We start from the raw sequence: 144,179 nt of genomic DNA, 5'->3' as shown, positions 1-144,179 counted from the left end.
ATTGCGAGGAGGTGTTGGGCCATAAACCATGTTAATAATTTTATTAGCAATAATTGGTTCTCAATGTCCATGTATCATCTTAACATGTTCAGTGGAGTAGAGGCTCATGTTCTGCTCCACAGTGATGTCTTCTTAAAGCTTCTGCAAACCTTCCCTCGACTCGCTCTACAGGACACTTCCCACATAGGTGTGCCTTCCCCCACAGTTCATAAACAATATATAACAGTCCAAATAATATCTGATTCAGTAAGCTATTTATCACCCATACAGGTTTGGGCAATAAATATATTAAAGTTGCACAACTTTTCATAGCAAGCTATCATATATGAAATTCACAAAAAAAGGTGAACAAAAGATGTCAACAATAAAAATGTGAAAGAAAAGCAAAACAAATGTCCTGAAAGTACATCAAAATTTAGCTGATCTGGCCTGGAAAACTGTTCTAGATGTATTTTTGGGTTTTTTCTTGTGAAAGCATGTCAGGCCAGCAACAGGGCAATCTATAGTTTTCTGTGCCAACAGAATTGAAAAAAACTCATGGATAGGTGTCGAAACATTGTCAGAAACTTTGAGCAAAACCCAGCTGGCCTCTGATTGAAAAAAGGACAGTGCGTAAGTAGTTTGGCTTTTTGAGCACAAAAATCAATTATTGCCTTATGATTATGTGTTCTGGAAAAGTCTAATAACTGCCCTTGTCGTCTTCCACTTTATCCGGTACCATCGTCATGGGATTAGATTTCTAAGAAGTGACTCATAGACTTTCCTCTCCACAGATATCTCCTTCAGCTCTGGCGGAGCATGAGGCACTCCCAGGCCAGCCGAGAGATAGAGTCCCCCATGATCTCCTGTTTCGTCCTCTAGGCCTCCTTGTAGTGGGAAGGTGTCATGTTTTAAGAAGAAAGACTCTGAATGGGAGCAATCACAGAGGCAAAGATCAATTAAGAGTTTTATTGAAGGTTGAGGTCTGGACAGAGAGGATTCAGGGTGGCTGGGTAAGCTGGGCTCTGCTGGAAAGGTTAGGAGACACATGAGCAACTGGAAGGTGTTGGGTTGAATGATGAGGAATGCTGTAACTCACTGAGAAGGAGGCTTGGCGCCTGTTTGGGGGGGGGGGGGGGGGGGGGGGGGGGGTGTGATGTCCAGTTGTCTGGGCAGAAGGTGCAGGTCCGGTTGGTAATTTCCTCAGGTGGTGTCAGAGGGTGGAGGGGTAGGTGAGCTCAGGCGGGGGGGCTTAAAGGAAAATTCCTGTTTTTAACACTTTTAGCCCCTTTTCTGTAGTGTCCAGGATGAAATCGAATGATCGACACCAAAATTTTGACGATTGGTCCTGTCTCTGCTATTTGGCTCATGCAGAATCCCCCCCTGGCTGCTTCAGAATGGCTTGCATAGTGCATGTCCGATAATGTCCTTAAAACAACCTTAAACGTTCTTTTTTTTAAATATGCTACTCACCGGGTCGTCAGCGCTGTTCAATGACGTTCCAAAAAAAGTTTCGTGAAGAAAAACCGTTCCTGTCTTGTTTTATTTAGCATTTTGTAAATCCCAGAACTATTTTTTCCGATACATCACAACCGCTTATAAACTTCCGCTTCACGTTCGAATCTGAAGCGTTGCACACTCCAGACCAATAGTTGGCGACAATGTCTCTATACTTTGGGAATGTAGGACCACTGTGTAGGAGAAGAATCCACCTTTCGTATTCCATTTTCAGAGTTTTTTAAAGTGTTTAACAGAGACGTTAGCACCTCGACGTCGGAGTACACAGACTGAAGCAGAAACACTTGGGCCTTGCGAAAAGACTACAACTAAGCGTAAACAGGCCCCATTTCCGTTTCCGGTGGCGGAGGGATATTGACTATTCCAACAGAACTCAATGGGATTTACAAAATGCTAAATAAAACACTACAGGAACGTTTTTTCTTTACGCAACTTGTTTTTGAACGTCATTGAACAGCGCTGACGACCCGGTGAGTAGCATATTTTAAAAAAAGAACGTTTAAGGTTGTTTTAAGGACATTATCGGACATGCACTATGCAAGCCATTCTGAAGCAGCCAGGGGGGGATTCTGCATGAGCCAAATAGCAGAGACAGGACCAATCGTCAAAATTTTGGTGTCGATCATTCGATTTCATCCTGGACACTACAGAAAAGGGGCTAAAAGTGTTAAAAACCGGAATTTTCCTTTAAAGGAGAAAAGAGACCCGAGGCCTCACGGATTCCAGGAGGCAGACTGGGAGAGTCACAGGTGAGGTGGGGTTAGGTTCAGGTTAAATGAGGAAGCAAGGCTAGGAAGGAGGCATTTTGTCTTACCATGATGATTGTCCAAAAGTAGAATGTAGAATAAGAATAGAATTCAACTTTATTGTCATTCCACTGTCACAAGAACAGAGCAACGAAATGAACTCTCTGCATTTAACCCCTTGGGGAGCAGTGGGCTGCCATTATGCGGTGCCCGGGGAGCAGTGCGGGGTTAAGGATCTTTGCTCAGGGACCCAGAGTGGCAGTCTGTGGGAGTGGGGCTCAAACTCAGAACCTCAGGATTCAAAGCTCTATGCCCTGAACACTAGGGTGCCGCTAACCAATTTTACCTAAGAACAGGATGTATATGTTTTAAAATTCATCCACAAGGAACATATAAAAGTAGCAACTCTTGATTAAACTAATTTATTTGAAGTAGAACCTTTGAAATTCACAGAAGCATTTCAGCTGCTATCCTAACGATTAGTTCAAGCTCAGCAATACTGGTTTTAATTACAGAATAAAAAAATGACCACAAATTCAGCAAAAGACAGGGGAGACAGAATATCACATGTGCTGCATTGTTTCCTGTAGCTGCTGTTATTGCAGACCCTCCCTGTATTTTTAGTGGAAAACGCAACATTTTAATATATAATCTGCAGTTCTATAAGGGGACTTTTACAGCCAAAGTAAGTATACTATTTCAATGACTCATTGCAATCAGCTGATTTTACTTAGATAGAAATCTTTGAACCAATCTGACTGGATGATCTGGTTGAATTGTCTTTGTAAAGGGCCTTCAGATTACAGGTGTTGTGAATTGGCAATATATAAATGAACTGAATTAAACTGAATTTAATTGTTTATAATTAAAGAACCATTTAGAATACTTTACATGATTATAAACACCAGCAGCTCACGCAGGAAGTCTAAGACCACTTAACTGAAGATGCCATTATAGCGGATGCTGAGGTCAGAGTTCTCAGAGGTTTTGAAACCATCTGCAAACATAAACCCAGCAGAAAAACCAACCACACTTTGTCTCCAGATTAGCTCAAGGACAGTATATTGTTTTTTTCATTTGTTTCATTTTTAAAATCATTTTGTTTAAAATGGTTAAATATTAAAACATTTACCCACATGTATATATTGAATTCAATTCAGTTTATTTATATAGCGCCAAATTCACAACACTTGTCATCTCAAGGCACTTTACAGTTCAACCAGATCATCCAGTCCATATAAAAAGCATTGCTCTCTCACCAACTCATTTACTTCCTGGGCAGGGCGGGTGGTTCATTCATTGCTTAAATTGGTATTTTTCCAGTTTCTCATATTCTTTTTTCTAAAGTTTCCATCATTTGGGATGAACACATCAAACACTAGAGCTGTCCTCTGCTGCTTATCAATCATCACAGTGTGGCAACAACCATTGTTTTGTACATACACTCACCATTGCGGGTGGTCTTCCCCCCTTTTTCCTCTAAGATGGGCTCCTCTACCAGAGTCCTGGGAGCCTGAGGGTTCTGCCAGTATCTCTGCTGTTCCTAGAACTGCACTCTACTGGAACGATATGTCTGATGTATTTCCAGGGATCTGCTGCTCCTCCAGTTTGGGGGTCGCTGCCCCGAGGGCCCCAATGACCACTGGTTCCACTGATCTTTGACCTTCCAGGTTTTCTCCAGCTCTTCTCTGAGCCCCTGGTATTTCTCTAGTTTCTCATGGTCCTTTTTCCTGATGCAGTCACTTGGTATTGCTATGGCAACCACAACAGCTTTTCTCTACTTTTTGTCCACCACCACAATGTCTGGTTGGTTTGCCGTTACCATTCGGTCCATCTGTATCTGGAAGTCCCTCAGGATCTTGGCTTGATCATTCTCTACCACCTTTGGAGGTGTTTCCCACTTTGACCTTGGGGTTTCCAGCACACACTCTGCACAGATGTTCCTGTATTCTATTCCAGCCACTTAGTTATGGCGCTCCATGTAAGCTTTCCCTGCCAGCATCGTACACCCTGCAGTTATGTGCTGGATTGTCTCAGGGGCCATATATATACATATATATATATATATATATATATATATATATATATATATATATATATATATATATATATATATATATATATATATATATATATATATATATATATATATACACATATACATAATGACTTTTTTTTTTTACCCTATTTTATCAACTTGTGAGAGTCTGACTCTTCATCGTCAAGTCGTCCCCCAGATAAACCTTTGACCTTTCAAAAAATAACCGACTATAAACTGGATGGATCTGATGTCCAGAAAAACAACCAACAATTTTAATACTTTATATCTGACCCCTAAATAATGAATTATTAAAAAAAATGATACACTGATTCTGTTTAATAGTTCACAGATTTAGTAACTTCAGAACCAAACTGGACTCTGCAAACCTTTGCAGCATCAAGATAACCAGCCAGCCTCCTGCAGCATCGGCTATATTCTCACTGCAGGTGTAATTGTTAATGTTATGGCTTAACTATGTTCCACGGTTAGTTTCAAGACTGTGAAACAATATTAGTGAAAACAGAGCAGCCGGAAGTCTACCAAGCCTTTAAAACTCTGTAACTGAACAAAAAGCCCAACTTAAAAATGTTGCTCACACCGTTATTGGTTGTCTTAAATGGTTAAACAATGAAAATAGATGTATACGTTTTCTGAGGTTCACCATCATAGTTCATATGGTTTTGACACTAGTGTTCAGATTTTTTAGATAAGCAAACAAAGAGAAAAAACAAACTAAAATCCTGACAGAGCTGTCCCAAACTGCTGTAAAATAATGACACAGGATGTACCGAAAATGAGTGGATAAAAAATGTCTTTGGTCGCTTAGTGAGGGTGTCAGAAAAAAATCATAGCAACTCTATTTTTTTCTCACACTGAGCGCTAAACGGTTAAAAGGCGACAGGAAATGCTGCTAATCTTGATTCTCACCCAAAAAAACATTAACATGCAGGCTGCAAATGCCAACAAACCAACTTCCTCAACTAAACCCAGCTTTTAGCATCCTCTCAGGCCTGCTCTCATTCTGATCACCACGTTAGCTGTGACCCTGCTAATTCTTAGAAGAGGTGTGTTAGGTAAAGGCAATGTGATTTACAAAATAAATGATTTTAAAGTTTTAAATTTAAACAGTCCATGTGCAAACTGTGTACAACAGTTTTTTTTCTCCAAAACATCAAAACAGAATTACCTGTGGAGTCACTTGCATTGGCATCAAATGGGAGATTTGGCATTGTAAAAAATCAAACACTTAAAACCTAAACACAGAAATTCCCTTTAAGTCTTAGCTGAAATATTTTTAAGGATTAAGATCACGCCTGCCGACAGGGGTGACAAACAGGTCATTTGACCCAGGCCCAGGACAGAGAGGGGCCCAAAATTGACACTCTGACCATTCAAAATACAGGCAGAGATAAACACACGAGGAGGAGACAGAGAGCCATCCTCACCAATAACAGACAGTGCAGATGGAGGGGCTTGCTGCCTGATCAGAGAGTCTGAGCAAAGTGGCTCAGAGACGGATCACACTGTTAATTTCACTTGTGTTTAATAGCAAAAAGGGAAGTCTTTCTAAGAGATGGCAAATGAACTGCCAGCAGATTCCGAGGACAGAGAATCCTCAAACTATCTAACCTATACAATGGAAGGGAAAAAACTGTTAGGGACAGGCTGTTAGGAATCCAGTCTGTGTGGGTTGTGTTTAAGTGTTTTCCCCCTCCACCACCAGGTGGCGCCCTGTTCTCATTGGTGCTCCCACACACCTGCGGCTGGTTGGCTCATTACCTAGGATTTCTTAAGCGGTGGACTGTCACTACTTCGACGCCAGAGTGTTTGCCAGTTTTGGGTACTCTAGCCAAGCTGAGTTTAGCTGAGTCTAACAGAGTTTTTGTTTCTCTGAGTCTAATGTGATATTTGTCTTTTGCCTTTCGGCAGGAAGTCCTCCTGCATACTGGATGTTTGGCCTTCTCCGCCTGGAAGGATTCTTGAGCTTCACACTGAGCATGGGATTAATCTCCACACGACCCGTTCAAGTTTTCCAGGAAATCTAAGTGGCAGTCCGCTCCATTGCTCCTCAGGAACCAACCAAACCAAAACCTGTCCGCCCTCCAACGAGCCCCTCTATCTCTGGAAAAACCCACACCGACTGGATTCTGGGAAGAAACCTTTCTCCGCAATTGTGAGTCTCGTTTTTCTCTGTTTTTGCAAGACGTCGTTCAAAGTTCCAACGGACCCTGAGCTAACTTCTGCGAACTTCCCTTCTCACTTCCAGTTGCGGTTCACCAGCTCTCTGAGTTCCCCTGAATCCAACCCATTTGAACTCCTCAATAAACCTGTTAAACTTTTACCTTGGTTTCTCTGAGTGTTTTTCTGCATGTGGGTCAGATCTCTTAAAATGTCATGACACTGGCTGATATACAGCAGGTCAAAAAAAGGCCATATTTTGCCTGCCGTGCTCGCTGTTCTCCTATGAAGTAGAGAAAAGATAACCTAATGCACTAACTTCAATAGATGGGATGAAAATATCCAACATAAAATACAGAAAGCTTCATGAAAGATTTACAGGGCATCAAAGAAACATTGCACACAAACATTGTTATTGGAAATGGATTAACCTGCTTCATATTTTCTATCTCTACCTGTGACTGGCTGGAGGTGAGCGGGCCTTCAGTAAAATGAAGATAATAAAACTTCTTGGGTTCTAGGATGTTCCAGGAAAGGTTCACTAATCTGGCAATGCTGTCTCCCGGGCACTACCAAAGCTGTCAGCTGGCCTGATTTAGCTCCAGAGCAAACATAAGCCTCGATGCTCATCTTGAAATATAGGTTATTACTAAGCTTAATGTAAAACTAAACCTATTGGATTAATTGTTGTTTCATACACCCAAATGAATACCCTCACTTTTGGTTGAGGAGCAACAGTTGAACCAGAGCCCACCATTCGTTTACAGCGGGTAGATGATGAAGAGTACCGGAAAAATGGAAGAACCCTGCAGGAGCTTCCAGTTCAGCCTGGCCCCCGTCGTAAAAAAAAAAACATTTCCAGCTTCTAATGGCACAATAGCTGCAGAAACTCTGCAGTGACACTGAAATAATCCCTCATTGACAAATTGCAGCTAAAAAGTAAGTTCTAAAGTTCAGTGTTTACATTTTTAATGTTTTAATTTTCATTTTTTTTTTCCACTGTTAAATTTTTCAATGCCAAATCTCACATTTTAGCTCCATATATCTGCATTTCCGGAACAAAGCCTCCGGAGAATCTCATATGAGGGAAAGAGGAAAAGGACAGCACCGACCGACCGAGATGAAGATGAACAGAGCCTGAATGTGATTGACACATAACAGGTGGTACTCATACAAGTGTCAAGAAACGAGGACAGATGGACCCAGTATTCAAGGAGAGACAGTCGGTAGGAAAGCTCAAAACGTTTATTAAAAAACAAATACTAAAGTGGAGCCTCTAGGAACTGTAGCTCAAGGATGCTGCAGGATGGGGAGCGTGGCACCGCCCAATCACAGACACTCTGCAGGAGAAACAAAGGTAAGTGACCATGATCATCTGACAGATGATGATTATCTGAGTTGGTCACTTACCTGGTTTAACAGTCTAGACCAAGAATGTCCCTAGTGCTGCAGTTCCAGAGGTCTTGCAGGAAGCCGATCCTGGTCAGGGATCCAGAACAGACAGGAACAGGCAGAACAGGATCCAGACTTCCAGGCATCAAAGAGCTCCCAGGCGGGTTCAGAGTCTGACTGGGACCGGAAGCATGACCAGGTGGTCACGCACAGGAGCAGACAGGATCAGGTGCAGACAGGCAGGCTCAGTGGCAGAGGGTAGCAGAGACAGGACGTGGAACCAGAACTGAGTGCAGGACCTTTAAACTGGTCTCCTCCCTGGAGCCAGGCTTACTGAGATAAAAACTGAACCTCCCCACATATAGAGCCAAAAACCCAGAGGACTCTGCAGGGGAGGAACAGTGGTCGATCAGGAGATGAGACAAACACAAAAACCCACTTTCCACTGGCCGACAGGATCCAGGACATGAACCTTGAAATAAACAGAATGACTAACAGAATGCACAGGCTGAACTGAATATAACCCAGAAGAAACAGGTGAGAGGAATAAATTATAATTGAGGCAGGGAGGAAAAAATGACAGGTGAAAGAAATTACCAATTAAGGAGGAGCAAACAGGCTAGATCATTACAACAAGTAGTCATACTCGTCATCTTCCACTTTATCTGGGACCAGGTCATGGGGTCAGCCATCACAGCAGACACTTCTAGATTTCCCTCTCCACATACACCTCCTCCAACCCCACATGCTTCCACCCCAGTTAAGAGACATAGTCCCTTCAGGGTGTCCTGACATCCAAAATACGTGTCTGAGTCACCTCACTCAATATGGAGTGTCTCGAGCTCAAGCCTCTCCCAGATGACCAACCTCCTCTAATGGCGGCCTAGCCACCCCGTGAAAAACATTCAGTTTTGATCCAGATTTTTTTCCTATATGTCAGGGACCGGCTGATAAATCGAGAAATTTGCCTTTTCGGGCAGCTCTTTCTTCAACCTAACAGACCAGTGCAGCATCTGTATTATGAATCCTCCCTATTTGCTTATTAATTCAGGGTCACGGTGGGCTGATGCCGTTCTCCAGAGGTTAAGAGACGAAAGAAGGAGCATATTGAAATACAGTATAATATATTAGATTTTAAAATGCATGTTATATCTACGTTCACCTAAATGCATCAACATTCTCCATAATAAGTGCTATCCAGATAGTGCTGGTGGTAAAGAGGGAGCAAGTCCAGGAAGCATTATGCTTCTTAGCACCAATTCATTTAGCATAGAGACCTCCTGACATCCCTGGCCAACAGTAGGCGCTATGTGGTTTCCCATAATCCTTTGCATGAGAGGATGCATCTGCACAACCCACCTCACAGAGTTGAACAAAATTCCTTTATTTCTTCACCTGTACTCTGACACATATTAATGTACACCTACATTTTTGGCGGGTTTCATAAGGGAGAGCTTCCACTGTTCTTTACATTTGTGTAACGTAGGTTTTCTGTTCCTTTCCACAACACTGAAGGTTGTCGTGATTCAGTATGGAGCGTATTTTATACCCTGACTAGTGTTCTGGCTGTTGACCCCATGAGAGGTGATGTAGAAGTTAGGAACAGATGAGGTATTCGGATTGAGCCTGAGTAGAGAAGAGAGTAGTAGAACCACTCCAAGTATTACTTCTCATGGTGTGCCAGCAATTCTTTCTGAAACTGGGCCCAGGAAGCAAAGCTTATATTCCTGTAGCTAAACACGGAGAGCTCAGATCTTGAAGTTGACCAGTAAACGAGAAGCTAACCCTCAATTCTCATCCACCAGGATCTCTTTCCCTCTCCTTTCCTACATATTTAATGTCCAAAAGACAGTTGCTAAAAAGAGAAAAGAACTTCGGACACTACACGATGGGTGTGTTCAATTTAAAAGGCTGCGTCTTCCAAGGACCTGGTCTACCTGGACTGGGTCCTTAAAAGTCTCTGAAAATAAGGAGGCCGGAAGAGTTTAGGCTGTGGATTCAAGCAGGTCCAGCCTTTCACCGCCCACACGCTTTGTCGCCTAGCAACCGTCAGAGTTGAGACACAAAACAGGCAAAGAATGGATACTGAACTTGTCACTACTGCTCAGGGTGCTAATAACATTTTTGAGGAGCTTCTGCAGCAGTGCCGCTGTCTCAGATATCAGATTTATAGTCCTCACACTTTAGAGTTATTGGACACTGAGCTTAGATGTCAGCCAAAGCCATTTGCACAGGAACAGATAAAACCTTTCAATAAACCAAACATTATCTGTAAAATGCCTGGTGAACTGTAAAGTCTCTTGAGATGACCTATTGTGAATTATTGCTACATAAATAAACTGAATTGAATCTGCCACACATCTGACTTAATAACAATTAATTGAAAATCTACTAATAATCCTCTGATTCAAATGCCTCTGCAAACAGTTTACCTCAGCAGAGAAAATCAGAGACTGACATCTAGTGTTCAGAGGGGGAACTACAGTCCTTAGGTCCTGTTTTATCAGTGAAGCAGCAAGAGAAGCAGATTGAAGGTTGAAGGTCAGCTTTGATCTGCATCCTCTTCCTCAGTGAGTACATTATTTTAATTATCTCATTTTCTCTGCTCTAAATCCTTTATCATTTCAGTTCCTCAAGGATTTCCTGAAACATACAGGAACATTTAACAAAATTTAAATATTACAATTTTTGGATATTTTACTCACAGTTAAAGTTTCACAGTTTGAAACTCATAAATAAAGATTTTTTTGTGGGGGGAGAAATATTTGCATAATTAAGGTTATTTTATTGTTATGGCTTACATTAATTTAAAACCCTTAACTTTCAGAAAATGAGAATATTATGTAAGATCAATAAAACATTGGAATGCCAGACTGGAGCACTAACCACAGCTGGGGGACGAACAGTTTCTGTGGAATTGTCAGCCGTTCTCCAGTATTTATAGGCCAACCAGTAGGGGGCGCCAAAAAACACTCAACACAAATAACTATAAAACATATTTTAGTAGAATTTAATCTACATCTTCTAAAATCCGTTACATAAATAATGTATAACAATAATACAGAGAGGAGGGCATGAAAAGGGGAGGAGATGTCAGGGTTTGTCTGGTTCATAATGCGTCTTTCATCATAATTTAAACAGCTCAGTTCTTACGGTTGAGTTTCAGGGAAATGTCCTCTTCTTCTAGACCTGCTCTAGAGCAAAGACCTCTTTTCCTTGTGATCCTCCTTTGTCTCGGCTGTAAAGCTCAGGTGGAACGAAAAGCTCAAGGAGGAGCAGGATTATGTTTGTGAACATCCCAAACTGTTATTCTGCGACTGTTAGAGAGAAGATCTGCATGCCAGATATCAAACTGCCCTTTTTACCGGCTCTGTGTGTTTTTCCAAATGATTACAGTGGTCTACATAAACCTCAACTTTAAATGTAACATCAGGCTTTCACACAATGATGGTGAATAATCTACAGTCCACATCCAGAGCTGCTTCTAGACACCATGGAGACTAAAGAGAGAAAGGACAGCTGAGGCATAAAAAGGATCCGCTTTAAACTAAAGTTATAGAAACAAGAGTTCTGGAAAATAAAATCAATATTTAATCATCCAGGGCCCCATAAGGATTATTTTATTGTTGCTTGATTGACTTTAGTATGTGGCTCAAAGATTAGAGCCTTCTATAGATACTTAATTTAACTAAGAACTTAACTTTTTTCTATGAGTGACATGCAAAAGAAAATGAACAGGTTCCACTCAGTTTAAAAGAAAAGAATAAATATCTTGTAACACAAGGAAACACAGACAGAAAGGTGTCTGAAGCCAAAAAGAAGTAGTTCTTAAATTGACGGGTGGGAAGTTCAGCCTTTTGCTGTTAAATATTTATTAATACAGTAACAGCTTCCTGTGTGGTGAGAAAGGCGTAAAACAAAAAGTAAAAAAAAAAGTTTACTTCAGGTCGGTTCTATTGTACAGTTTCTGTATTTCTACATTTCACTGCTGTTAAACAATCATGTGATAAATAATTATCAGTCCCTTCCCTAAAGATTTAATTGGATAATTAAAGCCAAGCTGCTTGTAGATTTGCGATTCTAAAACATTTTCTGTTCCATGAATTTGGAAAAAATCCATTGTTTTGAAATAATGAGAAATACTATAAAGTGAAGAACAGAGGAATAAATCAGGTTACTGCTTAAACTGTGATGCTGAAAAATCATCTGATGGAGACAAAGAACACTTTCAGTCCAAATGCAGCAGCAGACAGTTTCAGAGGATAAAGTCAGGTCATGTTGACCTCTAGGGGTCAGAGGAGGAACTCCATTTTTCAGAGAAGTTCCTGGTTTATCAGTGAAAGAGGAAGAGAAGCAGAGTTAGAAACCATCAGCAGCTCAGGATGAAGGTCTGTTATACTTTGATCTGCATCCTCTTCCTCAGTGAGTACATTATTTTATTTCTATCAGTTTATTTTCTCTCAGTCATTCATCTTTTTAAATCCTCACAGTTTATCAGAATCTTTTAAATTTTACAAAAGATTTAAACTGAATTCAAATGTTTCCTTCTTTGTAGCAACAGAACACCTGAAAGTTTAAATTTGAACTAGAAAATTTCTAAAGAAATTTTGAGGGGGGCCACCTACTGCCCGTCTGGGTAACTGGGCCAATACGGCCCTGGCAAGTGACGTCGGGGCTCCCCAGACCAACTGCTTATGGCTTTGAGGGCTGCTGAGGGAAGGAAAGAGGGCGAGGTCATGGGCAAAGAGAGCTGTGTGCCACTTGTACTGAAATCTGGGAAATAGACGTGCACAGCATATGATGCACAAGGGTAATATGGGTTGTCCATATTGAACCGCAGTGGGTAAAGCGCAGTTGGCGGGCTCTGCCCGCCTGCTAGGAGCCCTTGCAGCGATGAAAAAAATCACCAATGGCGGGCTCTGCCCGCCTGCTAAGAGCCATTGCAGTGATGAAATCACCATTGGCGGGCTTTGCCCGCCTTCTAAGAGCCATTGCAGTGATGAAATCACCAATGGCGGGCTCCGCCCGCATGCTCAGAGCCATTGCAGTGATGAAATTACAAATGGCTATGAGCAATATGCCAGAATGTATGAGTGTGTATAAGGAAGAGGCTTTTATTCTGTAGAGTCCCTGTAGTCTTATTTTGAAAGTCTATCATGGATGTGCATCAAAAGATGGGTCATGCCCAGCAGTGATATAGAATCCATTTCCAAATGTTAAATCACTGGTTTTCCATGTTATTAGGTGAATAGCTGCTGTATTACAGAGTAAATGGGAGACTTTTATTGTGAAATTTGCTCTGGGGTGTGTTTTGAAAAGGTCACTAGAGTCTAATAAAAACAACCTGGAAATGTTTGGGTCATAATGTTGAGCCATTTGCATCAATTACTGCATTAGTATAATCTAGAGGCTTTTATTTTGTAGGGTCTCTGGAATCTTATTTTGAAAGTCCAACAGAGTTGTGTTTAGAGAAAATGTTCAGACCCAGCAATGATAGTTGATGACTTTCCAATCGTTAAATCACTCTTTTTCCATGTCATTAGGGCAGTAGATGAAGATGAAATGGGAGGCTTTTATTTTGAAATTTGCCTTAGGGTGTGTTTTTAAACAGTCTCCTAGAGTCTATTCTCTAAAATGGGGTTGAGTTTGGGTCATAATGTTGAGCCATATAGGGCAATAAATATATGTAAAAAATATAGAGGCTTTTATTTTGTAGGGTCCCTGGAGTCTTATTTTGAAAGTCTATCAGTGTTGAGTGGCAAGGGAAGTGTCATGGACAGCAGTCATATAGTATCCATTTCCCAATGTTAAATCAGTGCTTTCACCCTCCATTAGATTAATATGTGCTGTTTAAAACAGCAGAGGTAAAATCTGTTTGAAGCACGGTTACCTTGACAACGCTTAACGAGCCTGTCAGTGACAGAGAGAAAAGCGCAGCACTATCGTTCCTTAGCTCTCAGGCTTTTTTGAATGGGAGGAACAGCTCCGAACAAACGACTGCTTAGCAAAAATCGTATGAGTTATTCAAAAAATTTCTTCACCGTGAGCGACTAGTTGACTATTGGCAACTATGCCAACTTTGGTGTATGTGTGTCATTCAGAAAAATATTTATGACGAGTTTAAAACACATAATGTCATTCGTTTTTCTCCCCACTGCTGCTCCAAAACCAATGGAAAAATGCTCTGATTTTCATCGACTTTAGGTCGGTCTGGAGGGTTTTTAAGGAAAAGTATTAATCCTACCGTAATTCCGAAGACATTGTGTGAGTCCAGAGGTTTCAGCCTACAAACTGACCAAAAATGGTGACTGTAGCTCCAAATATGTGGCCGTGAGGCAAGAACAAAATGTTTTATCTTAAAAAAATGGCTGCCTCACACTAAGAGTTCAGCAGCTGCACTGTAGCAGGCTGCTGCAGAAGCTAACTGTCAGCTAGCTTCCAGGTTCTTACCCTCCAAACAAACGACTGCTGAGCAAAAACCGTAAAAGTTATTTGAGAAATTCTTTCAGTGAAAGAAACATCTATCCTTTCTCTCAGACTGGGGTAACTTTCATGTCTGTAGGTCTTTCACAAACCAAAACGAAGCACAAACAAAATGGCTGATCCCACCTGCTCCTACCATTGGTTTAACTGCAGCAGCTCCTCTCTCATCTTTTTGCTGCTAAAGCACCCCTCCGAACAAACGACTGCTGAGTAAAAACCATAAATGATATCTGAAAAATTCTTTTTATCTAAGCGACAGCTATATCTTGTCTTCAATTGGAGTAACTTTCATGGCTGTAGGTCATCTACAACCTGAATGGGAAGAGAAAGAATAAGAAAAAACGGGTCCTCAGTCCTTAGCTTCTAACTGAGCTAGCTACAGCAGCTCACTGTCCCCTAGCTTTAAGGTGCTTAAAATGTCCTCCGAACAAACGACTGCTGAGCAAAAACCGTATGAGTTATTAAAAAAATCTTTTCACCGTGAGCGTCAGCCATCCTTCGACTCCAACTATGCCAACTTTGGTGTATGTGTGTCATTCAGAAAAATATTTATGACGAGTTGAAAACACATAGAGTTGTTCGTTTTTCTCCCCTCTTCTGCTCCAAAACCAATGAAAAACGGCTCTGATTTTCATCGACTTTAGGTCGGTCTGGAGGGTTTTTAAGGAAAAGTATTAATCCTACCGTAATTCTGAAGACACTGTGTGAGTCCAGAGATTTCAGTCTACAAACTGACCAAAAATGGTGACTCTAGCTATAAATATGTGGGCTTGAGGGCGAGTTAAAATGTTTTATCTTAAAAAAACGGCCGCCTCACACTAAGATGTCAGCAGCTGCACACTAGCAGGCTGCTGCAGAAGCTAACTGTCAGCTAGCTTCCAGGTGCTTACCCTCCAAACAAACGACTGCTGAGAAAAAACCGTAAAAGGTATTTGAGAAATTCTTTCAGTGAAAGCAACATCTATCCTTTGTCTCAGACTGGGGTAACTTTCATGTCTGTAGGTCTTTCACAACCCAAAACGAAGCACAAACAAAATGGCTAATCCCACCTGCTCCTCCCTTTGTTTTAACTGCAGCATCACACTCTCACTCACCTTTAAGCTGCTAAAGCACCCCTCCGAACAAACGACTGCTGAGTAAAAACCGTAAAAGGTATCTGAAAAATTATTTTTATCTAAGCGACAGCTATATCTTGCCTTCAATTGGAGTAACTTTCATGGCTGTAGGTCATTTACAACCTGAATGGGAAGAGAAAGAAAAAGAAAAAACGTTTTCTCACAGCTGAGCTTCTAATTGAGCTAGCTGCAGCAGCTCACTGTCCCCTAGCTTTAAGGTGCTTAAAATGTCCTCCGAACAAACGACTGCTGAGCAAAAACCGTATGAGTTATTCAAAAAATTCTTTCACCGTGAGCGTCAGCCATCCTTCGACTCCAACTATGCCAACTTTGGTGTATGTGTGTCTTTCAGAAAAATATTTATGACGAGTTGAAAACACATAATGTCATTCGTTTTTCTCCCCACTGCTGCTCCAAAACCAATGAAAAACGGCTCTGATTTTGATCGACTTTAGGTCGGTCTGGAGGGTTTTTAAGGAAAAGTATTAATCCTACCGTAATTCCGAAGACATTGTGTGGGTCCAGAGGTTTCAGTCTACAAACTGACCAAAAATGGTGACTCTAGCTATAAAAATGTGGCCGTGAGGGCGAGTTTAAAATGTTTTTGGGTCTTAAAAAAACGGCTGCCTCACACTCTAAATTTTCAGTGTCTCCACTCTAGGAGGCTGGATTTTGCTAAAACTTTGTGGCGCTTGAGGTCTGATTATACAAAAACCGTAGCAGTTATCAACATGCCGTCTTCAGTTTTATGCAGACGAAGGATTTATCTACAAACTGAGCTTTAAACTGTTTTTCTAGGTGAAGGTATGGCGACACAGTGACCCGCTGTTTTTTATGCTTTTTTTTACCTCTCCCCATTCATTTCCTATGGGATTTTATTTGCGACGTTTTCGCTAATAATTCGCAAACCGTCAGACTAATGAGAAAGTTTTATACAAGCACGCATCGCACCATTGGTCCCGACGCGTGTGCCAACTTTGGGCCCGATCCGCCAAACCGTGCGGGACTAGTTAGGTGCCGAAGTTTCGGTGGCGAGGAGAACTATAAGCTATAAAAATAATACGCGGAATAAATATGTGCAATAGTAGTAGGTGGGCCATGCCTTCGGCATGTGGCCCCCCTAATAAGAAACTTTCAGTTACTATCCATAGATCAGTTTGGGTTCATTTCAAGAAATGTTGGATGTTTTTAACTATAGAAAGAAGCAAAGGAAACAGCTCTTTGTTTCATAACTTTTAAAGCACCTGAAGAGGAACATTAAAGCAGAAGTAACTCAGAGCTGCAATATTAAAAGCCTCCTTAAAGAAACAAAGCAGAGAAAGATAGTTTATTTCTCCAAAGCTTCACTTTATAAACGTCCTCAGAGGAGATTTTATCAGCTGTCAAAGAAACCAGAAGGTTGTTGATCCAAACAATTATTTAGAGAATTTAGCTGAACTGGTTTGAGACTCTGGGTTCAAGTGAATTTATTCTAATGCATCCAGGTTCATTTATAACTATATTTCAACTATATTATATTAAACATTGACAGTAACTACTGACTGTTTATCTCCTCAGCAGCTCTGCAGGATGGAGAAACTGTGAAAACCTTCAGTGGAAAGGAAGGAGGAAACATCACAGTTAGATGTGAATTTAAGAACTCTGGAAGCAGGAGGTTCCTCTGTAAGGAAACCTGTAAAGGAGGAAAGATTCTGATTAATACGAATGAGGACATATTCCAGAGCGGCAGATACAGCATTAGATATGAAGAAAGGGAAATCATTTTAAATAATTATCTTCATGTGAGCATCACAAAGCTGGAAAAGTCAGATTCAGGATGGTACTGGTGTGGCTTATATGACCACTGGATTAAATTCTGGAAGGACCCTCAATATGTTGATTTTTATCTCTCTGTGACTGAAGGTGAGTTTTTCTGTTTTTAAATTTTTCACTTAGATTTTCAACAGATCTACTTTAAAGACCAACATGTTCAAACTGTGACTCATGAAGACAAACATGGATCATAAAATCAAGAAGAATGTAAATTTTGACCTCAGTTGTTCTGATTCTGTTTAATCTCCACATCCTCAGATTCTTCAGAACCAAAATGGACTCTGGGACCTTTTATTAAATCAACTTTTCTCCCAGTAGCCTCAACAACAACAACAACAACAACACAGAGTCTGAGTTCCTCACCTTCTCCATCCTCCTCTGCAACCAGCAGAGTCTCTGAGAAACCAGCTGCAGCTTCAGGTACATTATCTGTTCATGTTTAGATGTTCAGGAGATGATTTGGGTCTGTTAAAGTCCAGCTTTGTTCATCAGTGAGGCTCAGACCTGTTCAAGTTAACAGGGTCAGAGAGTCTAATGTTGAATTAATTCTGTATCAGAGCCAGAGATGGCAAAAGTACTCACTTTCCTTACTTGAGTAAAAGTACAGATACTTGTGTTAAAAAATACTCTGGTAAAAATGGAAGCACTGATTAAACTTCTTTACTCAAGTAAAAGTAACAAAGTACAGGCTTGTAAATTTACTTAAAGTATAAAAGTAAAAGTAGAAACCACTTTTTTCATGCCGTTGCCTACATTTTAAATGGATGTCTGCCAATAGGACTAGATCTCCGTTGTGTTCATTTTCAATCATCTCGTCGTCCATGCTACTATGCTAACGCCACCGCCACCAAGCTGCAATGATTTGCCGCCAATGAATACCGCCGAATCTGTCGATTCATCTTGTAGTTGTGCGTCAAATGCAACGTAGATTCCCATCCAATTAGATTGAATTTGGTATTGATGACGTGAAAAATAATAATGGTAACTCCATTGAAATGATTCAAAACTAAAGTAACGAGCCAATTTTTTTAAATGTAAGGAGTAGAAAGTACAGATATTTGTGTAAAAATGTAAGGAGTAGAAGTAAAAAGTTGCCATAAAAATAAGCAGTAAAGTAAAGTAAAAATATCAGAAAAATCTACTTGAGTACAGTAACGAAGTATTTGTACTTCGTTACTTCCCATCTCTGATCAGAGCGAATAAAAGCCAATAAAGCATGGAGCATCTGATCAGAGCAGAATGTTCTGAAGGTCTTTGACAGCAGAAGCTGTGTCCTCTGAGTTCAATAGGAGAGAAACCTTCTGTTTTTATCAGCAGCTGATGAAGGAGGAACATTAATGCACATGGCCTGTTTATGAGGAACTCAACTCTTCTTAAACATCCCTGCAGGTCTGCTGCTCTATGTGGGTCTGATTCTTTCCATCCTGATCATCATGTTAGCAGCAGCTCTGCTCATCTTCTTCAAGAGGAAGAGCTTCAGACAACAGAGAGGTGAGTTATATCATAATTAAAAAGTTTTACCTTCAACTGACCTATAAAAACACATTATGGGTTTAAAGATGAAACTTTTCAATTCTTACAATTATAATTAGTTGTTCAAAATAATGAGCAGATTAATGTATTTTTATTAACATCACAGTAATTAACCCCTTATTATAAATGCAAAGCGGCTTTTTTAAATAGTTAAACTGAGTCTCTATGGTTGGAAGGCCTCTCTACCATCACCTTAATCTATGGGTCATAAGGCTCTTTATTACTTTGGACAAAAACTGTTGAATACAAATTAACAACTTTAAATATAAAAACAATGCAGATTTACAAAATTAGTGTTTCACTTTTCTTTCATTGAAAAATCTTTATTTCTTTTTAAAAATAATGTTATAATAATAATTTAAGTTTTAATTTAACCTGAAGAGAGTCTGAAAGAGAAAGTATGTAATCAGAAAGCTTTTATTGACATTGGAGTTAGTTCTTTGTTGCTCAGGCTCCGGCGGAAGACGTTGATCCTGTGAATCAATATTCGCTTGGATCAGAAATCTAGGATTAGAGTTCTTCCAGGGCAAACAGTGGTGGTGAAAAACCACAGAGGATGGAAAAAAGCTTGAGATTGAAGGAGGAAGTGGCGCGGAGGTGGGTGAAAGGTCAGCTGACCTGCAGGAGGGAAGCTGGGCCAGAAGCTAAATGAAGGGGATGATGATTGGCTATGGAGGAGGCGCCGTCCTGACATTGATTGGATGGAGCTTGGAGCCAGGGGTATGAATTATTCTGGACTTAACTGAATAGAAAGAATCTATTTTTATTCAATCATAGTAAATTGGGACAAATAAACAATATGTTTAAATAATTTTCATAAATATAATTCCCAATTTAAAGCCAACAAATAAAAACTAATTTATTCTGAGGAGGATGAAGAGTTGCTTTGAGTGATGGAGAAAAACTTTCATTTATTATTTTTTTGATAATTCAACTATAGACTGGAGCTAAATCTTCCATTAACATTTTTAAAATCTTATTTCCTTTTTTTGCTATTAGATCCAGTTTTTAGCATAAAGTGAGGAAGCTTGTCATTCTCTGATAAACTGAGGATCCTCAGGCCCCGTCCACACGAAGCCGAACCCAGGCCTAAACGCACAAATTTTTCACCAAACCAGCCTCTCATCCATACGAAGCCGGCGTTTCGGGGGTCTGTAAACGATCTTTTTTTTATTAAGCCTTCAGAGTGGGAAGATTTTGAAACGCCGTTTTCGCGTTTCCATCTTTAAGCTCTAACCGCATTTTTTTTTTACACGCATGCGTCATAGCGTCGCCTCTAAACACGCATGCGCGACACAGTATCACAACAACAATGGCGCCGTACTGTGTTGAATGGTTGCTGCTCATGCTACTCACCCTGCTGTCGGGCTTACAACACAATCTTCTTCTTCTGGAATATCTCCAGGAAGAACAGAGCAATATCGACGACATAGTTCAGCACCTGAATTTGACTGAACCACGAAAATGGACCCGCAGGGCAACCATGTATAAATATTAGTGCGCATGCCCAACGTTTCGTCGCCTATTTTTGCTTTGGCACCACAGCGCCACTTACAGGCCTTGCATACATTTTGCAGCGTTTTCATGCATTCGTGTGGACGATCACATTTATTTTACGTCTCCGTCTTTACGACAAACGTTCTGGAAAATATTAGCGTTTCGTGTTCGTTTTGACTTCGTGTGGACAGCGCCTCAGTTCTTCCTCATCAGAATGTAGCTGATCAGGTTCCTCCACACTGAAGGATCCTCTAGAGCAGGCATCCCCAGCCTCGGTCCTCGAGGCCCGCTGTCCTGCAGGTTTTAGAGGTTTCTCTGCTTTAGCACAGCTGGTTATAATGATTGCAGTAGACCAAAAGCCTGTTAATCAGCTTTCAATTAAAATCAGCTGTGCTGGGGCAAGGAAACCTCTAAAACCTGCAGGACAGCGGGCCTCGAGGACCGAGGATGCCTAGAGAGCTGGAGCTCAGCTTCTACTGGGGAACTTGAAGCAGAGGAACGTTTCGACACCGACTGTTACTCCATCATATCTGACACTGATGTAGATCTGATCAAAGAGGAAACATTTGTCTGCAAAAACTTTTCACAACAATTCAGACCGATCATTAGGCTCCACCTCTTTTATTGTGAAATATGAAATGTTGTGAAAGAGCTGAACAGATGCTGAGGAGGTCAAGAGGAACCTGCTTTTACTTTCTCTCTGATGTCAGTGATAAGACTCTGACAGCATTTGTTATGATGATCTACATCATACAGATCTATGCCTTGTTGTCTGCAGACAGAATGCTCCCAGTTTAACAGACTGAAGACAATATTCTATGATTTCCTGAGTCTGAAGAGATTCAAAATGACAGAATATTTGTTTCTAGAATAAAACTTAAGCTAAACAAGAATAAAAATGATAAAAAACTAAGGAAATAAGATGACTAGCTCTGAAACTGTTGGATATGTAAAGATGTATAAAGTCTCTATATGTACCGTACAGGTTTACTGCATACTAGATGTATGATGATGAAACACAGTGGTTTAAATTACAGAATCAGTCAAAGCTGCTGCTGCTGATCCAAAATATTAATTTAACTTCTCTATAAATTCAGTAACTCCTTTAGTTTCTCTATAAAGCGTTGTCATGATTTAATTAAAGGTCTGACCCAAAATGCAGAAGACCAAACAGAGAGACCAGGGAAAAGTTTAACAGGTTTATTAAGAACAGAGATGAGTCCAGTGCTGCTCTGAACACTGTCAAACCGGAACTGAAAAAGTGAGGGGAAGACACTGCGGTTAGTTCAGGCTCAGTGGGAAATTAGATTCTTTGGTCTGAATTGGAGGAATATGTCCTTTATGGAATCCAGTCTGTGTGGAATGTTCCAGAGAGATTTCCTTGAACGGGCTGCGGTGCAGATGAAACCTTTGCTCGGTATGAAGCTCAAACGACCTCTTGGGAAAAGTGGATCCAAACTTCCTGTTTGGAACCCCAGCTCAGTTAGAAGCTCAGTTGATCCTTCCAGAGAGAGAAGGTCCGAACAAATCCAGTTTGCAGGATGACTTCCTGTCAAGAGGCAAAGACAAAAAAACAAAGTTAAGACTCAGGTTGACAAAAAATCAGTTTAACTCAGCAAAACTCAGCTTGGCTAAAGTATCCACAACTGGTAAACAAAGACTCAGGTTAGACTCTGCTACACTAAGCATGGCTAGAGTACCCTGTATTGGCAAACACTCTAGTGTAGAGGTAGTGGCAGTAAGCAGCTTAAGAGCACTCCACAGGTAATGAGGCAACGAGCTGCAGGTGTGCAGGGAGACCCAATGAGGACGGGGCACCACCTGGTGGAGGAGGAAAGGAAACACAAAAACAGACCACACAAACTGGATTCCTGACAGACGTGTGTGGATTTCTGCAGGGAAATCAATCTCCTGAAGAAATCCAAGTGTACATAAAGACAAAGTTAAGAAGAACTTTAACTATTGTTTTTATTCTCAACATAAAAACCTTTAAAATGTTATTTGCAGCATTTTGCTTCAGTTTTTCTGCATAACTTTCAGTCACATAGTTCCTTCTTTCTGTCATGATCTTTTTAGAGAAGGAATCTTCTTTCTCTTTTCTTCTTCCAGTGTAACAATAGACAGGAAATCCTAGAGATAAAACCAAATAAAACTCTATGCAACGATATTTAATAGATCTGTTTATAAATGCTGCTTTCTATCAGATAATGTCTTCTGATATTTAATGAACTGCATGTTTTCAGGTCCAGAAGAAACAGAGGGCAGCAACTTCCCAGAGGTGAGTGAGTGAACTTACTTACATAACAGACGTTCATTTATATCTATAACAGATTTTATGTTTCTAATAGTTAATCTAATCACTATTTCCCTCTTTGTCATATAAACATGCCATCTGAAAGGTTTCTCCTTGTTTCTTTGCAGGCTAAAGATGGTGCAGTAGAGTACTCTGAGCTGAAACTGATGAATGATGCCACTAGTTCACCCAGCAGCGCCCCCTGTGGTCAGGCAGATAATGTGACCTACTCTGAGCTTAAAGGAATAGTACACCCAAAACATGATTAGCCTTCATTTTCTACTCACCTCCATGCTGAACAACACTCTGGAGTACTTTTTTGATATCTCAAATGCATCTGGAGATCTGGGAGACTTCTTGCTGTCTGCTGACATTCAAATAATGGAGGTCTATGGCGCCCGAGACAGAAAGGTCCATAAAAGTCCACAAAAACTTGTCAATATTCCTCCATACCTGCTGGCTTATGTGTGACTGCGATCTGCCAGTCTATTTCCGTGTGTGACTCCGCCCCCATGAAACCACTACGGCACCATGCCGGGAGGTTGTCGTTTCAATGAACGTTGGCTGGAAGATGAAAAATACAAATTATGGATTAAACGGGGACAAACCCCACGAGTTGCCTCTTGTAAAGTCTGCAAAAAAGATGTGCAGCTTTTCACAATGGGCGAGTCTGCGCTGTCAGTAATGAAGGGTAAGTCATAGACTTTTTAAGTAACCCAACTGAAGTAGCCTAATACATGTTAAAGTTAGCGCCTATTTGTTTACGCTAGTAACTGCTAGCTAGGAATTCACAGACTAAGTTACTGAGTGACTGAGAGTACGGTGTGATAATGTAATGTTAGTATTGCAGTGTTTCCCGCAGCACTCTCTTGGCGAGGTGGCCGCCTCGCCAAACTCGCACTACTGCCTCGCCAATGTTCCAAACAAAAAAACAAAGTTTTAATTAATTGCCAGGCCCAGACCTTAAAACAGCATTGATAACTCTACGGCTGATAATACTGAATTGCGACACCCTCTGGTTGGTTATATTACTACGCCATGGCAGAGGAGTAATTTTCTTTGATCATCGGAGTAATAATTTTGCATATACATTGGTATGTAATTTACGGTGGTGTAAGGTGCTGGAAAAAGTTTTAAAATGGATCTTGAAAGTGCTTGAAAAGTGCTTGATTTTGACTTTGACACAAGAGGGCTATTTATGCCCAATAACTCCAGGGTTCGTACACCTTTTCCAATCTGCTTTTCCCTCGCTCCCTTCTAGTCTCCTCTGTTCACACCTGCTCCCAATATGCCTGATCTGTGTTTCTCTCCCATATATGCGCCTCCTGCTCAGTCACTGTTGGCTGGTTTAACATAATTTATTTGCCTCCTTGTTGTGAGTATTCCTGGTTCTCAGTTTTTGTGGATTTATGTTTTTTTGGATTTTTTTTGGGTATAGATTCTGCAGTGTACTCGTGTATAAAACAAAAAAAATGTTGCCTTAAATCACCAAAAATAACAAAAAAATAAAAATGAATGTATAAAACGTTTTTATTTCCTTTTCTTGTTCTCTGTGTTGGTAGAGAGAATATGTAAAATACCAACTTGGTCCAGTTTCGTTCAAAATAAAAATTTCAAACAGGATGTATTAAATTGAAGTGAACAGAAGTGCTGAATAAGCTGCTGAATACTTTCAAAGCTCTGGATCCACAGCATTAAAGAAGGAAATAGCAATAGATTCAAATCACCATGTAAATTTAAAATCTAATTAAGGAGGAATAGATGAGGAATGTCTGCATCTCAGAATCAGATCCTTCATCTGCAGCGTCTCTCAGCCGCCTTGTTTTCATCTTTTCTATAAACTAACTGGGCTCCAAATGGACAGATTCTCTTCACACTCTGGATTTTCTCTCTTTTGTTGCAGCTGTTCTTCATCTTATCAATGTGTATAGAAGTAATGAACCAGGAGTAGAAAATACTGATATTTATAATAATATGTAGTGAGTGAAAAGGTTCTCAGTGAAATAATCAGATAAAGAACAGACACCAAGGATAGGCTATTTAAAGCCACAATGTTTAATTTTCAGCGACATCTACAGGTCAGAATGCAGAAACAAATAAATTGCCCCCACACTGTCTCTCCCCTCCAACAATATGGAGGCAGCCATCTTTCAAAATGACTTCTGCAAGCATCGGTTTACTGTCTTGTCAAGTGATGATGAGATTCATTTACATTAGATCGCAGCATCAAGCGGTTTTAAGCCCAAGAAAGAACATTTCTCATCGTGCCTCCAGCACAGACACCAACCAGCTGCTGCTTCTCTTATCACCCACCGTTCACTCCGGCCGCACGCTCCTCTGATCCTCTGCTGTCCTCTGCTGTCCATCTCCAGCAGGTAGCCTCCAGAGTCTAGCCTTGGCCCGCCATCATCTATTTCAGCTCTGTCTTCCTGGCGGCTCCTCCAAGGTCATGCACACTCCGCTTTGTTTTTAAAACATATAAATATAAAAAATCTAACTGTGAATGTTCTGGGGGACAGTGATTGGCCTCCATGTTCTGAATGCTGGCATACCATAAAGAATAAAATAATGAACAGTTTAGTTTGTGCCTTCAAGTCGTTGCCAATAGGAAGACGTTACTTGGATATAACCTAACGGAATATCTTCAGAACGGCTCCAAATGACACAAAACTCATATGGGCGACTAGAACATGATGCAATAACGTAAAATCAAGGGCCCAATGTAAAAAAAACGGCGAGTTTCCCTTCAATATCTCTAAAATGGTTGTGATTACGATACGAGTCAGACGAAATGATATGTGAGTAAAAACTCCTTTCTGTGATAAAGCAGGCCACCAGGATCCAATCAACTGATCTATTTTTTCAGCCCTGTTCCTCAGGATCCGCTGTCCTTAATGTTACCTGAGAGCTAAAGCTGTGATGACCTCAGAGGTTTGCCATAAACTCATATTAATAATGATAGGCTTCCAGGATTCATCTGGTCAATGCTACTTAAGAATATTTTACTCTTTTCATTGTCCAAAGACAGAAATTCAAAAACGAGTTTAAAAAAAAGTAGTTGTTAAAATGGCTTCTAATGTAATGAGAAACCGCCTGATTAGAAGATCTGATTTAAAGTCTGAAAAAATAAAAAAGATGAAATATAACACAATTATTTAAATAGTTTTCCAATTCTGGAATATTAAAGATTATAATACAAAATTATTAAAACATCACTTCATTTACAAAATACGTTAATTCTATTCAGTTTATTTCTATAGCTCCAATTCACATCATGTCATCTCAGGTCACTTTCCAGTTCACCAGATCATCCAGTCAGATTTATTCAAAGTTTTCTATCTAAGGAAAACCAGTTGATTGCATCGACTCATTGACTCTTCAGCAATCCCTCACACTAAGCATGCTTGTAGCGACAGTGGAGAGGAAAAACTCCCTTTGAACAGGAAGAAACCTCCAGCAGAACCAGGCTCAGTGTGAGCGGCCATCTGCTGAGGTAAGGTAACAGATATTTCTGTTTCTGAACGATTGACATCAGTCATTTCCAAAACTGAACTGAAATATAACCTCCATTAGGAAATGATGTAATGAAACAAAAAAATATTCATAGATACAATAAACACCCTTTCCTGTACTTTCATTTTTAAATTATGCAGTCGGCTCATTAGATGGAAAATAAGATTAGAAAAATGAAGCTTGTGTTAAAACAGGAGGTCAGGTTTTAACATGAACTGTTTCTGTTTGGTTCATCTCAGCAGCCAGGGGTATTAGCTAATTAAAACTAGACATTTATTTAAAACAATATCACTCCAGTAAAAATAATAGTATAGTAAATTAACTCAAGTATTTTTGCAGAACTTATTTAAGTAATTATTTCCAGCCCACCTCTGTTGAAGCTGAAGAGTGAGTTACAGAGCAGCAGGTTGGAGCTACAGGTGTTTGTTAATGTGGAGAAAGTTTAATGTCATTGTTTTTTTTGAAAGAGGAAAAACATAAATATATAAAGCCACCATGTCATTGGAAGAAAATTAATTGGAAATAAAATGTATCATCACCTCAGACAACATGGTTTTTGAAATGTTCTTAATGTAAGCATTTTTCTGTGGCCTGTGGTTTCTGTTATTCCACAAGAAGAAGAATCTCTTAAATTCCCCTTTTTATAAGATTGAGGAGATCCATGTTGGTGATGATGGAATAAGGTGAAGGAGTCCTTGGAGGATTGGCTGACGTGAGAGTGTGTAGCTGCCCTGATTGGCCAGAGCAGAGAGGAACGAAGAGGTGATTGGTTGGAAGGTAACAGCTTTCCAGCTGGTTATAAACCCAGGAATCAGTCAGACATATTTATGTAAAGTTCAACATAAATGGTTTCGATTTTACCACTTTCTTTTTGTTTTGGAGCTCCTAAGTTACATTTCATTAAATATTTTTCTCAAAATATTTCAGTTCCTCTTTATGGTAAAGAAATATGTAGAGAAATTGATTTATTTTCCAAGATAAAAATCTTGCAAATGAAGAGCAGGAAGTTGGCTTTTAAAAATGCATTTGCACGATATGAGCGATATAAATTCATAAACTTAATAATTTAAAAGAAAATTGATTTAAAATTTAAGAGACACGTTATTTCCCCAAAAATAAAACATTGAATTTCCAGCAATTTTTCTGTGAAACCATCCAGCCCTACAGAATAAACTCTAGTCAAATATTTAATGATACAACAACTTAAACTTTGGTTTAAAATTTTCACCATCTGTTCATCCTGATTTCTAATTAGTGCGGACTTAATGTGCTTTACTGAAACTGGCAGCTTAAACATAAACTAGAGTTTCCTTTCCTCTAACGAGTGTGTTGCGCTGAGAGGTGTGGTGTGGAAGGAAAAATTCAGCAAAGTTGGTTGGAGCAAAAACAAAATGTGATTGATTAAGTATCTTCCATCAGAGCATGGTTATACTTAGACCAAAATGGCAGCTTTCCCATCAGACCCTTACTACTTCTTCTTCTTCTTGTTTTACTGGCGACTTGCAACCAAATGGAGCATTATCACCACCTACTTGATCTTATTTATGTTTCCTTAAATCCTTAGGTTTAGTCCAGTTTGTTGAAGATAAGATGACATGATTTTAAGTACTGTCTTTCTGGATTTATTTGAGAAGATATTTTTAATGTCCAGTTGTTTGATTCCTTCATGTTCCAGTCTTTTCCTTAAATCTATTCTTTGACTTGCATATTTAATACACTCAAACAGCACATGTTCTACTGTTTCTGGTTGACTACACATTTCACATTTTCCTGTTGGATACTTCCCAATAACATGCAATGATGCATTTAGCCTCGTGTGGCCTAGCCTAATTCTACTAAACATCCCCTGTTCTCTCCTCCTCTTCCCCAGAGGCTCTTCTTCTCCCACTTTTTGCTGTATCCTATATAAATGTCTTCCTTTATTTCCATTATCCCATAATTTTTGCCACTGTACCTTAATTTTGCTTCGTATGTACGATTTGATTTCTGTTTTGCTAATTGGTACTTTTACTTCTACCTCATTTATCGTCAACCCCTTCTTAGCTAACGAATCTGCCATCTCATTCCCTTTAATGCCACTATGTGCTGGAATCCATAAACACTGAACATCAATCCCCAGATTACGTACTCGGTATAATGATAATAAATTTTCTAACATAATATCCTCCCTACATTTAGATAACGTATTTTTAAGACTAGTCAATGCTGCACTTGAATCTGAACATATTAATATTCTCAGGGGTTTGACTTCCTCTATCCAGTATAATGCCAACATGATTGCCATCATTTCTGCTGTATAAACCGACAAATGATCAGTTAATCTTTTAAAAACCTTAACTTTTAATTCAGGAATGTAAAAAGCACAGCTTGTTTTTCCATTCTCTTGATTTTTTGACCCATCAGTGAATATATGTACATAATACCCATATCTCTCATGAATCAAAGTGTTCACATAAGTTTGTATACTAAACATGTTATTTCTTGACTTTATCTTCTTTAATAAAGAAAGATCAACACTAGGTTGAGGTAGTAACCATGATGGTATAGCTGGCATTAAGACAGTTAGACTAACATCCCAATTATTGATTTCTAACTCCTTGATTATCTGAATAATTCCCTTACTAAATACCTCCTTTTTAATTTTACTGCTTTCCCAACTTTCACTTAATATTCTTTTTGTTGGATGCGTTTCTTTTTGACTTTGTAAATTAGTTCAATAATTTGCCCTCAACTGTTTCCTTCTAAGACTTAATGGCATTTCTCCAACCTCCACCTGAAGCGCAGATATTGGAGTTGATTTTACTGCTCCACAACATATTCTCAACGCTTGAGCCTGAATTATGTCCAACCTTTTTAAAGATGAACTAGCAGCTGAATCAAAAACAATACAACCATAATCTAGAACTGATCTAATTAATGCAATATATACATTTTTCAACGCCATACGATCAGCCCCCCATATACTTCCTGATAAACACCTCATAATATTCAGTTCTTTCTTACATTTATCTTCTATCTTATTAATATGATTAATATGATCATCAAACCACAACCCCAAGAATTTAAAAACTTTTACCCTTTCTAATCTTTGTTTATACAATTTCAGACAAACATCTTCTTTCACTTTCTTTTTCGTGAAAAACATGGCTTGAGATTTCTCAACAGATAATTTAAATCCCCATTTCAAAGACCAATCTTCCACCACATCAATAGCATCCTGAACTTTCTTTACAACATATTCTATTTTCCTTCCCCTTTTCCAAATTGCCCCATCATCTGCAAAAAGTGATTTTCCCATGTCAGGTTTAACCTTCTTATATACATCATTTATCATTATAGAAAATAGTACCGGACTAATGACGCTCCCCTGAGGGGTGTCGTTTTCAACTAAATAAGTGTCAGAAATATAATTACCCACACGAACTTGAATATATCTATCAAATACGAAATCCTTTATCCAGTTATACATTTTCCCACCTATACCTATTTTATCTATCTTTATTAATAATCCTTCCTTCCACATCATGTCATACGCTTTCTCTATATCAAAGAAAACAGCTACTACCCCCTCTTTATTTGCTTGTGCTTTCCTAATATCATTTTCCAGGCATATTAAAGGGTCTAAAGCAGTGGCGGCTGGTGAAAAATATTTTTGTTGGGGCTGATATAGCCTAGTGTATGTCTCCAACTAATCCGGAATAAGAATTCAAATAAACAATTGCACAATACATACAATTTAACAGTAATGATTTAATTTACTATATAATAACAGTAACAGTGATGATTTGGGTCACTGTGACGGGGTTCTTTGGCCTCCAAGAATCCAGGCTCAGTCGGGTTACCGGTGTTGGTGATTTATTGTGCTCAAAAACTCAAAACAGGGTGCAAAAGAAACTATGTACAAGCTACTCTGGGCCTCAGCCTCCCTCCAGTTACCAGCAATGTAACAAAGAAACAGAAATGGCCGCTCTTCTTCCCACAGCCCTCATTAAATAGTTTAAGCCCCTCCCCTCAGGCTCTCTTATTTCTGATTTCTTCTCATTAATCAGTTTTGTCCATATATTACCTCCACAAACAATTGATGTACAAGAACAAACAAATAATTTTTACAACTTAATTCTTTTACACAGATTCATTGACTTATTCAATTACACCAAACTGGGTTTGAACCCAGCAAAGACGCAGCCAGACTGAAGATGACAAGTCCCCGTAGCATAAACACGTACACACACACCCACACACACACACACACCCACACACACACATACACACACACACACGGCTAACCCCACTGAAATATTAAGTGTGCACCCTCAATACGCCAGCAGGTAACCAGGAACAGCTTGTGTGTTTTAAGTTAATGGAGCTACTGGGCTCAGCGCGAGTGTATTGGTCCTCACAAGCACAGTATAACAGGAATGTGTGTGTGGCACGCAAAGTTTTAAGCGACGAGGTGGATTCGTCGCAGTCACAATAACCATGACAGGAAATTTTCCTACCCTACAACAGGGATGTTCTTCTGGCAAACGGGTAGATAAATAAGGATCTCACCGAATTTGGTGGAAGCTGCATCTCGTTCGTTACGTTCGCCATCTTCCCTCTAATTGTCTACACCTGCGCTTGGGTGCAGAAGCCTGTTAAAGCGCAGTATTTTCAACGCCCCAAGACCATAAAGTTCTGAGACGCTGATTGGCCATTAAATTCACCTAGCAATAGTACATGATTGACAGATTCTCTGCAAATGTGGGGCAGTCTGATCACAGCCCCCAGAACAGAGACGGTAGGAGTCTGTCTGTGGAAATCCACAAATAAATGACAGTAGGTAGGGAAATGTAGTTTATATCATTTGTTTTGCTTATAGGTACACACTCTAGAGAAAACTGACATATATGAGTTAATTTCTAAAAATATATTTTACGTTTCTCTCTTCTTATCAGGGAGGGCGGTGCCCCAGCGCCCCCTATGGGCCGGCCGCCACTGGTCTAAAGTGCTCCTACCCTTTCTAAATCCACTCTGAAATGAAGATAATATCCCATTTCTTTCTAAATAATATGTTATTCTTTCTGTAATCATTTTCTCCATGATTTTACCCATATTTGTCGTTAATGCTATAGGTCTATAATGATCAGGATTTGTAGGATCTTTTCCAGGTTTTTTAATTGGGATGATAATTGCTTCTTTCCACCCTTTTGGTAACTTACCCTCCTCCCAAACTTTATTGAATAACTCTAATACTTTACCCATTGCAAAATCATTTAAATTTTCTATCATGGTATAACTTATATTATCCTTTCCAGGCGCCGTTCTTTTACTCTTACTTAGAGCCCTCTTCATCTCATGTATGGTAAATGCCTCATCTAGAGGACTCTGAGTATTTAATCTTTTTTCAAGTACCTCCGGAAATCTATCTAACGTTTGTTGTCTTCTTACTTTACCTACTTCTGTCAGATTATCTGAGCTATGAATCTTAACAAAATTCTTTACCAGCATTTCTGCTTTGTCTTTATTCTCCCACGCTGCTTCTTTCCCTTTTTTCAACACTGGCAGATCCTTATCGTGTCTAATTCCCCTCATTCTTTTAATCATTCCCCAAACTTTATCTAGTGGTGTTGTTCTTCCAATAGTACAACAGAAGTCTCTCCAATAATTCTTTTTTGCCCTTTTAATAACCTTTCTAACTATTGCCCGTGCCCTTTTATATTCTATCAAATTTGACATTGAATGATTTCTTTTCAATTCTCTAAACTTTTTATTTCTATTTCTAATAGCTTCGGAACATTCATTGCTCCACCATGGTACCATTTTAACTTTCTTTTTACTTTTACTCTTACCAATTGCTTGTGATGCACCATTAGATATAGCTTTGATAATACTTTCATTTAATTTTTCCACCTCCCTTGTCATGTCAATCTTACGTACCTCCTCATCACAAGCTCTTGCAAATTTACTCCGATCCACTTTATCCAATTTCCATCTTTTTACCCCATCAAGTTCAATCCTGACATTTTCCTCAAAATTAATTAAAATTGGATAATGATCACTTCCAATACTATTATCATTTTGCACTTCCCACTTACTCCCACTTGCTAACTCACTTGACACCAATGTTAAGTCTAACATTGACTCTACTCCGTTACTTATATTGACCCTAGTGCCTTGTCCATTATTTAAACAAACCAAGCCTTAATCTCCATTAATTCTTCCAATAACAATCCATTATAATCCGTAGTTTTTCCACCCCAAAGTGTATTATGAGCGTTAAAATCCCCGCACCATATTATTTCGTTTCCTCGATCAATCTTTAATAAATCTTCAATCTTCATTCTTTTACATGGATTATACAAATTTACAATTACTATATTTCTTTTATTCACCCAAATCTCAATTACCACTACCTCTATATCAATACTATGAGTCATTTCAATTCTCCCATAAGAAATACCTTCTTTAACGAAGATGGCACACCCCCCCCCTTGACCATTATCTCTATCCTGTCTTATAACTTTATACCCTCTAACAATATAATCCAGTTGTGTTTTCAACCATGTTTCTTGAATACAAATAACATCAGGTTTTACTTTTAGCTGTTGTACATACCTCTTAAATTCTTGTCCATTCGCTAATAGGCTTCTGGCATTCCATTGAAGGATAAGGAAACCTATTTATGAACTTAATCACTTCCCTGAGAGATTCCTTCATTAGTTACCAACATTTCATATATTTTATCTACAGTCATATCATTGATCCCCAAATAATTTTTAGCTGCCTCCACAATAGTCCTCAGCCGAGACCTTTTTTTTGTCTGCTGCATTGCTACATTCACTACCATACCTATGAAAGCTACAAATTTATACTTATCTACCAATAAAGTATCGTCCTTTACTTCACACTTATGTGAACACTTTATGGCACTCATGTTGTTCATTTGCTGAATTTCAGGGAAGTCCTTTGCTGAGAATGTGTTTTGATTCATCGCTTGAGAGTCTGCAGTCACTCCCAATGTGACTTGCTTTGCTGCTTCAGCATCTGTTACTTTGTTCTGTATTTTATATCTCTGGATTTCTTTTGCTTTTTTTTGTACTTCACATCCCTGATATGCTGCACTATGTTCTCCCCCACAATTACAGCATTTAGTTTTAGTACCTTCTGGGCATTGTCCATATTCATGTTCTCCTGCACACCTGGCACATCTTGGTTTAGACTTACACTGATCAGCTACATGGCCCATTCTCTGACACTTAAAGCAACGTAATGGTTTAGGTATGAATTCCCTCACATTAAAGCACATGCATCCAATCATTACTTTTTGTGGCATATCTCCCTCAAATTGCAACAATACAGATAGACTATCCACAAGTTTCCCCTGATATCTTGTTAGAAGACGCTTCACTTCTGAGACTTTATTTCCTTTAATTTCTTTCTTAATTTCTTCAGTACTTATATCCACTGGAACTCCACTAATTACACCTCTACTCCTACGATTTTCGCCAGGAATATGACTTTTCACTCGCACTTCATTCAGTGTTTTCATTTTCAAAATCTTTTGCTGTTGTATTTTATTGACTGCTTCAATCAACATATTGCCTTTACTCAAAAATCTAGCTTGTTTAATGTGACCAATTTCATCATGAATTGCCTTAGTAAGCTTTACCGGATGTAACTTGCTACTAGATTTTTCTCCAAACTCGATCACCACTTTCCATTGCTCTGTCGTATTGGCTTTTTTTACTTTTTTCAATTCATTCTGTATCTCTGCCTCACTGTGACTTGATTCAGAAGTCTTCTTCCTAGTTCTCTTTGAAGTAACCTCTTGCCACTCTTCTCGTTCGTCATCAGATTCACTTGCCATACTCTCTATATTTCCAGAAAGTTCTTCTCCTGTTCTTAAAGACGCCATAGTCTCCCGATCCCTCGTCCTCAGTCTCGAGCGTGACCTGTCGGCAGCCATCACTCCGCAGCGCAAGGAGCTCGTCTCACGAAGCCAAGCCGTGGTTCAGACCCTTACTACAGCCATCAGTCCACCTATATATTGTTATCCCCGCCTTCTCAATTTACCCTCAGCCAATCAAATTTCAGCCATCATGGCTTGCTCTATAAGACAGCTGGGTTTGAGGCGGGCCTCCTCCTTTGCAAAGTTCCAAGATGGCTTCTAAAAAGGAAACACCCACAAAGGTAACAAACAATTCAAAAAACAAAAGGATCACATACACACACATTCTAGAGCCTGAACATTACAGAAAATCGTATTGCTTCTTAACAGAGTGCTGTGACATCATTATGGTCATTAGAGGAAGGGTGTTCATTACTCCTCCTTAAACTGTTTTTTAAAGGTCAGTCTGATGTTCTCTGTGTCGATAGAACAGCTGATTCTATTAATCAACAGATTCAAGCTCCTGATGAAAACATTAGCATCTATTTAAATGGCAAATCTGAAGAAATCAAGTGTGTTGCCAAAGCAGGAGGAGCCTGTCCTCTAGTGGTCAGAGGAGGAACTCCATCCTTCAGAAAAGTTTCTGGTTTATCAGTGAAGCAGGAAGAGAAGCAGAGTTAGAAACCATCAGCAGCTCAGGATGAAGGTCTGTTATACTTTGATCTGCATCCTCTTCCTCAGTGAGTACATTATTTTATTTCTGTTCTCAGTTTTTCATCCTTTCAGTTCCTTCAGTTCAACAGTGAGTTTTTCTACCGTGTTAAAGGTTGAATCTAATCATAGCTTTAACTGCATTCTGTTGGTTTGTGTGCAAAACTATTGCAAATGACTCCAAGGTTGAATATTCTCTTTTAGGTTTTTCAAATAATTTTTCAGTTTGTAAACTAGTAAATGAAAAGCATTTTATATGTTTGTGTTATGTTAGTTCCTTTTTGTTCTAAAAATAAATGCTATTTCATATCTTTTGAGCTCTTTCTAAGAAATATTATGTGTGTTGAACATTAGTCTCGATGTTTTGATTTTGATGCAATTTTATTTTTGGATACAAAGACTCTAAAGGAAAACTAATCATCAGCATGATGTGGAATTGCAGATAAAAACTATTTTTACATTTTTATTTGCTCCTCAGTTGGAGATTCTTTGAGAAGATAAAAAATTAGAAAGATGTTGAGATAAAAAGATGATTAGAGAATTCACTGGAATCTGTTGGAAATGTTGGAATCAATGCACATTTATTCTCACACCTTCACTTAAATTTTTTCAACTATTTTCTCTTCAAGCTGCTGAATCTGACAGTAATTACTGACTGTTTATCTCCTCAGCAGCTCTGAAGGATGGAGACGCTGGAGGAACTTATACAGGAATGGAAGGAACCAACATCACAGTTGGATGTTCATTTAGTTTGTCCAGAAGCAGGAGGTTCTTCTGCAAGGGAAACTGTCAAGGAGAAAATAATCTGATTGATACAAGAGCTAACACAGATCAGAGAGGGAAATACAGCATTCAGTATGAAAAAAAAGGTGTTTTCTCCTCTGTTCTGAATGTCAGCATCATAGATCTAAAACCATCAGACTCTGGACAGTACTGGTGTGGCCTGGGTAACCATTGGATTCGTGGTCTTTATGATAATTTTTATCTGATTGTGACAGAAGGTGAGTTTCCTCCTGAAAATGTTCCTTCTTGTCTCTGAAAGAAAACTCTGCTCACTGACAGCTTCTTCTGATCCAAATGACCTCAGACAGGAAACTGGCTTTAAATAGTAGCTCAGATGTTTTGAACTGATCTAAATCCTCCAACATGTTCAAACTGGGACTCATGCAGACAAACATCTTCATTGGTATCATGATGATGAAATATTATTGTCAGTTTTAAACTCATTTGTTCTGATTCTGTTTCATTTCTCACAGCTTCAACCACCTCAGAACCAAAGTGGACTCTGGAAACTTTTACATCATCATCGTCTGGAACATCAACATTAACTCAAAGCTTCAGATCATTGTCTTCTTCCTTCTCCAGTGAAACCATCAAATCAAGCAGAACATCGTTTGGTCATAAAGGTAACATATCAGTTTATTGTATTTATGATGTTGGTCATTTATAGGAATGTGTTTGATTATTTTATGATGCTGTTAGAGGCCAGAGCGTTACACTGTTTAAGGCAACATCCAGACATTAACGTGCAGCTATGAAGGTTCTGTAATATTATAAATTTAATTAATAAATTTAAGGCTTTTTCAACTCTGACTCATAGCCTGAAAAATAACTATTTTAACCAAAAGTTAATAAAGAAGTTATTTTGTTTTTTCAATCAGAGATTAGTTCTTGTTAACTCAGTGTTTTTTAAGTAGAAATATTTGTTTTACCAAACACAAAGTCAGACCGATATGTAGTATATCCAAATTGGTAACTTCACTTTAAAAGTGCAAATTTAATGTAAGGTTGCATTAATTTACTTAAAAGTTACCTTGAAGGCACACAGGCCTGCTAAAGATGAGGCTTGAGACAATCTCACCAGATTCAATTTTATTACAGTTATTTGAAGCAAAGCAATTTAAAACCACTCACACATTAAAATAACAGTCACAGCTCAACTCCAGGATGGCAGTGTAAATCAGGGTAGTGACCTACAAAAGAACACAGCAAAAAACAAAAAAACAAACAAAAAAAATTTGTGCAAAAGGAGTACCACCACCCGGAAAGTCCACCACCAACACCAGGAGCTGGCAGTTTCTGTCAAAATAAAAAGACATTCAAATCACACATTTCATATCAAAACAGTTCAGTACACAAACTCAAGCAGCAGTAGTTTCATGCATGTAAAAAAAAAAAATAGAATCTAGAAGCATATGAAGAACGAGCTTTTCACTTACCACTGAGCTCCATGTAGTGCCTCTGGCAGGGAGAAGAATCAGGCAGCTTGTATGCGACACCTGTATATATGTCAGTAAAGCTGAGCTAAGGCTAGGCTAACAGAATCAGAGTATAAAACAACTTCTTACCACAAGAAGGCTTGATCAGTGCTTAGTTTTAAGCGCATCCGTATGCAGCTGCCGTGCTGCACCAGCAAACACCGAGGTCTGAACCGGAAGGACAACATGACGACTAGAGGTGGGCGGATCGATCCCAGGATCGATACTATCGATACCAACGCTGGTATTTATATTGAACAATATTCGTTTAACAAGATCGATACTTTTTATCCTCTCTCGCGCGCGCTGACTGCTGCGGAGTCACCAGTTTCCCCATATGTGTAACAGCACTTTGCTCCCCCTCCCCTCTCCTACAGTCACATGGCTCAGCGGCGCCAGCCAATCAGCGCGCAGGCTTAGCTTGGCCTGCCCACTCAGCACTACGTCACACAGACAACCGCGCTGCCGGTTGCTGGGTGAGTGCTCACTCAGACTTGGATGGAGAGAGAGACCAAAGACCCGCCTCCAGCCTCAGACAGACATCTTTGACCCAAGCGTTTCAGTCCTCCAGAGAATATCCAGGTAGATAACAGTGGTCATCGTCTGCAGCACTTCATTATACATCATATATTACTCAGAAAGTGTAGTTAAGACCTTGAAAAAACCCAGTACATTTATCCCATTAAAAATTTTTAGCTAAAATAAGCTAACATTAGATAATCTCTTATTTATTCCACGATTGAGAACTTTATAGAAAAAAAGCAACAGGCAAGTGCAGCTTAAATGTAAAAAGTATCGGTATCGGTATCGATATCGGCGATACTGACCCAGTATTTACTTGGTATCGGATCGATTAAAAAATCCCGGTATCGCCCACCTCTAATGACGACCAGGTGAGAGAGGGCCCTTTATATACAGACCGCGCCACAACCAACTGGATTCACGACTTGTGTGGTGCGTTCAAAGCCCGCAGGGCATACTGCCACATTCCTGTTTAGGTATAAATCTAAGAACTTGGACCATTGTCATCGGTTTAATTATAACATCTTTCAAACCAGCGCAAAGATAGGAATATTTAGACAAAACTAAAACACCTGCTAGAATTTCTCTTCGCTGAATGTTGTCAAGATTCAGTTTGTAAAGAAATGAAATGCAGACCTTGATTGAAGTGAAAAACAAATCAGTTCAGTTTCAACTCAGTTTATTTCTTTAGCACCAATTAACAACATATGTCATCTCAAGGCACTTTACGGTTCAACCAGATCATCCAGTCAAATTCATTAAAAGTTTTCTATCCAAGGAAAACCAGTTGATCAAAATAAGAATCAGAATCGGGTTTATTGCCATTGTTAGTGAAGGAGTTCACAACGAGGAATTTTTTATGGTACAGTCGTGCAACATGAAACATATAATATGAAATAGGTAAATAAAATTATAAAAATCTCTAAAAACACTGGGGTATAAGGCATGCAAAAAATAGACTAATATATACACTTAGGATAAGAATATGGATAAAAAAAAAATATATATATAAAAAGTATAAAAGTAAAGTGTACAAGTTAGTGCAAATAGAGCAGTGTGCAATAGAGCAGTGTAAATGGCACGGGCAGGTTATAGAGTCTGACATATAGTTATGTGTTCATGAGTCTTACGGCAGAGGGGAAGAAGCTGTTTTTATGGCAGGAGGTTCTGGTCCGTATGGACCGTAGCCTCCTCCCTGAGGGGAGAGGCTCAAACAGTCCGTGTCCAGGGTGAGAAGGGTCGGCTGTGATGCGACCTGCACGCCTCCTGGTCCTGGAGACATACAGGTCCTGGAGTGATGGCAGCTTACAGCCGATCACCTTCTCAGCGGAGCGCACTATGCGCTGCAGTTGGTATCTGTCCCTGGCGGTGGCGCGAGCGTACCACACGGTGATGGAGGAGGTGAGGATGGACTCAATGATGGAGGTGTAAAACTGCACCAACATCCGGGTTGGCAGCTTAAGTTTCCTCAGCTGCCGCAGAAAGAACATCCTCTGCTGGGCCTTCTTGACGAGGGAGCTGCTGGTCGACTCCCACTTGAGGTCCTGGGTGGTGGTGGTGCCCAGGAAGCGGAAGGACTCCACGTTGGAGATGGGGGTAGGGCTGTCTGTGAGGGCAAGGGGGACGGTGGGGCTGTGACCTTTCTGAAGTCCACGATCATCTCCACTGTCTTTTGGGCGTTCAGATCCAGGTTGTTGCTGCTGCACCAGGACACCAGCCGGTCCACCTCCCTCCTGTAGGCAGACTCATCACCGTCCGAGATGAGCCCGACGAGGGTGGTGTCGTCCGCAAACTTGATCAGTTTCACGGACTGATGGCTGGAGGTGCAGCAGTTGGTGTACAGGGAGAAAAGCAAGTGGGAAAGGACACAGCCCTGGGGGGATCCGGGGTTGATGGTCCGTGTGTCCGAGACAGTTGTTCCCAGCCACACGTGCTGTCTCCGGTCTGTGAGGAAGTCAGTGATCCACCTGCAGAGGGAGCTGGGCACGTTGAGCTGGTACAGCTTGTCCTGGAGCAGACCCGGGAGGATGGAGTTTAAGGCAGAGCTGAAGTCCACGAACAGGATCCTGGCGTAGGTTCCTTGGGAGTCCAGATGCTGCAGGATGATTGCAATCCCTCACACAAAGCTTGCTTCTAGTGACAGTGGAGAGGAAAAACTCCCTTTTAATAAGAAGAAACCCTTCCTAACCCTCTACAATTTTGACTTACAACCAGATTTTTTACCAGACTGACAGCTCTAGCCTAGATACTACAATTTGTGGATGTAGAACATTGTTGTGCAGTTCATCATTGCTGTTGGGCAGATCTTTTATTTATAGAATTAAAAAAAAACTTCTGTTTAAATGAAATAATGTGCTGCTTTATACAAAATTGTCTCAAAAAAGTTGTGAAAACGGCAGATCTAGTTCAACACATCATATTGCTTAACGTAACAGACAGACAAGCTGTCAAAATATCCAATAAAGGGATGATTTTAAGCAAACATTTCCTGATTTACTATGAATTGTGCATTACACACTCTTAGTTAAGCGCGGTTAAAAATGCATTCTGCACAAGCACAGCTGGAAGAGCAGAGTTTGTCAGAGTTCAGCGAGCAGTACCGGACCATTCCGGATTACTTTTACCCCACCCCCCCACTGCTGCCATCTGTGGTCATTCAGAATGAGCATCGCTGCACGCCACGACCAAATGGTACGCAGCAGCACAGCTGATACTGCTTAGCAGATTACAGCAAAATGATGCATTTTAAACATCTGACAGATGACCTGCTAACATTTTTATTTGTTCTAGTGGCGTTAACGAATACTCACGCCGATGAGTCTTCATGTTTACTTCATCGAAGATCTATGTTTAACTCATCATGATAAAAAGGAGCGTCAATGAAATAATTTTGCCATCGTCATCGTTGATGTAACACTGCCTCCTCGGTCAATCCAGTAGGAGGGATCAAAGCTCCTTTTGGTTGTTTTTTCCCCTAATTATTTGCTCCTCCTACAGTATCTTATTCTCAGTGCTCTCCACCTCTGGTTAGAACAGAAGAAGCCTCTTGGGTGAGAGAACAAAAGTCTTCTAGAAAACTTCCAGTTGCCTTAACATGAACTTTTTCAAGCTTGACCATGACCTGGATGACTGAGAATCTTCACAGATAAGAAGTTAAAGAAAAACTTAGCTTTTCTTCCTTCCTTGTTTACGTTCTCTGAATGTTATACAGTTTTTTGGAATGTAAATCTGGAGCAGATCAGTAATGAATGGAGGAGCCATCCCATTCATCATGCAAACACAAACAATAAAATCAATGCTAAAAGGAACAGGGAGCCAATGGAGAGAATTGGTGTAATGTGTTGATGTTTTCTGATGTTCTTAAAAGAGGAGCAGCTGCTCTTTTGAACTAACTCCAGACTGGAGAGAGATTGTTGGCTAAAGCCTGAATAAAGTGCATTACAGTTTTCCAGACAGCTAGGATTAAGAGTGTAAAATCGACTGAAAGAGGTTAAAAGATTTTACTTTAGATAAGAGACAGATATGTTAAAATAAACATTCTGAAATTCCCTTTATTTATTTGTCCAGTTTAAATTTGTTCTTTATGGTGACATCAAGGCTGGTTACTTTGAAACACACAAAATCCTTGAAAGGTCACAACTCAGAGATGGCACTGCCAAACACCATCACCTCTGTCTTGCTGTCATTAAGTTGCAGAAAATTCTTTGATAACCAAGCCTTGATGTCACCCAGACAGTCGAGTCCAAGGCCTCGGTTTGTTTATGTGTTGACGATCGTCTCCCTCTAGTGGTCAGGAGCAATTTCTTTATGCAGTGCTAGTTGGCAGATTTTCTTAACTTGCAAATAGTTTTTTTCTTTTTGCAACAGTTTTCATCAGTCATGCATGTGTGGCACCCGAGAGGTGCGATCATCTTAAAAGAAAATAATTAAAAAGACTGCGGCGATTGTGAGCAGAGCCCTAAAAGGTTTAATGAATAAAAGTTCAATAAAAGTCCAATAAAAAGAATAAAAAAATAGGTTAAAAGGAAAGATAAAAATACAGACGGAGAGGAGCAGCAGAGTCAATGGGCCAGTCTGTTAAAAAGGAGCGCACTTGGCGGGTACAATGGAGGGCCCCGTCCACCCCAGCGCTGGATCCTCGTTCCGGCACGCTGCGCGTGTGGGCCTCTCCAGCATAGCTGGCCTTCGCGAGGTCACCTCCAACACGCGCCTCTCGCCAGCGTGCCACGTCCACCCCAGCGCTGGATCCTCGTTCCGGCACGCTGCGCGTGTGGGCCTCTCCAGCATAGCTGGCCTTCGCGAGGTCACCTCCAACACGCGCCTCTCGCCAGCGTGCCACGTCCACCCCAGCGCTGGATCCTCGTTCCGGCACGCTGCGCGTGTGGGCCTCTCCAGCATAGCTGGCCTTCGCGAGGTCACCTCCAACACGCGCCTCTCGCCAGCGTGCCACGTCCACCCCAGCGCTGGATCCTCGTTCCGGCACGCTGCACGTGTGGGCCTCTCCAGCATAGCTGGCCTTCGCGAGGTCACCTCCAACACGCGCCTCTCGCCAGCGTGCCACGTCCACCCCAGCGCTGGATCCTCGTTCCGGCACGCTGCGCGTGTGGGCCTCTCCAGCATAACTGGCATTAGCGAGGTCACCTCCAACACGCGCCTCTCGCCAGCGTGCCTCTGCGCCTCGCTCCATGACGGTTCTCTTCGCCTCGCTCCGGTGCGCGTCCCTGCACCTCGCTCCGGTGCGCGTCTCTGCACCTCGCTCCGGTGGCCTCCGGCCGTCAGCTCCCAAGCCCCTCCCGCTGCCTCTCTCTCACCCGTTCCGTCCGGCTCCCTCCATGATCGGCCTTTCATGTCCGGTGTGTCTCTGTCTTCCCATGTCCAGGACCTCTCTCCAATCCAAACAGCTGCCTTTTTAATCAGTGTCCCTGATGGGGAACACCTGTGCCGCTGCTGTGGGCGTGTCCAGGTGTGAGTGGTAATGTGGCCTCCAAACAAAATCCGAAAAAAACATGCAACACACAAAATTGAAAAACAAACAAACAAGTTCAAAAATAAAGAAAATCCAAAACCAGAAAACATGCAATAAACTTAACAAAAAGGCCACATTACCACACATGTCTGGCAAATTTTCCTGTTTGCGAGTCTTATTGTTTTGTGTTTGCAGGTCGTTTTACCTAACACTGTATGCCTCGGCCACCATAGACACAGAATGCTGGTGAAATAATTTAGATAAAGTAAAGTAGCAGAGGCTATAGGAGCTCAGAGACAATGGTTAAATAATAATAATAATGCAAGTTTATTGATCCCCCACTGGAGAAATTTACCTCTGCATTTAACCCATCCCCTTGGGGAGCAGTGGGCTTCCAATGTGCGGCACCCGGGGAGCAGTGTGGGGTTCAGGGACCCAGAGTGGAGGCTGTGTGGAATGAACCGGGTACTTGAAATCTTCTCAGAGCACAGAGCGCTGCTCTAACCACTAGGCCAACACTCCCCCTAACAAAATATAAGTGGAGCTGAACTGCAATCTACAAAAAAAAACTGTTAACAAAATGAAAAACATAAATACAGATCTGAGAAATAAATCCAAATGAAGAAAAAAAGGAGCACAGGAAAAAAAAAAGAAAGAATTCAATATGAAGTCAAAACCTGACGGAATATAATAAATCAAGAAAATACTGAAAAATGCAAATAGAGGAAATTCAAAACTCAAACACCTGGAAATTAGTGATGGGTACCAGGTATGAAAAGGGCCCCGGGGCCACGCCAGTCACCTTGTAGGCAGACAAGCTTTAGCATTGATCCTCTTGTCTATGTTTTTGTTAAGTTCCCATCAAATTTTTAGAGAGAGTCCATCTCAATCAACATTGTACTGTCCAGTTCCCCCGTAAGAAGGACACACAATGAGGGGACTGATGGAAGGAGCTAAAATTTGCTCACATATGTTCACCTCTCCTGTCTAACTGACGAGCAGTGATCAGTTAGCCTCTCCGTGCTGCAAACTCCTCCTGCAGGTATAGGAGCTCAGAGGGCCGCTCCTCTGTTTCCCAACCGAACATGAGTCCATCTGCTGGAGGAAAGTTTCTTTACACTGAAACTGTTGCATTAAAATAAATCCCTCCTTGATGTCATACAGTTGCTTTCCTTTTCCACTGTGGGTGGCTCTGCTTTCTTCGGATTTAATTTCATAATAAAACAAAATGTAAACAGTTTGTTTATGTTAGGTATGTATCATAAATAATAAATATGCTGTACATAACAAACTACATAAACCATTACATTCTCTGATATAATGAGTTTCTTTCATGTTAACAGCTTTTAACAATGTGAACTCAATCTGTAAATTAAAATGTTTATCAGAGTAAAACTGGACTTTTAACATTTTATGCAGATCGGCTGCTCTATGTGGGTCTGGTTCTTTCCATCCTGATCATCATACTAGCAGCAGCTGCACTGATTTTTTTCAAGAAAAGAAGCTTTGGTCCACAGAAAGGTCAGTCACAAGACAGACTCTGCTTTGTCTCCATAACTATTACAAAACAGCCTGCCTCAAGCAGAATTCCAGTTTTTGTGAATAATTCACCAACAGAATGGATATTTACAGCTTGTAGCTGTGCTCTTAGTACCCATTGACTGGACAGTCATGGTCATAAGAGCAACAAATATGTCAGAGAGGAAATGAAGTCATGGGTCGTTCTCTTTGCACTGTGTAACAATTTATGAATGAGACACGGCTAAGCTGGAAAAAGTTGCTCCAGATAGATGAAAGCTAAATGAAACTTTCTGTATTGCAGAAAAACTTTGCTTTCTACTGATAGAGTTGCAGGATCATCATGTGGGGAAATCTTTCAGAAGTTCATGGTGCAGCGGGGGAAACATCCTGAAAACACAAAGCTACAGAAAAGGTGTTTAGATCAGAGACGAGTCATGAGTCTAAATGGCACAAAGTACGATTCTATAATTAAGTAGAATCTGTGAAACAGAAAACTCTGAAACAGAAACCTCTCATCAAATCTGCATTTTTATCTGCAGAAATGATTAAAAATTTAGTCTACAGATGTGAAAAACTTAATCCTAAAATTTATGTTTTTTTTTTAAATATCGCTTTGAATCAATCTTCTTCTTTTCCCGTTTCTCCAGTGAAAACAGAGTTTGCTGATAACGCAATGGTGAGTCTGAGTCACTGTAAAAGCATCTCTATCAAACACCTGTTGGTTCTAATCAGTCAGTTTGTGAAAACTGAACCTGATTCAGCATCAACTCCTCCTTCTGCAGGTCGACATAGTTTATGAGGAGATCAGAGACCAGGACAGAGAAAACAAACCACCTCCTGAGGAATTAGCTTCAGTTTACACTATATTGCCAAAAGTATTTGCTCACCTGCCTTGACTCACATATGAGCTTAAGTGACATCCCGTTCCTAATCCATAGGGTTCAATATGACGTCGGTCCACCCTTTGCAGCTAGAACAGCTTCAACTCTTCTGGGAAGGCTGTCCACAAGGTTTAGGAGTGTGTTTATGGGAATTTTTGACCATTCTTCCAGAAGCGCATTTGTGAGGTCGCACACTGATGTTGGACGAGAAGGCCTGGCTCTCAGTCTCCGCTCTAATTCATCCCAAAGGTGTTCTATCGGGTTGAGGTCAGGACTCTGTGCAGGCCAGTCAAGTTCATCCACACCAGACTCTGTCATCCATGTCTTTATGGACCTTGCTTTGTGCACTGGTGCACAGTCATGTTGGAAGAGGAAGGGGCCAGCTCCAAACTGTTCCCACAAAGTTGGGAGCATGGAATTGTCCAAAATGTCTTGGTATGCTGAAGCATTCAGAGTTCCTTTCACTGGAACTAAGGGGCCAAGCCCAGCTCCTGAAAAACAACCCCACACCATAATCCCCCCTCCACCAAACTTTACACTTGGCACAATGCAGTCAGACAAGTACCGTTCTCCTGGCAACCGCCAAACCCAGACCCGTCCATCAGATTGCCAGATGGAGAAGCGCGATTCGTCACTCCAGAGAACGCGTCTCCACTGCTCTAGAGTCCAGTGGCGGCGTGCTTTACACCACCGCATCCGACGCTTTGCATTGCACTTGGTGATGTATGGCTTGGATGCAGCTGCTCGACCATGGAAACCCATTCCATGAAGCTCTCTGCGCACTGTTCTTGAGCTAATCTGAAGGCCACATGAAGTTTGGAGGTCTGTAGTGATTGACTCTGCAGAAAGTTGGCGACCTCTTCGCACTATGCGCGTCAGCATCCGCTGACCCCGCTCCGTCAGTTTACGTGGCCTACCACTTCGTGGCTGAGTTGCTGTCGTTCCCAAACACTTCCATTTTCTTATAATACAGCTGACAGTTGACTGTGGAATATTTAGGAGCAAGGAAATTTCACGACTGGATTTGTTGCACAGGTGGCATCCTATCACAGTTCCACGCTGGAATTCACTGAGCTCCTGAGAGCGACCCATTCTTTCACAAATGTTTGTAAAAACAGTCTGCATGCCTAGGTGCTTGAATTTATACACCTGTGGCCATGGAAGTGATTGGAACACCTGATTCCAATAATTTGGATGGGTGAGCAAATACTTTTGGCAATATAGTTTATGTTTATGCCAAACCCTGCAACCCAAACTCAGCTGAAAGCAACGATATATACAGCCTCGCCAGCGGCCCTCAGAGCAAAGTAAGTGAGACTCTGGACCGCCATTGTAATATGTTGATAATATGCACTCTGACTGAACAAATTTGTGATTCCCTGCTCAGTTTGTCCATTCAGTCTGAGTTAACGATTAAATGGCAAAATTAATGCATTTAGCTCTGAGATCTAAGATCATAAAATAATTGAAACAAGGAGCGTTATATTTTAGGAGCAAAAAATGACACTTCTGCAATAATTATATGTGGATAAGACTAGCAGACAATACTGCTTGTGGTTAAAATTTTATGATGATTTCTATATAATTAAAGTACATAAACATGTTACTGAAACACACAATTTTATGATAAAGTATCTATTTCTTACATCAGAATATACACAACTCAAAAAAATTAAAGGAACACTTTGTAATCAGAGTATAGCATCAAGTTTAATTAACTTGATGGTAGAGGAATGGTTTTACAGGTGAGGCCACTGACATTTTTTCCCCCAGTTTTTTCACCAGTTTTGCATTTGGCTAGGGTCACTTTCACTACTGTTAGCATGAGGCGCTACCTGGACCCTACAGAGGTTGCACAAGGCAGTCCAACTCCTCCAGGATGGCACATCAATACGTGCCATTGCCAGAAGGTTTGCTGTGTCTCCCAGCACAATCTCAAGAGCATGGAGGAGATTCCAGGAGACAGGCAGTTACTCCTTGAGAGCCGGACAGGGCCGTAGAAGGTCTTCAACCCATCAGCAGGACAGGTATCTGCTCCTTTGTGCAAGGAGGATCAGGAGGAGCACTGCCAGGGCCCTACAAAATGACCTCCAGCAGGCCACTGGTGTGAATGTCTCTGACCAAATAATCAAAAACAGAATTCACGAGGATGGCACGAGGGCCCCACGTCCTCTAGTGGGTCCTGACAGCCCGGCACCGTGGAGCTCGATTGGCATTTGCCACAGAACACCGGAATTGGCAAGTCGGCCACTGGTTCCCTGTGCTTTTCACGGATGAGAGCAGGTTCACCCTGAGCAGATGTGACAGACGTGAAAGGGTCTGGAGAAGCCGTAGAGAACGTTATGCTGCCTGTAAAATCGTTCAGAATGACTGGTTTGGTGGTGGGTCAGTGATGGTCTGGGGAGGCATATCCATGGAGGGACGCACAGACCGATACAGGCTAGACAATGGCACCCTGACTGCCATTAGGTATCGGGATGAAATCCTTGCACTCATTGTCAGACCCTATGCTGGTGCAGTGGGTCCTGGGTTCCTCCTGGTGCACGACAATGCCCGGCCTCATGTGGCGTGAGTATGCAGGCAGTTCCTGGAGGATGAAGGAATTGATACCACTGATTGGCCCCCAGGCTCGCCTGACCTAAATCCAATAGAACACCTCTGGGACATTATGTTTCGATCCATCCAACGCTGCCAGGTTGCACCTCAGACTGTCCAGGAGCTCAGTGATGCCCTGGTCCAGATCTGGGAGGAGATACCCCAGGACGCCACCCGTCGTCTCATTATGAGCATGCTCCGCCGTTGTCAGGCATGCATACTGTACACGCACGTGGAGGCCATACAAATTACTGAATGCAATTTTGAGTCCATATCAGGATAAATAAACAGCCGGATTTTTATCCCTATTGAGATATGATGTGTTTTCAAAGTGTTCCTTTAATTTTTTTTGAGCAGTGTATTTAACCATGTCAAAAATATTATTTATACATGAAAAACAGAAAACCAACATTATTGGTATGGGGCCATTTTAACACAAAGAGTAGGGAGGGTCAGTTTAAACTTCTCCAAAAAAAAATTATATTTAGAGACCAAAGATAAACAAAGACAGAAACTCGACAAGGAAATTTCAAGCTTATTTGTCTCTTTCCCACTGTGTACAGAATAAATTGAAAAGTTATTACTAAATGTGCGCCTCACTAAAAGGATCAAATAACTCAATTGTGTTGATGATTCACATCATAATCCAAATGTAGGATTATTTTAAAAGATTCTTTAACATTATTTTACGGAACAAGCAGTACCCCCTTAAACCAGAGGGTGGCAGCAGTGTCTATTAACAGCTTCAGCATCAGACACAAAAAAGCTCAGATGTACTATACTGAAGTCAGAAACAGGCTAGGTCTGGATCTGCTGAAACAGGAAAGCACAGACTGAATAAAGAAGGTGAGAGCAGAACAAACACCAGAGGCTGCAGACACACAATGGGCCTTATTTAGAAACCTATTAAAGGTTTTTAAGGAAATTATTACCAAAGTTTCGCCTCATGCTGAGAAACAATTAATAAAAAACATTTTATTGATCCAGATCATGCAAAGTTTTAGCTATAGGTGTAAATATGTATATGGGGCAAAATTCACTGCTTACTGGAAGTTTTGCCTCTGAGTGCTTTCGTACTTTTGTGTTTTTTGTCAAAGCTATTGTTCTTAGGCCGGATTTGCTGACAGTCAAAATAAATTATGTTCACATGAACAGACTCTCTTTTCATCATATCAGTGCCTCCCCTGTGGCCACAATGGCCCCAATAACCCCAAACCAAGTGTTTTAAATAGAGATTCACAAACTGCGCCCACAGTGGATAACGATAAATATCGTTATCCAGACTATTGCATAAATGACTCCATACACAGAAACACATCGCTACTCTAGTTCTGAATGTTGGTTTTACAAATATTTCATATCTTTTCAAATTATAATTATTTAGCCTTTGTTGAAATCTCTTCTGCACATTACTTTATGAACCTTTCACATAGCTTGATATATCACTTTTGAGATCATTAAAATATTTAACTGTATAAACTTCCCCTCTTTTTTTCCAGGTGGAGGTTGATGAGGTAGATTACGCTGAAGTGCATTTGGTGGGTGATACCGGCTCCTCAAACAGCGCCCCCTGTGGCCGTGCAGATGGTGTCACCTACTCTGAGCTTCAGATAGCTGCGCGCTCTACCATCAACGACTAACCTCCTCTGTATTGAACTGTTACTTTACAGCAGTAGCTTTGCTGCTTGTGTTCTGCAGATAAACCCAAATATTTAGTCAACTTTGCACAACAGTTGTGTAAATGTTTTTATTGGGTTTTCTGATCTAAATTAACTTATTGGAGCAAACAGTAAATGTCAGGCAAGTTAATATAATATTGACTAATCAATAGTGGTGTAACTGAAACCTGTCCTTTTTTTGTTCTTGAAGTAGTTGCAATTAATGCATTAAAACATAAGCTAATTTACAAGAGGTAAAAGAAACTGTGCTGAACATGTGGGAATGTTGATCCTGTAAAGCTGAGGATAGATGCTAACATGCAAGCATCTACATAGCATGACTTGTTTACTCTGTATAAACTCTGAGATGTTTGTATAAAGAAATTATTTAATGTTTTAGAAACTTTTAGATATAAATTTGCACAATTGTATTTTAGGTATTGCTATGTTTCCTAATATTCATTTTACTTTTTGTTATACCAAGCCATTTTCTTGCAAATTTAGCACAGATTTTTGAATGGATTTTGAAGCTTTTAAAGGCTACAGAATGAAAATATTGGGCAATAAGTTACAAAAATTAAATGCAAAGGTTGACAACATTCTCCTTATAAAAGTACAGTAAAGAATTCATAATTTATTTACACTTTTATTAGTATAAAATTTCAACATTATCTAGCTGCAAAAAGGCCAGTAGGATTACTCATGGGATGCTCTGTGCACAAAAGCTCACCAGCAGATGTGAAATCTAAACACTGATAGCACTTTTAGGAAAGTGTTTTGATGTCCAGGACATCTAAAATGCCCAGATGTTAAATAAGGCCCAACAAATTCCCCTCTGACCCCTATGTGGGCGGAGTCAGAACCACTCCCATCTGGTCCCCGATTCACTGTCCCTAAATGAGGACAAATAGACACAGAATGCTTTTATATATGTTGTTTTTATGAGTCTTAATCAGTCAGTGTGTCATGATTTTATTCAAAGATCTGACCCACATGCAGAAAACCAAACAGATAGACCAGGGGAAGGTTTAACAAGTTTATTGAGAACTGGTAGGGATGGTTCCAGTGCTGCTCTAAACACTGGCGAACTGGGACTGAAAAGTGAAGGGGAAGATCCTGTAGTTAGTTCAGGCACAGTGAGAAATTTGAGCTTCAATTTGCAAAAGGGAATTAAGGCAACAGGACTCACGTTTCCAGAAAAGATGTCGTTCTCTGAATCCACTTGATGTGTGTTATTCCAGTAATAGACTTGCTCGTTGGAGGGTGGACATGGTTTACCCAGGTTGAGGTGTTTCCTTGAGGAACGGCGGAGCTGACTGCCACTTTCCATTTACAATGGTACTTGAACGGTTTCTTGTGGAGATGAATCCCCTGCTCAGTGTGAAGCCCAAACAATCCTTGGGAAAAAGTTGATCCAAACCACCTGTTTGAATCCTCAGCTGAGTTTGACTCTCAAACAATCCTTTGGGGGAAAGTAGATCCACACCTCCAGTTTGAATCCCCATCTCAGTTTGAAGCCCAGATGATCCTTCCAGGGGGAGAAGGTCAAAAACATCCAGTTCGCAGGATGACTTCCTGCCGAGAGGCAAAGACAAAAACAACAAGGTTAGGCTCAGGTTGACAAAAACTCAGTTTGACTCAGCAAAACTCAGCTTGGTTAGAATACCCAAAACTGGCAAATACTCACAAGGTAGTGGTAGTCAGCAGCTTAAGAGTCCTCTGGTAATGAGGCAACCATCCGCAGGTGTGTGAGAGGGCCAACGAGAACCAGGCGCCACCTGGTGGTGGAGGGAAAACACACAAAAACACAACCCACACAAACTGGCCATTGACCATGACAGTTAATAAAGACTCTGAAATTTAAAAGGGTTTAATATTATTGATTTATTGTTTGACCTTAACTATAAACATTTAGGTTGATAAAGCTACAGAAATTATTTCTTATAGAATTCCAAAACATCTACCAATCTTGTAAAAAAACATAATTTTCACTACTTAAAACTGACTTAGTATTACATGGTCTACAATACTCTGACCTTATCTTTCCAACAGAATGAGTTGAACTTAGCAAATTGTTTTCTCCATGTTTTATGATATGAATTATGAATCCCCACAGCTAAGTCTGCAGGTAACCCTGCTTTGAGCTGAATTTCTGAAGAAAAAAAAACGTTTTTAATCTTTGCAGATCAGTCAACTTCAACTTGTATATCCAGAGCAGAATAGACAGCGTTTGTGGTGAACTGGCATCCTGTTTCAGTCACATAGTTTCTGCTTCTTGTTGATTGTATCTCATTGATAATTAGCTCGTTTGTGTGCTTGGAATTAAAGGAAAGTGTTTCTGGGTTTTTATAGATTATAGCTTTCATTAAACTATTGTAAGTTTTGAAACCAGATATCAAATCTGGACTCTACTCCTGTGTCCAACCCACATAAGGCAATGCTTAGCAATGCAAAGGTTTCAGAAAGCTCTGAGGTTTTTTTTTACAGTGCGGACAGAACGAGGAGGTTTATACCCACAGTTGGTTCCTTCGCTAAAACCTAAGACCTTAAACGGTGTTGACTTCAGCTAAGGGTATGAAAATAGAGGTCTGTGCGTGCATATGTTAGATGGCCTGACTGATTTCATCATTACCAACTCTACAAAAACTAGAGCTGCTTTCAGTCAGTGTCTAATGATGGACTCCCCCTGCTGAACAGGCTTGAAAATTGGAATCGACCTTCAGTCAAAAGTAAATATTTATGTCTTTATGAGATTACGAGTTTATTACATCTGGACCCATGTCCCCATCCTTCCAGAACCCCCATCCCCATGGCTGTAAGGAAGGAAGAATCGGTCTTACCTGGCCAGCGTGTACTAAATAGAAATTAACTCAAAGATTTATATGTGGCTAATCATCCCCTGCCAAGCGTAAGAAATCCTTTATTATGTTGGGATTTTATGTTCAATGCCCACCCAGGTAGGATGCCATATTAATGTTGTGGATTTCTATTTTATGAAATTCCCAGCCAGCTGGGGATTTATATTTCTGATACTTTAAGATGTTTATTGCCCTCCCCAGTAGGTGTGATAAAGATCTTATTTATTCAGATATTATTTCGGCTGTTATATATTGTTTATGAACACACGCCCTACTAACTGTTTGTTAGAACAATAAATGAAAGAGTAATTTGAGCACTAATCATGGTCAAACAGTTATTTCTGCACATACATTGAATAAATTCCCCACAACTTCTGTTCAAAATATGAGTTTATTAACAAAAATCATTCAGCTCCAAGTCAAACATATTTCAGTTTAACACTTTCAACTAAGACTAGTAAAACTCAACTAAACTAAACTACTATGCACAAAGAGGAAGGGAAACATGGTTAAAAACCATATTACAGTTTAAGATGGATTTTGAGTTTGAAAACCAGTTTATCTGGAAGAATTTTGGATATGATCAAATTAGCTTTCAATAATATAGATAAAATTTAAATGTTTTTGGACCAATTCACAATGCAAATTCATGAGGTGAATAAAAAATTATTTGGCCAAATAATGTTTTATTAAATTATTTGCTTAATCAGGAACTGGTAACATTTAGTTAAATGATTATTTACCCTGTTCTATCCTCCACTAAATGACTCTTGGTCATACTTGGTAATGGAATGTAATGAGTATCTGAGGAACACATGAACACTAATGTTATATCAGTGTTTAAATAAAGCTTGTCCAACCTTCAACAACAGCTCAAAACATGTTACTATAGCATACCATGCAGTCCATACTGTTAGCTTTGTCTTTACTCATCAGTAAACACATGAAATGATCAACATCATCAAAAGACATTGTTTGTTCTGTCCCTATTTGTGCCAGACCTGCAAACGTTTTTGTCCATTTGGAAAATTGAGTTTCCATCCAGCAGATTAGCAGACAGGCTAAACAGCAAGGCAGGCTCTCTTTGTCTCTGGCTCACAATAGTGGTCCTTCTCATAGTCTCATTTTCTGGCTCTATAAGTTCTGAAACTCAAGAGAAATGTGTTGCAAAAGGTCTATTTTGCAGCAGTTTGGTTCTGAAAGGTCACAATGATGACTTATCCTTGATAATTCTTGAGATCTGGGTCTTTTGGGCCCGGATCTTCGTTTTTGCAGGAGAACCTTCCAAAGTGGACCCCAGCTTAATGGGTAAGAAAAAAGAAAAAAAGGGAATGTTCTTTGTGTGTTCTGTGGTTTTCTCTGTCCTCAGACAGAGGGGCTGGCAAGTCACACCTCTGTGGGAGATTCTGTGGAGGAGTTGGCTGAAAAGGGGTGGGTGGGGAGATCTTACAGCTATACAAATAAAGCAGCCCTGCTAGCTTTCCTAAAATGTTTGTCTTGTGTTTAAACAGATCCTGCAAGTGGAAAGAATTTGCCAGAGGTCAATAATTGGATAAACTACCCCCTTAAACAGGCCCTAATCCACCTACTAGATCAGGATTACTGCATATCCAGGATGACCTTAACAAACTTAGTGTGTCCACCGTGGCCTGTACAGTGAGTCAGATAGGATTTGACAGAGTTGTGCATTCCTGGAATGCCTAGCGGATACCAGGTATGCGGTGGTAGGATCCCTAATCAATTTGCAGTTGCTAGATGCCCAGCAAGAATTCCTGCAGAGCAGTTTCCCATTGCGGCTGGAGCACCATGCATGTATGAACAGTAGCTGGGATCCTCCCTGACTTGGGGATCTGCCTTTGGCTCTGAGCCATTTTCAAAGGAAGATCAATGCAGTGCTCAGCAGCTATTTAGAGAGAGGTTTCCAGACATATCTCTTCTTTTTGGAGAAGTTGGTAACAATGACTAAAGGGCTGGTTATACTCTTGCAGCAGTGTGTCGCAGTCAGCTTGACGCAGACATTTTTGATTTATGCTCAGTATTGAAGCGTGGCCTGCGCTTTATGCTGTGGGTCTAGATACGGCCGAGGCGATGAGGAAGTGGGGGCGAGTTTGTCTGACTATGGAGGGACATGAGGGCGAAAAAGAGTGGGTATCCAGATGGAAAAAGGGTCTTAGCGTTCTTGCGCACCTCGTTCTTCTAGCTGGTCCAACTTAATAAGTTATTTTCCACAGTTGCGGTCATAAAAACAAAACAAGCCGGCCTCCTGTCTGCAGTCACCTTTAATTTGCGATAGGTGCAGCAGCGTGTCTGCAGACGGGGTTGGGACGGCTTTTTGTTCACTGCGACACCTACGCAGACGACATAGTTTCGAAGTTTAAATCAGCCTCAAAGCGTGTTTCAGGAGGCACTGTTCTACCTCACAGGCGTTACTGAAAGACATGTGAGATAAATGTAATTGTTGAATGGTGACTAATGAAGGTGAAGCTTGGTAAAAATGGCATCCAAACATCCAAAATACAAGTGTAACTATTCAAAAACGGCATTTACTTGTAGTAACTGCTCTGAATTTTCTGAAGAACTGATACTTGTTTAAAAGCACAAGGTTAAAAAAAATTTTCCGGATTCCTTTTTAACTTGTATTATGGAAGTATTGTGTGGAGTAAAACAAAAATTGACCACTGAGAGTTGATATCCAAGGAAGAAAAGTTTTTATTTTGCTCTGCAGAGGAGAACAACATGACCAACTGAATGCAGCTCTCAGTGTTGATCTGAGGCTGCAACATCCCCACCTCTGCATAAAAAGGGGGACTTCAAACACATTAACATTTCCCGAGAGAAACACTTTAGCTCTTCAAAGGACAGAGATGACAATTGTTTCCCATTCACACCAGGACGTGAGAATCTTGACATGTTTATTTTATGTTTCCCCCTTATCTAGCCTAGGGGGGAAACTTCCTTTCCTTTCATCTCAGCAAGGCTTCTAAGTATTCACTTTTATTGAGGAAAAGAGAAAAAACAGACTTTAACATCACTTACAAACAGGCCAAGGAAAAATAACCATTCCACAATTGTAAATAGTGCTTTACGCTTAAACATTAGATGCTGAATCACGAAACTCAATTTTTTTTAGAATTTAGAAAAAGCAACAAAAACGTTAATATTGGACTGTATAAAAAAAAAAAAAACATTAGTTATTACGCCAACAGACATATTATGGCAGCAACAAATTGTCCAGTGCAGGCAGTGCCTCAGAGAATGCAGCCAACTCATGGATGCTGCCATCTAAGTCCACAGCACGACACTACGGGCAGAGGCTGTTGTTCCACTCCACAAGCAAACCGCAGCAGGTTGCAAACATGGTCTCATCTACTGGACCTGAAGATTGAAAGACGGATAAAGAAGCTGAATTTGCTGACAAGTTGTAAGCAGAGCATTGACAGATAGGTAATATGCAGGGGATTGCCAGCACACAGAATACTTCTGCAGATAATGTACCACAAAGGTAATAGAAAGGACAGAGTAAGTTTTAGCAAAAACTAAAAGGTTTCTTCCATCACCTCAAAATCAATACAAGTTGTTAAATAAGATGATTTAAAATAAGTGCAGACAAGTCCTCTGCAGTTGTGCAACTTTCTTATAACTCAAGATGTAAAAGAATAGTCTGTGTTGGCAGGCAGATCCTAATTCATGTTGATTGAAAATGGTGAAGTTTTGATTTGTTTATTTCTTATAAAGTGGCCAAAATAATTGGTAGCATCAGAAATATAAAGATAGATATAAAAACAGAGAAATAGATTCTGTAACTTAGAAAATGAAGATGCTAATAAAAGTTTCTGTGTCTTTAAATGATTAATTTGTGTGGAATAAACCATCTCAAAGCAGAATCAGTTTCTTTCTATGATGTCTCTCTGTGTTCATGCAGCAGCAGCTTCATTTTTTATTGAGTCCAGTTTCATCCTCTGATGAAGGAAGCAAACCGGTTCATCTGATTAGGTTTCATTGTTCTTAAAAGGCTTCAGTATAGAAGACCTCTAGTGGTCAGAGGAGGAACTCCATCCTTCAGAGAAGTTCCTGGTTTATCAGTGAAAGAGGAAGAGAAGCAGAGTTAGAAACCATGAGCAGCTCAGGATGAAGGTCTGTTATACTTTGATCTGCATCCTCTTCCTCAGTGAGTACATTATTTTATTTCTATCAGTTTATTTTCTCTCAGTCCTTCATCGTTTTTAATTTTCACAGTTTATCAGGGTTTTTGTTTTGTTCAACAGTTTTAATCTGAACTGTGACACTTCCTCCTGATGTCTACTACATTCTGGTTATCTATCTAAGATACGCTGACATTTTACATCTCAGGATTTACACTCTTGTCATTTTAACACAAAAACCTAAGAAAATTAATTTTATTAAAATAAAACAACTCATTTGTAGTTATTACCCATATACGTCTTAGCCTGTTTTTTTTTTTTTAGAGAAATGTCCGTTTCCTTCAGTTCAAATCTTTAAAACAAAAAGCTACAAAACATAATTTAATTGGAGGTGATCAGTTGCCTGAACTGGTTTGAGACTCTGTGTTCAATGTAAATTTATTCTAATGCATCCAGGTACATTTATAACTATATTTCAGCTATATTATATTAAACATTGACAGTAACTACTGACTGTTTATCTCCTCAGCAGCTCTGCAGGATGGAGAAACTGTGGAAACCTACAGTGGAAAGGAAGGAGGAAGCATCACAGTTAGATGTGAATTTAAGAACTCTGGAAGCAGGAGGTTCCTCTGTAAAGAAACCTGTGAAGGAGGAAATATTCTGATTGAAACAAATGAGGACAGATTTCAGAGCAGCAGATACAGCATTAGATATGAAAAAAGACAAAAATCTATATATCTGCATGTGAGCATCACAAAGCTCAAAAAGTCAGATTCAGGACGGTACTGGTGTGGCTTATATGAACAGTGATTTAAATCCTGGAAGAAGCCTCAGTTTGTTGATTTTATTCTCTCTGTGACTGAAGGTGAGTTTTTCTGTTTTTAAATTTTTCACTCAGATTTTCAACAGATCTACTTTAAAGACCAACATGTTCAAACTGTGACTCATGAAGACAAACATGGATCATAAAATCAAGAAGAATGTAAATTTTGACCTCAGTTGTTCTGATTCTGTTTTAATCTCCACATCCTCAGATTCTTCAGAACCAAAATGGACTCTGGGACCTTTTATTAGATCAACTTTTCTCCCAGCAGCCTCCACAACAACAACAACAACACAGAGTCTGAGTTCCTCACCTTCTCCATCCTCCTCTGAAACCAGCAGAGTCTCTGAGAAACCAGCTGCAGCTTCAGGTACATTATCTGTTCACGTTTAGATGTTCAGGAGATGATTTGGGTCTGTTAAAGTCCAGCTTTGTTCATCGGTGAGGCTCAGACCTGTTCAAGTTAACAGGGTCAGAGAGTCTAATGTTGAATTAATTTGTATCAGAGCGAATAAAAGCCAATAAAGCATGGAGCATCTGATCAGAGCAGAATGTTCTGAAGGTCTTTGACAGCAGAAGCTGTGTCCTCTGAGTTCAATAGGAGAGAAACCTTCTGTTTTTATCAGCAGCTGATGAAGGTGGAACATTAATGCACATGGCCTGTTTATGAGGAACAGAGCAGCTGATGGGATAAACTAAATCAAGTCTTCTATAAACATCCCTGCAGATCCGTGGCTCTATGTGGGTCTGATTCTTTCCATCCTGATCATCATGTTAGCAGCAGCTCTGCTCATCTTATTCAAGAGGAAGAGCTTCAGACAACAGAAAGGTGAGTTAGAACAAACTCAACTTTGTCACCATTATTTACAGAAAATGAACTGAAAACAACCTTCAATCAATTGACTTTCCCAAAATTCCAGATTTATTAGACATTCCTTAGAAATGAATATAAAAAATGGGCTGAAGAGAAATGAAATGGAAAAATGTTGAATAAAAGCAGGATCTTCATTATCCTGATAACATAAACTTTAAGGGCAGAAATGAGATATTCTTCAAACTCCTATTCTAATTTTTTTCCCTACACTATTGTTGTCTACATGTTATTCTGCTCCAGGTTTGCACAATATAACCTGAAAGTTGATCAGTTAACTCCAGCTGCCTTTTTTGTTTTTATTAGTTCCTGAAAGGGAAGCACACTCGGCTAGTTTCTCAATGGTGAGTCTGAGTCATTATAAAAAATATATCAGATTAGCATCCTTTTTTCAGTTTATTGTAAATGCATGCTTGTGTGACAAAAACTCCTCCTTCTGCAGCCTGACAGCGTGTACCAGAATATTAGAGACCAGCAGAGAGAAAACGAAACACCTACTGCACCATCAGTGTCAGTCTATGCTTATCCCAAACCCTACAACCAAAATGGAGCTGAAAGCGCAGATCTATACAGCCTCTTCAGCAGTCCTCAGAATAAAGTAAGTGAGAATAATATTAATGTTAAATATTTACACTCTGATGGGAGAGTTTTGATTTATTCAGTTTTGTCTATTCAAACTTTTACTATCACCAATAAGGAGCTTATAAGCAGTGAAGTGCTTTATTTTCTGTGCTGTTTGTAAGCAACACATGATTAATGCATTCTAACCCTGCTTAGGACATTCAGCTTATAAATGCAAAATATACTGTAAATGATTAAATTTTTCAGCTATATTTTATTAATTATATCACAAACTTAAATTTACTGCTAGAGCAAATTGATATGCTGAAAAGCGTAATGACCTTCAGTAAATAAATCAATAATATTTATTTCAAATTGCACTAAAAGAACAATTATAAATTACAAATGTAAAAACTAATATATTTCTGTTTCTTCCAGGTTGGGGCTGATGGAGTTCATTTCTCTGAAGTGAATATGTGTCATACTGCCTCGCTCAACAGCGCCCCCTGTGGTCGTGCAGTTCACACCCACTCAGACTGTCAGAGGTCTAGAAACTCTGCCATTTACAACAATGATTTATTTTCTCTTTATTCCAATGTTATTGTACAGAAATAGCCTTACTGAAGATCCTCAGCTTGTGCTCTTCAGATAAAATCAAAATCATAAAAAACTTTATTGCCATGTTGTAGTTTTACACATAGAGGCGAATTTTCTTTGGTGTTGCTAAAGATAGACACACATACAGTAAAACATGGACTTTTTAAAATAAATATGTCAGGTTGGGTGGAGGTTTTGAGGACCCAAATGCAAAGAGGAGTAGGCAAGTATGCGTTTGGATGGTTTAATGATCGTCCAAGGGAAACAAAGGCAAAAATCTAAAATACAAAAATACTGAAAACCAAACAAAACCAATAAACATCAGGAAAAATACTCAAAGGAAGCAAGAGACTAGGAAGCAAATAAACATCTACAACACACAAGAAACCAACTCTGAATGAAGGCTCCGGTGCTCTTTTAGGCCCAGCACTATGATTATAAAGATTAATTTCACCTGTGTAAGCTACCCAAGTTCTCCACAAATATCCTCTATAGTAGAGATGCACAACTCGCACTAACACACACACACACACAGGAACCCTGACAAAATGTGAAGATATGTTACGTGAAATAAACAAGTGAAAGGTGTAGAGCAGGGGTCACCAATTAAAAATCAGCGTGCCCAAATAAAGAAAATCATCAACCAGTAAAGGTCCGGAGACATTTTTAATTATAATCTGTTACTTTAAACAGATTTAAAACTAATCCATGTTATACTTTGAATAAAAAAAAAGATGAAATAAGTAGAGAACAACAATCTTTTATTTTGGTATATAGACAATTTCCTGATTCACCTCTTTTATAAAACACCTGAGCTGAGCGTTTGTGATTTTTCTTTCTTTTTTTTGTCTTAATGAGAGTAAAGGTCAAAGTAAATTTAGAGATAATTTAAAATCCAATGATTAGAAGTCTTTAGGAGAGCAGGATCCAACAAAAAATACACTTGAATATATGGATTAAAAAAAATATATGGGTTTGAGGGACGCCTCTATTCCAAAATAACAAAATAATAGAACTTAAGGATAAAATAACTAAGGAGAGCCAGGGAGGGAAAAGAATAAAAAAGGATGGGTTCAGGAAAGAGTAAAGAGAAGATTGTAAAGGGGCTGAAAAGTTTGTGTCAGATTGATCCGAGTAATTTAAAATACTTGTAGAAGTGGAAGGAAAAGTAGGAAATAGATGGTGTGTGGAAGTAGATCAATGGAGAAATGTTGTGTGCTGGCTAGAAACAAGCACTAGTGCATAAATAGATTAAAAAATATATATATATATATATATAAATAAATAAATGAGCTCCAAATGGCGAGGTGTTGGTATAATACATGCACACAGTAGATACGATGTTGTTATGAAAAATTAAATAAATCGATCTAATGTTGTGTTTGTCTGTCTTTAAAGTTATGTTTGTGGGTCTTTTAAGTTGTTTCATAGCTAAAAAAAAGCTATGAAGTGTAGTTTGGACCATAATTGGGCTTAAGTGAGGGCCGGTGGTCACAGGGGAAAAACAAGAGGCCACGTACAAAAGCACAATAGGTGGTACAATTGTGATAAGGAGGGCCACTTTGCTCGAGAATGTCCAGACCCACGCAGAGTAACCCTCCCTGTCGCCAATATTATGATCAGCACTGAAGCCAGGAGTCATGTGCACCAGCAAAAAGTGCAGTTAATTGTGGACCCAGTGGAGGTCCTGGACATACAGAAAATTTTCTTTTCTTTATTAAACACCTCAGAAAAACCATACTGGCATTTAAACATACAAGGGGTAAAAGTGAAATTTTTATGTGACACCAGAGCTGATAAATCTGTCCTGAGGGATACATTACCTCAAATTAAACCGGGACCAAAATGGATCACAGTAGTCTCTGCTGATGGGAGAATGGTGGTTCAGCGCATTTCTGAAAAACAATTGGTCACTGATGAAGAGGGATTCACGGTGGAAGCTGATTTTGTGTTAAGCCCAGACTGTCCAGTTAATCTATTAGGCAGAAATCTGTTAAGGAAATTGCAATTAGCGCTGGTGCCTACAGACAAAGGGAGGGGAATGAAAACATGTACAGATTTTATGCTACACCAGAATTAGAAACAGCTGACATACATGTTGTACATTCAGGCTCATTCCCAAAAACACTTTACGCCCTGGATCTAACCACCCAGGGGAAAAGATGAACAACAGGAGGGTTATAAAAAATTGTATGTGAATGGGTCACCTTCTAGACCAGCTTCCGGAAAGAATTAGTTGGTTTTGAAATTGTAGATGATCAAAAAACCCTTTACAGTGCTGCCTTAAAATCATCATATTCTGTGGAAGCTGCAGAGATTGTTGCACTAACAAAGGCATGTGAAATGTCAAAAGGCATCAAGTATGAAGGGGCGGTCCTAGGGTTTGAGGGGGCTTTCAGCCCACACCAGTAAAAGCAGACCAGGAAGGAAGAGTCCACAGGGCAGTTTTTCATCTGAGGTGTGACTAGGTGATTGAGCAAATAGGGATCAGGAGTCATTACAATAGTGGATGTGTGTGGAGCATGGGAGATATTAAATGCATTAAAAGAAAAACATGAATAGTTCTAGCAATTAATAGACAGGCAGTTACACTTATATACGATTCAGGAGCCTGTAATACTTGTATTAAAGATAATGTAAATGATAAAAACCATCTAAAATTTTTTTGTAAAATCAGCAAATGGTCAAACATCCTAGGAATGGATGTCAAGGGCATTAGAAATATAAGACCTTCAAACAGGAAAAAGGTTGCAAGGTTGTATGTTTATGTAGTAATATCACCAACTCACCCCATTAATCTGTTAGGGCGAGACTTGATGGAAAATTAGGCATTGCAATTTTCCCCGCGCTGGGGGGAATGAAGACTGTATGAATAATACATGTAATGGCATTGCAACTTAATCCTTCTGTGTTTTATACAACATGCTTATCGTCTCTGCTCCATGTCTATCTGTTCCAACTATGGAAACACCCTTATAAAATTCTGTTCGATGTAAAACCCCAGGTTCAAGATTTAGCATGTGTTAAAATAAATCAGCATTCTTTGCTATCACAATCTGATGAAAATGATTTCAAAGAAAAATTGATGTAGGACTGTTGACAACTGTAGATCTAATTAAAATAGTTCCTAAATTGCAATACAGGCCAAGGATAAAACAATATCTGCTAAAATGTGAAGCAAAGTAAACTATAAACCAGTTATAAAAATTTTATTGGGTACAGAAACAAGTCTGTTGCTTGGGCCATGCTATTTCAGAAAAAGGTAAAAAGCTACAAGTAAAGTGAAAAACTTTAATAGCAAGAGCGCCAGTAACTAAAGAACAAATGTCTTTTTAGAATTGTGCAATTACTGCAGAGCTTAGATTCCATATTATAAGACAAAAAAACTCAGCTTTTCTTAAGCTTTATTTATGACACACCTATAGCTATGTCAGAGACAATTTAATGGACCCCAGAAGCAGAACAGCAATTCACAAAGCTAAAAGCAGAAGTTTTCTCAGCAACTGTCTTGGCTCTACAAAATTATCAAAAACCGTTCATCCAAACAGTTGACAGTAAAGCAAGTTATATGACCTGTTTACAGCCTCATGGTGATAAGCTCAAAACTGTAGTGTCCTTCTCTAAAGGGTTAAAGGGGACCCGTGGAAACAGTAGCTCCCCCATATTCTTATTTTTTATCTTTATTATATTGTGTAGTAGGATATATATATATATATATATATATATATATATATATATATATATAACTGTGACTGGAGCGTGTAACAAAAGTAATTTCCCTCTGGGATTAATAAAGTATTTCTGATTCTGATTGAAAGCAGCAGCTATTTTGAGCCATGGATTTATCATGTCTCAACAGGAGGGATAATGAGTATAGGATTAAATAATTACTTAAAACATTTTTGCAGAGCATGTCTCACATGTTGCAAAGGACATGTAATCTGCCCAAAGCTCCTTTTATTTCCCCACAGGAAGGCCTGAAGCCTGGAGACAGAGTGCTGATTAAAATCATCAAGGGGAAAATTGGGCAGCTCCAAGGTGGGAAGGACCATACATTGTGCAATTAGCAACTCCAACTGCTGTGAAGATCCAGGAGAGAGACACTTGGATCCATCAGAGTCATTGTAAGCTGATTAAAGACTTTCCCTGGCAAAAAGCCCAGTTACCTTCACAGGGACCCCACGACTGAGGTAGGGATCTGTGGTGAAGCCCAGCTACAAAGGGGTAAAGCAATTTAGAGCTTTTCGTCTAAACGCTGTTGAAGAAATCAACCTAACTCAATCCCTTAGAGTCCTGGTTATTGGGTGCTTCCTTGGAGGAACTGGTGAAGATAGGAAAAATAAAGTGGCTCTGCTGCCTCATGGTGACCATGGGACTGGTGTTCTTAGGGATTCAAACTGACCACCTGAAACAAAGGAAAACCAGAATGGTTTTTGATGGATCCACACCAAGTCATCCCTATGGTGCCAATATGTGGTGGCAGCATTCCAATTGCGTTGCTGAGGGTTTGAACAAAACAGACTGTTCACACCTCCGGTGCAAGTCCAGCACCATGGACAAGTTGGTTCACCACGGGATCATGGTGGCAGGTGCTGATGAAGGTAGCTGTACTATTTGTAGGATTGTTATTCATGTTTTTCCTTTTTATTTGTTGCTTAATACCATGCCTACAGTCAACGATTCAAAGAATGATAGGATCCACTCTAATCCATTAGTCAGCTGTAACTTTTGTTCAACTCCGCCAAGATGCTGGTAAAGATACTGATGTTGTGGCAACTGTGTAATCAGTTACAGGGATAATGATCGCTTCCTAGGGAAGGGTCGGGTAGGAATTTTCCTCTATTGGAGAGGTTTTGCCTACTCAAGGGACAGGTTTTTGAAGCTTTTTACATTCTTGATAAATCTTACATTTTTTCTTAAGTTTTACATTTTAATCCTTTTCATATTTTTGCTTTTTTTAAAATTGAACTTTGATTACTGAATTCCCTATCTGCAATCATTTATGATGTGTGTAGTAAAAATCTTTTTAGAAGTGCTACGTGCTGATGTTTATATGCACAACAGGAGGGAAATGTTAGGTGTATTCAATGATGATTATAAAATTAATGTATGTACATATAAACTTTGAAGCAAGGAGATGCTTCACTCTGTCTTATGATTCAGTCAAGAGATCACTCTGCCTTGTGATTCAGTCAGTAGAGCATCCTGTCTTATGACCTGATCAATTGTCCTTTCAGAACAATACTCTGTTTTGTAAACATGTGTTATGTTCTGTTAATAAATAAGACACTGTAAGGAGGGGGGTCGGAGAGAGAGAGTTGGAGTGTTGGGTTTGGCTCTTTCGCCTTCTAAAGAAGCTGGATGAGAATCCCTTTCTGTGTGAACTCAGTCCTTCTTTACGAGCCTACATTTTTTAACCTAACAGAAACATAGATCATCCAAACCATGGATGATCCTAATTTTTCCTGTTACAAAAATCCACAACAAAACGAAATTATTTGTGCAGAAACTGAACATATGCTGGATGATGTTGGGATTTTTTTACTATGTCATATTAAATTAAGCGTTCATTTCCACATGTTAATTGTCACTTCCACAAGACGGGAGGAACAGCGGAGGCTGTAGGCTTTGCTTTGTGCAGGAGGTCTGGAGCGCATCAGGGCAGAGGGGAGACGGAGGATATGGGATTTCGGGGTTAGACACTGTCGTCGGACAACATGCGGTACTTTGTAAATGATTTTAACAGGTTGGGTCCGGATTAGCCAGCAGGTGGGTCCGGATCCAGACCGTGGTCAGCCAATCCGTGACCTCTGGTGTACAGAAATTATAACACAATAGAAAAAATAGTTCAAGTTTCAGCAAAGTCAAAACAAAAAAGGCAAATAAAAATTCACAAATGAAATCATGTTAAATAATTTTTTATTTTAATCAGACATTTATATTATTGGTAAGGAGAAAGCATCAGTGTGGGACCCTGAACCTTGTTTCTGAGCCTAGCTGCTAGCTGAGATTGTCACCATCTCTGCAGAGCTAGTGATATTCTGCACCCTGCTGATGTCCCTAATGGTGGCAGCAGGATGGAGTCGGTGATGAAGGAAAAATGCACCATCACTGTCTTCGTCAGTCTGACCTTATTCAGTTCCATCAAGATCCTCTGCAGATGGAGGTGATGTTCAGCTCCCACTTGAGGATCTGAGCAATGATGACGCCCAGGAAGCAGAGGGACTCAACATGTAAAGCAGCTAGGAACATTTGTGTAAAAGCTTTATTTTAATTGCATTTCATGTTTTTGAACTTTAGAATATAAGCTTAAACAGATGTATTTAAATAATTGCTGTTGCCTCTTTATGTTCAGTTTCCTGTTTTTATACCAATGCTTAGACTTAGACAAACTTTATTGTTATTTTGTATACAGAGAGTTTATATAAAACAAAATTTCGCTGGAAAACATTCAAGTTTGTTGTTGTTTGATTTTACTGTATTAATGTATTAAGTATTGAATCAATTTCTAGAAAAGAATCTAAACGTATTATTTGGGTAAAGAAGGAAGTAAAACTTAAAAAATGTACTTCTCTTAACAGAATGAATGTATGAAACAGAATAAGAGACTCGAGCTTATAAAAAGCCCCCTACTTCTAGAAAGCTAATCTCTCACTTTGTTAATCTTTTCAGTTCATCTCATTCTACTAATCATATAAAAGAGGCTTGGGCTTCTGATACACTAGTCTAAATTTCAGATGAGATGTGGAATTTGAGTCTGTCAAGGATCAAAACCTGTTCCATTAATTCCAGATTGCAACTTATTCAATTCAAGGTTATCCATCGTTTGCACTTTTCTAAAACCAAACTTAATAAGCTGTTTCCTAGTGTCTCTCCTATATGTGACAAATGTAAATCAGACAATAGGACTTTGGGTCATATGTTTTGCTCTTGCCCTAAGCTTATGGACTTTTGGTACAGAATATTTAAATTTTATAGTAACGCTTATGGCAAAGTTCTATATCCGGAAAACCATTTGATAATTCTGGGTTGCTCTAAATTCTCTGTTACTCTTACCATGTCTCTGCAGCAGGCTCTAATGTTTGGTTTGGTGGTTGCAAAACGGGTTATTCTGAGGGAATGGAAATACTCTACACCTCCATGCTTTAAAAAATGGCTCAATGATATGGTGTCCTGTATCTATCTCGAAGAAATGTTACCCAGTCATGAAAGGTTAAAAGACCAGTGGAAAAATACACAAAAGTACTGGAAGGTTAGAATTTATTTACACACATAGGTTACAGAAAAGGAAGTTTATCAAAGCAGAACCATAAATTATTGTTGGTGTATTGGAAATGTGGCTCGTTTGGCAACAGCTTAAAATTTACTAGTTATGTCATCAGATGTCAAAGTTCAGACACCAAATAGAGAGTGGTCTATATAGGACTTTATTCTAAGAACACTTCTAAGAACAGGATGTATATGTTCTAAATTTCATCCACAAGGAACATATACATGTAGGGACTCTTGATTAAACTAATTCATTTGAAGTAGAAGCTCTGAAATTCACAGAAACCTTTCAGCTGCAATCCTATGGATTGGTTGAACAATACTGGTTTTAATGCTGGTTTGGGTGAGGTGGGTGGTTCCTTTATTACTTAAATTGGTATTTTTCCAGTTTCTCATGTTCTTTTTTTAATGTTTCCATTATTTGGGATTGCAACATCAATCATTAGAGCTGTCCTCTGCTGCTTACCAGTGATCTCACCCTATAGTTTTTTTTTTTAGATTGACAGGAATTTTTTTTTTCTGTCAATCTAAAAACTATAAGGCGAGAAAATAGTTTTTAGATTGACAGCAAACAACTTTCCATAAATCTCACTCGCTTTCAAATATAGTTACCAAAAAAATGAACACATCTGGTTTTCAGCAGTATTTCTAAACTGCATACTCATGATTTTCCTGATTAACTACTGACTGTTTATCTTAACAGTAATGCAGGATGGTGAGGCTGTGAGAATCGAAATTGGAATTAAACGAGGAAACATCAAAGCTAAGTATAATTTTAATTTCTCTAGAAACAAGATGTTTGTAAAGAAAAGAAAAACTTGTGAAACCGAGAATAGTCTCAGTAAAACAAACAATAACAGTTCAAAAAGGTAGATGTTCTGTGCACCATGAATTCCTCACACATATAAAACTGTGGTGTACAATAATGACAGAACGGTCAGTGAGTGAGGGTTTCAGAAAACATAATAGCAACTTTATTTCTCACACTGAGCACTAAAGTTCTAATGAAAATGAAAAAGAGAGATCATATCTCTCCTATCCTGGCTTCTCTTCATTGGCTTCCTGTTAAATCAAGAATAGAATTTAAAATCCTCCTTCTCACATATAAAGCCTTAAATGGCCAAGCTCCATCTGATATCAGAGATCTGATTGTTCCTTATGTTCCTAACAGAGCACTTCGCTCTCAATCTGCAGGTTTACTAGTGGTTCCTAGAATTTCTAAAAGTAGAATGGGAGGCAGATCTTTTAGTTATCAGGCTCCTCTCCTGTGGAACCAACTACCAGTTTTAGTCCGTGAGGCAGACACCCTGTCTACTTTTAAGGCTAGGCTTAAAACTTTCATTTTTGATAAAGCTTATAGTTAGGGTGGCTCAGGTTATCCTGAGCTATCTCTATAGTTATGCTGCTATAGGCTTAGACTTTTGGAGGACATAGGGACCCCCATTTCATCATTCTGCTTCATTCTCTCTCTGTTCTCATATTCTGCAGAATCTGTTAGTTCAATCTCTAACCTTCTGCTCTCTCTGCTTTTCCTCAGAGTAGCTTTGCCTCGTCTGTTCCTGTTTGGCTGTGACGTCATCCTGGAAAAAAACATCAGCTGTGCTGCTTCTATCAACACCCTTGTTAATAGATGTTGGAGATCGGCCTGTTTTCCAGTGTGGTCCTGTTTCTCTGACCGTGACTGAGTGGATGTGCTCTCTTCGTCCTCTGGCATGGGAGCTGCCTTGGAGCTCGTCTGCCTGGCTGCGTGTTTCCTGGACGGGGCCGCCTTTTACAGCTGCTTTTTGTATCTCTGCTTCTGTCTCCTTGAACCCCAGTCGGCCTCGGCAGATGGCCGCTCACACTGAGCCTGGTTCTGCTGGAGGTTTCTTCCTGTTAAAAGGGAGTTTTTCCTCTCCACTGTCGCTACAAGCATGCTTAGTGTGGGGGATTGTATTTGAGTCAATGAGTCAATGCAATCAACTGGTTTTCCTTAGATAGAAAACTTTGTATCAATTTGACTGTATGATCTGGTTGAACTGTAAAGTGCCTTGAGATGACATGTGTTGTGAATTTGGCGCTATATAAATAAACTGAATTGAATTGAATTAAAGTTTTAACAAGGAGGGGAAATGCTGCTAATCTTGATCTTCATCAGATTGTTGGCTTCAAATGCCAACAAACCAACTTCCTCAGCTAAAACCCAGCTGTCAGCATCCTTTCAGGTCTGCTCCTTTAGGCTGTTCTCATTCTTATCATTAGCTGTGGCCCTGTAATTCTTAGAAGAGGTACGTCCGGCAAAGGCAATGTGAATTACCAAACATATAACACATTTCACAGAATAAACCTACTTCTGACACATCCTAATGTGGGGGTGTGGAGCTTTGGCTCTTTGTTCAGAGGTTGCTTCGACTTGGATGTGGCAAGGACCAACCCATGCAGGCAGAGTGGCCCCAGCCGCCATTGGTCTGCGATTTGCCATGGCAACATGTCCCTGTCTTCTTACATCAACTCCGAAGGACTTCCCCTTAAATAAAAAGCACCTTCTTTTCTTTTTTTAAATATTCTGTCTATTATCTGATCACTCATGATCAGACCCTGACTTCATCCAATGGTAAAATACTATCCATGTCATCGTGTCCTGAAAGCTGCTGTTGATTAACAGCATAATTTGGGTTATCTGGCTGTTGGGTGCAACAAATAATAGGGACTTGGTAAATGCCTGCTGACTAGCTGCTGAATCTTTCTGCGTTTTTGGTTGAAAGGCATAGATAGCATCCACTTGCATAAGCATGTTTTCAATGGATTAGTTATCAGGAAGCCACTACGTCTAACCTCATGATAGCAGTCATTAACTCCAGCTGGTTGCCATCCTGGGTAGCCAGCTCCAGTATCCCTGTGCTGACTATGACCCCGAGGTTCCACTGAATGTGCAAGCACTGCGTTGCATCTGCATCACATACACACCCTGCTGCCATGGTTCTTCGGAGCCCCTCTAGTCAGTCAGCAGTCAGAGCCGAACCATTTGTTGCACCGTAGAGCATCCGCAAAGCATCCCAAAATCAGTGTTGTTTGTTTTACAGTTTATGCTTCAACTGCATGTCAATTTGCAATAGAGGAAATTGTTCTGGCAAAAAATCAGTTGCTGAAAAAGCAAAAAGGATCTGGTGAAGTTTTAAAGTTAAACAGTCCTGGTGCAAACTGTGTATTGCAATTTTTTTTTTACACTGAAATGTAAAAATTCCCTCTAATTCTTAGCTGAAGCATTTTTAATGGTTTAGCAACAAGATGTAGAGATAAAAATATCTTTTGGTTGAGGAGCAACATTTGAACCAGAGCCCACCTGTCGTTTACAGCAGGTAGATGATGAAGAGTACCGGAAAAATTGAAGGACCCTGTAGCAATTTCCAGTTCAGCCTTGCACCTGATGTAAAATAAAACAAATCGCCGGTTTGTAATGACACCGTTGCTGCAGGAACTCTTCAGTGACACTGAAATCATTCCTCATTGACATAGTGGTGCAGCTAAAAAGTATCCCCATAGTTTTTACATTTCAGTTTTCATTTTTTGAATTTTCAATGTTTAGTTCTTCACTCTTAAATTTTTCAACACCAAATCTCACATTCAATAACAATTGAAGGTGTCACTGTATTAGCTCTATATACGTGCATTTCCAGCACATAGCCTCCAGAGAATCTCATATGCTCACAAAATTTACCAACATATCTAATAAAAGAGGTTTGAAATACCACAAATAACTGAAAAACCAAATCAATGAACTCACTTACCTGTAGGAAATGTAGATTTGAGTGTGTGTGTTTAGGGTTGGGTATCATTTACCTCACACTGGCTGGAAAACCCATTTAAACCCGGGAACAACTTGCTTTTAGTTGCAGTGGGAACAGCTCACTGACGCATGTATACTAGGGTCAAATGACTAGCCAAGCAACCAGGGTTAAAATCGCCTCGGCTCTGATCAGCATGCTGTGGTCCACCTGAGCTGGGTGGACCCTCAAAATTACTTGATACGATTGAATGGATCTAACATCCAAGTTGAAGACTTAGATGAAGACAATCGTTTTGCTAATTCTGAAAGTTCAACTGGATCAAAGCATTCTAAACCCGGTTCAGATTCTATGGCTAAATTAAATAATTAGTTTATAGTAATCAAGAAATCCGCTTATATTGTTCATTTTTGGCCATTTAATGAATGTACATGTGTGCTAAAATAATAAGTAGATTAAAAGTGATGACAGTAATCCAGTGTCAGAGCCCTGGACATATGAGGACATCATCGCGGAGGTACAAGAGTGCTTTGGTGTGGGTAGCAGTGCTCTGTGCAGCAAGGAGGGGGAGGAGGATGAAGATATGGAGACTGTTGTCTCTTCCAGAGCTGAGATGAGGAATGCAGTTTCCATTTAAAGACTGGTCTCCTGCATGACAGTTTCAAAAACTTTGACCTTTTACATCGTTTTGAAAAAGAAGTGAACTCAGTGTTGGACAACCAGGAACCAGGGAACCATAGATAAATATATGAAGTGATTTCTTAATGCGGCGCAGCAGATCCGCAACACCAATAAGGCGTAGGCTAGCTTTAATTTTCAGCAGGATATGCAGTTATCTTCTATGCTGTTGTTCTATGAAACCGTTTGTTTCAAACTTCAGACTTGTTAAAAAAAAATGCACCGGCTGCACCAGGCTACCAGAGTTATGTCTGCGTATAGCGCAGTATACTGTAATTAAACTTGCATGGTACTGTAATAAAATTCAATAAATGCAGAAGCTATCCGTTTCATTTCATTTTTCTCATTGAAAAACCACACAAATGGCATTTAGATGATATTATGTATAAATAATAAGTGAAATAAGGGTAAATTTGGAGATAATAATCATACTCATGATAGTTTTCAAATTTGCTCTGGACCAACGTGATCACTATGAGCTGATTCCACTGTATTTTCATTCACTTCAAATGGAACTATTCAAAGACTTGTATTATATTAAACTGCACTTTCAATACTAACCACTTGTCAGTGCCATTTCACTTTTTCCTCTGAGCACGGAGCAGCCAGCTTGCTTGGACTGTCAATGAATCATGGGATACCCAAGGCTTTGAAGGACACACTGGACCAGTCCTTCGAAGCAGGGATGGAGTTTTCCAATCTGAACAGGCCTCTAAGCCTTGCTCTGATGTAATCAGCCAAAGGATCTGTCCTTCGGAGGACGCAGCCCCTGAATTTAAACTCAGCCAGTGTCTGTATGACACTCTGGTGCAACTCACCCCAGTCCTGACCCTAATGACATAGACAATACTGCAGTGGCAAACTAAAGGTAAACAGTGGTTTTATTAACAATACTGAACAATTCCAGATGCCTTTAATTGTATTTTTAAGACGTTTATACATTTACAAGCTGTGTTGATACTGTAAACATCTGTCAGTGTCATAGTAACTGTGATGGCAGATTGTTTGAAGGAATACTTGTGTGCCAGACAACAAGTATGAGACAAACACTTAAAATAACAGTGTATTTATATCAGGATAATGTAGAGCATTATTAGACTATCAGGTACAGCAATTTTAAAGTACAAAGATTATTTTTTTGAACTTTTAAAGTTGTGTTTAGCAAAATATTTATACCTCAATGTCTTTTACAGTATGCTTTTCTTTACTATGGTAAAACTGACAGTAATTATACAGTAAAATTGTGGAAACCATAGCTGCCAGTAAATCACTGTAAGTGATTATTTTGACAGTTTACACTTTGCGTCAATGCTGTTCCTGTTCCCAGCTTCTTGTCCAATTCGAATGCAACCATCGAATTACCGTGTTGGGGAGTTTCCTCTTTTACTTCATCAATTTTCAGCTTCTCCTCCTCAAGCACTTTACCCCTGAGTGGAAGGTTGATTTATTTAATCTGTTTCACAGAAAGCAGTTGACTTTTTTTCAAGCTTTTATTGTCATCACACTTTGTCACAAGTACAGAGCAATGAAATTAACTCTCTGCATTTAACCCATCCCCTTGGGGAGCAGTGGGCTGCCATTGTTGCGTGCCATGGAGCAGTATGGGGTTAAGGGTCTTGGCTCAGGGACCCAGAGTGGCAGTCTGTGGAAGTAGGTTTTGTACTCAGAACTTCTGGATTCCAAGTGCAACGCTCTTTATTTTTTTAGTTTTATTTTTTATTGAAAATCTACAGAAAATTAAACTCTGCTGTAAAAAAAGGGGAGAGGGGACTCTTGTGGTTTGAGGAGGAACTGCATCCTATAGAGAAGGTCTTAATCAAATCCTTTTGGATCTAAAATCCTCTGATGCTGATATTGCACAATATGATTCAAATCTGCTGCTAACAGTTTAACTCAGCAGAGAAAATCAGAGACTGACACCTACTGTTCAGAGAAGGAACTACATGCCTTAGGTCCAGGATTATCAAAGGAGGAAGGAAAGCTTAGAGTTAGAAACCATCAGCAGTTCAGGATGAAGGTTTGCTTTAATCTGCATTCTCTACCTCAGTGAGTATTATTATTTTATTTCTCTAATTTTCTCTATCCTAAATCCTTTATCATTTAAGTTCCTCAATTATTTCCTGAAACATACAGGAACATTTAACAAAATTTTAAGATTACAATTTTTGGATATTTTTCTCTTATTTAACAGTTTGAATCTCATAAATATAGATCATTGGGGTGGAGAAATATATTTGCAAAACTAATCCAGTCAGTTCCTCCAGAGTCCTCCAATTACTTGATTCAGGTGTGTTGAACCAAAGGCACATCTAAAAGTTTCAGGATACCGGGCCCAAACTGAAATTGCTTTGGGTCTCCCGGCGCTGGACTCAGTTCTCTGGGGGGCGCCTCTTCGGCTTTTCACAACCACTATTGAGCATTTTTACTTTGGATAAACTTTACATGCACAAGTGCACTTTCACAAACAACTACAGGTGCTTGGTTCCTGGTACTCAGAGATTCACTTCCACACAGAAAACCCATTTTCTAATCTTTATGTACCACAGTATACATGTCAGATTAAATAACACTACTTCAGCCATAGTATCTAGGTGTTACTTTATTGTATGTGTCGTACCATGTCCCTTGGTTGTGCTGTTCTTTTCACATCTCTTTGCAGGTGATGAAGCAGACTGAAGATGTTTTATCCTTATCTCCCTTTTATCTCTTCGTTCTTTAATCTTTTCTCCTTTTTTTGCTGCTTTTCCTTTCCTGTTCTACATACATTGCAGTGTCCATATAATCTGTAGAACTCCCTGCATAACTATAATTAAGCTATTTATATGCATAAAACAAGTGGAACACGATGGCGATAGCCGTACTGCTCCACTTCTGAAAGTAAAATCTGTTGGGCTCTTTTTGGCATCAAATCAATTATTCTTATTGCCACATCGCCAGACAGGACACTGTTTAAAAAAAAAAAAAAAGAAAATCCAGGGCCGCATAAGGATAATTTTTTATTATTGCCTGATTGACTAGATTAGAGCCTTTTTGAGAAATTTTATTTAAATATGAACTTTCTACTTTCTGAGTGACATGCAAAAGAAAATGAACAGGTTCCATTCCCTTTTAAAAAAATAAAAATAAAATAAATAATATCTTGTAACACAAGGAAACACAGACAGAAAGGTGTCTGAAGCCAAGAAGTAGTTCTTAAATTGACGTGTGGGAAGTTCAGCCTTTTGCTGTTAAATATTGAAGTAACCGCTTCCTGTGTGGTGAGAAAGACAACATAAAAAGTTAAAAAAGTTTTACTTAAATATCAGGTCAGTTCTATTGTGCAGTTTCTGTATTTCTACATTTCACTGCTGTTAAACAATCATGTGATAAATAATTATCAGTCCCTTCCCCAAAGATTTAATTGGATATTTAAAGCCAAGCTGCTGTTTGATTTATGATTCTGAAACATTTTCTGTTTCATGAATTTGGAAAAAGTATCTTGTTTAAAAAAAAAAAGAGAAATACTATAAACTGAAGAACAGAGGAATAAATCAGGTTACTGCTTAAACTGTGATGCTGACAAATCATCTGATGGAGACAAAGAACATTTTCAGTCCAAATGGAGCAGCAGACAGTTTAACTCAAAGGATAAAGTCAGATGCTGACCTCTAGGGGTCAGAGGAGGAACTCCATCCTTCAGAGAAGTTCCTGGTTTATCAGTGAAACAGGAAGAGAAGCAGAGTTAGAAACCATGAGCAGCTCAGGATGAAGGTCTGTTATACTTTGATCTGCATCCTTTTCCTCAGTGAGTACATTATTTTATTTCTATCTGTTTATTTCTATATCTGTTTTAAATCCTTAAAATTGTGGAAAAGTTCCAAACTGAATTCAATTATTCCCTCTTTTTTCTTTTGCATTTACTTTTTTAAATTCTGCAACAGAAAACAGCAACAGAAATCCAGAAAGTTAACGTTCAAATAGAAACTTAAGAACCATAAATTAGTTTTGGTTCATTTTTTTTAAAGAAATGTTGGGGTTTTTTAACCATTGAAAGTGACAAAGGAAACAGCTCTTTGTTTCATCATTTAAAAACACCTGAAGAGGAACATCAAAGCAGAAGTAACCCACCAATAAGTGCAACTGAAACCCTCCTTAAAGAAACAAATCAGAGAAAGATAGTTTATTTAACCAAGGATTTACTTTATAAACGTCCTCACAGAACATTTTATCAGCTGTCAAAGAAACCAGAAGGTTGTTGATCCAAACAGTTATCTAGAGAATTTAGCTGAACTGGTTTGAGACTCTGGGTTCAATGTGAATTTATTCTAATGCATCCAGGTTCATTTATAACTATATTTCAACTATATTATATTAAAGATTGACAGTAATTACTGACTGTTTATCTCCTCAGCAGCTCTGCAGGATGGAGAAACTGTGGAAACCTACAGAGGAAAGGAAGGAGGAAGCATCACAGTTAGATGTGAATTTAAGAACTCTGGAAGCAGGAGGTTCCTCTGTAAGGAAACCTGTGAAGGAGGAAATATTCTGATTAATACGACTGAGGACATGTTAAACAAAGACAGATACAGCATTAGATATGAAAGAAGGGATATCTTTTCAAATGATTATCTGCATGTGAGCATCACAAAGCTAAAAAAGTCAGATTCAGGACGGTACCGCTGTCGCTCTGATACATGGAGGGGAACTCAATATGAAGATTTTATTCTCTCTGTGACTGAAGGTGAGTTTTTCTGTTTTTAAACTTTTCACTCAGATTTTCAACAGATCTACTTTAAAGACCAGCATGTTCAAACTGTGACTCATGAAGACAAACATGGATCATAAAATCAAGAAGAATGTAAATTTTGACCTCAGTTGTTCTTATTCTGTTTAATCTCCACGTCCTCAGATTCTTCAGAACCAAAATGGACTCTGGGACCTTTTATTAGATCAACTTTTCTCCCAGCAGCCTCCACAACAACAACAACAACACAGAGTCTGAGTTCCTCACCTTCTCCATCCTCCTCTGCAACCAGCAGAGTCTCTGAGAAACCAGCTGCAGCTTCAGGTACATTATCTGTTCATGTTTAGATGTTCAGGAGATGATTTGGGTCTGTTAAAGTCCAGCTTTGTTCATCAGTGAGGCTCAGAACTGTTCAAGTTAACAGGGTCAGAGAATTAAATGTTAAATTAATTTGTATCAGAGCAAATAAAAGCCAATAAAGCATGGAGCATCTGATCAGAGCAGAATGTTCTGAAGGTCTTTGACAGCAGAAGCTGTGTCCTCTGAGTTCAATAGGAGAGAAACCTTCTGTTTTTATCAGCAGCTGATGAAGGAGGAACATTAATGCACATGGCCTGTTTATGAGGAACAGAGCAGCTGATGGGATAAACTAAATCAACTCTTCTATAAACATCCCTGCAGATCTGTGGCTCTATGTGGGTCTGATTCTTTCCATCCTGATCATCATGTTAGCAGCAGCTCTGCTCATCTTCTTCAAGAGGAAGAGCTTCAGTCAACAGAAAGGTGAGTTATATCATAATTAAGAAATTTTACCTTCAACTGACCTATAAAAACACATGATGGGTTTAAAGATGAAACTTTTAAATTCTTACAATTATAATTAGTTGTTCAAAACATTGAGCAGATTAGTAGCATTGATAATCTTTATAGCATTGAAAAAACACTGGTGGTGAAAAACCACAGAGGATGTGGGACTAAGAATAGACTCAGATTGAAGGAGGAAGTGGGGCGGTGTTGGGTGAAAGATCAGCTGACCTGCAGGAGGGAAGCTGGGCCAGAAGCTAAATGAAGGGGATGATGATTGGCTATGGAGGAGGTGCCGTCCTGACATTGATTGGATGGAGCTTGGAGCCAGGGGTATGAATTATTCTGGACTTAACTGAATAGAAAGAATCTATTTTTATTCAATCATAGTAATTTAAATGGGGACAACTAAACAAATAAATAACTTTCATAAATAAATCTAATTCCCATTTTAAAGCCAACAAATATAAACAAGCGTATCCTGAGGAGGATTAAGAGTTGCTGTGAGGGATGATGGAGAAAAACTTTCTTTTATTTTTATAGATAATTCAACTATAGATTGGAGCTACATCTCCTGTGATGCTGATTGTGCCAGATTTCGTTCACCTGCTGAGAAGTGCTGCAGAGTGGCACACTAATATGTGTGTGTGTATGTGCACACACAAATGTCCGTTCATGCACCCACATCTGAACTAATGAGCAGATCTTCACAGCACTTATTTTACTGTTATGTTTGTAGATTTTATAATCCAGGTGCAGTGTTTAGTATAAACAAAGGAAGCCTGTCATACCCTGATAAACTGAGGATCCTCAGTTCTTCCTCATCAGGCTGTAGCTGATCAGGTTCCTCCAAACTGAAAGATCCTCTAGAGAGCTGGGGTAGCCAATTAAAAACCAGCAGGGTCCGAATAAAGAAAATCAACAACCAGTAAAGGTCTGGAAACATTTTTAATTATAATATGTTACTTTAAACAGTTCACCTAAAAAAAAAAAAAAATCATATATTGACTTTTAAGATAAAAAATTATCTAAAAAAGAAAAATCTAAAAAATTTTTAATATAACGTTTTTTGAAGTAGATAACAACAATTGTTTAGTTTGGTACATAGTTGTTTTTCTTTCTTTCTTTTTTTCTGTCTTAATAAGAGCAGTGGGAGTTAGGCTGCCCTGCAAGGCTTGAGCGGTTGATGACCAGTGGATCGTGGTTAGGCCAGTTCTTCCTGAAGTCCAAGATGATCTCCTTCGTCTTCTCCACATTCAGGATCAGGCTGTTATCTTTGCACCAGTCCACCAGCTGCTCCACCTTCTCTCTGTAGTCCGGGTTCTTGTATTGAATCCCAGCTGTTCCAGTTTGCCCATCAGATGCTGTGGGATGATGGTGCTGAAAGCTGAACTAAAGTTCAGGAACAGCATCCGCACGTGGGTGTTCTTCTCCTCCAGGTGTGCCAGGCTCAGGTGGAGAGCAGCAGAGATGGCGTCCTCAGTGGAGCGGTTCCGTCGGTAGGCGAACTGGAACGGGTCGAATGTGGGTGGCAGACTGGACATGATATGTTCTTTAACCAGCCTTTGGAAGCACTTCATCATGATGGGAGTGTGACAGCCCGCTAGTCATTTAGTGAAGGGAGCTGAGGCTTTATTGGGACTGGAGTAATGGGGGCAGACTTAAAGCATGCTGGCACTATGGATTGGTCCAGCGAGGTGTTAAAATGTCTGTGAGGACACCAGCCAGCTGATCTGCACACTCCTTATACACCCGCCCAGGTATGTTATCAGGCCCTGGGGCCTTCCTTGGATTGACTCTCCTCAGAGTTTTCCTCACTTCAGCTACGTCCAGGTTTAGTGCCTCCTCCCCCTGGTAAGGAACAGTTTTAGTGCTGTTTAGTGCCTCAAACCTTCCAAAGAAGTTGTTCAGTTCATTTAGGAAGTCAGTGTTTGCTGCATCTACCGGGGGGGAGGGTGTGTTGTAGTCTGTGATCATCCGAATGCCTTTCCATATCCTCCTGGTGTTTCTGTTGTCATGGAAAAGAACCTGGATCTTCTGGCTGTGGTTCTGCTGCGCTGATCTGATGGCATGATTTAAGTTGGCACGCGCTGTTCTTAGTGTCTCTTTATCACTAGACTAGAAAGCTGAGTTCCGTTTCTGAACCTCTCCATTTATCCAGGGTGGTTGGTTGGCCCGGGTGGTGATGTTCTTTTTGATGCTGACGTCTTCAATGCATTTGTTGATGTAGGCTGACACAGTCATGGCATACTCATCAATATTTAATAAGTTGTCATATGTTGCTGCAGCCTTGAAAATGTTCCAATCAGAGCAACAGTCTTGGAGTGTCTCCATGGCGCCCTCAGACCACACTCTGATCTCTTTAACTGTCGGTTTAGCCCTGATCAGGTGGGGCTTATATGCAGGGATAAGCACAACAGATAGGTGATCTGATGAACCGAGGTGGGGGCGGGGGGCTGCTCTGAATGTGTCTTTGATGTTAGAGTATACCAGGTTTAAATGTTTTCACCCCAAGTTGCTAAGTCCACATGTTGGTAGAAATGAGTTAGCCTGGTTAAAATCCCCAGCAATGATGAAAACACCCTCTGTGTGCAGATTGGAGCTTTAGAGATAGCCTGGTATAGAGTCTTCATGGCTTCTTTTGTATTAGCGCTGGGAGGCACATAAACAGCAGTGATGCTAACCACACTAAACTCTCTGTGGCAAAGAAGAAAAGAAAGAAGAAGAAATATCTCGGACAAAGCTGCTGCTGCTGATCTCCCATCAGATAGATTTAAAGCCAGCCCCCAAATATTAATTCAACTTTTTGTAAATTCATAAACTTCTTTAGTTTATCTATAAAAGGTCATGTGAGGATTTTTGCAGCAAAATCAACTCCAGAAGGAATGAAAATGTTTCATGATTTGTTGGGTTCAAAAATGTAGGTTTGTAAAAGAAGAACTGAAATACACAGTAAGGGATTTTCATATAGCTTCTGCAGAAGGAGACACAGTTGAACCCCAGACTCAAACACACTGTCTCACACCGGACCTCCTCGGCAGAGCGTTTTATTAAAAGAACATGACACATGGTTACAAACAGAGTATTGTTCTGACAGAACAGTTGATCAGTTCATAAAGACAGGATGCTCCCACAGAACAATTGATCAGTTCATAAAGACAGGATGCTTCCCTCTTGACTGAATCACAAGGCAGTGTGGTCTCCTGACTGAATCATGAGACAGGAGTGGAGCGTATCATTTCTACAATGTTTCATATGAACACACATTACTTTAATAATCATCATTAAATAAACCTAACATTTCCCTCCTGTTGTGCATATAAACATTAGCATGTAGCACTTCTAAAAAGATTTTTACTACACACATCATAAATGCATTGCGGATAGGGAATTCCGTAATCAAAGATCAATATGCAAGAAACAAAAATATGAAAAGGATTAAAGTGTCAAACTTATGCAAAAATGTAAGATTTATCAAAAATGTAAAAAGCTTCAAAAATCTGTCCCTTGAGTAGGCAAAACCTCTCCAATAGAGGAAAAATTCCTACCCAATCCTTGCCGAGGAAGCGATCATTATCCCTGGAACATATTACACAGTTGCAAATCAACAGTATCTTTATCAGCATCTAGGCGGAGTTGAACATAAGTTACAGCTGAATACTGGATTGGAGTGGATCCTATCATTCTCTGAATCATTGACTGGAGACACGGTATTAAGCAACAAATAAAAAGGAAAAATATGAAAAACAAACCTGCAAATGGTAAAGCTATCTTCATCAGCACCTGCCACCATGATCCCATGGTGAACCAACTTGTCCCTGGTGCTGGACTTGCACCAGAGGTGTGATGGTCAACATACCTCTTTAAATCTTCAACCCCTACAGAGCATTCTGTATGAGTACAAACATTACAGTCCGTTTTATTCAAACCTTCAGCAGTGCGGTTGGAATGCTGCCACCACATATTGGCACCGTAGGGATGACTTGCTGTGGATCCATCAAAAACCATTCTGGTTTTTCCTTTGTTTCTGGCGGTCAGTTTGAGTCCCTAAGAGCACCAGTCCAATGGTTACCATCAGGCAGCAGAGCCACTTTAGTTTTCCCATCTTCACCAGTCCCTCCAAGGAAGCACCCACTAACCAGGATGCTAAGGGATTGGGTTAGGTTGGTTTCTTCACTAGCGTTGAGACGAAAAGCTCTAAATTGCTTTACCCCTTTGTAGGGGCTTCACCACAGATCCCTACCTTAGTCGTGGGGTCCCTGTGAAGGTAACTGGGCTTCTTGCTGAGGAAAATCTTTAATCAGCTTACAACGACTCTGGTGGATCCAAGTGTCTCCCTCCTGGATCTTCACAGCGGTTGGAGTTGCTAGTTGCACAATGTAAGGTCCTTCACACCTTTTAGCTGCCCAATTTTCCCCTTGATGATTTTAATCAGCACTCTATCTCCAGGCTTCAGGCCTTCCTGATGGGAAACAAAAGGCGCTTTGGGCAGATTACATGTTCTTCGCAACATGTGAGACATGCTCTGCAAAAATTTTTTAAAGTAGTTATTTAATCCTGCAGTTGGATTAAATACTTGTTGTACTATACTCAATATCCCTTCTGTGAGACTTGGTAAACTCATGGCTCAAAATAGCTGCTGCTTTCAATCAGAATCAGAATCAGAAATACTTTCATAATCCCAGAGGGAATTTTTTTTGTTACACGCTCGAGTTACAGTTTTATATATATATATATATATATATATATATATATATATATATATATATATATATATATATATATATATATATATATATATATATATATATATATATATATATATATATATATATATATATACACATCCAACTACACAATATAATAAAGATAAAAAAATAAGAATATGGGGAGCTACTGTTTCCACAGGTCCCCTTTAACCCTTAAGAGTAGGACACTACAGGTTTGAGCCTATCACCATGAGACTGTAACAACACAGAGGTCATATAACTTGCTTAACCATCAACTATTTGCATGCACAGTTTTTGATACTTTTTCAGAGCTAAGCCAGTTGCTGAGAAAAGTTCTACTTTTAGCTTTGTGAATTGCTGTTCTGCTTCTCTGACATAGCTACTAGTGTGTCATAACAAAAGCTTAAGAAAAGCTGAGTTTTTTTCATAATGTGGAATCTAAACCCTGCAGAATTAATTGCACAATTCTAAAAATACATTGTTGTAGCTTTTTACCTTCTTCTGAAATAACATGGCCCATACAACAAACTTATTTCTGCACCCGCTAAAATTTTTATAACTAGTTTTATACTGTCCTTTGCTTCACATTTTAGCAGATATTGTTTTATCCTTGGCCTGTATTGTGATTTAGGAACTATTTTAACTGAATCTACAGTTGTCAACAGTCCTACATCAATTCTTGAACCTGGAGTTTTACATTGAACAGAATTTTAGTTGGAAAAAATAGACATGGAGCAGAAATAAGCATGTTGCATAAAACACAGAAGGATTTAATTGCAATGCCATTACATGTATTATTCATACAGCCTACACCCCCCCCCCCCCCCCGTTGAGAAAATTGCAATGCCTAATTTTCCATCAAGTCTCACTTAAACAGATTAATGGGGTGAGTTGGTTATATTACTATAAAAACATGCAACCTTGCAACCTTTTTCCTGTTTGAAGGTCTTCTATTTCTATTGCCCTTGACATCCATTCCTAGGATGTTTGATTATTTGCTGATTTTACAAAAATTTGCCTTTTAGATGGTTTTAGCATTCACATTATCTTTAACACAAGTAGTACAGGCTCCTGAATTGCATATAGGTCTAACTGCCTGTCCATTAATTGCTAGAACTATTCATGGTTTTTCTTTTAATGCATTTAATATCCCCCATGCTCCATACTCCTCTACAATTGCAAAACCAACTAATTTCTTTCTGGAAGCCGACCCATCCACATACAAATTTATATAAACCCTCCTGTGGTTCATCTTTTCCCCTGGGTGGTTAGATGCAGGGAGTAAAATGTTTTTTGGGAATGAGCCTGAATATATCACGTGTGTCAGCTGCTTTCAGCTCGGCTGTAACTTCCCCTCGTAACATAAAATTTGTAAATCTTCTCACTGCCACGCCTTTGTCTGTAGGCACTAACACTATTTGCAATTTCCTTAACAAATCTCTGCCTAATAAATTAACTGGACAGTCTGGGCTTAACACAAAATCAGCTTCCACCGTGAATCCCTTTTCATCAGTGACCAATTGTTTTCCCCCTGTGACCACCAGCCCCTCACTTGAGCCCAATCATGGTCCAAAATACACTTCATAGCTTTTCCTATGTTTTAGCTTGCACAATCCACTTATTTAACCCCTTTAATTTTTTTTTCCCTGTATGTAGCTTGCATGACTAAAATAATTTTCTGGCGGGTTATTTATTTTAAATCTTTTGGTTTCAAACCTAATATTTTTGGAGACCATGCAGTCGCATTAGGAAGGCTGTCAGTTGGATCAATGGTGCAGTCATCGTTCCACTGACCTCGCTCCCGCTGCTACAGATTCAAGCTGTCTCCCTCTAAACAGTGTTTCATTATCTTTTGGATGCACAAACAACTTAAAAGACCCACAAACATAACTTTAAAGACAGAAACACTTAACATTAAAAGACGGACAAACACAACATTAGATCTATTTATTAAATTTTTAATAATAACATATCTACTTTGCGCATGTATTATACCAACACCTCGCCATTTGGAGCTCATTTATTTATATATATATATATATATATATATATATATATATATATATATATATATATATATATATATATATATATATATATATATATATATATATATATATATATATATATATATATATATATGTATATGTATTTATCTATGTATTTATTTATTTTTTTATTTATTTTTTTTTTTTGCACTAGTGCTTGTTTTTAGCCTGCACATAACATTTCTCCATTGATCTACTTCCACACACCATCTATTTCATCCTTTTACTTCCACTTCTACAAGTATTTTAAATTACTTGGATCAATCTGACACAAACATTCCATACCCCTTATAATCCTCTCTATACTCTTTCCTGAACCCATCCTTTTTTATTCTTTTACCTCCCTGGCTCACTTGAGTTATTTTATCATTTAGTTCTTATTATTTTTGGAATAGAGGTGTCCCTCAAACCCCTATTTTTTTTACAACCATATATTCAAGTGTTTATTTTTTGTTGGATCCTGTGCTTCTACAAACTTCTAATCGTAGATTTTAAATTATCTCTAAATTTTTTTTACCTTTACCCATTTTAAAGAATTTAGTCCAGTACAAACACCTAGGGTATTCTACGCACTGGATGTTTATTCAGCAGGACAGTACCCAAAAACTGTTGTGGTGATTCCTTCTTCCACCTTTTCAGGTCAGAAATTATTGCCTCTGCCTCCACAAGAGCTGTACTGTATTAACCCCTGCTCACACAGTCACACCTATTTTAAGGCCTATTATATATTTATTTATTATAACCAAAATAGACTCAAAACACCGATCGTTACGTGTACACTTTGGAGTCTCAAACTTCAGGCCCTCGCATACACCGGATCCCCAGATGCCACATCTGTCAACAAAACTTGGTTTCGTCAAATATCCCTGCTGCGGCAGCTGCAAACCTTACTATCTCGAGAACAACAGAGTCCCAGACTCAAACGCACATAATACTCAGATGCCACATCCGTCAACAAGACTTGGTCTCGTCAAATATTCTTGCGATTACAGCTGTAACTTCAATGGTCCCAGACCAACTTTTGATCAAAACCTTTAGGCCTACCCTTTGTTGTTTAGATCAGTTCCTCTAGAGTTGTCACCAAGATGCCCAGGGCAGGGCTGGACCAAACTGGTCCCGTTCTGCAAAGGGAGGACGGCTGTCGACAGATTCTTGGCCTTGGTCCAAGACCTAATTAATAATCTGCTGTGTTATTATTTTACCTCCCAGCCATGTGGTCAAGATTTTAACCTAGTCTTCTCTCTGATGATCATTTCATAAATATTTTAGTGACAGTGGCATTGGATGTAGGAGTTTGCCCTGATATCGAAGGATTGATGGGTCAAGCCCTGGCTCCGACTTTCATTGTTGTTGTGTCCTTGGGCAAGACATTTCACCTGCATTGTCTACTAAAGTGGTCAGATGGCCCAGTTGCGGCAGTGTACGGCAGCCGCTTCTGTCAGTGAGCCCCAGGGCAGCTGTGCCTACAATGTAGCTTGCCACCATCAGCGTGTGAGTGTGTGCGTGAATGGGTGAATGGCTGTGTGTTTCCTGGACGGGGCCGCCTTTTACAGCTGCTTTTTGTATCTCTGCTTCTGTCTCCTTGAACCCCAGTCGGCCTCGGCAGATGGCCGCTCACACTGAGCCTGGTTCTGCTGGAGGTTTCTTCCTGTTAAAAGGGAGTTTTTCCTCTCCACTGTCGCTACAAGCATGCTTAGTGTGGGGGATTGTATTTGAGTCAATGAGTCAATGCAATCAACTGGTTTTCCTTAGATAGAAAACTTTGTATCAATTTGACTGTATGATCTGGTTGAACTGTAAAGTGCCTTGAGATGACATGTGTTGTGAATTTGGCGCTATATAAATAAACTGAATTGAATTGAATTGAATTGAATGTAGTGTAAAGCGCTTTTGTCAAATCTTCTGACTTGAATAAAGGCGCTATATAAGTACATGCCATTTACCATAATAACTTTTTTCAATGACCAGAAAATTGTATGGATTAACAGCAAAACACAATTTGCTTCAGTTTTTCTGCATAACTTTCAGTCACATAGTTCCTTTTTTATGACCTCATCTTTTTAGAGAATTAATCTTCTTTCTCCTTTCTTCTCCCTGTGTAAAAATAAACAGGAAATCCTAGAAATATAACCAAATAAAACTTGATGCAATTATATTTAATAGATCTGTTTATAAATGCGGCTTTCTATCAGATAATGTCTTCTGATATTTAATGAACTGCATGTTTTCAGGTTCAGGAGAAACAGAGTACTGCAACTTCTCTGAGGTGAGTGAGTGAGTGAGTGAGTGAGGTTAAGTAATTAACTTAAAGTAGATGATAAACTTCTATGCTTACAATTTCTTTTTTTTTTTTTTTTTTTTTTTTTTTTTTTATACAGTGTCCTGTCTGGCAAGGTGGCAATAAGAATAATTGTCTTGATGCCAAAAGGAGCCCAACAGATTTTACTTTCACAAGTGTAGCGGTATCGCAATTGCCATACCGCTCCACTTGTTTCATGTATATAAATTGCTTTATTATAATTATGCAGGGAGTTTTACAGTTCATATGGACACTGCAATGTAAGTAGAGCAGAAAAACAGAAGAAGAAGAAGGAAAAAGAAAAAGAAAAAAACAGGACAAAAGATGAAAGAAAGAGGAGATAGGAAGGAGACAATGACAAAACATTTTCAGTCTGCTTCAACACCTGTAATGAGATGGAGAAAAAAAAAAAAAAAAAAAAAAAAAAAAAGAACAGCACAACCAAAAAACATGGTACGAGATATACAATAAAGCAAACACCTTGAAACTATCACTAAAGTAATATTATTAAGTCTGACATGTACTCTGTGTTACCTGAAGATATGAATGTGGGGTTTCTGTTTGGAAGTGAATCTCTAAGTACCTGAAGCCTAGCACCTGTAGTTGTTTGTGAGGGTGAACTTGTGCATGTAAAGTTTTAACCATAGAAAAAAATGCTCAATAGTGGTTGTGGAGAGCCGGAGAGGCACACCCCCCAGAGCACTGAGTCCAGCGCCGGGAGACCCAAAGCCCCAGGCGCCCAAGGGGACCCCAGAAGCGAAGGCACCAAGGCGGGGCCAGCCCCGGAAATCAGACCCTACCAAGGCAGGAGGAGAGACAGCCACGAGGAAGCCCCCCAGCCACCGCCATGCCGGCGCCCCGGGGAGCCGCGGGGACGAGTCCGCGGGCCCCGCCGGCAGCCGGCCACCCCGAAGTAGGGCCGGGCGCCGAACACCAGCCCCCCCACGGCGCCGACCGAAACGCCCCAGCCCCACAGAGCACCGAAACACGCCCCGCCCCCCCGCACCAAGCCCCGGCGACCGGCCGCAACACCCACCGCGACCGCACCACCCAGGAAAACACTAAGACGGCCCCGCCCCCGGCCGGGGCCCATGCGCATCCGCCGCGAACCGGCCACGAGCGCCGCGGGACCCCCCCCAAAACGCCCCCCCCGGCCAAAAGCGCAGCCCCACCCCACCAAGACCGATGCCAACAGCGCGCAACGAAACACACCGCGCACAGAATCAGCCCGAGAGCAGAAAAGCCGCCCGGCGCAAAACCGCAAGAGGAGCAGACCGCAGCCGGCGCAACCACCCCCCCCAGCAGCCCGAGGGGCAGCACAAAGCCAGAGCGGAGCGAACCGCGCCGCCCCCCCACCGGACGATGCCAAAGCAGCCCAGCCACGTCCGCCACCCCCCCCCGCAGCCCGCACCAGGCCCCGACACGCGGCCAGAGCAGCTCCGCCGCCCCGGCCCCCCACCACGCGCCGGTCATAGCCACCCCAGGCCCACACCCGCCCCGCAGCCCCACCCGCCGCGATCAGTGGGAACAGAGCAGCCCCGCCATGCCTCCAGGAGGGAAAACCCACCCGAATACCCAGCCAGCGCAGCCAGCCCGCCCAGACCGGCCCCCCAACACTACCCCCGCCGGAGCCGCCCGGACCCCCACACACCAGCGGCGCGCCGCCAGCAGGACCCCCACCCAGCAGGCCCGCCTGCCCCCCGAGAAAACAGACATGCCAAACCCCCCAAAGAAAAAAAGAGAAAAAAAAAAAATAAAAAAGGGGCCCCCACAATGCGACAGCGGACACCAGACACCGACCCGCCCGCAACCGCTCCCCCCCACCGAGGAAGAGAAAAAAAAAAAAAAAAAAAAAAAAAAAAAAAAATGCTTACAATTTCTAACACAAATACAAATTTCTGTTATGCTGTGCGGTTAAAAATTAATATCCTATTATATCCCTTTTCCTGTTAACATTGAGTGCTGATTTTATTTATTTACTTTTAAAATTATTCTTTCTAGCAGACCACAGTATCTGCTCTCCCTTTCAAGGTAAAATATCAAATAAATGCTGGTTTGAATGAAAAACACCAAATCTTAATTTCTTGTTAAATAAGACTTATGCTGTGTCTGAACGTCTAATAGATGAACACTAGATAAACAGATATATCCTAGAATGCTTTGTGAGAGCTGTCCTCACTTAACTTACTTACGTAACAGATGTTCATTTAAATCTATAACAGATTTATGTTTCTAATAGTTAATCTAATCACTATTTCCCTCTTTGTCATATAAACATGCCATCTGAAAGGTTTCTCCTTGTTTCCTTGCAGGCTAAAGATGGTGCAGTAGAGTACTCTGAGCTGAAACTGAAGAATGATGCCACTAGTTCACCCAGCAGCGCCCCCTGTGGTCAGGCAGATAATGTGACCTACTCTGAGCTTAAGGTAGCAGTGAGCTCTGCAAACCACAGCCATAATGATTCTCCTCTCTATTCCATCATTACCTCAGAAGTAGTAGCTTTAGAGGCGTCAGCGGTGCTCACATTATTTACTGAAGTTAAAGTCCAGACACATTTGTAAGCAAAAGACTGAAAAACAAAGTAAAAGTATTGAACTCCTTTACTTAAGTAAAGGTAAAAAAGTACCGATCCTGCAGTGTACTTGTGTGCAAAACAAAAATTGAAATAGTTTGCCTTAAATCATATAAAATAACTTTTTAACAAATAAAAAAAAAGATGTGTAAAATGTTTTTCTTTTCTTTTTTGTTCTCTGTGTTGGTAGAGAGAACATGAAAAATACCAACTTGGTCCAGTTTCGTTCTAAATAAAAATTTCAGACAGGATGTGGTAAATTGAAGTGAACAGCAGTGCTGAATATGCACCTGAATACTTTGAATGCTCTGGATCCACAGCATTAAAGGGGCAAATAACAATAGATTCAAATAAAGTTTGGAACAGACTAAATGTGTAAATTTAAAATCTAATTAAGGAGGAATAGATGAGGAATGTCTGCATCTCAGAATCAGATGCTTCATCTGCAGCGTCTCCCAGCTTCCTTATTTTCATCTTTTCTGACTGACTGGGGTCCAAATGGACACATTCTCTTCACACTCTGGATTTTCCCTCTTTTGTTGCAGCTGTTCTTCATCTTATCAATGTGTATAGAAGTAATGAACCAGGAGTGGAAAATACTGATATTTATAATCCTATGTTGTTAGAAAAATGAAAATGAAATAAATAATCAGGTTAAGAAGAGATACCAAGGAAAAGGTATTTAAGGCAATAATGTGTTATTTTAATCAAAATCCAATGGTCAGATTGCAGAAACATGAATCGACCCCCCAAACTGTCTCTCCCCTCCAACAATATGGAAGCCGCCATCTTTCAAAATGGCTTCCTCAACATTAGTTTACTGTCTTGTCAAGCGATGATGAGATTCATTTACATTAGATCGCAGCATCAAGCTGTTTTAATTTAGCCCTGGAAAGAAAGTTTCTTATCCTACCTCCAGCACAGACACGGACCAGCTGCTGCTTCTCTTATCCCACTCCACCGCTCACTCCGGCCGCACGCTCCTCTGATCCTCAGTGAACCATTCATACATTCTGTCCCCTGTATTCTCTGCGTATTGCTAAGTATGTATAGGGAACATATCTGCCTCCACAAATGCAAACGGAGTAATTATAAATAGCAATTTCTAAGGAAAGGCAAACAGAAAGACTAAAACTTTCAATTCATAGTTGATAATAAATAACATGTAGTTTATATATACCTATTTATGCCAGTAAATCTCTGTAAATATTACACACCATATTGTTAAGTACAGTAAAGCAATAGAGTAACTATTGGTAAGCACAGACTGCAGTTGCTTAGGGGCCCCGTCACTGACACCTGGTGGGCTCCTTACGCAATTGTAGACTAGGACGTCTCATTGCAGATGTAATGGTGCTAAAAATTCCTCTTAAGCCCACCTGATACTATATTAAAAGACCGGACCGTATTTATACCACAAGACATGGCAGATTTCAACATGATGGTGTGCCGTTTAAACATGACACCAATAGCAAAGCAGACAGTGGTGCTTTTAACTACTATGTTAATAACTGTGTAGAGTTCATTAGATGGTTGGAAAAAAATACACTCATATAGTATATTACAAACCACTATAAAGATCTTAAAATGGGGTGTTGTACTTCATATTGGGCCGACCCAGATAATGTTGCATAGGGCCTATTGTTGTGTTGTTACTCCATTGCAATAAAGTATTTACATTTGGTTATTTGACACCTCATGTAGCTTTATTTTTGTTTCTGTTGTATGTCGTCTTCAATGAGAGGTATTTAATAATATGGTCTGATCAACAGAAATAAATCTAGTTTTACTACTCTTTTATAACTCTAAAATCATTGTGATTACGATATGAGTCAAACTAATTAATATATGTGAGTAAAAACTCCTTTCTATGATGAAGCGGGCCACCAGGATCCAATCAACGGATCTATTTTTTCAGCCCTGTTCCTCAGGATCCACTGTCTGTCCAAAGACAGAAAATTAAAAAAAGTTTAAAAACAAAGTAGCTTCTGTCTCCTTGAAGCCCAGTCGGCCTCAGCAGATGGCTGCTCACACTGAGCCTGGTTCTGCTTGAGGTTTCTTCCTGTTAAAATTGAGTTTTTCCTCTCCACTGTCGCTACAAGCCTGCTTAGTGTGAAGGATTGTATTTGAGTCAATGAGTCGATGCAATCAGCTGGTTTTCCTTAGATAGAAAACTTTGTATCAATTTGACTGTATGATCTGGTGAACTGGAAAGTTCACATGTGTTGTGAATTTGGCGCTATATAAATAAACTGAATTGAAATGAATTGAATTAAAAAGGTTTCTAAAGAAATTAGACAATGGCTGATTAGAAGATTTGATTTGAATTCTGACAAAACAAAAAGATGAAATAAAATTGAAATATTGGAATTCTTTTCCAATTCTGGAATATTAAAGATTAAAATAAAAAAGAATTAAACATCACTTCATTTACAAAATATATTGAGGTAACACATATTTCAATTTCTGATCTTTTATTGACATAAATAATTTTCAAATATCGCCTCCATTAGGAAATGATGTAATGAAACTAAACAGCAATCTTTGATACAATAAATACCCTTTACTGTACTTTCATTTTTAAATTATGCAGCCGGCTCATCAGAGGGAAAATAAAATAAGGCTTTTGTTAAAACAGGAGGTCTGATTTTAACATGAACTGTTTCTGCATTTGGTTTATCTCAGGTTAAAATATATTTTGTTCTACATTCAGTGTTAGAGCAGCAAGGGATATTATCTAAGTAAAAGAAGCAATTCATTTAAAACATCAGTCCAGTAAAAATATAAGGAAAGGATAATAAAACTATTCACTTAAATATTTTTTAGAACTTATTTAAGTAATTATTTCCAGCCCACCTCTGGTGAAGCTGAAGTTCATCTGAACACAGTGAGTTACAGAGCAGCAGGTTGGAGCTACAGGTGTTTGTTAATGGAGGGAAAGTTTAATGTCATTTTTGTTTTTGAAAGAAGAAAATCATGAAAATATAAAAGCCACCATGTCAGTGGTAGAAAATAAATGGAATTTAACTATAATTGTTTTATAATTATCACCTCATGCAGAATGGTTTTTTAAATGTTCTTTGTAAGCATTGATCTGTTTTCTGCAGGGATGGGGGTGGGGGGGCATTTCAGCTGGAGGTGAAAATTGGCTGCTGTGAGAGTGTGGAGCTGCACTGAGTGGCCAGAGCAGAGGGGAATGAAGGGCTGGTTGGTTGGAAAGTAAAAGCTTTCCAAATGAATATGAAGTGTGGAGTGTTGGCCTAGTGGTTAGAGCAGTGTGCTTGTGCTCTGAGACAGTTGCGAGTACCTGGTTTGATCCCCACCGCCTGCACTCTGGGTCCTTGAGCAAGACGCTTAACCCCACACTGCTCCCCGGGCGCCGAACAATGGCAGCCCACTGCTCCCTAAGGGGATGGGTTAAATACAGAGAGTGAATTTCCCCATTGTGGGACAATAAAGGTATTTACATTAAACTCAGACATATTTAAATAAAATTCACCATAAATTGTTTCAATTTTACCAGTTTCATTTTGTTTTGGAGCTCTTAAGTTACGTTTTAATAAATGTTTTTTTTTTCTCAAAATAGTTCAATCCCTATTTATAGTAAAATAATATGTAGAGAAATTTATTTATTTTCCAAGATAAAAATCTTGCAAATGAAGAGCAGCAAGTTGCCTTTTAATAATTCATTTTTACCATAGAAGAATCACTGGCGTAACTTTGTGAAGGACTGGTGTGGACATGTCTCCACCAACTTTGGCATGGAGGGGACAGTCCTCACCAATAATGTCTGCATTTTCCCCCTTTCTGCTTATGTCCTTAATAACAGAGTTTGGGTGCAGCTGTCTGTGTTCAGAGTGTTTTCAGTCCGTGTTTTTTCCTCTCTCTACAGCTGCTCTCCAGTCCAACCTCTTGGTGAAGTATCATGGGATCTGTTGCTTTGGGACATAATATTATTTGGGGTCACTATTCACTGCGTACAGAGTCGCTACGAGGAGGAGGAGAGACAGAGCAGCACTCAGTGAATATTAACCAGCAGCTACTTCGATGTTTCAGTAAAAGTTAGGAGACGGGTTGGTTAAAATGATTAGAAATGCCACCGAAAAATCAGTTTGTTACACATAAGGAGCTTTTTCAGCTAAAAATGGCAGCAGATTTTACATTTCTATAAGTTAAAAAAGCTGGGCTTCTCGGAGGAACATTACTCAGAGTTACAGATTAAAAGTAACTCTGAGATATTAATATCTGTTGTTTTCATATTGAACAGAGAATCAGACTTCAGAGCTTCGAGAGATCTTGAAAAGGATTTTCTCAGGCATCATTATTTTGGTAGACAGGTTCATGAATCTTAAGCAGAACAGAGACACAATTAAGGACAGCTGTTGATTTTTATACATTAATATTTTTGAGCCCTTTATAAATAATGCACTAAAGGCAGGCACCTGTCTATAACTATAAATATCAGTGTATTGTGGTACTTTTGTGTTCTAAACAATAGGAAAGCATTCAATAAATATATTTTTGAGCTCATATCTGGAAAATGTAAACCCCATTGAAGTTGTTCGGGTTGATTAGTTGTAGGTCCATCAGCCACCAATCTTAGAGTGTCCCCACCAACTTTTATCTTAAAGTTACACCCTTGAGAAGAATTATTCATCCATCACGCTTATCCCAATAAGCAGGGTCAGGAGGGGTGCTGGTGCCTATCTTCATCTGTCTATGGGCCAGAGGTAGGTCTACCCTGGACAGGACATCAGTCAATGTAAATCCATAAACTTCATAATTTAAAAAGAAGTTCATTTAGAATGTAAGGGACACATTTTTATAAAAAATAAAACGAAAAAAAACATTAAATTTCAAGCAATTTTTCTGTAAAACCCTCCAACCCTACAGAATAAACTCTTGTCAAATATTTTATTAAAAAACAAGTTAAACTTTGGTTTAAAAGGTTAAACATCTGTCCTGATTTCCTGATTGGTGTGGACTAAATGCGCTTTACTGAAACTGCCAGCTTAAACATAGTTTCCTTTTTTCTAACCAGTGCAGTGACGTCATTATGGTAATTAGAGGAAGGCTGTTCATTACTCCTCTAACAAACAGTTTTTTAAAGGTCAGTCTGATGTTCTCTGTGTCGATAGAACAGCTGATTCTATTAATCAGCAGATTTAAGCTCCTGATGAAAACATTAGCATCTATTTAAATGATAAATCTGCACAGCAGAACTTTTTATTAAAGCTCATCTGTTGCTTGAAGAAATCAAGTCTGTTGTCAAAGCAGGAGGAGCCTGACCTCTAGTGGTCAGAGGAGGAACTCCATCCTTCAGATAAGTTCCTGGTTTATCAGTGAAGCAGGAAGAGAAGCAGAGTTAGAAACCATCAGCATCTCAGGATGAAGGTCTGTTATACTTTGATCTGCATCCTCTTCCTCAGTGAGTACATTATTTTATTTCTCTTCCCAGTTCTTCATCCTTTCAGTTCCTTCAGTTCATCAGTGAGTTTTTCTACCGTTTTAAAGGTTGAATCTAACCCAGTATCAGTAGTTTGATCTGCATTCTGTTGGTTTGTGTGCAAAATAATGTTGGTGATCAATTTAAGAAATTAAATATCTTCATTCTAAGGTTTAATATTCTATTTTAGGCTTTTCAAATAACTCTTCAGTTTGTAAACCAGTGAACGAAAAGCATTATAAATTCAATTTCCTTCATTTTAGTTCCTCTTTGCTCTAAAAATAAATGCTATCTCATATCTTTTGATCTCTTTCTAAGAAATATTATGTGTGTTTAACATCAGTCTGCAGATGGTTTTATTTCTGATCCAAAGTCTCAAAGAGAAAAACTAACCATCAGCAAGATGTTGATTTGCAGATTTAAATCAACTTTCTACTGTTATAGTTGCCTGTTACAGAGATCACAGCCTGGCGCTTTGGAGAAATTGCAGTTTTCTAAAAGTCGTAGATCAGTCAGATAAATAGAGGAAGAAGCTCTTTACTTCCTGGATTTATTGCATCAACAGAAACCTAGAAGTTCTGCAGCAGTTTCTTACAAACCAAACACAACCAGCAGAACAGAGCTAAGTTCAACAAAGATATAAAATGAGATAAAAACTATTTTTACATTTTTATTTGCTCCTCAGTTGGAGATTTAACCAGGTGGAGAGAAAGAAATCAGAAAGTTGTTGAGATAAAAAGATGATTAGAGAATTCACTAGAATCTGTTAGAAATGTTGGAATCAATGCACATTTATTCTCACACCTTCAGTGAAATTTATTCAACTATTTTCTTTTCAAGCTGCTGAATCTGACAGTAATTACTGACTGTTTATCTCCTCAGCAGCTCTGCAGGATGGAGACTCTGGAGAAACTAATAGAGGAATGGAAGGAACCAACATCACAGTTGGATGTTCATTTAGTTCCTCTGGAAGCAGGAAGTTCTTCTGTAAGGAAAACTGTGAAGGAGAAAATATTCTGATAGAAACAACAAAAGAAAGGGATCGGAGAGGAAGATACAGCATTCAGTATAAAGAAAATGGTTATTTCTCCTATGTTCTGTATGTGAGCATCACAGGGCTGACAAAGTCAGACACAGGAAAGTACCGATGTCGCTTGGATAAAACTTGGATGGTAACTCTATATGATGATTTTAATCTGATTGTGACAGAAGGTGAGTTTCCTCCTGAAAATGTTCCTTCTTGTTTCTGAAAGAAAACTCTGCTCACTGACAGCTTCTTCTGATCCAAATGACCTCAGACAGGAAACTGGCTTTAAATAGTAGCTCAGATGCTTTGAACTGATCTAAATCCTCCAACATGTTCAAACTGGGACTCATGCAGACAAACATCTTCATTGGTATCATGATGATGAAATATTATTGTCAGATTCAAACTCATTTGTTCTAATTCTGTTTCATTTCTCACAGCTTCAACCACCTCAGAACCAAAGTGGACTCTGAAAACTTTTACACCATCATCATCATCATCATCATCAGCTTCTGGAACATCAACATTAACTCAAAGCTTCAGTTCATCCTCTTCTTCCTTCTCCACTGAAACCATCAAATCGACCAGAACATCGTTTGATCATAAAGGTAACATTTCAGTTTATTGTGTTTATGATGTTGGTCATTTATAGGAATGTGTTTGATTATTTTATGATGCTGTTAGAGACCAGAGCGTTACACTGTTTAAGGCAAAATCCAGACATTAACATGCAGCTATGAAGGTTCTGTAATATTATAAATGGGTTTAATTTAAGGCATTTTAACTCTGACACCAAGTAATAAAAAACAAAGATTTTAACGAAAAGTTCATAGAGATACACTTTTGCTTGTTTTAATCATAGGTAAGTTCTTGTTAACTTAATAGTTTTTAAGTAGAAATATATGTTTTGCCAAAAACATCAAGTCACACAATTTAATAGCAACTTTGACCCTTATCATGAGTTTAATGATAACATTTTTTCAAACCAGCACAAAGATCAAAGTATTAAGACAAAACTAAAAACACCTCCTAAACTTTGTCATCATTGAATGTTGTCAAGATCCAGTTTGTAAGAAATTAAATACAGAGCTTGTGTCATGATTTTATCCAAAGATCTGACCCACATGCAGAAAACCAAACAGAGAGACTAGGGGAAGGTTTAACAGGTTTATTGTGAGTAGGTAGAGAGGAGTCCAGTGCTCAGTGGGAAATTTGATTCGTGAATTTGGAGAGGAGGATTTAGTTGCTGACTCAAGTTTCCAGAGAAGTTGTTGAATCTTTGACTCCAGTCTGTATGCTGTTGTTCCAGTGTTTGTCTGATTCGGTGGAGGGCGGAACAGGGTTACCCAGAATGTGGTTGTTTGTAGATGAACAGAGAAGCTGACTGCCACTCAGATTTCCTGCGGTACTTGAACAGGCTGTTGTGCAGATGAATCCCTTGCTCAGTGTGAAGCTCAAACGTTTCCTCGGGGAAAAGAGGATCCAAACCTCCGGTTTGTTTCCTGAGCTCAGTTTGAAGCTCAGTTGATCCTTCCAGGGAGAGAAGGTCCGAAAAATCCAGTTTGCAGGATGATTTCCTGTCAAGAGGCAAAGACAAGAAACAATATTAAGACTCAGGTTGACAACAACTCAGTTTGACTCAGCAAAACTCAGTTTGGCTAGAGTACCCCAAACTGGCAAGCACTCTGGCGTCGAGGTAGTGGCAGTCAGCAGCTTAAGAGTCCTCCGGGTAATGAGGCAACCATCCGCAGGTGTGTGAGAGGGCCAACGAGAACCAGGCGCCACCTGGTGGTGGAGGAAAACAAACAAAAAACACAACCCGCAAAAAAACTGGATTCCTGAGCAACTGTCAGACAGTCAAGGAGGGATTTATTTAAGTGCAACAATTTCAATATAAAGAAACTTTATGTTAAAGATGCTTAAATAATAATAAATGAACTTAATTTATCTCACATTGGAGAAGTATTTCTCTGCATTAAATCCATCCCCTTGGAGAGCAGTGGGCTGCCATTGTGCGGCGCCCAGGGAGCAGTGTGGGGTTAAGGGTCTTCCTCAGGGACCCAGAGTGGCAGTCTGTGGGGAACGAACCGGGTACTAGCAACCGTCTCAGAGCACAAGCGCACTGCTCTAAATGCTAGGCCAACACTCCCTCTAAAAAAACCTGATAGAACATAATAAATCAAGAAAATACTGAAAAATACAAACAGAAGAAATTCAAAACTCAAACACCTGGAAATTAGAGATGGGTACCAGGTATGAAAAGGGCCCCGGGGCCACGCCAGACTCCTTGTGAGCAGACAAGCTTTAGCATTGGTGGTCCTCCTAATTGTAGTGTTGTTAAGACCAGTGTTGAGACCAGTGTTGAGTCCATCTCAGTCGACATTGTTCCTCCTTAATAAGCTCACACAACCAGGGGACTGATGGAAGAGGCTTAAGTCATCTGTCTCCTCCACCTGTTATCTATGTGACTCATAACTTTCTGGACTCCTCTTGTGATTTTTTTTTGTAGAGACGAATGTTGTCATCTAATGTTCGTAGACAAATTAAAGCACCAATTGCTCTGAGTTTACCGTCTTCAGCAAACAGTGAGTGCTGCTGTGAGCCACGCCTGCTTTTAAATCACTGACAAGCAGTGATCAGTTAGCCTCGCCGAGCTGCAAACTCTGCCTGCAGTTAGAGGAGCTCCCCTGTTTCCCAACTGAACATGAGTCCATCTGCTGGAGGAAAGCTTCCACTCATTCTATCCTAGATCACAAAACGGGATGAAAATATATTTTAATGTATTTAATATATGATATAGTTTATGGGGGAGTGTTGGCCTGGTGGTTAGAGCAGTGCGCTTGTGCTCTGAGAAGGTTGCAACTACCTGGTTCGATCCCCACAGCCTGCACTCTGGGTCCCTGAGCAAAACCATTAACCTCACACTGCTCCCCGGTCGCTGCACAATGGCAGCCCACTGCTCCCCAAAGGGATGGCTTCAAAGAAGAGAAATACTTCTCCAATGTGAGATAAATTAAGTTCATTTATTATTATTTAAGCATCTTTAACATAAAGTTTCTTTATATTGAAATTGTTGCACTTAAATAAATCCCTCCTTGACTGTCTGACAGTTGCTCTCATCTTTCACTGTGGGTGGCTCTGCTATTTTTGGCATTAATTTGATAATATCACAAAATATCACAAATATATATACTATATATAACAAAATACACAAACAGTTCATCCTCTGTGATATAGTGGATATATAGCTTTTAACAATGTGAACTCAGACTGTAAATTAAAATGTTTCTCAGAGTAAAACTGGACTTTTAACATTTCTGCAGATCTGCTGCTCTATGTGGGTCTGGTTCTTTCCATCCTGATCATCATACTAGCAGCAGCTCTGCTGATTTTTCTCAAGAAAAGAAGCTTTGGTCCACAGAAAGGTGAGTCACAAGACAGACTCTGCTTTGTCTCCATAACTATTACAAAACCTGCAACAACCAGAATTCCATTTTTTGTGAATAATTCACCAACAGAATGGATATTTACAGCTTGTAGCTGTGCTCTTAGTACCCATTGACTGGACAGCTATTGGTCATACGAGCAACAAATATGTCAGAGAGGAAATGAAGTCATGGGTCCTTCTCTTTGCACTGTGTAACAATTCATGAATGAGACACGGCTAAGCTGGAAAAAATGGCTCGAGACAGATGAAAGCTAAATGAAACTTTCTGTATTGCAGAAAAATGTTGTTCATGGTGCAACAGGGGAAACATCCTAAAAACACAAAGCTACAGAAAAGGTGTTTAGATCAGAGACGAGTCATGAGTTTAAATGACCCAAAGTACGATTCTATAATTAGGTAGAATCTGTGAAACAGAAAACCGTGAAACAGGAACCTCTCAGTTCAGTTCAGTTCAGTTTATTTATATAGCGCCAAATTCACAACACATGTCATCTCAAGGCACTTTACAGTTCAACCAGATCATACAGTCAAATTGATACAAAGTTTTCTATCTAAGGAAAACCAGTTGATTGCATTGACTCATTGACTCAAATACAATCCCCCACACTAAGCATGCTTGTAGCGACAGTGGAGAGGAAAAACTCCCTTTTAACAGGAAGAAACCTCCAGCAGAACCAGGCTCAGTGTGAGCGGCCATCTGCTGAGGCCGACTGGGGTTCAAGGAGACAGAAACAGAGATACAAAAAGCAGCTGTAAAAGGCGGCCCCGTCCAGGAAACACACAGCCAGGCAGACGAGCTCCAAGGCAGCTCCCATGCCAGAGGACGAAGAGAGCACATCCACTCAGTCACGGCCAGAGAAACAGGACCACACTGGAAAACAGGCCGATCTCCAATATCTATAAACAAGGGTGTTGATGGAAGCAGCACAGCTGATGTTTCTTTCCAGGATGACGTCACAGCCAAACAGGAACAGACATCAAATCTGCATTTTTATCTGCAGAAATGATTAACGATTTAGTCTACAGGTGTGAAAAACTGAATCCTAAAGTATTTGTAATTTTAAAAAATGTTGCTTTAAATCAATCTTCTTCTTTTCCCGTTTCTCCAGTGAAAACAGAGTTTGCTGATAACGCAATGGTGAGTCTGAGTCACTGTAAAAGCATCTCTATCAAACACCTGTTAGCTCTAACCAGTCAGTTTGTGAAAACTCAACCTGATTCAGCATCAACTCCTCCTTCTGCAGGTCGACAGAGTTTATGAGGAGATCAGAGACCAGGACAGAGAAAACAAACCACTTCCTGAGGAATTAGCTTCAGTTTATGTTTACGCCAAACCCTGCAACCCAAACTCAGCTGAAAGCAACGATATATACAGCCTCGCCAGCGGCCCTCAGAACAAAGTAAGTGAGACTCTGGACCGCCATGGTAATATGTTGATAATATGCACTCTGACTGAACAAATTTGTGATTCCCTGCTAAGTTTGTCCATTCAGTCTGAGTTAACGATTAAATGCCATAATTATTGCATTCAGCACTGAGGTCTAAGATCATAAAGAAAAATGACACTTCTGCATTGATTATATGTGGATAAGACTAGCAGTCAATACTGCTGGTGTTTTAAAATGTATAAGGATTTCTATATAATTAAAGTATATAAACATGGTGCTGAAACACACAATTGTATGATAAAGTTACTAATTTATTACATCAGAATATTTTTAACCATGTAGAAAATATTATTTATTCATAAAAAAAAACAGCAAACCAACATTATTGGTATTGGGGCCATTTTAACACACAGAGGAGGAAGCATCAGTTTAAACTTCTCTGAAATAAACTTATATTTAGAGACCACAGATAAGCTTGAAATTTTCTTGTTGAGTTTCTGTCTTTATTTGTTTGTTTTTCTGTATTTCCCACTGTGTACAGAATAAATTGAAAAGTTATTACCAAATGTGCGCCTCACTAAAAGGAACAAATAACTAAATTTTGGTGATGATCCTCGTCATAATCCAAATGTAGGATTGTTTTAAAAGATTCCTTAACATTATTTTACGTAACAAGCAGTACCCCCTTAAACCAGAGGGTGGCAGCAGTGACTATTAACAGCTTCAGCATAAGACACAAAAAAGCTCAGATGTACTATACTGAAGTCAGAAACAGGCTAGGTCTGGATCTGCTGAAACAGGAAAGCACAGACTGAATAAAGAAGGTGAGAGCAGAGCAAACACCAGAGGCTGCAGACACACGATGGGCCTTATTTGGAAACCTATTAAAGGATTTTAAGGAAATTATTACCAAAGTTTTGCCTCCTGTTGAGGAACAATTAATAAAAAATATTTTAATGATCCAGATCATGCAAAGTTTTAGCTATAGGTGTAAATATGTATATGGGGCAAAATTCACTGCTTTCTGGAGGTCTGGCCTCTGAGTGCTTTTATACTTATGTCTGTTTTATGTCAAAGCTATTGCTCACTGTTCTTAGGCCGGATTTGCTGACAGTCAAAATACATTATGTTCACATAAACAGACTCTCTTTTCATCATCCTAGTGCCTCCCCTGTGGCCACAATGGCCCCAATAACCCCAAACCAAGTGTATTAAATACAGATTGACAAACTGTTTCCACAGTCTATAAATCCATTTTTAGCTGGCAACTATTTCAATTGCCATATCTTTAACAAACTAATATATGTTATTTGGTCAAAAAAAGATGATCTATATCTTCATGGGATATATGTTATTTCCTAGTAGTAAAAACAATTACAAATGTAACCAATTTTTATTTTTATTTCTCTATTCATTGGATCACAGTCTTCATTTATGGCTGGTAATAACTTGAACTGAAAATCTAATTTCAAACCTTCAGTAAATAATTAGGTACTCCGTTATTTAAAATTCTGCTTGTAGGAAAATGTATTATTATTTTTACATTGACTATTTCATTCATTTCAATAAAAATAAAAAAACAATACAATTGAAAATGAGACTGAGGAAAATCCTCTGCCCCTAAACACAAACAGTTAAACCAATAATATTTATATAATAAATACTGAAATGTCAGCTGCAGTCCAGCAACCACCTGATTTATAAACAACTATGTGAACATATTTAAAGGTTTCACCTTTTTTTCATCACTAGGAATTAACAACCAGCACAAAATAAACCTTCCCATTGTGTTATATTATCTTAACATTGTGTTGCTCACATGTTGGTAAAAGATTTAGCTTTTTAAATATCGTTATCCAGACTGTTGCATAAATGACTCCATACACAGAAACACATCGCTACTCTAGTTCTGAATGTTGGTTATAGTAATATTTCATACCCTTTCAAATTATAATTATTTAGCCTTTGTTGAAATCTCTTCTGCACATTACTTTGTGAACCTTTCACATAGCTTGATATATCACTTTTGAGATATGAATTAAAATATTTAACTGTATAAACTAAAAGTTCTTGTCCTCTTTTTTCCAGGTGGAGGTCGATGAGGTAGATTAGTCTGAAGTGCATTTGCTGGGTGATACACTGTAAAAACGACAACTCAAAATTGTTCACCTTACTGAGATTTTTGCATTCACTGACAATAAAATTGCCAGTTGGAACTTGAACTGTCTGTTGTGAGCCAGTTGAACTCACTTTCATAAGTTTCTGATGAAAAGTTCATCTTATTCTATAAATTAAGTTGAGTTTACTTAGAAGTTGTAGTTGACACCCAGTCTGAGCGAGGTCAACTTATCTGCGCATGCTCATTTCAAATTTGTCATGGCAACCGTCTGCTACAGGGTTTCCATGGATTTTCCCAGGAGCTCCCTTCTAAAGTTTGCATCAGCCATCTGGTCACTCTGCTGGCGGTAACTTTCCCTGAGGACTCGTCCAAGAGAAGACTAAGGCACTGGTTTCCTGTCATCTCTGGCAATATTGCATTATTTGTACACTGAAAAAAAAATAGAGGTTGACAGAACTTACATTTTCTAGGCAACGTGATGCATTTGGTTTTTTGAGTTTTCCTTACTTAAATTCACTGTGGTTGAGTTTACAAAGATTTTTGAGTTCTGCCAACTTAGGTTTTTGGAGTGTTACATAGAAATTTTGAGTTCTACCAACTTAGGTTTTTGAGTTTCACCTTTAAGTTCTGAGTTCTATCAACTTTGTTTTATGAGTTTGACATATAGATTTTGAGTTCTACAAACTCAGATTTTGTAGTGTTATCTGCAAGTTGAGTTCTATCAACTCAGTTTTTTTAGTCCTACCAATCGTCTTCACTACCAATCATTCAACACACAAAAAATTATGTTAATACAACATTTTTATTGCTTCAAGCCAAACATTGCATAGATACAGTATAAAACCATGTTCAACAACATAATCTTAACTGCACAGATCAAAGTAACATGACACTGGACCAGAATGTTCTAGATTCGTAAGAGTGATGATGAGGGAAAAAACAGTAAGACACCATTTTAGTAAGAGGAAAACACACAGGTAATTTTTTGTGAAGTAAGTGTATTAACATATATGAAAAAATAACAGTTTTACAAATTTGGACGGCCTTCAGTTTGTTTTTTTCAATTGTAGTCTCTTTAAATTGGGTGCACCCTTTTAAAAAAAATAAAATGAAATAAAATGTCTTGTTTCCCAATGGAAAAAGAAAAAGGTTTTCCCTTTTTATCTCTGAGTTTTTCTTTTTAGTCCTACCACTCCGACAGGACGATGAATGCAAAAAAAGAAAGTCCTCTTCAGTCCAAATCCTTCTCTTCAATCCAAATCCAGATGTTCACACGGTTGGCTCGCCATCTCCATTTAAGGAGAGAATCCAGAATCCAGGGTATCCAAAAAACCCAGCCTGCATAGCACAACAGGGCTTAGTTAAATCCATTCACTTCTTGTTCTTAACTGTACAGTTTATATCTCTCCAAGTATGATAAATTTCAGTGTGTAATGTAACTTTTCTAACTCATTACGAATTAACTGCTGCATTACAGGGTTAACATATAAAATGTTAATGTCACTGTTTTTCTTGTAAAGCAAATAAAATCATGAAAGCAAAAAATCCACATGTAAATAATGTAAATAACAGTAAATACCCACATCGGATTAAGAAAGTAAAATAATGTAGTCTTGTAATATTCTGTGCCTGAGTGCAACAACACTGCACTACATAAAACAATTTAGAAATTTAATAAGTTATTACACTCAACTTAATGTCTCTTTTCATTTGTACAATGAAAATAACAGGCACACTCTTTTCTCTATGCATAAACACTCACCCGCACATGCGCGGCATAAACACGCACGCGCACACGCGCATTATACACGTGCACGTGCGCTGCTTTTCCTTTCATCAGAACGTGAAAAACATGTGAACTCATGCTTCAACTCGGTGGCAATACACCACAAGGGAATGCTAACTCACGGAGCTAACCGCTAACTGTCTGTACTTTGCAGCACTCACCGGGAAAACTGGTAAGGTCCCAGGGTCGTTCCTCCGTGGTTCTCCAGATGCATAAAATCACAATGTCCGCCAATCTTCTCAAACACGAGGGAAAAAGGCTGTGCCCTTGAAGAAAGGGATAGGAAACCCCGTACCGTAGTGGGCGTGTCCATGAACATAAGCAGTGCGCATGCCCATGAGTTTACAGTTGAGGGAACTCAAAAAATCTTGTATAGGCGATTTAAAACTCCTTGTTAAACCAACTTCTGAGAATTTGAGTTGGGCAAACGTGTATTTATTTGTTAGATGTCAAATTTATATTTCTGAGTCGGATTACAATACAATTGTGTGTTAGAACAACAATTGCCATTTACTTTTTTAACAGTGTAAGGTTTTAACAAGAGTTGGAAAGTAAAAAAAATATATGCTGAAACCTGATTTGCTTTAAGCATAAGATTACTTGTTTACATTGTGGAATTGTAAACCTGTTTTTGCCAAAGTGGTTCAAATAAACATGCAAAATTTAACTGGTTTACTGTCAGGGCTGCTCAGTGGCGCAGTGGGTAGCACTGCTGCCTTGCAGCAAGAAGGTTCTGGGTTTGATTCCTGGCCTGGTCTTTCTGCATAGAGTTTGCATGTTCTCCCTGAGCATGTGTGGGTTTTCTCTGGGTACTCTGGCTTCCTCCCACAGTCCAAAAACATGACTGTTAGGTTGATTGGCTTCTCTAAATTGTCCTTAGGTGTGAGTGTGTGCATGAATGGTTGTTAGTCCTGTGTGTCTGGCGACCTGTCCAGGGTGTACCCTGCCCCACTTGGGACAAGCGTGTAAGAAAATGGATGGATGGTTTACTGTCAGTGGATGATTTAATGGGGGGGATTTAAACTCAAAAATGTAAGTTATTACAGGGGATGGTAATCTGAATTTAAAATAACTTTTTACAGATAATCTGAACTTAAAATAATAAGTTTTTACAGACTTGAAAGTTCCAGTAACTTGAATTAAAAAAACTTAGTTGGCAGAACTTGAAAAACTTAGCTGACACAACTTAAAAAATTAAGTTGATGCCTTCAACTCAAAAATTCTGTCCAGCCAGTTGCCTTGAAATTTTGAGTTGAACTAACTTTTTCGTTTTTACAGTGTACCGGCTCACCAAACAACGCCCCCTGTGGCCATGCAGATGATGTCACCTCCTCTAAACTTCAGATAGCTGCGAGCTCTACAATCAACGACTAACCTCCTCTGTATTGAACTGTTACATTTTGAGCAGTAGCTTTGCACCAACAGTTGTATAAATGTTTTTCAATCTGAAAAACTCACAGGAAGAGAAAAGACAATTAGGAGAAATTTATTGATACAATTACTTTGTCCTTGGCGCTCAGACCTCGGCAGGAAACGTTGCACTTCATTTGGATAGATATGCATGAACAGGAGCAAAGAATACGTCTGTCCCCCTAGTATCAGCTCCCCGTTGGGAAGAAACCTCTGGTAGAACCAGGCTCAACATGACGGTCTTCTGCCGGACCGGTTAAGATGAGACGAGGAACGCACTAAGAGTCCAGGAGGAATGACGCTCTGATGAAGCTTTAGCTACGATGGTGGAGGAGGGGATGGAGGTGGGTTGAAACGGTGTCATCTGAATGAAGTCATAGCGCGTCCGTCGCCTTAACTCAGGAGCAGACAGGTGCGGATCGGAGGCCTTTTAAGATGAACTTTGGATGCCGATTGGCTTTCATGGAGGCGTGGTTCAAAGGTGATTGGCTGTGTCGCAGGTGGAACAATGAGTTTCTTCAGTTGAATTTCCGCCTAGGCTCCATTTATTGGGATTTGTGATGTAAACTAATTTTTCGTAGCAAACAGTAAATGTCAGGAAAGTGTATATAAAATTGATTTAGCAATAGTGGTTAACTAAAATCAGTTATTGATGTTCTTGAAGTAGGTGCAATTAATGCATTGAAAGCATAATATTGAGCTAATTTATGAGAGGTAAAAGAAACTGCTCAAATTTAGTTTATTTCTCTAAAAACTTCAAGGTTAAATTTTTTAGTTGGGTGTAGCAAATTTTTTTAAAATAAACTAAATTTTGCCTGAACCCAGAGTGACTGTTAGCTGCTGTTCTACTGTTAGCCCTCTGCAACTCTCCTCATCATTCAAAATAAACATGTGGGAATGTTGATACGGTAAAGCTGAGGGTAGATGCTAACATGCAAGCATCTACATAGCATGACCTGTTTACTATGTGTAAACAAAGATGTTTGCATAAAGGAATTATTTTACTGTATTTAATGTTTAAGAGATTTTACATATAAATTTGAACAATTGTATTTTAGTTATTTTTTATGTTTCTTAATGTTCATTTAACGTTTTGTTATAGCAAGCCATTTACTACTTGCAAATTTAGCATAGATTTTTATTGATTTTAATGCTTTTAAAGGCTACAGAATGAAAATGTTGGGCAATAGAATACAAACATTAAATGCAAAGGTTGACAACATTCTCCTTATGAAAGTGCAGCAAAGAATTCATCACTTATTTACACTTTTATTAGTATAAAATTTCAACATTATCTAGTTGCAAAAAGGCCAATAGGATTACTCATGGGATGCTCTGTGCACAAAACCTCACCAGCAGATGTTAAATCTAAACACTGATAGCACTTTTAGGAGAGTGTTTTGATGTCCGGACATCTACGACGACCAGATGTTAAAAAAGGCCCAACAGATTCCCCTCTGACCCCTGTGTGGGCAGAGTCAGAACCACTCCCATCAGGTCGCAGATTCACTGTCCCTAAATGAGGACAAATAGACACAATGCTTTTATGTTATGTTTATGTTTTATGTTGTTTTTACGAGTCTTAATCAGTCACTGTAGTATTTTACTTACTGTATTGTTTGTGCTTCTGTTGTATGACAATCGACCATCAGGGATAATAAAGACTCTTAACCTTGAAATTTATAAAGTGTAAAAACTGTAAAAATTCAAGTTGATAAAGCTTCAGAAATCATTTCTTATTCTAAAAAATCTTCCAATCTTCTCACATATAAAGCCTTAAAAGGCCAAGCTCCATCTGATATCAGAGATCTGATTGTTCCTTATGTTCCTAACAGAGCACTTCGCTCTCAATCTGCAGGTTTACTAGTGGTTCCTAGAATTTCTAAAAGTAGAATGGGAGGCAGATCTTTTAGTTATCAGGCTCCTCTCCTGTGGAACCAACTACCAGTTTTAGTCCGTGAGGCAGACACCCTGTCTACTTTTAAGGCTAGGCTTAAAACTTTCCTTTTGATAAAGCTTCTAGTTAAGAGTGGCTCAGGTTATCCTGAGCTATCTCTATAGTTCTGCTGCTATAGGCTTAGACTGCTGGAGGACATAGGGACCCCTTTTTCATCATTCTGCTTCATTCTATCTCTATTCTCCCACTGCAGAATCTGCCTGGCTGTGTGTTTCCTGGACGGGGCCGGATGTGGAGCTGGTTGACAGTTGCCTTTTTCTATGTCTGCTTCTGTCTCCTTGAACCCCAGTGGGCCTCAGCAGATGGCCGCTCACACTGAGCCTGGTTCTGCTGGAGGTTTCTCTCTGTTAAAAAGGAAGTTTTTTCCTCTCCACTGTCGCTACAAGCATGCTTAGTGTGAGGGATTGCCTTCGTGTCAATGAGTCGATACAATCAACCGGTTTTCCTTAGATAGAAAACTTTGAATCAATCTGACTGGATGATCTGGTGAACTGGAAAGTGACCTGAGATGACATGATGTGAATTGGAGCTATAGAAATAAACTGAATTGAATATTCAGAGCAGAATAGACGGTGTTTGCATTCTGTTTCAATCACATAGTTTCTGCTTCTTGTTGATATATCTAATTGATAATAAGTTAGTGCAGACTGAATTTACAGGAAAGTGTTCCTGGTTCTTTATAGATTATAGCTTTCATTAAAGGTATTGTGGAGGATTTTTGCAATTTAAAAAAAATTCACATGCACAATCCTGTACCCACTCCAGAGAAGGAAAGCCTACTAAAAGTGTGTGAGCTTGCATGATCCCATTTCTCTTCATTTTACTAGCAGTGATGTGAAATAGATTTCTCCAAATAGAATGCTACACTTTAATTGTCGAGTAGAAACTTGGCAACCGAGCATCAGTGGGAAGCTCTACCTGTGATTCCCCTGTACGCCATCAAGTGAAAGAATCTCCCCAAAGCACTCTGGTCTTGTTTCTCTCTTCTGATTCCTTACTTTTGTTCTTATACACTTCGTAGGCTCTTTTTCTCTTATATCCCTCAGGCATCCCTCTGAACTGCGGTAAGAGGGATGGCTCTGATGAGCTCCGATGATCTTCAATGACTGTCTGAAACCGTAGCTCACCACAGATATACGCCTGAAAGTGCGCATGCGCAGAAAAAGAAAGCCAACGAGACAAGCACGTAGGACGGCCTTACGTAAACATATCACCGGAATGATTGACAGTTAAGAGGACCACTGATTTAGATGATCCACCCGGAAATAAAATCCTCCGCTATACCTTTAAACTATTGTCGTTTTAGAAATCAAATGTCTCAGCTGGACTCTGCTTCTGTGTCCCACCCACATGAGGGAGCTCAGGGACCAAAACAGTCTCTGTGTTGGTGTTTTTAATTTGTTTTTGTGTTATCTACAAACTCAGATTCATCACACATCACACCCACATCAACACGTCCAATCATCAATGATACTGCTTTGTTATATTTGATTTATTTATTTTTTAAGCAAAAGCCACAACAGAAGAAAACTGTTTGATTCCACAGCCCTGATCATCATCACCATGACGCTTTAAGAAAACTGATTAAAAAAACATAGTTATGTTTTTGCCTGTGAGTCATGGCTATAACTAAACAGGCTTAAGTCAGAGGAAGCAGGACGTTCGCTCAGTTTTTCTTAAAATATTTTGACGCCTATCCACAAGTCTTTGTCAATCCTGTCCCTTTTTTCAGCATGAAGCAAACTTTGATAGTAAGATAAGAGTAAACGAGACTAGAAACAACTGTAAGAAAGGGGGAATTGCATCGCCATCAGTTCCTAAACAGGAAACACATAGAGGTCATGATTATTTCTGTATTTATTCATGCCTGCCCTAAGCTCACATGGTGGATGTCAAGAAGCTTCTGTGTTCCTTAAAAAAAAGAAATCCAATAAATTTTTTTCCACTTCAAGATTATGTTGAAAAAATTTGAATTTTATATCTTTATGTCTAAAGCCCGAAATGTGCCAAATTCGTAAGTTGTAATATTGAAAACTCAAAAACATTTTAAACAGCAGAGCTTATATGTAAAGTGAACAGTGGCTAAAATGGTGGTTTGTACAAACCCTAAAAGTCTCACACACTTCCAGGAACATAAAAGAAAAAAAAAGACTTCAGGAATAATCTACAGCATGCTAGGAAGTGGAAAGAAGTTGAAAATCAAGATTAAGTCTGTAGATAAATAAAGGGGAGGGGGGGCTTTGGGGTTGGGGGTTGCTTGGGGGGCAAACATGTGATTCTGACCATAAAAAAGGTAGAAGTAATTTTTCAGAAAATATTTGTGTGAAAAATATTTAATATTAAAGTATGGGAGAATTATCCTGCCATAATGCAAGAGCACATAATTTCAATTTGAGAAAATAATTTCATCTTCTTGCACTCAAAACTTATAATGCTCACACTCAAAACATGCGCTCTCTCTCAAATATTTTCTCTTCTCTCTCAAATCTTTGTTTCTTCTCTCAGATTTAATGCTTCTTGCACAGATATTTTCTCCTCTCGCTTGCCTCCTTCTCTTCGCGCACAAACCGCGCTCTGCTCGGGTCTCAGATACGCTCGCAAACCCGTAGGCTCTGCTTACGTATTTTTTTTTTTTGCTCTCTCTCAGACTGCAGTTGGATCGTCCCCTATGAACCATTCCAGCCAATAGAACGACAGCCTGGGAAAGGGTGCGCTTGTTTAACCCTACTGAGTGTGCCTGTGCTACTACGCCACTTAGAGCGTCAGCTGAAACTGCTATTTACAGTAGTTTTGTGGCTCGATTCAGCAAAGTTCAGTACTTATGGATAACCCAAACAATTCTGAATTAAGTAATTTTAAACAATTAGTGGTTTGTTATGTACAAAAGCAAAGAACCGACATATTAAATTATTATATCGAAAAACTTTGTTTGTATAATTGCAAATCTTTACATTTTAACCAGTTATGGATGTTTTAAAATGTTGTATGAGTGGACAATTGGTCCGAAAGAGGAGTCCAATCGCAGCTGAAGTAGGACATTACAAGGAAAGGAGACTTATGTCTTCTGAAAGCCACCGCTGTTTTCACCTCAAAGGAGCTTTTCACTGGACTAACTATGCGTTTTGTTGGCTATATCAGCAGGTTAATAAATAATAAGTACTGTATTATGATATTAAAATTTGTATTTATTTATTTAAATTTTATTATCATGTTTAATCAGACCTCAAATTTTATATTTAGTTAAGAGTGAGATGGTTAATTTTCGGAGGCGTGGATGACTTGACCCTGGAAGAGAAATCTTTTTCTCCTGACTTTTATAAGAAAATCAAAGTCAGGATTTTCTCTGACTGACAGCCCCGTGGCTGCAAGGCTATCAGTCTGCAGCACTGCAGACATTTCTCTTCACCCTCTACACCTTCACCTTGTGGGCTGTGTGTCTGGGGGGAATGAGCTGGAGTACCGGTCAGTCATCATGGACTTTGTGGACTGTTGTGAGAAAAAAACACCTGTGTTTAAACACCAGTTAGACCAAGGCGATGGTGATCGACTTCAGGAGACGACCCCCGTGTGAACATTCAGGGGCAGGACATAGAAACTGTGGAGAGTTTCAAATATCTGGGTGTTCACGTCAATAAGAAAGCTGACTGGACACATAACACCATAATAATAAATGGAAATAACTATCAAACATTTTAACTTTTTGTAAAAAATGTATTTTTTCCCCTACATTTTGAAATCAATACTGACAAAATATTTCAAGATAATAATTTAATATGTCTGTTCTTTGCTTTTGTACATAACAAACCACTAATTGTTTAAAATTACTTAATTCAGAATTGTTTGGGTTATCCATAAGTACTGAACTTTGCTGAATCGAGCCACAAATCTACTGTAAATAGCAGTTTCAGCTGACGCTCTAAGTGGCGTAGTAGCACAGGCACACTCAGTAGGGTTAAACAAGCGCACCCTTTCCCAGGCTGTCGTTCTATTGGCTGGAAAGGTTGCTAGGCGACGATCCAGCTGCAATCCGAGAGAGAGCAGAAAAAATCCGCAAGCAGAGCCTACGGGTTTGCGAGCGTATCTGAGACTCGAGCAGAGCGCGGTTTGTGCGCGAAGAGAAGAAGGCAAGCGAGAGGAGAAAATATCTGTGCAAGAAGCATTAAATCTGAGAGAAGAAACAAAGATTTGAGAGAGAAGAGAAAATATTTGAGAGAGAGCGCATGTTTTGAGTGTGAGCATTATAAGTTTTGAGTGCAAGAAGATGAAATTATTTTCTCAAATTGAAATTATGTGCTCTTGCATTATGGCAGGATAATTCTCCCATATTAAAGTAACTAAATATACATATATATCTTCATTAGGTAGGCCTCTACTAGCTAGTGTGAGGGAGAAAAACAGCTTTTCTTTAACAGAATTAATTGAACTTCGTGACAAAAGAGCAGAAAGATGGCAGAGGCTGAGGTGCAGGGGGAAAGAGAGCGGAGCAGGAAAGTTCAGTGGACATAGAAAGGAGGACAGTGTAGTAGCTTCTGGGGGCGGGGAGGAGGACAGCGTGTGTTTGAGGACGAGACAGAGAGCCATCCTTAGCGATAACAGAGACAGTGCAGGTGGGGGGGCTTGCTGCCTGATCAGAGAGTCTGAGCAAAGTGGCTCAGAGACGGATCACACCGTTAATTTCAATGATCCTGCTTTATGGCCGACAAAAATTAATGATTCTGATAGAGTGAATGTTTTGCTTTTAAAAGCAAAAAGGAAGTGTTTCTCAGAGATGGCAAATGAACTGCCAGCAGATTCAGAGGGCAGAGAATTCCCAAAGTATCTAACCTATTCTACCTTCCACAATGGAAAATTGTTAGAGCTGATATACATCAGGTCAAAAAAGGCAATTTTTTACCTGCTGTGCTCGCTGTTCTCCTATGAAGTAAAGATAAGATCAACTTTTGCACTAAATTCAATAGATGGGATGAAAATATCCTACATAAAATTCAGAAAGCTTTATGAACGATTTCCAGAACATTAAAGAAACTGTGCACACAAACATCAATTTACTGTCACGCTTAATCCCAGCTGGGGTCACAATTTCCAGCTGTCAATGGGCGGGGTCTACCCTGGACAGGTCACCAGTCCATCGCAGGGCAACACAGAGACAAAAAGCACAAAGAATCATTCACGCACAACTAAGGAGAATTTAGAGAAGCCAATTACCTAACAGTAATTTTTTTGGACTGTGGGAGTAAGCCGGAGTACCCGGGGAGAACCCGGGTTCTGGGCCCTAGCAAAGCTGTCAGCTGGCCTGGTTGATGGTCCAGGGTCATTCTGTTATTCCTGTAAAGATAAACATGGTTTAAACCCAAAGACAGACAAAAACAAAAAACCCACCACAGAATAAAAAAAAATGCTTCCTTTCAGATCAGTATGCTTGATTATTTTGATAAAGAGGAAACAATGAGAACAGATCCTGCATCCAACATTTGTTCCTGGAGACTATTTTATACACATATTCTACAGAGGGTCAACCTGGCAGACATAGATGTGGTAATGTGACCTTTTTGTCAAGTTTATTGCATGTTGTTTTCTAATTTTGGATTTTCTTTATTTTTGAACTTATCTACTTGTTTTCATTTTTGTGTGTTGCAAGTGTTTTTTTCTGATTTTGTTTGGAGGTCACATTACCACTCACACCTGGACACGCCCACAGCAGCGGCACAGGTGTTCCCTATCAGCGAAGAAGCGGACACTGATAAAAAGGCAGCTGTTGGTTGGAGAGACAGTCACCGGACATGGGAGGATACACACCGGACATGGGAGGATACACACCGGACATGGGAGGATACACACCGGACATAGGAAGATATACCCCGGACATGCGAAGGCCGATCATAGAGGGAACCGGACGGAGCGGGTGAGGGAGAAGCAGCAGGAGAGGTTTGGGAACTGACGGCCGGAGGCCCGCTGGAGCGAGGTGCAGAGACGCGCACCGGAGCGAGGCGAAGAGGCCCGTCATGGAGCGAGGCGCAGAGGCACGCTGGCGTGTTGGAGGTGACCTCGCTACTGCCAGCTATGCTGGAGAGGCCCACACGCGCAGCGTGCCGGAACGAGGATCCAGCGCTGGGGTAGACGGGGCCCTCCATTGTACCCGCCAAGTGCGCTTCCTTTAACAGACTGGCCCATTGACTCTGCTCCTCTTCATAGTCTGTATTTTTATCTGTCTTTTTAATCTTTTTACCTTTTAAACATATCTTTTTATTCTTTTTTTTTTATTGGACTTTTAATTGAATAAACCTTTTGGGGCTCTGCTCACAATCGCCGCAGTCTTTTTAATTGTTTTTAGATGATCGCACCTCTCGGGTGCCACATAAAGACTGACATGCATTTTTCTGGGGTTGTTCTATTTCTCAAACATATTTTATTCCACAATATTGCTTATTTGCTGTATATTGTTGCAGTTTGCATTTTATTATTAGAAATAACACCAGTCTGTGTTGCAGTCTGTCCCATTAGTAGTGTAGGAAACAACAAATGATGACTCTATGACTGCCTATAACTTACCAAGTCTGTATTACAGTTATGGGGGTATAATCAGTAGCCCTTGTAGAAAAATAAAAGAAGGGTATTTTGTATGAGAGTTTTCGAACCGTATCTCAGAGTTTGAGGAGTTAGATATGCAGAAGTAGAAGATGTTGCAACCAGTGGCAGCCGGCCCATAAGGGGCGCTGGGGCACCGCCCTCCCTGATAAGAAGAGAGAAACGTAAAATATATTTTTAGAAATTAACTCATAAATGTCAGTTTTACTCTCTAGAGTGTGTACCTATAAGCAAAACAAATGATATAAACTACATTTCCCTATCTACTGTCATTAATTTGTGGATTTCCACTGACAGACTCCTACCGTCTCTGTTCTGGGGGCTGTGATCAGACAGACCCACATTTGCAGAGAATCTGTCAATCATGTACTATTGCTAGGTGAATTTAATGGCCAATCAGCGTCTCAGAACTTTATGGTCTTGGGGCTCTGAAAATACTGCGCTTTAACAGGCTTCTGCACCCAAGGGCAGGTGCAGACAATTAGAGGGATGATGGCGAACGTAACGAGCGAGATGCAGCTTCCACCAAATTCGGTGAGATCCTTATTTATCTACCCGTTTGCCAGAAGAACATCCCTGTTGTAGGGTAGGAAAATTTCATGTCATGGTTATTGTGACTGTGACGAATCCACATCCTCTAACTTTGCGCGCCACACACACATTCCTGTTATACTGTGCTTGTGAGGACCAATACACTCGCGCTGAGCCCAGTAGCTCCATTAACTTAAAACACACAAGCTGTCCTGGTTACCTGCTGGCGTATTGAGGGTGCACACTTAATATTTCAGTGGGGTTAGCCGTGTGTGTGTACGTGTTTATGCTACGGGGACTTGTCATCTTCAGTCTGGCTGCGTCTTTGCTGGGTTCAAACCCAGTTTGGTGTAATTGAATAAGTCAATGAATCTGTGTAAAATAATTAAGTTGTAAAAATTATTTGTTTTTGTACATCAATTGTTTGTGGAGGTAATATATGGACAAAACTGATTAATGAGAAGAAATCAGAAATAAGAGAGCCTGAGGTGAGGGGCTTAAACTATTTAATGAGGGCTGTGGGAAGAAAAGCGGCAATTTCTGTTTTATGTTTCTTTGTTACATTGCTGCTAACTGGAGGGAGGCTGAGGCCCAGAGTATCTTGTACATGTTTAGTTTCTTTTGCACCCTGTTTTGAGTTTTTGAGCACAATAAATCACCAACACCGGTAACCCGACTGAGACTGGATTCTTGGAGGCCAAAGAACCCCGTCACAGTGACCCAAATCATCACTGTTACTGTTATTATATAGTAAATTAAATCATTACTGTTAAATTGTATGTATTGTCCAATTGTTTATTTGAATTCTTATTCCGGATTAGTTGGAGACATACACTAGGCTATATCAGCCCCACCAAAAATATTTTTCACCAGCCGCCACTGGTTGCAACCATCCTTGGTCTCCTGGGTGGCTAAAGATCAGTAGTAAGTGGTCTGCAGCCCGACTTCCTTTAAGACATCCCCCGACCTGGGTAAAAAAAATAACAAAAAAAATAAGGGCCATATTACGAGCTGAGACAGCAGATTTAATTGGTGACAGGTTCATAACTTTTTGATATAATTAAAATAAATAACTGGAGATGGTGTTAATATTGCTTTTCAGCTGCTGCTAAGCAATGCAAAGGTTTGAAGAAGCTCCAATGTTTTTTTTTTACAGTGCAGACAGAATTAAGATGTTTAAAACCACAGTCAGTTCCTTCCCTAAAACCTTATACAGTGTTGCCTTAAGATAGGGGTATGAAACTAAACGTCTGTGCATGTAAATATTACATGATCTGACTGATGAAATCATTACCAACTCTAAAAACACTAGAGCTGTTTTCAGTCAGTGGACAAAGTGTCGAATGATGGACTCCCACTGCTGAACAGGCTTGAATGTTATTGTAACAATTGGACCAGGCTCAGTATTAAGATGATTCATTTGACCAATATTGAGATTTAACAATACTTAAAATTGTCAACAATGGGTGGTGAGGTTGCTCGAGGACCCAGATGCAGAGACGAGTGAAGCAGAGATGAGTTCTGAGAGGTTTAATGGCAGACCAAAGGTAGCAGAGGCAGAAATCCAAAAAATCCAACTTAAAATATTAAACAAACCAAAACTATGGAGACATCAGGGGAAAAAACGAGTCTGAGGAGCCGGGGAGAGACGAGCAGAGTAGACAATACAGCAACGAGAAGGAACCAGCACTGAGTGACTGCAGAGGTGGAGTATTTAAGGAGAACCAAACAAAAGGATGGACTAACGAGCTGAATGGGGAGCAGGTGTGGGTGGAACTGGCAAGAGGGAATCCAAGGGGAAAGAAAACCATCACAAGGGGGCAACAGAGAGTAACTAAAGAATGCTTGAAGATCATGGAAAATAAAAACAACTGATAACAGAAAACTGAAAACTCAGAGTCACAACAAATAAGAACCATAACAAAAATATAGGAAAGCAGGTATTATCAGGGTCTCCATCATCAAAACAATAAACAAAATGCCCATTCTGGCAAAATATTACAATCACTAACAACTACCAGAAAAAAAAAGATTGAAATCGACCTTTAGTCAAAAATAAAGATTTATGGCTTTATGAGATTATGAGTTTATCAAATCTGGACCCATACAACCATCCTTTTTGGGTTAGGGTTGGACTTGTAAACTTTTTTTAACTTTCACTTCATCAACAGAAACATTTCAGTTAAAGACATCATTTTTCTCAAAGTAAAAACCATTAAACAAATTTAACAAATGAGCAAAAACCAAAAATCCTTCTAATGATTCATCAGAAGGAATATTTATCAGACTGTTAATAATCAAGCATTCATCTTTTTATGTCTCTCTGACCTGAAATTACTTTCTATTTGTCTTCTTAATCTTCCAAAGGCTCTGGGTCTAGATTCCTGTTTTGGATTCATTTAGATTTCTTTAAGTCTTTATGTTGCTGTTTTTAGCTATTTTTATTTTTCTCATTTTCTTCATTATCTTCTTCATTTATTTCAGCAAAGCCTCAAATGTGAACAATAATTCCTTTATTTTACATGTAATGACACGTTGGACCTTAACTCGGACAGAATCATTAAATCCAAGTAGGAAAGGTTAGAATTTATTTCAATAATCATCAAAAGCACAAACATGTAAATAAGATTATTATAAACTAAAGTAATAAATCCTGTAACTGACTGAGTTGTGATAATGATGATAAAGTTAGTTTAATGATTTCTTTTTGTCTCAGAAACATTGGATCCTAACAGCAGGATTAGTTTCTCTCTTTGACGTTTCTCTGTGTTCAAGCAGCAGCAGCTTTATTCTGCACTGAGCCCAGTTTCATCCTCTGATGACGACTTCAGTGTCTCCATGAAGGAACCAACTGTCAATATCATCAATATAGAGGTATATATATCAACTAATGAGACATCAAATCAAACACATCAAGGAGACTGACCTCTAGTGGTCAGAGGAGGAACTCCATCCTTCAGAGAAGTTCCTGGTTTATCAGTGAAGGAAGAAGAGAAGCAGAGTTAGAAACCATCAGCAGCTCAGGATGAAGGTCTGTTATACTTTGATCTGCATCCTCTTCCTCAGTGAGTACATCATTTTATTTCTATCAGTTTATTTTCTCTCAGTCCTTCATCTTTTCAAAACCTCACAGTTGATCAGAAAGTTTTTTTCTTACTTCTTGATCAATTTTAATCTGAACTCTGATGTTTCCTCATTTTGTCTTTTTCATTCTTTTGATCTTTGTGATGAGATACGCTGAAGTTTTAAAGCTCAGGATTTAAACTCTGATGATTATGATGCAAAAATGGAAATATAAAATGCATGTAAAGAGGAACAAAGCTTTATGTTAGCACCCATGCAGCTCTGAGTCTGTTGTTTTTGAGAAATGTTGGTTTTTGTTCAGCTCAGACTATTTATAAAAATAGAGGAAACTTCTTATTTTCATCATATTTAGACCAGTTGAGTAAAAACATGAGAGCAGAAGTAACCCAACAAGAGCTGAGACACTAAAACCATCCTAATAAGGTCAAAGCGTAAATGTTTTATTTCTCCAAAGCTTTACTTTATAAATGTTCTCAGAGGAGATTTTATCAGCTGTCAAAGAAACCAGAAGGTTGTTGATCCAAACAGTTATTAAGAGAATTTAGCTGAACTGAAAATGAAAACCGTTAAAAATAGAAATCTGGCTTCTTGGTTTAATTCAGAGCTGCCCACTTTAAAGCAAAATGCTAGGAAACTGGATAGAAAATATCGTTCCACAGGTCTATGGGAATCCTACCTAGTCTGGAAAAATAGTTCAATGCTGTATAAGAGAAGCCTTTGTAAAGCAAGAGCAGCATATTTCTCCTCATTAACAGAGGAGAATACGAATGATCCTAGATTTCTTTTTAATACAGTTGCCAAGCTCACCCAGAGCCATAGCTCTGTTGAACCGTCCATTCCACCTGCTCTTAGCAGGAATTATTTTATAGGATTCTTTATAAATAATATTGATCTTATTAAAAATGAGATCCTTAGCACTCCTCTATCCTCGATTGGTTTGTCTCTGGAAGTTGGGGCAGCATCTGAGGTAGTCATGGAATCTGAATTAGGTTTAAACTGCTTTGATCCAGTTGAACTTTCAGAGTTAGTAAAACTATAGTCTTCATCTAAGCCTTCAACTTTGATGTTAGATCCAGTTCCAACCAGGTTATTTAAGGAGGTATTCCCTTTGATGTCCTCCTCCATTTTAGATGTGATTAATCTATCTCTGTTACAGAGATATGTACCTAAGGCTTTTAAGCTTGCTGGAATTAAACCTCTGCTTAAGAAACCGTCTCTTGACCCAGATGACTTGGTCAATTATAGACCTATATCCAATCTTCCTTTCGTATCTAAAATTCTTGAGAAAGTAGTTGCCAAACAAGTGTGCGATCACTTCCACCATAATGAACTTTTTGAAGAGTTTCAGTCTGGCTTTAGAGCTCATCATAGCACTGAAACAGCTCTGGTGAAAGTCACTAATGATATTCTCATGGCCTCAGATAATGGACTTGTATCTGTGCTCGTCCTGTTGGATCTTAGTGCTGCATTTGATACAGTTGATCATAAAATTCTTTTAGAAAGACTTGAATATTTTGTTAGAATTAAAGGATCAGCACTAAACTGGTTTAAATCTTATCTATCTGATCGATATCAGAACCAACTACCAGTTTTAGTCCGTGAGGCAGACACCCTGTCTACTTTTAAGGCTAGGCTTAAAACTTTCCTTTTTGATAAAGCTTCTAGTTAGAGTGGCTCAGGTTATCCTGAGCTATCTCTATAGTTCTGCTGCTATAGGCTTAGACTGCTGGAGGACATAGGGACCCCTTTTTCATCTATCTGCTTCATTCTATCTCTATTCTCCCACTCTGCAGAATCTGTTAGTTCAATCTCTAACGTTCTGCTCTCTCTGCTTTTTCTCATAGTAGCTTCATCTGGTCTGTTCCTGTTTGGCTGTGACTCCATCCTGGAGAGAAATATCAGCTGTGCTGCTGCCATCAACACCTTTGTTTCTAGATGTTGGAGAACGACCTGTTTTTCAGTGTAGTCCTGTTTCTCTGACCCTGACTGCCTGGATGTGCTCTCTTCATCCTCTGATGGGGAGCTGGCTGGGAGCTCGTCTGCCTGGCTGTGTGTTTCCTGGACTGGGCCAGCTTTTACAGTTGCTTTTTCTATGTCTGCTTCTGTCTCCTTGAACCCCAGTCGGCCTCAGCAGATGGCCGCTCACACTGAGCCTGGTTCTGCTGGAGGTTTCTTCCTGTTAAAAGGAGGTTTTTCCTCTCCACTGTCGCTACAAGCATGCTTAGACTGAGGGATTGCATTTGAGTCAATGAGTCGATGCAATCAACTGGTTTTCTTTAGATAGAAGGTGAACTGGTGAACTGGAAAGTGCCTTGAGATGACATGATGTGAATTGGTGCTATAGAAATGAACTGAATTGAATTGAATCGAACTGGTTTGAGACTCTGGGTTCAATGTGAATTTATTCTAATGCATCCAGGTTCATTTATAACTATATTTCAACTATATTATATTAAACATTGACAGTAACTACTGACTGTTTATCTCCTCAGCATCTCTGCAGGATGGAGAAACTGTGGAAACCTACAGAGGAACGGAAGGAGGAAGCATCACAGTTAGATGTGAATTTAAGAACTCTGGAAGCAGGAGGTTCCTCTGTAAGGAAACCTGTGAAGGAAGAAATATTCTGATTAATACGAATGAGGACATGTTCCAGAGCGGCAGATACAGCATTAGATATGATCACAGAGGAAAATCTAATTATCTGATTGTGAGCATCACAAAGCTGAAAAAGTCAGATTCAGGACGGTACCAGTGTCGCTTAGATAATTCCTCGTATATCTTCTGGACGGAATCTCACTGTGATGATTTTTATCTCTCTGTGACTGAAGGTGAGTTTTTTCTGTTTTTAAATTTTTCACTCAGATTTTCAACAGATCTACTTTAAAGACCAACATGTTCAAACTGACTCATGAAGACAAACATGGATCATAAAATCAAGAAGAATGTAAATTTTGACCTCAGTTGTTCTGATTCTGTTTAATCTCCACATCCTCTGATTCTTCAAAACCAAAATGGACTCTGGGACCTTTTATTAGATCAACTTTTCTCCCAGCAGCCTCCACAACAACAACAACAACAACACAGAGTGTGAGTTCCTCACCTTCTCCATCCTCCTCTGAAACCAGCAGAGTCTCTGAGAAACCAGCTGCAGCTTCAGGTACATTATCTGTTCATGTTTAGATGTTCAGGAGATGATTTGGGTCTGTTAAAGTCCAGCTTTGTTCATCAGTGAGGCTCAGACCTGTTCAAGTTAACAGGGTCAGAGAGTCTAATGTTGAATTAATTTGTATCAGAGCGAATAAAAGCCAATAAAGCATGGAGCATCTGATCAGAGCAGAATGTTCTGAAGGTCTTTGACAGCAGAAGCTGTGTCCTCTGAGTTCAATAGGAGAGAAACCTTCTGTTTTTATCAGCAGCTGATGAAGGAGGAACATTAATGCACATGGCCTGTTTATGAGGAACAGAGCAGCTGATGGGATAAACTAAATCAACTCTTCTATAAACATCCCTGCAGGTCTGCTGCTCTATGTGCTTCTGTCTCTGGTCGCCAAGATCATCTTATTTTCAACTCCTTTGGTGATTTTCTGCAGGAAGAGGAGGCTCACTGAAAGCAGAGGTGAGGAAAAACAAAACACTAAAACAGCTTTTTTTTTCTCCTTACTTTAAAAACAGCATCGATACCAAAGCTCTTCTTAGCCATGAAGGCTTCTTCCATGTTTTCTGCAGAGGGTCATGAAAGTAACCGTCAATAAACAAAGAATCTGAAGATTAGTTCGATAATAATCAGTTATTTCTGCAGATTATTTCTGTTTGTTGCTTCAGATCAAAATCTGCTCTGAGCATCAATCAGCAGATCAGCCTGATACTGAACACGTTTTCTAGGATTTTGTTTCTAGTTCCTGGAAAGTCTCCTAATCTCTGGAAATCAGCAGTTTCAGCTCTGATCTGAATGTTTTTCAGGTCCTGCTGTGGAAACAGAGTTCAGTCAAATCTCTCAGGTGAGTCTGAATCTTTATAAAACACCTGAGTTTCATTATGTGTTTATTAAAATGTCTCAGTGATTCAAATCCTCCTCCTCCTCTTCCTCTCTTCCTGCAGACCAACCGATAGAGGGAGGAGATCAGAGGAGGACAGACAACCATCTGCTGAGGAAACATCTTCACTTTAGACCTGAACTAAACTCTCTTAAAGGGGTCATAGAATGCTAAACCGAGTTTCTAATGTCATCGATGAATAACGATAGTTCAATGGGTGAAATAGATGTACAGAGAAGTTCAAACCCCATCAACACCTCCTTTCTCTGCAAATCTCACAATTCTAAACTTCCACCATAAAACCGGAGAATCCAAATGAAGCCCTGAGTTGACGTAAACTGGGGTATGTTGCCTTATTGGTTCTGGCCTGTACTTTTGTCATGCCTGAAATTGACATCCAGACCAGCCCACTGGTTCACTGGTTCAAGAACATGAATAGAGGTAGATGCAAGACACCAGTTTAGCTGTTTGGCCTACTGTTGGGTTTACTTCTATAAGAATCACAAAGCAGGCACTTTCTCTATTGAAAATGAGCTAGAACCACAGGAGTAAATGCAGCGTTCCAGGCTGTACGGAGAAAGGGGAACATTTTCACAGTCTTCCCAAGGATCCAAAGACTCAACAGGCATGGATTATTTTTGTCTACCAGAAGATCCCTGCAAAGTTTGATGCCCAGCTGCTCATTTGCTTGAAGCATTTTACCAAAGACAGCTTTCAAAATCTTGGACAGTTCAAAGCAGGATCTGCTAAACATCTTTTCCTGAAACGAGGGGCTGTTCCAACCGTCACAACCGCAGGCTGGAAGGATGATTTTGTCGCTAAGCTGCTGATAGCAATACTAGCATATCTATGGTGACCAGATTTGGGTTTCTGAAAAAGAACATACTTTTTTTAGGGGGGAGCTGCTGGGCCCGTGACTGGACCGGACCGGGACCCAGCGGGGATGGAGCGACCGAACCTGACCCCGGGACGGTATTCTTCCACCCGCCTGCCTTACCAGACAGTCGGGGGGAAGCCATGTTGGGGGGAAGCCATGTTGTCCAGGCTACCGTCACCAGGTCGGGTTCGGTCGCTCCGTCCCCCACTTGTGCTCTGTTTCGACTACATGCTGCACTGTAGTCAACCAAAAAATACCAGACGATATTGAAAATCCCCCTGGACATTTTTTTTAGGTGTGAAAAGTAGGACATGTCCAGGGAAAAGAGGACGTCTGGTCACCCTAACATATCAACAATTTGATGTTTCAGTGAGTGAGTGCTTGTTGCTATGATGTGTCTTTGCTCAGCAGCTTTGCTCGTTGTAAACCAACCAATCAGAGCACAGCTCATCTTAATATTCATTAGCATACCATTAAAGGAAGAAAACCTGTCATTTTATTGTAGGGCTTTTAACCAGGCTGCATTAGAGCTTATAGAACAGCAAATATGCCATTTTCAGCCCAATCAATGTTACAGTGGGTACTGGTTGGAAATGGACAGTTTCCTGCGTGATTCCTGCGTGATTCCTGCGTGAATCACGATGTATTTCCTGAGGCCAGTTTTTTTTTTATTTCAAAAAGAACTGCAATGTACCCAGACAACCACCAGGTGGCACTTGGGAGCTCTGCCGTGCTAAAGGTGACGTTTGTGGGCATGCAGTCAACTGAAAAGTTTATTGAGACCATTTGCATAAACAACCAAATCTTCCTTTTGGTCTTTTGTTTTACAAGTTTTGGTAACTTTTTTTCTCCTTAAAGCTACAGTGTGTAATAATTACAGGGATATACAGTCAGAAATGTAATATATTACACATAACTATGTTATTTATCATCATCTACGAGCTCAGCCTCTTAACCTTAATATTTGCGTTGCCTTAGAATTCGTTATTTATAATTACAGAGGAGCGGGTCTCGCAGCCATGGAGGCAGACATCTTTGCGCTACGGCAGCGCAGAGCCAACAAACTAGCGATTGCGAGATCTCCCATTATGCTCGAAAATAACTACGGCAAGTTGAGAGACATGAACTGAGACGGTACTGAACAATAGATGGCAGTATTAAAATTATCTATGTAAACAAACCTCATCACTTGAGAAGGTAGGTGATGCGGACGTCGTGGAAGACATTTTGTCCCGTAACGCTCGCCGTACTGTTGGGGGGGGAGAAGCGGTGGGGGGGAGATGTTCATGTTGCTGCGGTCTGCAGTCTGAACGTTAGATGTCGCTGAAAATTACACACTGTAGCTTTAAACCAGGCTGGTCCGTGGATCATCCGTCCATTCGATCTTAATCCTAGAAGAAAAAGGAAAGGTTTTTCTTTTTGTCACCATCGTTTCAGTCATTAATGCAAAATTGGTCCATGGTGAAGTTTAGAAATGAAAAGAAGAAATCCACACCCGCGAGTATCTATTTTTTTAATGCTGTGACGTTTCGGGCGTTCTTCTTTTAACCTTCATTTTTTATCCAGTATCCAGTCCTCACTATCTGGGATGTGCATGATACCAACATTTACTTCTGTATGAACTTTAGAAATGTGACCGCGTGACTTCACAGTGTTCAGCTGTCACATGATTATTAAATGATGTAGTTATCATATCATGCGTCAGTAACGGGGAGGTTACCTGTTACAGGTGCATGAACACTCTGCTCTTTGAGCTCATTCATGCAGTCTGAGCTTGTTTGGAAATTAAATGTATTCATTAATAGTAGATTATTATAGGCTACTTATAGCTACAGGATATTTGATGCCATGTTATGCAGAAATAATGTTTCTTATATCTTGATCTACATTCACCAATCTGTGGTAAACTAAAACGCTCGGATCTTTCTTTCTGTCATTTTGTTTGCGTGTGTGGCATCTGGAATCCATTGGGAATCCCAGAGGGGGGGAGGGGGGTTCATGCAACGTCATTCCATCACCGTTTCCGGAAGGGGTTCCCCAAGCTCGGTATCCAATCAGCGCCGTCATAGATCCTCCGCAATGTAACGCTCAGATCTTTCTTTCTGTCATTTTATTCTAATTTACTTATAATGGACTTTAAACTAGCAGACACATTTTACAGCCTAATCAATAGAAAATGACGCCAAATGGCATAAACTGACTAATCAGGTTTGACTATGAAAATTCGTAGTTGCGGAAACCCCGAGTACAAGTATTTCATTTTTGGCTTTGGATTTTTGCCATTTTAATTTTTCATTTAAATTGAAAAACGGAAGAAATGGAAATGGGGTTTTTACAGGTTTGCTTAAAAAAAAAGATTTATATAGTAGCCCATAATATAATAGTGAAACATAAAGTCAGGAAAATGTTTCATAGAAAATGTTTTTTATTTGCATTTCAACTCAAATCAATGTATTACTGATAGCAAATGACATGTATCTCTTGGCCCTGGGAATATTACATGCCAGTCGCTCCTCCATTTAAGGCTATGACCTCATCGATTACATTGTTCAGGTGATCTATGTAGTTATTACAGTCCTTTCTGGTGAGTTTGTCCCTCCAAAATGACTCTATAGCAGAGATCAGTTCGTCCCTGCTCTTGGGTTTGGCCTCGCAGCGAATGTATCGTTTCATCGCAGCCCAGACAAACTCGATGGGGTTGAGATCCAGGGACTCAGCTGGTGTTGGTACCCAGTTAATCCCCTCACTTTGGATGCAGGCTCTTGCAATGGTAGCCGTGTGTTTGGGATCATTGTCTTGGAAAAAACGATGTGTAGACATGTGGAAACACTCTCTCAAGTACGGACCCGCAACTTTTTTGATGATCTCTTCTGCAAAAAAGTGTTGATCCATGATACCATCAAAAATGAGAAGCGGGCCAGGGCCACCACGGGAGATTCTGCCCCAGACGTGCAGTTTGACTGGGTGTTTCACTCTAGATTTTGGCATGCCCCTAAAGTTAGTCTTTCTCCAGCACTGCAAAGCAAAACGTTCCAATGCCACAATTGACTCGTCGGTGAAGAAGACATTGTCAAACTTTTGACCAGCAGCCTTCCATTCTTCAGCTTGATGTAGACGCAGTTCTTTGTTTTTTTTCCCGGGTCATTGGAGTAAGTCTGGGCTTCCCAGAATTCCAGCCAAATTCCATCAGGGCCTTTCCCACTGTACATAACCCTATCGTAATGTTGTGCCTTCGTTGTAGAAGCGCTCTCACTTTCTTTGCCGGCAACTCATCATCTTGTTTCAGGATCGTGTCAATTATTTCCAACACCTGAGTGGTCAGTTTTCGTGGCTTTCTGATTTGCTTCTTCACAGGAGAACCACGGCAATGATGCCGAATAGTGCCCAATGAAGGTTGAATCCCACTCGTCTGCAGATGTTTGCCGATGGCCAAAGTCGTCCAGCCTTTCTTCCGCAGACTCCTGATGAGCTCACTGACTTGCGCGTTGATCACAGCCATCTCTGACAACAGCATTGAAACACCACTATTTATACGAGCAGCAGGCACCATTCCCGCGTTTTGTACCGTGCTTTGTTCTATCCACCCCACCCCCTACCCCTGTGCTGAACACTCTTGAAACATCTTGTTGAGGTCAGCAGCTGATCAAACAGCCTGCGATCCTGGAGTGATGAGAACACATTAATCATTGCAGTGCATGGTTACATCGAAGCTTACTGTATCTATGGAGTGAATTTTGTTCCTTTATTGTTGCAAGTGAAGAACAAGTTTTGTAAATGGAAATATAAAAAAATGATTTGGAAACAATTGCAATATTTTAACATTTTTATATTTAATTTTTTAATATTTTAAATACAGTTTTTTGTGAATCCTTTTTTGTCATATTTTATTTCCTTTTATTTTACAGTTTTTATGTTTTCAAATGTTTTTATTTGTCAAGACAATTCATTTGCAGATTTTGTATTTTCACAAGTTTTGTGTTTCATTTTTCTTTTTCAGATCGAGTTTAATCAATTGCATTCTTTTAAAATCGTTACGTATTCACAGATCATTCTATTTTAAGCCCGCTTAAAGAAGTGCTCACTCTTGACGAAAACAATGACCAATAAATATGTTGTTGTAATATATTACATATATTTTTTTGGATTAAAGGTTTTTTTTTTTTATTCATTTCTGGATAACTTTTCAAAAAAAATTCCAATCTAAACAATGTGCTTTTTTTTTTAAAGAATAGTATCACAAATTTTACTCTATTTCCAGGTGTGTTGACTAACTTAACTTTTTAGTTGTTAGCATTTTAACTGTAAACTGCAAATAAAAATACAGCAATTGATTATTCACATAAATAAAGGAGAAAAGGAGAAGGGAAAATGATGTCTCTGCAAGTCATCTAGGAATCTTCTATGTCATTACAGTTAAAGAAAAACCTCAACTTGGGCTGAACAATTTTGCCAAAAATAGAAACTGCATTGAGTTCAACCAATATTTCTATTTTGTTTAGATTTTTCTTTGCACCAACCAAAGGGGGAAAAAAAGAAAAAAACATCAGATTTTTTTGGTTAGCTGCTGCGGACATAAGTGGACTGGTCATCTTATTGTCCAGTGATGTGTGGGTAAAACAGGCCAAACATCTTCCCTTGCCAACCCAAACAATGAATTCCACTTTTTTTTAATTTAATCTTGACGAAAACAAAAAATATGGTCTACCTGCGTTTATGAACTGCTTTTGTTAGAGACTCCCCTTCCCCCTCACAGCTCCTCCCTGCTCGGGAAATAAATAGGCCTATACTGTATGTACAGCTCACAGTAAGAAGTGCTTTGCTGTTCTTGTAACCTGATTTGTAAGCGGATCTTCATGCCTTTCTACCGACCAGCGATGGAGACTAGAGGTTTCTACGGAGGAAGCAAAGCACAAAGACCCTCCAAAGCGGCGAAGACTCTCTTCCCGACCAACGACAATATCTCTCCTGGATCATCTTTGATGAAAGCTGCGCAAAAACGTCTCGTCACAAAAAAGGCGGCAGCTGTTACCAAGTTGGTACATGACAGAGATATGTCTAGAGCACATAATCTGGAAATTCTTCTGACCGAGAGATCAGCGCAGCTGGCTCAGAATACAATACAGCTTGCAGCAGCGTCTGCGCAAGTAGCCGAGATGGATGCCGAGATTGTCCGTTTGAAAGAGGAGAACGAAAAGCTCAAACAGGACATTGAAGGCCTCAGAACGACCAGCCACTTGGATAACCACAGAGGGGGACTGGACATTTTACAGGAGGTGAGAGCTGGTATTGGAGAAATTCAGGCGACTTTACGTGAACAGTCAAGGGATTTCACACCTTTGAGACCAATGCTCAGATGCACACCGACACCTGTAAGAGAGTCGTCCGCCTTGCAGATGTCTCCATTGTCCCTCTCTACCAAATTCAACAACAGCATCCAAGTTCCTAGTCAACACGCAGACGTGACTTTGCATGATGTTACCCCCGAAGACCACCAGAGCTACGGCCAGGTGGGCAGATACGGATGCCCATTATATCCAGATTACGTTTTGGTCATACATGGTTAAATAGTACATTATTTAAAATGGGAATACTCGGGATTAGCTCACTGACTTGTGGGTCGATCGCAGCCATCTCTGACAACAGCTTAGAAACGCCACTATTCATCGGAGCAGCAAGCAGCATTCTTGCATAATGTGCCCAAAAAGCTTTGGGGTTGGGTTAAAACAAAGCTCTACAGAGGAGTACACAAAAACATCATTGCCTTTCATGCTTGTTGTATCAGGCATCATAGCATCCTTTTCCAGATCGAACTGAACATTTTACCAGCTAGATAATAATAATAATAATGATAATAATAATAAAAATAACAAAAATAGTATAGCAATACGCCTATTATTATCAGAGTAAGATATTGAGGCTGTAGAATGATAATCCCTATGGTCTAATGTAATTCCTTGGAAAGCAGTAACGCCATAAAGTCAAACATCATAATAGGCTAGTATCCGTAAAATATATAAATAAATTAAATAAGTTATTGAACAATTTGTGATATCACAGGCCATCAAGTGATTAAAAAAAATTGAAAAACATTTAAGGCAACAATAAACAATCAGAACTCAAAGTACAGATGAGGAACATTTGGTTTGAAGTTTAAAGTATAAAATGAAATAAGATTATCCATACAGGACAGGTTTACTTTGGTTACAGAAGAGTTGATGATAATATTGTTTTTCTCAGTTTGGATTAAATTTATTGACTGATAGAAGAAATCTTTTGTAATTGTTTCTGAAAAAATCAACTGACATTAAACAGACGTTTGCTGCACATTGAACACATAAAATCACTCAAACATCACAAACATTTAATTAAAAACAAAGTATATCAATAACTTAAACTTCACTAATCAATCAAAGTCTTTGTGCATCAAACCCTTGCTGACAATGATCCAGATGACAATCATCGACCTCTTTGGCTGAAGGTAACATGAATAAAGATGCAGGGAAGGTGACCAGTTGTGGAAAGAGGAGTTTCCAGTTCTTAAGGCCCAAGAGGAGAAGCTGTTTCCAGTCTTTTTGTTCTGCTCTTCAGGCGTCTGAAGCTCTTCCTGAGGGAGGGAAGGAGAACAGTCAGTGTTCAGGGTGGGAGGAACCCTGGAGATATTAGTGCTTCTGGGAAAACATTGGCAATGGAGAGAAGATCCATGGAGGGCAGAGAGAACCAACGTTCCTCTATTGAATGTTGGAGAAGATGTTTAAAGGAGTTTATTGTAACTCATTTACAATAAACTGTTTTATCTGTTAGTTTCTCCTGAAACCTAATGAGGAGAAATGTCATATTGTGGATCTTATTGTTTGTTTTCTTTGTGATTTATTTTATGAACGTTATTGATAGCTGAGGATGAAAATGTGAGGTTTTAATGTGTTTTTAATTGATTGTTTTTGTCATTATTTAGGTGGAGGCTCCATAGAAGCTCTGAGCTTCCTGCTTCTCTCTGCAATGTTCTAAGTGTTGATTCAATATTTGAATAAAAAACTAAACAGAAACTGTTGCAGGACTTTAACTTTCACTTTATTAACAGAAACATTTCAGTTAAAGACGTAATTTTTCTCAAAGTAAAAACCATTAAACAAGTTTAACAACTGAGCAAAAACCAAAAATCCTTCTAATGATTCATCAGAAGGAATATTTATCAGACTGTTAATAATCAAGCATTCATCTTTTTATGTCTCTGACCTGAAATTACTTTCTGTTTGTCTTCTTAATCTTCCAAAGGCTCTGGGTCTAGATTCCTGTTTTGGATTCATTTAGAATTTCTTTAAATGTTTATATTGATGTTTTATTGATGCAAATTTTCTTTTTCTCATTTTCTTTCAATTAGAAGCTGTTTGTTATTTATTTCAGCACAGCCTCAAATGTGAAGAATAATAACATTATTTAACATTTAATGACACATCAAACCTTAACTCAGACAAAAAACATTAAATCAAAGTAGGAAAGGTTAGAATTGAATTCTATAATCATCAAAACCACAAAAATGTACAGTGGATTAGTGGATTCTTATAATTGAATAAGGAGAAATTATTATTTTGGGTTTTTTTTCAATCAAAATGGCCAAAAATAATTGGGATCATTACAGTTTCTTTCCTCTGATGACGTCATCAGTGTCTCCATGAAGGAACCAACTGTCAATATCATCAATATAGAGGTATATACAGGTGCTGGTCATAAAATTAGAATATCATGAAAAAGTAGATTGATTTCAGTAATTCCATTTAAAAAGTGAAACTTGTATATTATATTCATACATTACATACAAACTCATATATTTCAGATGTTTATTTTGTTTAATTTTGATGATTACAAATGACAACAAATGAAAATCTCAAATTCATCATATCAGAAAATTAGAATATTACTGAAGACCAATAAAAACAAAGGATTTATAGAAATGTTGGCCAACTGAAAAGTATGAACATGAAAAGTATGAGCATGTACAGCACTCAGTATTTAGTTGGGCCTCCTTTGGCCTGTATTACTGCAGCAATGCGGCGTGGCATGGAGTCGATCAGTCTGTGGCACTGCTCAGGTGTTATGATAGCCCAGGTTGCTCTAATAGTGGCTTTTAGCTCTTCTGAATTGTTGGGTCTGGTGTATTGCATCTTCTTCTTCACAATACCCCATAGATTTTCTATGGGGTTAAGGTCAGGAGAGTTTGCTGGCCAATTAAGAACAGGGATACCATGGTCCTTCAACCAGGTACTGGTAGCTTTGGCACTGTGTGCAGGTGCCAAGTCCTGTTGGAAAATGAAATCTGCATCTCCAAAAAGTTGGTCAGCTGCAGGAAGCATGAAGTGCTCTAAAACTTCCTGGTATGTGGCTGCGTTGACCCTGGACCTCAGAAAACACAATGGACCAACACCAGCAGATGACATGGCACCCCAAACCATCACTGACTGTGGAAACTTTACACTGGACTTCAAGCAACGTGGATGAAGTGCCTCTCTTCTTTTCCTCCAGACTCTGGGACCTTGATTTCCAAAGGAAATGCAAAATTTACTTTCATCAGAGAACATGACTTTGGACCACTCACCAGCAGTCCAGTCCTGTTTCTCTTTAGCCCAGGCAAGACGCTTCTGACGCTGTCTGTGGTTCAAGAGTGGCTTGACACAAGGAATGCGACAGCAGAAACCCATGTCTTTCATACGTCTGTGTGTGGTGGTTCTTGAAGCACTCACTCCAGCTGCAGTCCACTCTTTGTGAATCTCCCCCACATTTTTGAAGGGGTTTTGTTTCACAATCCTCTCCAGGGTGCGGTTATCTCTCTTGCTTGTACACTTTTTTCGACCACATCTTTTCCTTCCCTTCGCCTCTCTATTAATGTGCTTGGACACTGAGCTCTGTGAACAGCCAGCCTCTTTAGCGATGACCTTTTGTGTCTTGCCCTCCTTGTGCAAGGTGTCGATGGTCGTCTTTTGGACAACTGTCAAGTCAGCAGTCTTCCCCATGATTGTGTAGCCTATAGAACTAGACTGAAAGACCATTTAAAGGCTTTTGCAGGTGGTTTGAGTTAATTAGCTGATTAGAGTGTGGCACCAGGGGCCATCAATTTTGAACCTTTTCACAATATTCTAATTTTCTGATATGATGAATTTGAGATTTTCATTTGTTGTCATTTGTAATCATCAAAATTAAACAAAATAAACATCTGAAATATATGAGTTTGTATGTAATGTATGAATATAATATACAAGTTTCACTTTTTAAATGGAATTACTGAAATCAATCTACTTTTTCATGATATTCTAATTTTATGACCAGCACCTGTATATCATCTAATGAGACATCAAATCAAACATATCAAGGAGACTGACCTCTAGTGGTCAGAGGAGGAACTCCATCCTTCAGAGAAGTTCCTGGTTTATCAGTGAAGGAGGAAGAGAAGCAGAGTTAGAAACCATCAGCAGCTCAGGATGAAGGTCTGTTATACTTTGATCTGCATCCTCTTCCTCAGTGAGTACATTATTTTATTTCTATCAGTTTATTTTCTCTCAGTCCTTCATCTTTTTAAATCCTTACAGTTGATCAGAAAGTTTTTGTCTTACGTTTTAATCTGAACTCTGTTTCCTCATTTTGTCTTTTTCATTCTGTTGACCTTTGAGGTGAGATATGCTGTAGTTTTAAAGCTCAGGATTAAAACTGATTATTTTAATGCAAGAACAGAAAACAAAAAGGCAAAAAGTAAATATAGAGGAACTAAACTGTCAGTTGGCGCCTAAAGAGCTCAGAGTCTTTATTGTTCAGCTCAGACTATTTATAGAAACACAGGAAACTTCTTATTTTCATCATATTTAAACCAGTTGAGTAGAAACATGAAAGCAGAAGTAACCCAACAAGACCTGAGACACTAAAACCATCCTAATAGAAACAAAGCAGATAAATGTTTTATTTCTCCAAAGCTTCACTTTATAAACGTCCTCAGAGGAGATTTTATCAGCTGTCAAAGAAACCAGAAGGTTGTTGATCCAAGCAGTTATTTAGAGAATTTAGCTGAACTGGTTTGAGACTCTGGGTTCAATGTGAATTTATTCTAATGCATCCAGGTTCATTTATAACTATATTTCAACTATATTATATTAAACATTGACAGTAACTACTGACTGTTTATCTCCTCAGCATCTCTGCAGGATGGAGAAACTGTGGAAACCTACAGAGGAACGGAAGGAGGAAGCATCACAGTTAGATGTGAATTTAAGAACTCTGGAAGCAGGAGGTTCCTCTGTAAGGAAACCTGTGAAGGAAGAAATATTCTGATTAATACGAATGAGGACATGTTCCAGAGCGGCAGATACAGCATTAGATATGATCACAGAGGAAAATCTAATTATCTGATTGTGAGCATCACAAAGCTGAAAAAGTCAGATTCAGGACGGTACCAGTGTCGCTTAGATCATTCCTCGTATATCTTCTGGACGGAATCTCACTGTGATGATTTTATTCTCTCTGTGACTGAAGGTGAGTTTTTTCTGTTTTTAAATTTTTCACTCAGATTTTCAACAGATCTACTTTAAAGACCAACATGTTCAAACTGACTCATGAAGACAAACATGGATCATAAAATCAAGAAGAATGTAAATTTTGACCTCAGTTGTTCTGATTCTGTTTAATCTCCACATCCTCAGATTCTTCAGAACCAAAATGGACTCTGGGACCTTTTATTAGATCAACTTTTCTCCCAGCAGCCTCCACAACAACAACAACAACACAGAGTCTGAGTTCCTCACCTTCTCCATCCTCCTCTGAAACCAGCAGAGTCTCTGAGAAACCAGCTGCAGCTTCAGGTACATTATCTGTTCATGTTTAGATGTTCAGGAGATGATTTGGGTCTGTTAAAGTCCAGCTTTGTTCATCGGTGAGGCTCAGACCTGTTCAAGTTAACAGGGTCAGAGAGTAATTTTTTTTTTGTAATTTTATTAAGGATCCCCATTAGCTGTTGCCATGGCAAACAGCTAGTCTTCCTGGGGTCCACATTAAAAACATACAGTAAAAACAGTTACAAATATAAAAATTTCCAAAAATGTAATTTCTTAAAATTACTATAGGAAGTACAAAAGAACAAGTAAAATAAAACAGCCAATAAAACAAGAACAAATATAATAAAACAGTCAATAAAACAGAAACACTTCAGGGCATCAAATGGAGTCTCAGATTCTTTTTAAAAGATAGTTTACTCTCAGTGTAGCGGATGTAGTGAGGTAGATTATTCCAAAGGTGTAATGATCTATATATAAAGGATCTCTTTAGAGCATTGGTTTTTGGACCTGGTAAAACAAGCTGCCCATTACAAGAACCTCTAGTGTTGTGGTCATGAACAGAATTACTATAAACAATTTGTGAATGTATAAAAGCAGGAACATTACTGCTCATGACTGACTTAAACAGGATAAGTGTATTAAAAAGCAACTTGTGCTCAACCGTAAGCCAGGAAAGGCAGGAATGCATCTGGTTGACATTAGATCTAATGTGGCAGCCCGGTACTAACCGTGCTGCCTTGTTCTGAACAACCTGTAGCTTTTTGAGTTCACCCCTGGCAGCAGATGTCCACACTGTAGAGCAATAGTCAAGATGACACAACACTAGACTCTGAACTATTTGACATAAAAGGGGACGGGCCATAAAAGAGCAACATTTCCTTGCGGAACTAATTGCTCTTCCCATTTTCACAATAATATAATTAATGTGGTGAGACCAAGACAGAGAACAGTCTACCATCACACCAAGGAGTTTGGCACTTTCAACTTGTTGAACCGTCAAGTCACAAAACTTTAAGTCAAGCTTTGGGCTTGCGGACAGCTTGTGCCTTGAACCAATTACCATGCACTTAGTCTTAGAGATGTTGAGTGCCAGTTTGTTACTTACCACCCAATCATATACAACATTCAGTTCTTGGCTCAAAACCTGATTAAATTCACCGCATGAAGGTGCAGTATAATACAAAGTGGTATCATCTGCGTACAGGACAGTTTTGGCACTTTTTGTAGCCCAAGCTAGATCATTAGTAAAGATTGAAAAAAGTAAAGGACCTAAACAGCTGCCCTGTGGAACTCCACACTCCAAACTTCTTCTACTGGAGAGGCTGCCATTCAGATAAACCTTCTGTGATCTAAAAGACAGGTAGCTTTCAATCCACTTTAATGCCGAAGAATTAAAACCATAAAATTTAAGTTTCTCAGTTAATAAAGTATGGTCCAGAATGTCAAAAGCAGCACTAAAATCCAGGTACACAACACCTATCAACATAGATTTATCCATCGCTTTAAGCCAGTCATCAGTCATTTGAATCATTGCAGTAGAGGTTGAGTGGCCAGCTCTATATGCATGTTGAGAGTCTGTAAAAAGTTTGTTTTTTACAAAATAATCCTGAAATTGTGCATGTACCAATCTTTCCATAATTTTACTTAAAACAGGTAAAATACTTATTGGTCTAGAGTTCCCCTCATTAAAAGCAGATTTAGTACCTTTAGGTAAAGGAATAACTTTAGCCTCCTTCCAGATCCTTGGACATAGGCCCACATCCAAGCAACGATTAAAAATATGACAGATGGGAGCTGCTATGACACCAGCAGTCATTCTCAGCAATTTACTATCCAGGTTATCTAATCCAGCTAGTTTACTGTCAGGAAGAGAACGGAGCAAATGTTCCACCCTATGGACGTCAACTTGTTTAAATACAAATTCACAACTTTTACCTTTCATTATAATGTTCTTAATACATTCATATGATCTAATGTTGTGTGAAGTGTTCATAGTCTGCCTTAATTGAGATACTTTCTCAATATAATAGTCATTAAAATGATTAGCAATATCACCTGGCTTTGTGAGAACAAATCCATTTGATTCAACAAAGGGTGTGCACACAGTTGTGTTCCGACCCATGATTTCATTTAAAACATTCCATATTCCTCTACTATCGTGCCTCGCCTCATATAACCTTCGTTTAAAGTAGTCCCTTTTTTTTACCTTATTCAATTTTGTGACTTGATTACGTAGAGAACAGTATTTCCGCCTGTCATCAATAGATCCAGAAAGTACAAAGAGTTTTTTAGCTGAATCTCTCTCTGCCATTAGCGACCTAAGACTAGGGTCAAGCCAAGGGGCAGACCTATTTTTGACAACAAACTTTTTTAAGGGAGCATATTTGTTTACAGCATCCATAAACATTGACATAAATAGATCCAGTGCCGCTTCAGGGTTATGCTCACTACAAACCATATTCCAGTTTGCATTAGCGATTTCACTTACAAATAAATCTTCATTAAATTGCTTATAGGACCGTGTTAAAATGATTTTAGCTTTAGGTTTTGGAATCTTTGTTTTTCTACTAATAGCAATTATATTATGGTCACTAAAACCTACAGGCACAGAGATTACCTTAGAGCACTGGAGAGCAGCATTTGTGTAGATGTGGTCAATGCATGTCCCAGAAATAGTTCCATCACTACCAATAGTTATTCTTGTGGGGACTTCAACAATTTGGGACAGACTACATGCACTCAATATAGAGAGTAACGTTTTCCTGTTAGGACAAGAATGCACCAACCAGTCAACATTTGCATCACCCAGCAGATAAATCTCTCTATTTTTATCTGATATCTTATCAAACATTTCACACAACCCAGTCATATATACAGCATCTGCATTAGGGGGTCTATAGAAGCAACAAACTAAAAGTGGTTTTAAATAAGGCATGTGTATTTGTACACAGCATGCTTCGATGTCCTCCCTCATCAAATCAAAGCGTATTTTGGCAGGTAAATTATTTTGTACATAAATAGCCACTACACCCCCAAATCTATTTCTGTCTTTCCTAAAAACAGAAAAACCATCAATGGCTATGCTTGAGTCAGAGATGGAATGATCAAGATGGGTCTCAGAAACAGCAATGATGTTGATACAATTATCTCTGACAATTTGCTCCACGTCCAGGTACTTGTAACGTAAACTACATACATTCACATGAGCCAACACAAGTCCCTTATGCAAGTTCAACTTAATGTAAAGCATATCCTTACTGGGCACAGTCATAAGCTATCAAAAAGAACATTAAATATATCCAACTATAAAACTAAAAACAGCATGACATCAAAAAAACCACAGACTCATACAAATTTTTCTAAATCCTTCTGACTCCTGACTACTAAAACTCGTGCCTGCTCAGGTGCACCATTAAGTTTTATATAAAGCTTACAATTTGAGGACCATGTTGCCTGTATTTTTCCCTCTTTACGCAGGTAACGAGCTCTCTTTGCAATATCAGCATTGCTCTTCGTCAAATGTTCATTAATATAAACTTTTGAACCTTTTAGCTTCTTGGCTTGTCGCAAAAGACTGACTTTATATTTTCTGTTTGCAAATCTCATGATGATGTTAGGTAGTTTGCTTTTGTCTATTTGAGGAAAAGGGTGACAAGCTTCAATGTTCTCCTTGCTTATACTAATGCCTTTTCCGTGGAGAAAATTCACCACCTGTTGCTCCACAGAGTCCAAATCCTGGTCCATGGGCAAAGAACCCTGGATGCCAGACCTCACTGCAGTAGCAAATGAAGAGGGTCTTGTTGAAAGTCCTGTAATAATAACATCATTCATTCGAGTATATTGCTCTAACTCAGACAATCTGCCTTCGAGTTGAACAATCTTAGCATCTTTCTCCTCATTTTGTTTTTTCAGTTCCTTAATGTCTTTCATCAAGCCCATCAGAGAATCTTGCTTACTTGCCATAGTTTCCATTTGGTGTGCCATGAACTCCACTGATTTCCTCAGGTCCTCATTTGCTCGTTTTAGGTCCTCCATGTCTCTTTTGGTGGCCATGGTTGGAGATAGAGCAAGGTGGCAGTCCCAGCAACCAGGGCAGATTACACAGAGGCGAGGTAGTCAGCTCACATCTGTGCCTGGCCTGGTGTTGAAAGCTGTTGTCTGGCCTGGTGGAAGAGGCTGCTGCCTGGCCTGGTGGTGGAGGCTTCTGCCTAGCCTGGTGGTGGAGGCTGCTGCCTGGCCTGGTGGTGGAGGCTTCTGCCTAGCCTGGTGGTGGAGGCTTCTGCCTAGCCTGGTGGTGGAGGCTGCTGCCTGGCCTGGTGGTGGAGGCTTCTGCCTAGCCTGGTGGTGGAGGCTCCTCCTTGGCCTGATGGTGGAGGCTGCTGCCTGGCCTGGTGGAAGAGGCTGCTGCCTGGCCTGGTGGTGGAGGCTGCTGCCTGGCCTGGTGGTGGAGGCTGCTGCCTGGCCTGGTGGTGGAGGCTTCTGCCTAGCCTGGTGGTGGAGGCTTCTGCCTGGCCTGGTGGTGGAGGCTCCTCCTTGGCCCGATGGTGGAGGCTGCTGCCTGGCCTGGTGGTGGAGGCTTCTGCCTAGCCTGGAGAAACCTTCTGTTTTTATCAGCAGCTGATGAAGGAGGAACATTAATGCACATGGCCTGTTTATGAGGAACAGAGCAGCTGATGGGATAAACTAAATCAACTCTTCTATAAACATCCCTGCAGGTCTGCTGCTATATGTGGGTCTGATTCTTTCCATCCTGATCATCATTTTAGCAGCAGCTCTGCTCATCTTCTTCAAGAGGAAGAGCTTCAGACAACAGAAAGGTGAGTTAGAACAAACTCTACTTTGTCTCCATTATTTACAGAAAATGAACTGGAGAAACCTTTAATCACTCTGGTTCATTTTCCCCAAATTCAACTTTTATTAGATGTTACAGATAATCCTTAGAAATTGGAAAACCTGTAATAAAAGAATCAGATAGAAATTCCTCTGTTTTCCATCAGGTTGGTTTAGTTTGTTGATAGGAATGTCTGACCTTTGCTCCAGAAGAGCATCTGTGAGGTTAGACACTAATGTTGGACCAGAGCCTGGCTCTCAGACTCTCTTTATGCTGAATGAGAAGCAAACGGGTCTGTTGCCTCTTTTCTGATCACTGTCTACACTCTAAAAAATAATATAATGGTTCAACTTAAAAAAATTGAGGTAACAATTTGCATGGACCATTTTAAGTACTTACAACTCAAGCATTATCAAGTATATATCAAGAAACTTTTATATTCAACAAACTTAATTTTTTTATTATAACCAATATGATTTAGATTGATGTCTAAATGCTTAATAATGCTGATTGAACTTAATATTACTAAACTTTTTGAAGGAAAATAAAGTTTTGGTGTTAGTTATATAAGCTAACATAACTTCTTTGTTTTGAGTCAATTCTACTCAAAAAGGTCTATGCAGATTGTTAACTCAATTATTTAGAGTACTATGAAATTGTTTCACCCAAGTTTGCGAAAAAAACAGGAAATTTTATTCTTTTGCTCTTTTTATTGCAAAAAACGAACACGCATTCAAATGGTCATTTTTACCATTAGTGCAAAAGATAACATTTCTTAAATATAGTCAGAAAAAAATCTTGAGGATGTCATGAGCAGCAGCAAAACAAGACAATAAATCAGGTTAATCCAGGTACAATAAAATTATTCTTAACATATTCAAATGAATTATCTGGATTTTGGTGAGATAATCTTAACTGAATCCAGCCATCTCCAGCTGGCTTTCAAACCATCCAGCCCAATGAATATCTTCTGAAATGCTTCCACAGTATTTTTAAGGACTTTTGGGTAGTTGAGGTTAAAGGTGTACATAAGTCCCATCAGTAATGCACAGGCTCTGGATGGACCAAGGTCTTGAAGGACTTCTGTTCCCTCAATCACAATCCGTGCTCTGGTTCCGTCAGATGCTGTGGTCCCTCCAATGATTATCCTTATCACTTCACTCGTAATGCCCTCTTCATCCTAAGTCAGAATCAGTATCAATATTTAAAGTCCATACATCTTTTAAGCCTGCTAAATACAGATTCAAACATCCACACAGTTGTGCTTGAAAGTTTACATTCTCTACCATTAAATAAAAGGCTAAAATCAAAAATAGTAATTCAAATGACAAGAAACCGAAAGAAGTAATAATAGATAAACATCTGCTTTTCCTGATGTTTCAAACTTGCAAATTTTACATGTCCAATTCATTTTAAAAAAGAACAGTGTTTCTAAAACTTGAGTTTAACTTTAAAGTGACTGCTGTTTAAGTGTGGTAATAAATCTAGATGACTTATCTAAAGCCCATATCGTCTCTCTTTTGACAATGGCAACATCTAAATGAAAGAAAAAAAACTATGGTTTTACAAAATGGCTTTGTGGGTGAAACTTAATGAAACTTTCAAGTGATTTAGAAAACAAAAATGTGCCAGCTGCCTCACTATGAAATGTAGATTGTAATGCACAAACAAAACAGAACAAAAAAAAAATGTAAAAATGAACTACTACCCAAAATGTTTAACAATTTAGGAAAACTAATCTTGAGACGGTTAAAACGAGATGAAAAAAAACGTTTCCAGTGGAGTGTCAGTGTGCTGGCTTCACAAACTGCTTTCACTGACTTGAATACAGAATTTTGTCTCACAGCAGTGGCGGCTGGTGAAAAATATTTTTGGTGGGGCTGATATAGCCTAGTGTATGTCTCCAACTAATCCGGAATAAGAATTCAAATAAACAATTGGACAATACATACAATTTAACAGTAATGATTTAATTTACTATATAATAACAGTAACAGTGATGATTTGGGTCACTGTGACGGGGTTCTTTGGCCTCCAAGAATCCAGTCTCAGTCGGGTTACCGGTGTTGGTGATTTATTGAGCTCAAAAACTTAAAACAGTGTGCAAAAGAAACTAAACATGTACAAGATACTCTGGGCCTCAGCCTCCCTCCAGTTACCAGCAATGTAACAAAGAAACAGAAAACAAAAATTGCCGCTTTTCTTCCCCCTCATTAAATAGTTTAAGCCCCTACCCTCAGGCTCTCTTATTTCTGATTTCTTCTCATAAATCAGTTTTGTCCATATATTACCTCCACAAACAATTGATGTACAAAAACAAATAATTTTTACAACTTAATTCTTTTACACAGATTCATTGACTTATTCAATTACACCAAACTGGATTTGAACCCAGCAAAGACGCAGCCAGACTGAAGATGACAAGTCCCCGTAGCATAAACACGTACACACCCACACCCCCCACACATCCACACACACACACCCCACACACACACACACACACACAATACGCCAGCAGGTAACCAGGAACAGCTTGTGTGTTTTAAGTTCATGGAGCTACTGGGCTGTGCGCGAGTGTATTGGTCCTCACAAACACAGTATAACAGGAATGTGTGTGTGGCGCGCAAAGTTAGAGAGGTTGTTTTAAGCGACGAGGTGGATTCGTCACAGTCACAATAACCATGACATGAAATGTTCATATCCTACAACAGGGATGTTCTTCTGGCAAACGGGTAGATAAATAAGGATCTCACCGAATTTGGTGGAAGCTGCATCTCGTTCGTTACATTCGCCATCTTCCCTCTAACTGTCTGCACCTGCGCTTGGGTTCAGAAGCCTGTTAAAGCGCAGTATTTTCAGCGCCCCAATACCATAAAGTTCCGAGACGCTGATTGGCCATTAAATTCACCTAGCAATAGTACATGATTGACAGATTCTCTGCAAATGTGGGGCTGTCTGATCAGCGCCCCCAGAACAGAGACGGTAGGAGTCTGTCTGTGGAAATCCACAAATGAATGACAGTAGGTAGGGAAATGTAGTTTATATAATTTGTTTTGCTTATAGGTACACACTCTAGAGAGTAAAACTGACATTTATGAGTTAATTTCTAAAAATATATTTTACGTTTCTCTCTTCTTATCAGGGAGGGCGGTGCCCCAGCGCCCCCTATGGGCCGGCCGCCACTGTTTCACAGGGATGTAAAAATCACTTTCAAAACAATGCGAGGTACCACCACGTGCAATTTTGCACCATTTAGAAAGCTAAATCTAACCAACATGCTACATACAGAATATGGCATGAACTAGCTAACATTTCTTTTGAGTTTCATGTGTATCGTAGCAACTGTGGATTAATATTGCGTGGCTTTTCAGAAATTTCAAAAAGACACTTACCAGAAATGTAGTATGACTTCAAATTATGCAAATAAAGCCTCTTTCGTTTCTCCGTCCTTCTTTTACAGGCGTGGTCTTGTCTGCAAGACGTGTCTGGGCAAATTAACCTTGTCTTCAGCTTTTTAAGTACGCCTTGTAAAAATATGAGTTTTATCAACTTAATTATGTTACCTTGTTGAGTAAACTTAATTCTATTACCTTAAAAATTAGTAAATTATCAAGTTGAGACAGTTTATCTTCATTTCTATTTCAACTAACACCTTAAATCAAGTTAACAATTGAATAATATGTGTTCATCCAGCAAACATAATATTTGGGGTTGAAAATATTTATTATTTTGACCTTTGCATACTAACCACTTGAACCATTTCTTAGAGTGTACATTAAGGTCAGGAAAGTGTCTTCTCGAGTACATCTCATCTTTTTTACCAAATAAAGCTAGAGAGCACAGTTCTCTGCCTCTTCGGCTCCATCTCTGGATTCACAAGATATTTCAGAGATGTTCAGTTTGTGGAGAGTTTCACCAGCTGCTCCAGGAGCTGCACGCTGACAAGGAACGCCCTCCATCTCACCTCAGCCCAGTTAGATGACCTGCTGACCTGCATCCGTGTCCATATATCCTACCAGGACACCACTGTCATATAGTCTCTCTCTGATTGGTTGCTGAGCAGCAAAGGTTCAGATTTTCCAGCTGGTAAACTAAATATAATATCTGTGTCATGATTGGGTTTAAGGACTTAGCCCACATGCAGAACACAACGGAGTCTGAAGGAAAGTTTAACAAGGTTTATTGAAAGATGTACAATGATATACTGGATCTGGTTCTGGTACTGGTCCGGGACTGGTCTCAGAGTTTCTGGAGAGATGAGAGTTTGGTTAGCCAGGCTGATGATGGATTGATAGAGAGAAGAATCAAGATGTACCTTGAGGAGATTGTAACAGAGCCGTGAGGTGAGATACCGTAGGTCCAGAGTCAATGATGTGGCAGAGAGTTTAAGCAGCAGCAGCGTCTACTGTAGTTCCGAGCTAGAAGGTTTCTGGCTTGGGTTTGTTCCTTGCTCTATCCAAGAGCTGAAGAAGGAATCCAAACTGAAATCTTCAGGTTTGGCTTTCATGAGCAGGCAGGCAGGTTTCTAGGTGGAGCTCATCCAGAGCTTCAGGGTTTCCTGTGAGCACAAAAGACAAAGGCGATTAGAAGACTAGTTCCTCTCTAGAGTCTACTAGTAAAGTTCAGACGTTCTGAGGCTCAGGTCCGCTAACCAAACTAGGTAAACACTCCGGCGTCGAAGGAAGGTCTGGCAGCTGCTTAAGTAGTGTGGACCTCTGATGAGCTGATGATCTCCAGGTGTGTAGAGGAATCAGCTCAGGAGGCCCACAGCGCTCTCTGCTGGAGATCAGGTGGCAGATCTCTGGATCCTGACAATCTGACACTAACAGTTTATAAATGTTGAATCAAATAATTGTTTTTCTTCTTTTTTTCAGTTCCTCCAGTGAAAGCAGAATATGGTGACATGACAACGGTGAGTCTGAGTTACTGTTAAAACATCTTTATCAGGATCATTTGAGCATTAAAGTGTCAGTTTCTGAAACCTGCTGCCTGATACAACATAAACTTCTCGATCTGCAGGTCAACACAGTTTATGAGGAGATCAGAGAGCAGGACACAGGGAACAAACCACGTCCTGGAGAATTAGCTTCAGTTTATGTTTACGCCAACAACTTCATCCCAAAGAGAGATGAAAGCACAGATATATACAGCCTGGCCAGCGGTCCGGACAATGAAGTAAGTGAGACTCTTTCAGGACTAGTGATCAACTGATAAAGATTATTTTAAGGCCGATAATGATCAATGTAACATCATTCCTCCTTTTACACAATAAAAATAACACTATGATAACAAAAGACAATTAAAACAAGTCAAGTTTAAGTCAAGTTGAGTCACAGTAAAAGATGAGCACATAGGTATGTCTAGAAGAGAGAGGACTAAACACTGAGAAACTTAACCAAATCTATCATCTATAATCTAATCTATTCCACACATACTGTGGAATGGGAGAATAGAGTAAAGCAGAATGATGAAAAAGGGGTCCCTATGTCCTCCAGCAGTCTAAGCCTATAGCAGCAGAACTATAGAGATAGCTCAGGATAACCTGAGCCACTCTAACTAGAAGCTTTATCAAAAAGGAAAGTTTTAAGCCTAGCCTTAAAAGTAGACAGGGTGTCTGCCTCAAGGACTAAAACTGGTAGTTGGTTCCACAGGAGAGGAGCCTGATAACTAAAAGATCTGCCTCCCATTCTACTTTTAGAAATTCTAGGAACCACTAGTAAACCTGCAGATTGAGAGCGAAGTGCTCTGTTAGGAACATAAGGAACAATCAGATCTCTGATATCAGATGGAGCTTGGCCATTTAAGGCTTTACATGTGAGAAGGAGGATTTTAAATTCTATTCTGGATTTAACAGGAAGCAAATGAAGAGAAGCCAGGATAGGAGAGATATGATCTCTCTTTTTAATTTTCATTAGAACTCTGGCTGCAGCATTTTGGATCAGCTGAAGGCTTTTAACTACAGTTTGTGGACTTCCTGATAGTAAAGAATTACAATAGTCCAGCCTTGAAGTAACAAATGCATAAACTAGTTTCTCAGCATCACCCCTGGACAGGAGATTTCCAATTTTTGCAATATCTCAGAGACGAAAGAGGAAAACTCTAGAAATACATAATCCTGTGTAATAGGATTATGTATTTCATCAGGATTTATAGCCAGATATAGCTGGGTATCATCAGCATAACAGTGGAAATGAATCCCATGCTAACTAATAACTCTACTGATTGGGAGCATATATAGTAAAGAGAATTGGTCCTAGCACTGATCCCTGTGGTACTCCACAGGTAACCTTTGAGCATGAGGAAGATTTCTCATTAACACGAACAAACTGAAATCAATCAGATAGATAAGATCTAAACCAGTCTAGACCTTTTTCTTTAATTCCAACAAAACATTCAAGTCTTTCTAAAAGAATATTATGATCAACTGGATCAAATGCAGCACTGAGATCCAACAGGACGAGCACAGATACAAGTCCATTATCTGAGGCCATGAGAATATCATTAGTGACTTTAACCAGAGCTGTTTCAGTGCTATGATGAGCTCTAAAGCCAGACTGAAATGACTCAAACATTTAATTAATGGCTACTTACATTATCATGCAAGTGGTCGCACACCTGATTAGCAACTATTTAAAAAAAATCTTAGATAATAAAGGAAGGTTAGATATAGGTCTATAATTCAAGACATCATTTGGATCAGGAGACAATTTCTTAAGCAAAAGTTTGAATACAGTAAACCTAAAAACCTGAGGTACATATCCCTGTAACAGGGATAGAGTAATCACATCTGAAATAAAGGTGGAAAACACAGCGAATACATCCTTAAGTAATACGGTTGGAACTGGATCTAACATACAAGTTGAAGGCTTAGATGGAAACAACAGTTTTGCTAACTCTGAAAGTTCAACTGGATCAAAGCAGTCTAAACCTGGTTCAGATTCCATGACTACCTCAGATGCTGCTTCACCTTCCAGAGATAAACCGATCATATTTATAGGGGTGCCAGTTACCTTATTTT

General features: G+C 39.5%; 3 protein-coding genes and 1 long non-coding RNA gene across 4 annotated transcripts in view; all 4 read left to right on the top strand.

Annotated features, from left to right (window-relative positions):
- Nucleotides 1-12,204: 12,204 nt before the first annotated feature.
- Nucleotides 12,205-36,049, top strand: LOC119773979 (CMRF35-like molecule 1). The gene is made up of 8 exons (XM_038271224.1): nt 12,205-12,276; nt 17,010-17,354; nt 17,523-17,684; nt 18,654-18,755; nt 22,538-22,572; nt 22,716-22,835; nt 24,862-24,962; nt 35,938-36,049. Exons 1-8 carry the CDS (start codon nt 12,237-12,239, stop codon nt 36,047-36,049), a joined length of 1,017 nt encoding a protein of 338 aa, XP_038127152.1. The 5' UTR covers nt 12,205-12,236.
- Nucleotides 36,050-56,054: 20,005 nt separating this feature from the next.
- On the top strand, nt 56,055-104,412 carry LOC119773978. The gene is made up of 12 exons (XM_038271222.1): nt 56,055-56,108; nt 75,039-75,368; nt 75,537-75,695; nt 76,053-76,154; nt 85,185-85,219; nt 87,565-87,744; nt 96,807-96,882; nt 97,621-97,722; nt 98,855-98,883; nt 98,990-99,145; nt 101,222-101,236; nt 104,317-104,412. Exons 1-12 carry the CDS (start codon nt 56,069-56,071, stop codon nt 104,410-104,412), a joined length of 1,320 nt encoding a protein of 439 aa, XP_038127150.1. The 5' UTR covers nt 56,055-56,068.
- Nucleotides 104,413-119,608: 15,196 nt separating this feature from the next.
- Nucleotides 119,609-120,592, top strand: LOC119773975. The gene is made up of 3 exons (XR_005279476.1): nt 119,609-119,765; nt 120,123-120,224; nt 120,569-120,592. It is a non-coding gene; the product is annotated as an uncharacterized LOC119773975 (long non-coding RNA).
- A 10,293-nt stretch (nt 120,593-130,885) lies between these two features.
- Nucleotides 130,886-144,179, top strand: part of LOC119773994 — a 14,834-nt gene continuing 1,540 nt past the window's right edge. The window contains exons 1-6 of the mRNA XM_038271245.1: nt 130,886-131,029; nt 131,696-132,031; nt 132,199-132,357; nt 137,046-137,147; nt 142,036-142,073; nt 142,181-142,336. Of these exons, the coding sequence (XP_038127173.1) occupies nt 130,990-131,029; nt 131,696-132,031; nt 132,199-132,357; nt 137,046-137,147; nt 142,036-142,073; nt 142,181-142,336 (831 nt within the window). The 5' untranslated portion in view covers nt 130,886-130,989. The remainder of the gene's footprint in view (nt 131,030-131,695; nt 132,032-132,198; nt 132,358-137,045; nt 137,148-142,035; nt 142,074-142,180; nt 142,337-144,179) is intronic.

Source organism: Cyprinodon tularosa, unplaced genomic scaffold (assembly GCF_016077235.1).
Source record: "Cyprinodon tularosa strain WSP-4 unplaced genomic scaffold, ASM1607723v1 ctg796, whole genome shotgun sequence".
Taxonomy (NCBI): Eukaryota; Metazoa; Chordata; class Actinopteri; order Cyprinodontiformes; family Cyprinodontidae; genus Cyprinodon; species Cyprinodon tularosa.
The sequence above is the reverse complement of the archived record's forward strand: the minus strand, read 5'-3'. Positions and strand labels throughout refer to the sequence as shown.

What these genes read in the sequence shown, in the direction of transcription:
- LOC119773979 (XM_038271224.1), top strand. Translation starts at nt 12,237, where the DNA reads ATGAAGGTCTGTTATACTTTGATCTGCATCCTCTTCCTCA. An exon ending in GAAACCAGCTGCAGCTTCAG is followed by an intron (nt 17,685 to 18,653) that starts GTACATTATCTG and finishes ACATCCCTGCAG; the next exon opens with GTCTGCTGCTCTATGTGGGT. An exon ending in AGGGCAGCAACTTCCCAGAG is followed by an intron (nt 22,573 to 22,715) that starts GTGAGTGAGTGA and finishes GTTTCTTTGCAG; the next exon opens with GCTAAAGATGGTGCAGTAGA.
- LOC119773978 (XM_038271222.1), top strand. Translation starts at nt 56,069, where the DNA reads ATGAAGGTCTGTTATACTTTGATCTGCATCCTCTTCCTCA. An exon ending in GAAACCAGCTGCAGCTTCAG is followed by an intron (nt 75,696 to 76,052) that starts GTACATTATCTG and finishes ACATCCCTGCAG; the next exon opens with ATCTGTGGCTCTATGTGGGT. An exon ending in GAGCTTCAGTCAACAGAAAG is followed by an intron (nt 76,155 to 85,184) that starts GTGAGTTATATC and finishes GCATGTTTTCAG; the next exon opens with GTTCAGGAGAAACAGAGTAC.